The sequence below is a fragment of the Taudactylus pleione genome, unplaced genomic scaffold (genome assembly GCF_031769625.1).
Source record: "Taudactylus pleione unplaced genomic scaffold, aTauple2 ptg000634l, whole genome shotgun sequence".
In the NCBI taxonomy this organism is placed as follows: domain Eukaryota; kingdom Metazoa; phylum Chordata; class Amphibia; order Anura; family Myobatrachidae; genus Taudactylus; species Taudactylus pleione.
In genome coordinates, this window is record NW_028285036.1 from 188,207 (window position 1) to 332,385 (window position 144,179).

The 144,179-nt window shown below is 46.8% G+C and overlaps 2 protein-coding genes and 1 pseudogene across 4 annotated transcripts; all 3 read left to right on the top strand.

Annotated features, from left to right (window-relative positions):
- Positions 1 to 13,664: 13,664 nt before the first annotated feature.
- LOC148479140 (sodium- and chloride-dependent GABA transporter 2-like) lies at positions 13,665 to 61,715 on the top strand. 2 transcript variants are annotated; one of them, XM_088454869.1, is made up of 15 exons: positions 13,665 to 13,891; positions 30,139 to 30,357; positions 38,104 to 38,238; positions 40,543 to 40,683; positions 42,418 to 42,499; positions 43,555 to 43,687; positions 47,535 to 47,669; positions 51,692 to 51,795; positions 52,872 to 52,996; positions 53,724 to 53,836; positions 53,983 to 54,120; positions 54,770 to 54,872; positions 55,655 to 55,755; positions 55,864 to 56,034; positions 60,305 to 61,715. In XM_088454869.1, exons 2-15 carry the CDS (start codon positions 30,144 to 30,146, stop codon positions 60,410 to 60,412), a joined length of 1,803 nt encoding a protein of 600 aa, XP_088310995.1. In that variant the 5' UTR covers positions 13,665 to 13,891; positions 30,139 to 30,143; the 3' UTR covers positions 60,413 to 61,715. The 2 variants fall into 2 exon arrangements, with proteins under 2 accessions (XP_088310995.1, XP_088310996.1); XM_088454870.1 differs by having other exon boundaries at positions 13,665 to 13,876.
- A 24,939-nt stretch (positions 61,716 to 86,654) lies between these two features.
- Positions 86,655 to 90,243, top strand: LOC148479141 (E3 ubiquitin/ISG15 ligase TRIM25-like). Its single transcript, XM_088454883.1, has one exon. The coding sequence runs from the start codon at positions 86,682 to 86,684 to the stop codon at positions 88,227 to 88,229; it is 1,548 nt and encodes a 515-aa protein (XP_088311009.1). The 5' UTR covers positions 86,655 to 86,681; the 3' UTR covers positions 88,230 to 90,243.
- Positions 90,244 to 105,881: 15,638 nt separating this feature from the next.
- Positions 105,882 to 119,044, top strand: LOC148479142 (E3 ubiquitin/ISG15 ligase TRIM25-like; annotated as a pseudogene). The gene is made up of 2 exons (XR_015871990.1): positions 105,882 to 105,950; positions 117,462 to 119,044. The product of XR_015871990.1 is annotated as an E3 ubiquitin/ISG15 ligase TRIM25-like (transcript).
- Positions 119,045 to 144,179: the final 25,135 nt, after the last annotated feature.

Here is a 144,179-nt window from a genome sequence, read left to right on the forward strand (position 1 = left end):
CGCTTCAGGGCTTCATACATCTCCCCCAATATCTGTTAACTCATATAAAGGTATCTTTCAGACTGTTATAACAGTCACCCCAGGCTCCTTTATCCCTCCAAATGTTTTTTCACAAGGTACTTTCACCATGCAGGTAACAAAGAAACAAAATCTCCTTAACTTCCAAAATTAATTTTATTCCAACATAGGATAAAAGTATTTTCCAACAATGCAGTGGGAGCAAGTGAAATACCTGACCTGTGCAAAGATGTAATACAGTCCAGATGTCAGGTCAGGAACACAGTCAAGCCAGCATAGCAGGTCCAGAAAATGTCATGTGATCTCCCCACCAACGCGTTTCGATACTGAGTATCTTTATCAAGGTGTCTGCAGGTTTTAAGGTAGTAGGAATTATTCTCCAGTCGTTTTCTGATGACGGAGTTATTTGTCTGCGACAGTTTCTATAAATCTGCTCCATTGTCGGCAGATCCTTAGAAGAGGTTTGAGAATCGCTGCTCGTGTCCAAACTGAATGATAATAAAAACAAAATGGTACCAGAAAGTAGCATTAGGTAACTGGCATGTATGCGGGGAATTCATAGCGCGCTGTTGAATTAGAAGACAGCGAAAAACGAATTTCCAGAGGCCCAACAGGCTTCTGTCATAGAGAAGGAAACACGGCTGGAGAAACGTTTTGCTTTATGTTTTCTGCTACAGATTCCTACATGAAATGACATGTCGTGTTGCAGCGCTGTACAAAACGTTCATCGGCTGACCAAGCCATATTTAGGAGCAGGAGATGGGTTTTTTTTTTAATTTTTCTTTTTAACTAAAAGAATGTGACACATTTATAGCGACGTCATCTTGCGTTAATCGCTGCTTTCAGCTGTCGCACTATACCGGTGGTTTAGTTTCTGTTGTGTACACACTGTTGTATGAAAAGACTCGTGCCTATACAATATGCATCAATGAATTAAAAAAAAAATACTCTGTACAGAGTCCAAAGTTCAGAATCCCTCCACACAGGCCTCAATTACTTGTGTCATAATCTCACAGAGATGCCTAAATCCCCTTTTGTATTCCAGTTGAGCTCGGAGTTTTGGAGAGTAATAAACTGGAAGAGTATAAAGGGGGTAATATAAGAGCAGGGTCCCGGGGTGGGTTATCTGTGTGAAAGGTGCAGTAGAGTATATTTATTACAGGAACGAACAGGATTATCACGTTTGCTCACTTTATTCAAATTCTACATAATTTTGCTATATGCACACATAAAAGAAACATAAAAAGTATGTAAATGACTATAAATCCCGGCTACAGCCTACAACGGCCATTATACAGTAAAGGTAATTATAGCTGGATCCTCCATTTGCTCCAGAACAAATACTGGAGGAAACTTTTTAATGAGGTTTTGGGCAGAACCCGGAGCTACTATTAGGCAAAACTAGCCAGTTGCCATGGGCACAGGGGTTTAAAGTCACTCATTCAATGTTTTTAAAACCTCGTATAAGTTTTTGGTCAGCGTCTACACCGGGAGCTACATTTGTTAGAGGGATAACACGGGGACAAAGCCCTTGGAGTAAGACCTAGAGACAAGATTCCTCAGCTGTCCTTACCCATACTAAGTACTCAGGAATGATTTGGCGACATCCTAAAGCAAAGAGGTTCTGCAGCAGCTGCACATTACCCGACACATGTGAGCAGCTCCAGCTGGCTGTGAAGGAGTTTGGTGGTGACAGCTTACACCATACAGGAGAGCAGTTGATGCCCGCAGTTGGCGAGTATCCAAGCAGCACCAGTGGGAGCAGCCAGTGATTACGGAGTATCGCTTGGAAACCTCACTTATGATTGCACCTTATGGCCAGTTTCAGACTAAACGGTTTTAACCGGACGGCAAAAAAAATTTAAAATTTTTTTCACTGTAGATCTGTCCACACTACGGTTTTGTGCCGTGTGTGATGTTTTTGCAGAGTGTTTAAATTTCTTTTAAATCTTTAATACTGAAACCGTGGACAGCAGCCGTCCTTGTCAGTGGTTATTCAGGGCTGTAACACGGCGACTGTGCCGTCTGAAAAGCATCCATGTATTTACATGCTTGACTAAAAATACTGTACGGCAAAAAAACTTCCTTTTTTTTTGCTGTCCGGGTTAAAACCGTTTAGTCTGAAATGGCCCCATCGCTGAGTCGCCAATGATTTTGTTGTCAAGAGTTTATTTCATCATTAAGCAAATTCATGGGAGCAATACAATAATACGATACAATAATACATTGAATGACTGATATTGTTATTGCTTGTAAGCTCACAGAAGAGATCATTACCGTCATTGGGAAAGAAATACTGTACAATAAAACCTCTGTGTAAGCTCTCAGGATGTTACAAGTTCTGGGTTATTATAAAGGATGGGGTCACAGGCAGGTTTGTAGTACTGTACGGGTCACAGACATAGACCCTGGGTCTCCTAGGGCCACCAAAAGGATTTTCCCTTGGTGCAAAGTTAAACAGGGTAGACTAATCCTGACCCATTGTAATAGATTTAGTAAACTGGCCATTTTTTATCTCCAAGCATCTTTGGCTTAATGACCAGAATAGGGAGTGTCTATTGTAGCTACAGCTAGTATTATGCACCCGTCATTCACCCGGGACGCTGGCTGTTGTGGCAGTCCTGTCCACACAGCGCTAAGCCTGTTCTGTTACAGGCTGTGTTTGAAAAAATTACAGGAGCTGATTGGTTGGCACTTTATCTCTCTCCAAGGTTTGATACATCTCCCCCTGCCAGCCAGTGAGAGCAGTGAGGAAGACCTGGTCATAGTCCATCAATGGTTACCCAACGATGGCAGAGCTAAGATGGTTCTATGCCTTCGTTGGCTGTGAGGGAGCAATGATATTTTTTTCTACTCATGCCAGGGACAGGTAGCTTAGCCGCGCCCCCTTCCGTGATTGACCAACCACCCACAGTACAGTCTATGGGTAAACTTATTAGGATGTGTTTATGTCTGTGTCCCATTTACCTGACTACTTTCAGACTATTTTGGACCAGGTCGTGCCCAAATGTAGTTTGCCTGTCGTCATCAGATCCCATCACTAACCATTGTAAGGTAATCATGTATGGGGTATGTGGTTAGTGTGCCACACACGGTTGGCCTTTGCTCGTCTAAATGAGTGTCCGATCTCCACCAGGGACCCACTCCAAGTCCCGGGACACCCATGGGTTATGGCCTCCGCGTTTGATTTGCGTAGGTAGCTGCTGGCGAATCAAGAGACCCAAACTTAGTAAGAGACAGGTCAAAGGTCTAAGCGGATAGAATATGCACAATGTTGGAGCAGGAGCCAAAGTTCTGTGTCAAAGGTAGACCAGGAAAAGGGAGAAAAGGGAGACCAAAGCCAGGAAGATGCCGTAATAAACGAGCTAGGTGGATAGTTTTAGGCCTGACAGCAGCTGTGAACCTGATGGCGTAGTTACATGTTGGCACCAAAGACAGGTCAGGGTCTTGACCGTCTGATTAAGAAGGAGAGCATCACTCATGGTGCTAGGTGCAGCACTGCCTCGTGGGACGTAGCTAAGCACGGTGGTATGTTACACAATTTACGTTAGATATATGAAATGAGACATTAAAACAAAGTAATTTGACTATGTTTATGAAGGACACGAATAAGGGGGAACAATATACATGAAATATCTGGAGCCTTTAGTCTAAACTCCACCTAGAGGGTCGTGTACTAATTCCCCGGGGACTGGTCTTGTTAGTGGGGCCTGAGTCCGCCTTAGATCCCCCTCTCTTACCTGTCAGTATCCCCAGCCCAGTGCACGCTGCAGTGGGCCAGGGAAGCTTCTGCCGATGAGCACCAGCAGCAATCTCTTCTGCCTGTGTGGGGGAGGGGGAAGCAATCGCACTGATTGTCGTCGTCCCACTGTATTTGCCCCTGGCTGAGGGGCTCACAGCCCCCGCCCCCCCCCCCCCCTCTGCAGGTCACAGCGCCATTTTGTGGAGCTGCAACTGTTTAAAAAATATTTTTTTTCCTAAGGTGGCATGGCCACGCCTCCCATGATTAGGCCATGCCCCCAAAAAATAACCAGGGCCCGGATCGGAGCTCTACGGGCCTGAGAATGCCCACCATGCTGTCTGTCACTCCGCTGCCATGTTAGCAGGGAGTCGATTGATGTCGGCCACACAGTCCTTTGAGGCCCATTTCTCATTAAATATTAGCTACCTGCAAATATTTACTATCCCCCGGATGTATTATGGAGGGATTGCGGCAGATATCTCCGATACCTGCTGCGGTTCCTCCATATCCGCCAGCAGCTGCAGCCCCCTTGGGTTTCTATGGGGGATGCCATGCTGTCAGATTTACCAAGCTCCTAGAGATGGTGTTGTGCTGTTGTGACCTATGGGCTACTAGTGGTGTCAAACTCGGGCCCTCCAAGCTGCAGTGCCACAGTTGTGCTATTAGGGCATTCTAAAACTGTGGCAGGGCATGCTGGGATATGTAGTTCCACTAAAGCTGAAGGGCCCGCGTTTGACACCACTGGGCTACACATTGCAAAACTACCCGGGTTAGGGTTCTGGAGGAGCCTCCCTGGCAATGGTCGCTGTGCATGCGTGGTCTGTAGACCACACATGTGCAGGAGTTTCGCTGATGTGGTCACTTCACTTCCGGCACATGGCAGAGACGGGCTCCCGTGTACCCGCATGTGCTTTCTCATACATCCCGGCACTATGATCACGTGCTGCAATGTGATCATAGGCGCTAATATTGCGCCCAGATCGCTTTGAGTAGGTGATGTATGATAAATGGGCCCCTTAGTGTGCATACAAAGAAAAACCTATCAGGATATTACTAAACTTCGCATTACATCAGGGCCAGTACTTCTGTACTGCTAGGAAATGGGACTTTACAGCACTGGACAGGTCCCAGCTGCCTGACAGACACCAGGAGGAGAAATCAAGGATAGGACAGGACCCCTGCTGGGGACGCATTTATTTGCTTATGTTATGTTCCCCGCAGGGTTGGATATTTTACCCTTCAGCTGCAGGAACACACAGAGGCTTCCATTTGTTCCTATACTTACAGGGAGCTTCAGTGGTTTATTGACGACTGTATGGGATCTCTGGGTCTGATTCAGACCCGGTCGTAAGCGCTGTGTGCTCGCTACCGGGTTGATGGTGGGCCAGTGTGCACGCGCACGACGGAGCCGGCTCCGTCGTGCGCATGCGCGAGACCCAGCTAGCAATGGGCAATCCGTCGCTCCGGGTCTCGCAACAAAGGGGGCGAGCTGTCGATGTTGAGTGACAGCTCGCCCCCTTTGGTGGGCGGGCCGGGGAGTGACTGCCCAAACGAAGGCGTTCCCATGTGAACGCCTACCGTTTGGGGGCGGCCCCACTGACACCACGAGTGATGTCAGTGGGGAGATTTCGGCTGTTAGAGCCAAAATCTCTCTGGGGCTTGCGGACACGAGACCATACCACAAGGGTCTCGTCGCAAGCCCGATGGTCTTGACCATCGCGACCATCATCATGGCCGCTCGCAATAGCTGTGGGTGGTCACCCACAGCTATGCGAGCGGCCAGGAGGCCGTTAAAAAAAAAAAAACAAGCCCGGCCCTGATTCAGAGCGAGTGCTCTGTCAGAGCGTCCGGCTCTGAATCAGGCCCTCTGTCCAGCTTTGCAAATGTGAATTGAGGCGATAAATTCGAATTATTGGGGTCTGATGCCCGATAATTAGTAAATATGCCCCTAAAGCATCTTTGCACGTACACTCTGTGTATCCAATGCGTCGTAGCGGTTTCCAGAACTTTTCATGCATGCGCAGTTGCAAATAATCACTGATCTGCGTGGACTGCATTGCGTGTGGATTGCGTGCAGCGCCACATCAGGCCCTGAGTGCTGTAGAGCAAATCGCCAGATGCAGTAAAACATTCAGAGGCGTCTATTCCTTATAATCTTACAGGACGAAAAGTCTCAGTTCTGGCGTCCAAAACAAAAGACATGGAAGCCCTAACATTGGGACGTATTAACATCTGTTATTACCGCGATTTGCAGCGATAGCAGATGCTTTATCAGGGCAAATGACCATTGAACTCAGCGCACACGATAGGAGGCTGTTTCGGCGAGAACTGTGCCCAAATGATGATCCCATCGTTGCTTGTTTATTGCAGCGGCGAAGGCGATGTCTGTACTGCGATTTATCGTTTATGAGAAGCATCATGGGGTCAGAAAAAGAGCCCCTTCCAGCGAAGGCCAAATAGTAAACGATCGCTTTACCTCCGGGTTCGGTCCCCGCTGAGCTACTGAGCATGTGCAAATGGTACATACCTTCACAGTAAGGGACCGATGCCAAGATGGAGCTTAGGAGGTGCAGAGATCTTATGGCAGAGGTTCAAAAAATCGGTCCTCTAGGCACCCTAACAGTCCAGGTTTTAAGGATAACCATGCTTGGGCAAAGGTGACTTAATTAGTACCTCAGACTTTTCATTTAACCATCTGTGCACAGCCTTGGCTATCCTTAAAACCTGGAATGTTAAAGAGTGCCTTGAGGACCGAGATTGGGAACCTCTGTCTTATGGTATAGTCACTAAATGGTGGTTTTGCCTGCAGGATATCAAGCCCAATACACAGGCAATACACGGAGATGTTGACTAAACTTAAATGTTAGGACAATCCTAACCTGGACGTATAGCATATTTATAGTTGCAGCCATAACCCTTAGTTGTATTCTGTAGCCGCTAGGCCTGATTCAGAGCCGCTTGTAAGCGGTCGCTCGTTCGCTCTGAGCGATGTTCACACAACTGCGCATGCATATGGGTCGTAATGCGCAAACCAGTCATTGCGGTCGGAAATCGTGCGCTCGTAAAACAGCGAGGGGCTGCTAATTTGAGTGACAGAATGAGGCGTTTGTGGGTGGTAACAGGGGAAGGTGCTTGAAAACGGGGGAGTGGAGATCCGAACGCAGGCGTGCCAAACGGTCAAAACGGGCGTTTTATGGGAGTGCATAATTAACAAAGCAGCGTCATCGACCACGTCACTTGGTTGTCTTTTAGCCTGAACTGCTCGCAGTAATAGCGGGAAGTAAATCCTACCACAAGCACTGCGAGCAGTTCAGACGCCTTGCGATGTTCCCGATTAATCTAATAAATACAGGAGATGATGTATGATACGAACGGCAAAGGTGCGTCTTCACAAAATAGCGGGTGCATTTTTCGGACGCTCGCTCTGACATAGAGGCGTCCACAGACCGCAAAGAACGAGCGCTCAATTTAAATAGCCAGCCCCTTTTTCTGAACGAGCGTCCGCAAATAGCGTCCGGCTCTGAATCAGGCCACTGTTCTTACTAAGCTAAATAATTTGGTAATGATGATATTAAGGGGCCTATTTATCACTAAATATTTGCAGCATATTTCCCATATTTCGTGGATATTTGCAAATACTAAGTATCCCCCAGAGTATGGCGGGATCGCTGCAGATATCTGTAGTCCCCCCATTTCCGACAGCAGACGCAGCCACTGTAGGTTTCTCTGGGGGTTGCAAAGCTGCAAGATTTACGAGGCAATCCGGAGTTTGGTCCCCCGCAGCTTACTGCTGTAACCTATGGGCAAAAATTACCTGGGAGAGGGTCCCTCCCCGAAAATGGCCGCCATGTCTGTAGACCAAGCATGCGCAGTAGTCCCGATACAGAAGTCAAGGGACCGATGATGCCATCACTTCACTCCGAGCACATGGCAGGGATGGGCTCCTCGGGAGCTCCTGTCCCTGCGTGCGCTATTGCATACATTCTGGAGCTAATATCGCATTCTGCAATGCGATCATGGGCGCTAATATCACACCCAGATCGCATTGCAGTATGTAATCATTACTGATTGCGCCCCAAAAAGCTTATTAGTGACAATCCATACTGCCGTATGCTAATGCAAGTTTCTATCTGGTTTCATGCACTGACTAAGGTAGTAAATGATCTGGTCACTGCCAAGGCTAAAGGTCATTACTCACTCCTAATTCTTCTAGATCTCTCTGCTGCTTTTGACACTGTTGACCACTCTCTTCTCATACAAACACTACAATCCTTAGGTCTTAAGGACACAGGGCCTGATTCTGACCCGCTCGCAAACGGGTCGATGGTGCCCTAGTGCGCATGCGCGAGACCCAAATAACGACGGGGTAGCCGTCGTTATGGGTCTCGCACTAAAGGAGGCGTGCTGTCGATGGTGAGTGACAGCACGCCCCCTTTGGTGGGCATGCCGGGGGCGTGGCTGCCAGACGGAGGCGTTCCCATGGGAACGCCTACCGTCTGGGTCCGGCCCCACTGACATCACTAGTGATGTCAGTGGGAGTGATTTTGGCTCTGATAGAGCCAAAATCACTCCGGGGCTTGCGGTCACCGAGATCCTACCGCAGGGTCTCGTCGCAAGCCCGATGGACCATCATCATGGACGCTTGCATGAGCTGTGGGTGGTAACCCACAGCTATGCGAGCGTCCAAGAGGCCGCTCCAATGTTAGGTAGGAGGGCCCTGATTCAGAGCGAGCGCTCTGGTCAGAGCGTCCGGCTCTGAATCAGGCCCACAGCTCTTTCTTGGTTCTCTTCCTACCTATCTGATCGCTCTTTTTCTGTTCGTTTTTCTGATTCTGACTCCTCTTCGCTACCTCTCTCAGTTGGAGTACCGCAAGGCTCTGTCTTAGGTCCTTTGCTATTCTCAATCTATACCACCTCTCTTGGCAAACTAATCCGCTCTTTTGGATTTCAGTACCATCTGTATGCGGATGATACTCAAATCTACCTATCCTCCCCAGATTTATCACCATCTGTACTGGTCCGTGTCACTGAATGTCTATCTGCCATTTCATCTTGGATGTCATCTCACCACCTGAAACTTAATATTTCTAAAACAGAATTAATTATATTTCCACCGGCCAATAACAGTTACCAACCTGATCTCTCTATCACTGTTGATACCTCAACAATCCACCCCACCCCACAAGCTCGCTGCCTTGGTGTCATCCTTGATTCTGAACTGTCCTTTGTTCCCCACATTCAATCTGTCTCAAAATCATGTTACATACATCTAAAAAACATATACAAAATTCGACCATATCTCAGACAAGACACTGCAAAAACTCTAATCCATGCACTTCTTATATCCCACAGTGACTATTGCAATAGTCTCCTTACTGGTCTTGCCAAAAACAGGCTATTGCCATTACAATCTATAATGAATGCAGCTGCGAGGCTTATCTTCCTTGCCAAATGTTCATCGTCTGCTGCCCCGCTCTGTCAGTCCCTCCATTGGTTGCCGGTTTTCTACTGTATTCAATACAAAATACTTTTACTTACACATAAGGCTATTAACCAAACAACACCAACATACATCTCTTCACTCATCTCAAAATATCTCCCTACCCGACCTCTCCGCTCAGCACAAGATCTGCGTCTCTCATCCCCATGCATTACTTGCTCCCATTCATGGTTACAGGACTTTCTTTGTGCTGCACCAACTCTATGGAATGCCTTACCACACACATTAAGACTTTCCTCTAGTCTCCAATTCTTCAAGCCTTCCCTGAAAACTCACCTCTTTAGGCAGGCTTATCAGATTCCAGAACCCCCCACATAACCTTCATAGTTTCCATATCTAATTACATCCCCTTTCACAGTCCACACATAACCTCACACATTGTCTTTCTCTCACATCCTCCTGATATTTGTCCGACATTCCTGTGTGACTGGATCATGCAGCCACCAAGAAACTCTGCATTCTGGCTGGACCAAAATGCAATATATAGCACCTATCCTTGTGTATCAATGCCTATTCCCTTATAGATTGTAAGCTTACGAGCAGGGTCTTCCTACCTATATTTCTGTCTATTACCCAGTTTTGTTCTATTTATGTTTCCAATTGTAAAGCGCAACGGAATATACTGCGCTATATAAGAAACTGTTAATAAATAAAATAAATAAATGTCCGCCCACTGTTTTCCCGGCCACAGCAGCATACGTCATCATTTTACCCACCCAATTCTAGGTTTAAAAAAATAAATAAAATAGAAAAGACGTCCCTTCACCGTGCGCACACGACTCAAATGATGACACAGATCTGTTGCGCGCGGTAGATGCCCGGAAATTCCTGTTTCATGGACAGAGAAGTCCAGCCACGTTAGTATCCTCCATGGTGCAACGCACGCGCAGTCTGCTGATAATGGCGGGAAATAGACGCACAAATTACAGATAAGGGTCTTTCTTCTTCAATGGAAGCAGTTATTACGCTCTATAATTAGTAATGTTTAGTCAGAAAATGTCCGGTAATTTTCCCTGTGCTGGAACTCCCAGGGAGCGAGAGGGTTCTTCTCAGGTTCTAGTGCTCCTGGCGGACATGGAATTTCCAGAGAAGCAATTTCCATCAGTCCCTCAGGCCATGGTTCTCTGGGCTGGGCTGCGTGCTGGGCCTGCAGCTGGCCGATGAGATGTTCAGAGGAAGGACAATGAGCAGCAGGGCGGCGACACACTGAGAGGGGAAGAGTTCACTGTTAGACAGCTGGGTAAACGTGCAGTGTTAGCAGGATCGGTTGTGCTGAGCGGTAGTGTGCACTGCACATTAACTAGAAGAGTGCCCGGGGAGTATACTAACTGCGCCACCTCCATATAAGGCTCCCACCAAAGTGTGTCAGAGGCAGCTATTCACACTGACGCCTCCTGCGGCCGCACAGTCCCAGCACTTACTGCCATTCTGTAATTTGTGCGGGAATTGCTGTTCTCGAAGAACCGTCTGTGAATACAGAGCCTGATTCAGGTTTGTTCGCAAGGCTGTGTTTGCACGTAGCCAGACAATGTTTGCATTTTGCACATGCGTGTAAGATGCAGTGCGCTTGCGCGAACCGGCCACAGCGATCGGTGAGCACGCAGAGGCTTCACACCGTGATTGACAGGAAGTGACCGTTTGAGGGTGATGACGGGGGGGGGGAGTAAGAGAAACGCAGGCGTGCCTGGGCGTTTAAACGCCATTACAGGGGCGTGCATAATTAAACCCTTGCGATAGCAGACGCTGGCAGAGGTCTAGATGGCGACAAGAAGTTTAGCATTTTTTGAGGTAGGGTCAGGTCTACCACAACTGTGCGGATGGTTCCGATGTTTTTGCTGACTTGCGGACGCATGTCAAGGGAAGTGGGCAGGCTTTATACAGTGATGGGCGTCATTTTGGCCCCGCCCCCTGATTCACAATGCTGGTAATATCGGCATTGTGTAGCGGAGACGGGGCCAAAATTACATGCTCACGTGGCTGCGCCCCCCCCCCCCGCTCCACCCACAAATGCTGGGTAAGCTGTCTGGCCACGCCCCCTATGCAGGTCACGCTCCCGGAGGTGCACACCCCTCCCCTGTACTCAGGGCCTGATACCGAGATTTACACAATGACAATATTTACGCAGCTCGAGCGTGTGTTTTCCATTGCGCATGCACGAATGCCGCACAGCGCAGCGCAGCGATTGTATTGCGATCGTGCTTGCACAGAGGATTCACTTGCAAAATGAGTGACAGGCAGCACAGTGTTTGCGGGAGGTAACTGAGGGATGGCTAGTGAAACACAGGCTTGTCGGAACTGTTTAAGCGCCATTTCACGGGCGTGTATAAATCAGCCATTGCCATCTTCTTCGCAGCATGAGAGCTCTCAGCGTTTCAGGAGAGCCGCAGTGTGTGATTGGCTGGTCAGTCAGGAGAGCCGCAGCGTGTGATTGGCAGGTCATTCAGGAGGGCCACAGTGTGTGATTGGCAGGTCAGTCAGGAGAGCCGCAGTGTGTGATTGGCAGGTCAGTCAGGAGAGCCGCAGTGTGTGATTGGCAGGTCAGTCAGGAGAGCCGCAGCGTGTGATTGGCAGGTCAGTCAGGAGAGCCGCAGTGTGTGAATGGCAGGTCAGTCAGGAGAGCCGCAGTGTGTGATTGGCTGGTCAGACTTGACTTACAAGCTGCGTAGCTGCCCGATCTGCGTTGATGTTACCGATGTTTACGCTGTGTGTCGTCGGATATGAGAAGGCAGCAGCGGGCGTCCCTATGCTCGGCTGTGCTTCGGAAGGCATTAGCATATTTTAGCAACTGCGATCTGTAATAGATCGCAGTGGCGACTGCATTAGCGTACCTCTCGGAATCAGGCCCTTACTGTCCACTTGCCTGACCCCGATCAGCCACTTCAGGCATAAGGGGGTAACAAGTGCAGGTTACACAAAACTCTAAAAATGTGGCCCTATATATATTTATAGTAGAACCACCTCCTATGGCTGAGGTGCAGGCTCTAATCTGTGCGTACCCCAAACCGCAGCACATGCGGCATTGTGACCACTGATTTCACCAGATAGGAAGCGTGAAGGCGGTCATATCTAGCGCATTTACCTCGTCATCTCTGCGTGAGATCTTCCATTACCCAATAGGATTGGAGCCAACTTGTAACCAATTTGCTGCATTTCTAGTCGTTATTGCCATGTATACAGGATAAAGGTCACTGTGAGCCGAATAAAATAAGCCATTTGTGCTTATTATAGCGACACTGATGGCGCAGTCACAGACGTTCAGCGTGCAATATATTTGTCAATCAAATCTAACATAAAAGAGTGGCCGATGCTCTGTCCTTAGGTCTGTATCTGGTACAAAGACCTGGTGGTCACTCTGTGGCGAATTTTCTGATTCATAACCTCCAGAACTCATGGGATCTATTTATTAAGCAGTGTCAGGAGTGAAATGAGATAAGGTACCAGCCAATCAGCTCCCAACTGCCATATTACAGGCTGTGTTTGAAAAATGACAGTTGGGAGCTGATTGGCTGGTACCTTATCTCATTTCACTTTGTCTCCTAACACTGCTTAGTAAATAGACCCCAAATCTTAGAAGCCATAAGTTTTGTAGCCATAGCCCTTTTGGATCCCTTCAATTTGCTATTATTATTATTATTATCCTTTATTTATATGGCGCCACAAGTGTTCCGCAGCACCTTCCAAAGTACAAAAACCTACATAACCCCCCCTATCGTGATATAACATAATTAATAAATATAATTGTCACAAACGATTCATATCGGTGTACTACAGATTTACTGAGGAGGGAGGTTTTCGCCTCGCCTCTGAAACGTTTTTTAGAGCATAGACCCTCCTCTGTGTCAGGTTTGTTTGCCTGAAACCTTACAAGCCTCCTTTTATTATTATCCAGAACACCCCTCGCACAGTTCTCTTTGGGGTCTGAAAAAAATCACAAGTCGCCTCTCTGTGAGCACAGAATCGTTTCAGGCCTCGGAGCCGGTTAGGAACATACAGGCGTCCCCGAGGCCTGCGCAGCGTGTTGTCATGTGCAGTGGTGATACGGACCACGGTATTACAGGATTTTGGAGAAACCCTGCTATAGGGAAAACGGTTATCGTCCATAGCTGATGGGGCTGCATTGAATTATATAGAAATTGCATTGCTTGCATTATACAGAAGTTGCATTGCATTATACAGTTAATGATAAGAGCCCAGCCAAGTCAGCCTATGGAGTTAAGCAACCAAAACAATGCCAGTTCTGCGGCCCCTATAGCATAGGGCAGTGTCTGATACTCCAGCTGTCCTGTGACCCTCCTGTACTCACTGCTGGACCCTGGAATGTGAGGGCGGAGAAGTTTAGAATTACTTCCATTATCCTTTAAATATCCTCAGCCCAGGGATTTGTAGACCAGTGTTTGGGGAGTGAGTAGAGCACAGGACAGTGCCAGTCTCCCTGCTGCAGTTATACTCTCCCAGCTCTGACTCCCCCCTGCTTGCTGCAGGCTAACATGACAACTGCCCCCTCACTTTCCTCCAGCTGACTGACCCCAAACCTCATTGGTCAGGATTGGATTAATCATTGGACTTGTACATAAGAGGATATCTGAACCCCCAACTAGCTCCCGGTACCCCAAAAGGTATTTATTTTTGAGGTACAGAGAGCATATGGCGTTTTATATTTTATTTTCTAATATACGTACTCTTGATACTATCTGGATAGACTGGGAAAGAATCTGCCCAGCGTGTTACAGGCAATGCAATGTTTAATCCCTTGCACAGGCTTATCTCGTCATTTGCTTTCATTGTACTCAGAAAAATATTTACATGTCTCAATTGTGATCTTTGACAAATTGGAAAACATTATATGACGATTTCACTGACTGCGCCGGATATAGAGCATTCGCCAAAGGATTAAACAAATGTCCTGTATCTAAGCTGCGACTCACAAATAGTCTGTGATTGGTGTCCAGGAGTACAAAGCCGAAAAAAGAAGAGGAAATATTAGAGTAAAATTATAACAAAATTATATTTATATTTTTTCAATTCATAACATATTAAATTTTACAGCCCAATATTCTGGTATAGTATGGTCATGTACAGTGGTCAGGTCATGTTGGGGGTGTAGTGTCCTATGTCTGTATATAGTGTAATAGATGTGTATTATGATCATGTACAGTGGTCAGGTCATGTTGGGGGATGTAGTGTCCTATATCTGTATACACAGTGTAATAGATGTGTATTATGATCATGTACAGTGGTCAGGTCATGTTGGGGGTGTAATGTCCTATGTATGTATACAGTGTAATAGATGTGTATTATTATGATCATGTACAGCGGTCAGGTCATGTTGGGGGTGTAGTGTCCTATGTCTGAATATAGTGTAATAGATGTGTATTATGGTCATGTACAGCGGTCAGGTCATGTTGGGGGATGTAGTGTCCTATGTCTGTATACACAGTGTAATAGATTTGTATTATGATCATGTACAGTGGTCAGGACATGTTGGGGGATGTAGTGTCCTATGTCTGTATACAGTGTAATAGATGTGTATTATGGTCATGTACAGTGGTCAGGTCATGTTGGGGGTGTAGTGTCCTATGTCTGTATACAGTGTAATAGATGTGTATTATGGTCATGTACAGCGGTCAGGTCATGTTGGGGGTGTAGTGTCCTATGTCTGTATACAGTGTAATAGATGTATTATGGTCATGTATAGCGGTCAGGTCATGTTGGGGTTGTAGTGTCCTATGTCTGTATACAGTGTAATAGATGTGTATTATGATCATGTACGGTGGTCAGGTCATGTTGGGGGATGTAGTGTCCTATATCTGTATACACAGTGTAATAGATGTGTATTATGATTATGTACAGTGGTCAGGTCATGTTGGGGGTGTAATGTCCTATGTTGGTATACAGTGTAATAGATGTGTATTATGGTCATGTACAGTGGTCAGGTCATGTTGGGGGTGTAGTGTCCTATGTCTGTATACAGTGTAATAGATGTGTATTATGGTCATGTACAGTGGTCAGGACATATTGGGGGTGTAGTGTCCTATGTCTGTATACAGTGTAATAGATGTATTATGATCATGTACAGTGGTCAGGACATGTTGGGGGTGTAGTGTCCTATGTCTGTATACAGTGTAATAGATGTGTATTATGGTCATGTACAGCGGTCAGGTCATGATAGGGGTGTAGTGTCCTATGTCTGTATACAGTGTAATAGATGTGTAGTATGGTCATGTACAGTGATCAGGTCATGTTGGGGGTGTAGTGTCCTATGTCTGTATAGAGTGTAATAGATGTATTATAACCATATCCAGTGGTCAGGACATGTTGGGGGTGTAGTGTCCTATGTCTGTATACTATACAGTGTAATAGATGTGTATTATGGTCATGTACAGTGGTCAGGACATGTTGGGGGTGTAGTGTCCTATATCTGTATATAGTGTAATAGATGTGTATTATGATCATGTACAGTGGTCAGGTCATGTTGGGGGTATAGTGTCCTATGTCTGTATACAGTGTAATAGATGTGTATTATGATCATGTACAGTGGTCAGGTCATGTTGGGGGTGTAGTGCCCTATGTCTGTATAGAGTGTAATAGATGTGTATTATGGTCATGTACAGTGGTCAGGTCATGTTGGGGGTGTAGTGTATTATGGTCATGTACAGTGGTCAGGTCATGTTGGGGGTGTAGTGTATTATGGTCATGTACAGTGGTCAGGTCATGTTGGGGTGTAGTGCCCTATGTCTGTATAGAGGGTTATAGATGTGTATTATGGTCATGTACAGTGGTCAGGTCATGTTGGGGGTGTAGTGTATTATGGTCATGTACAGTGGTCAGGACATGTTGGGGGTGTAGTAACCTATGTCTGTATATAGTGTAATAGATGTGTATTATGATCATGTACAGCGGTCAGGTCATGTTGGGGGTGTAGTGTCCTATGTCTGTATAGTATGTAATAGAATTGTATTATGGTCATGTACAGTGGTCAGGTCATGTTGGAAGTGTAGTGTCCTATGTCTGTATACAGTGTAATAGATGTGTAGTATGATCATATACAGTGGTCAGGTCATGTTGGGGGTGTAGTGTCCTATGTCTGTATACAGTGTAATAGATGTGTATTATGGTCATGTACAGCGGACAGGTCATGTTGGAGGTGTAGTGTCCTATGTCTGTATAGTGTGTAATAGATGTGTATTATGATCATGTACAGTGGTCAGGACATGTTGGGGGTGTAGTGTCCTATGTCTGTATACAGTATAATAGATGTGTATTATGGTCATGTACAGTGGTCAGGTCATGTTGGGGGTGTAGTGTCCTATGTCTGTATACAGTGTAATAGATGTGTATTATGATCATGTACAGTGGTCAGGACATGTTGGGGATGTAGTGTCCTATGTCTGTATACAGTGTAATAGATGTATTATGATCATGTACAGTGGTCAGGACATGTTGGGGGTGTAGTGTCCTATGTCTGTATATAGTGTAATAGATGTATTATAACCAGGGTTGCCTACCTTTAATATTCTCTTCCCGGGAGAAGCCCGGGTAAGAGAAGCAGCAGGGGGCCGACGGGGGCGGGGCTTGATGATCCGCATCATTAAGCCCCGCCCCATCGCGGTAAAATTGCTGCTATTGGGCACAATTTACATAGGGGCGGGGCCAAATGCTGTGATTCATGCAGAATCACAGCTTAAGCCCCGCCCCCTTTACTGAGACCCGCGATTGCCGCGGGTATTCTCCTAATTCTGCCCTCTTCACTAGGAAGTGGACAGAATGCGGGAGAAATGCCTACCCTTCCGGGGGTACGGGGGGTTACCCGTAAAATCGGGAGCCTCCCGCGAAAACCGGGAGGGTAGGCATGTATGATTACAACCATATCCAGTGGTCAGGACATGTTGGGGGTGTAGTGTCCTATGTCTGTATACAGTGTAATAGATGTGTATTATAACCATATCCAGTGGTCAGGACATGTTGAGGGTGTAGTGTCCTATGTCTGTATACAGTGTAATAGATGTGTATTATGGTCATGTACAGTGGTCAGGTCATGTTGGGGGTGTAGTGTCCTATATCTGTATACAGTGTAATAGATGTGTATTATGATCATGTACGGTGGTCAGGTCATGTTGGGGGTGTAGTGTCCTATATCTGTATACAGTGTAATAGATGTGTATTATGATCATGTACAGTGGTCAGGTCATGTTGGGGTGTAGTGTCCTATGTCTGTATACAGTGTAATAGATGTGTATTATGATCATGTACAGTGGTCAGGACATGTTGGGGGTGTAGTGTCCTATATCTGTTTACAGTGTAATAGATGTGTATTATGATCATGTACAGTGGTCAGGACATGTTGGGGGTGTAGTGTCCTATATCTGTTTACAGCGTAATAGATGTGTATTATGATCATGTACAGTGGTCAGGTCATGTTGGGGTGTAGTGTCCTATATCTGTATACAGCGTAATAGATGTGTATTATGATCATGTACAGTGGTCAGGACATGTTGGGGGTGTAGTGTCCTATGTCTGTATACAGCGTAATAGATGTGTATTATGATCATGTACAGTGGTCAGGACATGTTGGGGGTGTAGTGTCCTATGTCTGTATACAGCGTAATAGATGTGTATTATGATCATGTACAGTGGTCAGGACATGTTGGGGGTGTAGTGTCCTATGTCTGTATACAGCGTAATAGATGTGTATTATGATCATGTACGGTGGTCAGGACATGTTGGGGGTGTAGTGTCCTATGTCTGTATACAGCGTAATAGATGTGTATTATGATCATGTACGGTGGTCAGGACATGTTGGGGGATGTAGTGTCCTATATCTGTTTACAGCGTAATAGATGTGTATTATGATCATGTACAGTGGTCAGGACATGTTGGGGGTGTAGTGTCCTATATCTGTTTACAGCGTAATAGATGTGTATTAAGATGTGTATTATGGTCATGTACAGCGGCCAGGTCATGTTGGGGGTGTAGTGTCCTATGTCTGTATACAGTGTAATAGATGTGTATTATGGTCATGTACAGTGGTCAGGTCATGTTGGGGGTGTAGTGTCCTATGTCTGTATACAGTGTAATAGATGTGTATTATGGTCATGTACAGTGGTCAGGACATATTGGGGGTGTAGTGTCCTATGTCTGTATACAGTGTAATAGATGTATTATGATCATGTACAGTGGTCAGGACATGTTGGGGGTGTAGTGTCCTATGTCTGTATACAGTGTAATAGATGTGTATTATGGTCATGTACAGCGGTCAGGTCATGATAGGGGTGTAGTGTCCTATGTCTGTATACAGTGTAATAGATGTGTAGTATGGTCATGTACAGTGATCAGGTCATGTTGGGGGTGTAGTGTCCTATGTCTGTACAGAGTGTAATAGATGTATTATAACCATATCCAGTGGTCAGGACATGTTGGGGGTGTAGTGTCCTATGTCTGTATACTATACAGTGTAATAGATGTGTATTATGGTCATGTACAGTGGTCAGGACATGTTGGGGGTGTAGTGTCCTATATCTGTATATAGTGTAATAGATGTGTATTATGATCATGTACAGTGGTCAGGTCATGTTGGGGGTATAGTGTCCTATGTCTGTATACAGTGTAATAGATGTGTATTATGATCATGTACAGTGGTCAGGTCATGTTGGGGGTGTAGTGCCCTATGTCTGTATAGAGTGTAATAGATGTGTATTATGGTCATGTACAGTGGTCAGGTCATGTTGGGGGTGTAGTGTATTATGGTCATGTACAGTGGTCAGGTCATGTTGGGGGTATAGTGCCCTATGTCTGTATAGAGTGTAATAGATGTGTATTATGGTCATGTACAGTGGTCAGGTCATGTTGGGGGTGTAGTGTATTATGGTCATGTACAGTGGTCAGGTCATGTTGGGGGTGTAGTGTATTATGGTCATGTACAGTGGTCAGGTCATGTTGGGGTGTAGTGCCCTATGTCTGTATAGAGGGTTATAGATGTGTATTATGGTCATGTACAGTGGTCAGGTCATGTTGGGGGTGTAGTGTATTATGGTCATGTACAGTGGTCAGGACATGTTGGGGGTGTAGTAACCTATGTCTGTATATAGTGTAATAGATGTGTATTATGATCATGTACAGCGGTCAGGTCATGTTGGGGGTGTAGTGTCCTATGTCTGTATAGTATGTAATAGAATTGTATTATGGTCATGTACAGTGGTCAGGTCATGTTGGAAGTGTAGTGTCCTATGTCTGTATACAGTGTAATAGATGTGTAGTATGATCATATACAGTGGTCAGGTCATGTTGGGGGTGTAGTGTCCTATGTCTGTATACAGTGTAATAGATGTGTATTATGGTCATGTACAGCGGACAGGTCATGTTGGAGGTGTAGTGTCCTATGTCTGTATAGTGTGTAATAGATGTGTATTATGATCATGTACAGTGGTCAGGACATGTTGGGGGTGTAGTGTCCTATGTCTGTATACAGTATAATAGATGTGTATTATGGTCATGTACAGTGGTCAGGTCATGTTGGGGGTGTAGTGTCCTATGTCTGTATACAGTGTAATAGATGTGTATTATGATCATGTACAGTGGTCAGGACATGTTGGGGGTGTAGTGTCCTATGTCTGTATACAGTATAATAGATGTGTATTATGGTCATGTACAGTGGTCAGGTCATGTTGGGGATGTAGTGTCCTATGTCTGTATACAGTGTAATAGATGTATTATGATCATGTACAGTGGTCAGGACATGTTGGGGGTGTAGTGTCCTATGTCTGTATATAGTGTAATAGATGTATTATAACTAGGGGTGAGCGGGTTCGGATTTCTGAAATCCGAACCCCCCCGAGCCCCCCCGATCCGAGTCCGATCCGAGTCAGGCTCGACTTTTCCCGCCTGACTCGGATCTGACATCGAGGCAAAACGTCATCATCCCGCCTTCCGAGTCTCGCGGGTTTTGGATCCTATATAAGGTACCCGCGTCGGCGCCATTTTCTCACTCGGCTGTGGACAGTGAAGAGGGAGGGTGGGAGTTAGTGCTGTGTAGTGTAGTATAGTGTAGTGCTGCTGTTGTCCACTACTTCAAAGTCCATAGGGGCTGGCTGTGTTGTGCTGTGCTGCTGTTGTTAATAGGGGCTGTGTCCACTACTTCAAAGTCCATAGGGGCTGGCTGGACTGTGTTGTGCAGTCAGTTCCAAAGTCCTGTGCAGTGTCCCAGTCCTAAAGGGGTGCTGTAGTGTTGTCCAGGGGGTGCTCTGTCCATCAGGGGTGCTCCCCCCAAGTGCTAAAAAAATAATATATTTTCTGTGTTTGTGAATTGTGTGCGCAGTAGCCGCACGTGCATCAACAAAGTAGTGCCAAGCGTGCGCCTGTGTCATAAGTAAAGGGCCGGCTGGCTTGACCGTTAAGGGTGCTGTAACCCCCGAAAGTACACTCCAGTCCAAACCAAAAAAAAAATTATTTTCTGTGTTTGTGAATTGTGTGCGCAGTAGCCGCACGTGCATCAACAAAGTAGTGCCAAGCGTGCGCCTGTGTCATAAGTAAAGGGCCGGCTGGCTTGACCGTTAAGGGTGCTGTAACCCCCGAAAGTACACTCCAGTCCAAACCTAAAAAAAAATTATTTTCTGTGTTTGTGAATTGTGTGCGCAGTAGCCGCACGTGCATCAACAAAGTAGTGCCAAGCGTGCGCCTGTGTCATAAGTAAAGGGCCGGCTGGCTTGACCGTTAAAGGGTGCTGTAACCCCCGAAAGTACACTCCAGTCCAAACCAAAAAAAAATTATTTTCTGTGTTTGTTAATTGTGTGCGCAGTAGCCGCACGTGCATCAACAAAGTAGTGCCAAGCGTGCGCCTGTGTCATAAGTAAAGGGCCGGCTGGCTTGACCGTTAAGGGTGCTGTAACCCCCGAAAGTACACTCCAGTCCAAACCTAAAAAAAAATTATTTTCTGTGTTTGTGAATTGTGTGCGCAGTAGCCGCACGTGCATCAACAAAGTAGTGCCAAGAGTGCCCCTGTGTCATAAGTAAAGGGCCGGCTGGCTTGACCGTTAAAGGGTGCTGTAACCCCCGAAAGTACACTCCAGTCCAAACCAAAAAAAAATTATTTTCTGTGTTTGTGAATTGTGTGCGCAGTAGCCGCACGTGCATCAACAAAGTAGTGCCAAGCGTGCGCCTGTGTCATAAGTAAAGGGCCGGCTGGCTTGACCGTTAAAGGGTGCTGTAACCCCTGAAAGTACACTCCAGTCCAAACCAAAAAAAAAATATTTTCTGTGTTTGTGAATTGTGTGCGCAGTAGCCGCACGTGCATCAACAAAGTAGTGTCAAGCGTTCGCCTGTGTCATAAGTAAAGGGCCGGCTGGCTTGACCGTTAAGGGTGCTGTAACCCCCGAAAGTACACTCCAGTCCAAACCAAAAAAAAAATTATTTTCTGTGTTTGTGAATTGTGTGCGCAGTAGCCGCACGTGCATCAACAAAGTAGTGCCAAGCGTGCGCCTGTGTCATAAGTAAAGGGCCGGCTGGCTTGACCGTTAAGGGTGCTGTAACCCCCGAAAGTACACTCCAGTCCAAACCAAAAAAAAAATTATTTTCTGTGTTTGTGAATTGTGTGCGCAGTAGCCGCACGTGCATCAACAAAGTAGTGCCAAGCGTGCGCCTGTGTCATAAGTAAAGGGCCGGCTGGCTTGACCGTTAAGGGTGCTGTAACCCCCGAAAGTACACTCCAGTCCAAACCTAAAAAAAAATTATTTTCTGTGTTTGTGAATTGTGTGCGCAGTAGCCGCACGTGCATCAACAAAGTAGTGCCAAGCGTGCGCCTGTGTCATAAGTAAAGGGCCGGCTGGCTTGACCGTTAAAGGGTGCTGTAACCCCCGAAAGTACACTCCAGTCCAAACCAAAAAAAAATTATTTTCTGTGTTTGTGAATTGTGTGCGCAGTAGCCGCACGTGCATCAACAAAGTAGTGCCAAGCGTGCGCCTGTGTCATAAGTAAAGGGCCGGCTGGCTTGACCGTTAAAGGGTGCTGTAACCCCCAAAGTACACTCCAGTCCAAACCAAAAAAAAATTATTTTCTGTGTTTGTGAATTGTGTGCGCAGTAGCCGCACGTGCATCAACAAAGTAGTGCCAAGAGTGCGCCTGTGTCATAAGTAAAGGGCCGGCTGGCTTGACCGTTAAAGGGTGCTGTAACCCACAAAGTACACTCCAGTCCGAACCAAAAAAAAATTTATTTTCTGTGTTTAGCCGCACGTATATATCAAATCGATATAACATAAATGGAGGACCAAACTTTCTCCGATAAAAATAAAATAGAGAAAGATCAAGAACCACTTCCTCCTAGTGCTGAAGCTGCTGCCACTAGTCATGACATAGACGATAACATGCCATCAACGTCGTCTGCCAAGGCCGATGCCCAATGTCATAGTAGAGGGCACATACAATCCCAAATGGCAAAGTTCAGGAAAATGACCTTGAAAAAGACATTTAAATCAGCTGAAGAGAAACGTAAACTTGCCAATATGCCATTTACGACACGGAGTGGCAAGGAACGGCTAAGGTCGATCCCTAGTATGTTCATGACTAGTGGTTCAGCTTCACATGACGATGGAAGCACTCCTCCCACTAAAAAAATCAAAAGAGTTAAGCTGGCAAAAGCACAGCGAAGAACTGTGCTTTCTAAGAAGATATCACAAATCCCCAAAGAGAGTCCAAGTGTGGTGGTGGTTGCGATGCCTGACCTTCCCAGCACTGGACGGGAAGAGGTGGCTCTTTCCACCATTTGCACGCCCCCTGCAAGTGCTGAAAGGAGCACCCACAGTCCACTTGCTGATATGCAAATTGAAGATGTCACTGTTGAAGTACAACAGGATGAGGATACTGGTGTAGCTGGCGCTGAGGAGGAAGTTGGCGAGGAGGATTCTGATGGTGATGTGGTTTGTTTAAATCAGGCTCCGGGGGAGACAGTTGTTGTCCGTGGGATGAAAAAGCCCATCACGGTCATGCCTGGGCAGAAGACCAAACATTCCACCTCTTTGGTCTGGCAATATTTCTATCCAAATCCGGACAACAACTGTCTTGCCATATGTACCATATGTAAAGGTGAAATAAGTAGGGGTAGGGACGTCAACCACCTAGGAACATCCTCCCTTATACGGCACCTGCAGCGCGTTCATAAAAAGTTACTGTCAAGTTCAGAAACTTTGGCTCAGACCGTAAGCAGTCCAGGGACACCTAAATCCCGTTGTCCTGTTGTATCCAAGCGCCTGCAAACCACACCGTCAACTCCCTCCTCGTCAATTTCCTCCTTAGTCAGGATCGGAAGTAGTCCTGCAGGCCATATCACTGGCATGACTGACTCTCCTATCCGGGATTCCTCCGGAGGATCCTGCATTGCTACGCCTACTGCTGCCGCTGCTGCTGTTGCTGCTGCTGCTGGGAGTCGTTCATCATCCCAGAGAGGAAGTAGGAACACCACTACTTTTACTAAACAATTGACCCTCCAACAGTCCTTAGCGAGGAGGATGAAGTACGACAGCAGTCATCCTGAAGCAAAACGTATAACTGAGGCCTTGACTGCTATGTTGGTGTTAGACGTGCGTCCGGTATCCGCCATTAGTGCAGTGGGATTTAGACAATTGATGGAGGTAGTGTGTCCCCGGTTCCAAATCCCGTCTAGATTCCACTTCACTAGGCAGGCGATACCGAGACTGTACAGAAACGTCAGAAAAAGTGTCCTCAGTGTCCTGAAAAATGCCGTTGTACACAATGTCCACTTAACCACGGACATGTGGACAAGTGGAACAGGGCAGACTAAGGACTATATGACTGTGACAGCCCACTGGGTAGATGTATCACCTTACGCAGCAACAGCAGCAGCGTCACCAGTAGCAGCATCTCAGAAACGCCAGCTCGTTACAAGGCAGGCTACGCTGTGTATCACCGGTTTCAGTAAGAGGCACACCGCCGACAACCTCTTAGAGAAACTGAGGGAAATCATCGCCCAGTGGCTTACCCCACTTAGACTCTCCTGGGGATTTGTGATATCTGACAACGCCACCAATATTGTGCGGGCATTACATCTGGGCAAATTCCAGCACGTCCCATGTTTTGCTCACACAATAAACTTGGTGGTGCAGAATTTTCTGAAAAGCGACAGGGGCGTGCAGGAGACGCTTTGGGTGGCCCGAAAAATTTCTGGCCACTTTCGCCATTCAGCGACTGCGTGCCGAAGACTGGAGCGCCAGCAAACACTCTTGAACCTGCCCCGCCATCACCTGAAGCAAGAGGTTGTGACGCGGTGGAACTCAACCCTCTATATGCTTCAGAGGATGGAGGAGCAGCAAAAGGCCATACAAGCCTATACATCCACCTATGACATAGGCAAAGGAGGGGGTATGCACCTGACTCAAGCGCAGTGGAGAATGATTTCCGTGTTGTGCAAGGTTCTTCAGCCCTTCGAACTTGCCACACGTGAAGTCAGTTCAGACACTGCCAGCTTGAGTCAGGTCATTCCCCTCATCAGGCTTTTGCAGAAGCAGCTGGAGAAAGTGAAGGAGGAGCTAAGACGGAGCGATTCCGCTCGGCATGTGGGACTTGTGGATGAAGCCCTTCATTCGCTTTGCCAGGATTCCAGGGTGGTCAATCTGTTGAAATCAGACCACTACATTTTGGCCACCGTGCTCGATCCTAGGTTTAAAGCCTATGTGGTGTCTCTCTTTCCGGCCGACACAAGCCTGCAGAGGTGCAAAGACCTGCTGGTGAACACACTGTCAGCTGAAGCGGAACGTGACACGTCAACGGCTCCTTCTTCATTTTCTCCCACAACTGGGGCTGCCAGGAAAAAACTTAGGTATCCTAAGCAACCCGCTGGCGGTGATGCAGGGCAGGCAGGACCAAATTTGGACATCTGGTCCGGACTGAAGGACCTGGCAACAATTTCTGACATGTCTACTGTCACTGCATATGATACTGTCACCATTGACAGAATGGTGGAGGATTACATCGGTGACAGCATCCAAGTAGGCATGTCAGACAGACCATACCTGTACTGGCAGGAAAAAGAGGCAATTTGGAGGCCCCTGTACAAACTGGCTCTATTTTACCTGAGTTGCCCCCCCTCCAGTGTGTACTCCGAAAGAGTGTTTAGTGCAGCCGGGAACCTTGTCAGCGAAAGGCGTAGGAGGTTGCTTCCACAGAATGTGGAGAAGATGATGTTCATCAAAATGAATTATCAGCTCTTCCAGGGAGACCAGCCTCCAGAAGGTACAGAGGGACCTGTGGTGGTGGATTCAAGTGGGGACGAGTTAATACTTTGTGAGGATGAGGATGTACACACTGAAGAGGGTGAGGAATCGGTGGATGAGGAGGATGAGGATGACATTTTGCCTCCGTAGAGCCAGTTTGTGCAGGGACACATTAATTGCCAGCTTGTTTTGTGGGGGCCCAAACGAACCAATCATTTCAGCCACAGTTGTGTGGCAGACCCTGGCGCTGAAATGATTGATTTGTTAAAGTGTGCATGTCCTGTTTATACAACATAAGGGTGGGTGGGAGGGCCCAAGGACAATTCCATCTTGCACCTCTTTTTTTCTTTGCATTATGTACAGTTTGGGGCCTAGTTTTTCTAACTGCCATCCTGCCTGCCACTGCAGTGTCACTCCTAGATGGGTCACGTGTTTGTGCCGCCCACTCGTGTCGCTTAGCATAGTCATCCAGCTACCTCGGTGCAACCTTTTGGACATAAAAACACTATTGTGAGGTGTGAGGTGTTCAGAATAGACTGGAAATGAGTGGAAATTAAGGTTATTGAGGTTAATAATAGCATAGGAGCAGAAAAACCTACAAATTCTGTGATTTTAGCTGTTTTTATGCTTTTTTTCAAAAAAATACAGATCCAAAACACAAAACCCAGAACCCAAAACACGGAAGGGTGGTTTTGGCAAAACCAATCCAGATCCAAAACACGAAGAAAGATCCAGATCCAAAACCAAAACACAAAACACGAAAAGTGGCCGGTGCACACCCTTAATTATAACCAGGGTTGCCTACCTTTAATATTCTCTTCCCGGGAGAAGCCCGGGTAAGAGAAGCAGCAGGGGGCCGACGGGGGCGGGGCTTGATGATCCGCATCATTAAGCCCCGCCCCCTCGCGGTAAAATTGCTGCTATTGGGCACAATTTACATAGGGGCGGGGCCAAATGCTGTGATTCATGCAGAATCACAGCTTAAGCCCCGCCCCCTTTACTGAGACCCGCGATTGCCGCGGGTATTCTCCTAATTCTGCCCTCTTCACTAGGAAGTGGACAGAATGCGGGAGAAATGCCTACCCTTCCGGGGGTACGGGGGGTTACCCGTAAAATCGGGAGCCTCCCGCGAAAACCGGGAGGGTAGGCATGTATGATTACAACCATATCCAGTGGTCAGGACATGTTGGGGGTGTAGTGTCCTATGTCTGTATACAGTGTAATAGATGTGTATTATAACCATATCCAGTGGTCAGGACATGTTGAGGGTGTAGTGTCCTATGTCTGTATACAGTGTAATAGATGTGTATTATGGTCATGTACAGTGGTCAGGTCATGTTGGGGGTGTAGTGTCCTATGTCTGTATACAGTGTAATAGATGTGTATTATGATCATGTACGGTGGTCAGGTCATGATGGGGGTGTAGTGTCCTATATCTGTATACAGTGTAATAGATGTGTATTATGATCATGTACGGTGGTCAGGTCATGTTGGGGGTGTAGTGTCCTATATCTGTATACAGTGTAATAGATGTGTATTATGATCATGTACAGTGGTCAGGTCATGTTGGGGTGTAGTGTCCTATGTCTGTATACAGTGTAATAGATGTGTATTATGATCATGTACAGTGGTCAGGACATGTTGGGGGTGTAGTGTCCTATATCTGTTTACAGTGTAATAGATGTGTATTATGATCATGTACAGTGGTCAGGACATGTTGGGGGTGTAGTGTCCTATATCTGTTTACAGCATAATAGATGTGTATTATGATCATGTACAGTGGTCAGGTCATGTTGGGGTGTAGTGTCCTATATCTGTATACAGCGTAATAGATGTGTATTATGATCATGTACAGTGGTCAGGACATGTTGGGGGTGTAGTGTCCTATGTCTGTATACAGCGTAATAGATGTGTATTATGATCATGTACAGTGGTCAGGACATGTTGGGGGTGTAGTGTCCTATGTCTGTATACAGCGTAATAGATGTGTATTATGATCATGTACGGTGGTCAGGACATGTTGGGGGTGTAGTGTCCTATGTCTGTATACAGCGTAATAGATGTGTATTATGATCATGTACGGTGGTCAGGACATGTTGGGGGATGTAGTGTCCTATATCTGTTTACAGCGTAATAGATGTGTATTATGATCATGTACAGTGGTCAGGACATGTTGGGGGTGTAGTGTCCTATATCTGTTTACAGCGTAATAGATGTGTATTAAGATGTGTATTATGGTCATGTACAGCGGCCAGGTCATGTTGGGGGTGTAGTGTCCTATGTCTGTATACAGTGTAATAGATGTGTATTATGGTCATGTACAGTGGTCAGGACATGTTGGGGTGTAGTGTCCTATGTCTGTATATGGTGTAATAGATGTGTATTATGGTCATGTACAGTGGTCAGGTCATGTTGGGGTGTAGTGTCCTATATCTGTATACAGTGTAATAGATGTGTATTATGATCATGTATAGTATTTTTATTCATCTTATGCCCTTCGATTTTTCAACCATTTTCTTTGTTCAGAGAACAGAGGAGTGAATTCCAATCACTTGCATTTGTTTTCTTTGTGTTATTAATTCAATTTGAGTCTATTTTGTTATTTTCTATAATTTTATCTATATAGATCTAGCTATTGTAAGGTTGTTTGGTGGCTGCTATTATTTTATTAAATTTTGAGGTTATAGAGAAGAGAGTGCATGAGAGTCTCTCAGTGGGATGCAATCGGGAAACCGGCTGACGTGATCCCGACAGCCGGCTTCCCCACTGCTTTATCCCGGCGTGGGTTGAATGACAGGCGTCTATATCTAGACGCCTGTCATTTTCCCGACACTGGGAGACAGGCGCCCGGCATCCCGATCAAAGGGATGCCGGGCGCCGCGAGCGGACAGCCGTGGGGGGGAGGGTTAGGTTTAGGGCACCCGGGGGGGTATTAGGGTTAGGCACCCCCCGGGAGGGTTAGGTTTAGGCTAGGGGAAGGGGGAGTTAGGATTAGGCCCCCCCCGGGATGGTTAGATTTAGGCTAGGGGAAGGGGGAGTTAGGGTTAGGCACCCCCTGGGGGAGGTTAGGATTAGGCCCACCCAGGGGGACTTAGGTTTAGGCAGCGGGGAAGAGGGGGGTTAGGGTTAGGCACTTAGAGGGGGGATTAGGGTTAGGCACTTGGGGGGGAGGTTAGGTTTAGGCAACCCTAAGGAGGGTTAGGGGGGTTAGGTTAGGTTAGTTTTTACTTACCTCAGGACGTTCGGGATTTCCAGCGCTGTTGGCCTGCCGCTGCCGGGATCTGTTGAGCTGTCGGACGGCCGCTGCCGGGAATCGAACCAGCAGCCTTGCGGCCGGCGGTATTTCATACCGATTCCCTCTCAGTAGGGGACACACATTTTGATCCCGCACCTCCCTTGTCATTTTCACTGGTTTTGGTTTTGTAAGTCATTTATATTTTGTATGTTTTGTGATTCTGACTGTTCATCCCTGCAAAGCTTTGTACTATAAGTAAACGATAATTATGAGAACATTTGGATAACAGGAAATGATAATGAGCAGGCTGGCCCAGTGAGCAATGATGGCTGGCCCAGTGACCAATGATGGCTGGCCCAGTGACCAATGATGGCTGACCCAGTGACCAATGATGGCTGGCCCAGTGATTAATGATGGCTGGCCCAGTGACCAATGAGGGTTGACCCAGTGACCAATGATGGTTGTCCCAGTGATCAATGATGGTTGTCCCAGTGATCAATAATGGCTGACCCAGTGATCAATGATGTCTGGCCCAGTGACTAATGATGTCTTGGCCAGTGGTCAATGATGGCTGGCCCAGTAACCAATGATGTCTGGCCCAGTGGTCAATAATAGCTAGCCCAGTGACCATGGCTGCACCAGTGACCAATGATGGCTGGCCCAGTGATCAATGGTGGCTGACCCAGTGACCAATGATGTCTGTCCCAGTGATCAATAATAGCTGGCCCAGTGACCATGGCTGACCCAGTGACCAATGATGGCTGGCCCAGTGACCAATAATGGCTGGCCCAGTGACCAATGATGGCTGGCCCAGTGACCAATGATGGCTGGCCCAGTGACCAATGATGGCTGGTCCAGTGATCAATGATGGCTGGCCCAGTGACCAATGATGGCTGGCCTAGTAACCATGGCTGGCCCAGTGACCAATGATGGCTGACCCAGTGACCAATGATGGCTGGCCCAGTGACCAATGATGGCTGACCCAGTGACCAATGATGGCTGGCCCAGTGATCAATGGTGGCTGACCCAGTGACCAATGATGTCTGGCCCAGTGATCAATAATAGCTTGCCCAGTGACCATGGCTGACCCAGTGACCAATGATGGCTGGCCCAGTGACCAATAATGGCTGGCCGAGTGACCAATGATGGCTGGCCCAGTGACCAATGATGGCTGGCCCAGTGAACAATGATGGCTGGCCCAGTGATCAATGATGGCTGGCCCAGTGACCAATGATGGCTGGCCCAGTAACCATGGCTGACCCAATGACCAAAGATGGCTGGCCCAGTGATCAATGATGGAGAGCTCTGGCGTTGTACTGTACAGTTCCAGTTACCATACACACTTATCCCAAATAGATGTGAATAATGTAAAGAGTGTTTGCACACCAACAGCCGTAATAATGCATGTCTCTCTCCTACTGTCTGGCAGGTACCATGGACAGCAAGGTCCCAGGCATATTTGGGAATGGAGAGTCATTTCCAGCCCAGCCCCTGATGGAGAAAAAGCCCCAGGATGGGGGCAGTAAACACCTGACAGAAAGGGGCCAGTGGAACAACAAGATGGAGTTTGTTCTGTCGGTGGCTGGGGAGATCATCGGACTGGGGAACGTGTGGAGGTTTCCGTACCTTTGCTACAAAAACGGCGGAGGTATGGGCTGCAAGCAGAAAATATAGTGCACGTATTAGGGCATAAAGAGCTAACAATCTAACGGTAATATGTCCTGCGCTGGCATTGCAGAGTGATAACGCAAATACATTGGACAGATTGAAGCTTTAAGGCAGATTTCTTCTGGGTAACAATACAGCCAGTACAGATTATCTTCCCCGGAATTCTCTGCAGCTTATTTCTTCCAGGATTTTGGTTTTTACACAACGGATTTGCATTGATTACTAAGCAATTCATGTATTCTCCAGTGAACGAAAACTGTAGCTTGAGATAGTTCTGGAAGTGCTGTAGATGTGTATAACTATCAGGCGCAGACATGGCGCCCCTCAGTCATTGGCCCATGCTCGGTATCTTGGGGAGGGATGTTACAACAGCCTATTAAAACATTTAACTTTTATTGCATTTAAATTTGAATAGCGTGTAATCTGTGAGTGACCTCTACTGGCTAAATGTAATACTGCACCTCTATGTTCTAGCCTAATGCTTTAACAGGGATGCAGTCAGCATCCGCCACACCTTAGAGGATAACACTAATACCCCCCTCTGATTGTGTCACCGAGCAGCAGTGATGGATGACGCATGCATGCGCCCGGCATCCACACTGTGCTGGGAGAGGCTGGAGAATATTTGCATACTCTCCCGGTCTGGAGCTGCTGCTGCCCCAGTCCGCCCGGCGGCACCCACTTCCCGAGTGAAGTGAGCGGTCCAGAAGGCCGATGTCATAATTTGTGCTGAATGGAGTCATCATAGCCCCGTCCCCTGCTTTACAGTGCCGGTAATCTCGCCATTGGCTAGCGGGGGCAGCTGGAAAGTCGGTAAGTATGGGCTAGAGGCTGCCCATCAGTTCCCGGAGTGCTGGGCAAGCCCCCAACATGATGAGAATGGGTCACTCCCCGAAAAAAATCAAATACTAGCAAACGTGGCTTTTGGACCCCCCCTTTTCCTCCGCACTGGGTGCACCTAAATGCCATCAGAGCCCCCACATACAAATGACATGCCATCAGAGCCCCCACATGCACCTATATGCCATCAGAGCCCCCACATGCACCTATATGCCATCAGAGCCCCCACATGCAAAGTACATGCCATCAAACTCCTCCACATGCCTCTTATATGCCATCAGACTCCTCCATATGCCCCCTTTAATGTCGTTAGACTTCCCCACATGCCTCTTACAGTACTGCATACTTTGTGTACTAACTCAGGTTTAGACAGTCTATCAGTCTATCACGGTGTAATTGAGCGTGTTGGGCATAATAGTGTGTTGGGCATGATCATGGTTCTGACACCGGCAGATAGTAGCACTGGAGGTCTAGTGTACAATGGTGGTGGTATAGGGGCCTTGCGGGCACACAGCAGGGCACTATAGGGGCAACCTTTACTAAAGGTCAACTTTTGGTTGACTATGCTAAAGTACCTTGCGCACCAATGTACATCAAGCACTGAAACAGGGTGTTACATCCCCCGAGCGTATAACATCATCCCACACCCATAAGAACACCAGAGGCCGGAGCATCCTCAGGAAACTCCGGGGGCCTGTATAGGCTGCGGTGCCCATGTCTGTGCCAATTTCTGGCTGCAGGGTGGCGTTCACTTTTTTTTGACGTCTTAATAAAGTTTGGCCCAAAAGGAGCTGATTTAGAAGTCAAACACACCAGTCAGTTAAAAGTCTTTTTTGAGGTCAATTTTTAGGTCGATCTACGGGCCCGATGCAGACCCGCTCGCTAGGTTGCGTTCGCACGCAGCCTGCCGACGTTTGCAATGTGCGCATGCATATGCATCACAGTGGGCATGCGTAAACCAGTCCATGCAATCGCGAAGCGATCGCCCCTTGTACACAGACACCTTGCTAGCTTGACTGACAGGACGAGGCGTTTGTGGGTGGTAACAGGGGTTGGTCGATGGAAACGGGGGAGTGGTGGTGCGAATGCAGGCATGTCTGAGCGTATTAATACCGTTTCAAAGGCATGCATAATTAAGATGCAGCGTCATAGTACACGTCACTTGGCTGAATTTTACACTGAAGCGCTCGCAGTGCGTGCGGTAGGGTATGGTCAACCACTAGTGCTGCGTATGCATCCGATGGTTCTTGATGTTCCCAATTGTTGCATACACTTCCTGGAGATGACGTGTGTTGTGAAGGGAAAGTGGGCATCTTAAGACAGGCTGGTGGGCGTCTGCATACACACCGCGATCCCACGCCAAGACATAGTGGGCATGCTAATGCCTTGCTGTGCGATCGCGGGATTTGAATACTTTGGTAGCTTGCGAACGCATCTAGTGAGCGGGTCTGAATCGAGCCCTTTGGCCGATTTTCAAACCGACCTTTAGTAAATCTCCAGTTTCTATAGTCGTCTATAGTTAGGCCAATGTTCTAACTTGTTTGGAAGTCTATTATGAGTTCGATTTTGACTTTAGTAAATCTCTGATTTGCAAAATCGATAATGAAAATATTAACCAAAAATTGTCATCCACCGAAAATCGGCCTTTGCTAAATTTTGCCCAAGGTCTCTTTGGTCATCAGAGTCTCTTTGTCTGACCTGTCTTTATGGACGCTGGGGAGTAATAACACGCAGAGACGCCGCGCTTGCGCAGTAGTGCCTGTCAGAAGTCAAACCTCTCCTAGTTAAGTAACGGCAGGCAGGGGTGCAGAGAGGGGGGGGAGCGGGTACTAATTACACAGACCTGGGCTTATTGGATGGCCCGGGTCCGATGCCATCTCCCCGTCCCTCTTACCTGTCAGTAGCCCGGGACACGCAGCAGTTGATGAATGCACTGTCACACAGTTAAAGGGGGGATGTATCAATTAATTGTTACCACAATTGTATCTCAGGGCCTGATTCAGAGCCGTTCGTAAGCGGACGCTTGTTCGCTCCGAGCAATGTTCGCACATCTGCGCATGCATATGGGTCGTAATGCGCATGCGCCAACCAGTCAGTGCGGTCGGAAATCGTGTGCTCACAAAATAGCGAGTGCCTGCTAATTTGAGTGACAGAATGAGGCGTTTGTGGGTGGTAACAGGGGAAGGTGCTTGAAAACGGTGAGTGGAGATCCGAACGCAGGCGTGCCAAACGGTCAAAACAGGCGTTTTAAGGGTGTGCATAATTAACAAAGCAGCGTCATCGACCACGTCACTTGGTTGTCTTTTAGCCTGAACTATTCGCATGATTGCGGTAGGAAAATGCTACCACAAGAATAGCGAGCAGTTCATACGCCTTTCGATGTATTCGATTAATCTAATAAATAGCGGAGATGACATATGATGCGAGCGGCCAGGGGGCGTCTTTACAAAATAGCGAGCACATGTTTCGTTCGCTCGCTCAGACATAGAGGCGTCAACAGACCGCAAAGAGCGAGTGCTCAATTTAAATAGCCGGCCCCTTTATCTGAACGAGCGTCTGCAAATAGCGTCCGGCTCTGAATCAGGCCCTCAGTTCAGTAACCACTTATATTATTAGCAGTATACTAAAAACAAATGATCAGGTTACCAACATATAAATTTGATATTGAGAATTAAGTAACTGAGCCTACTGTATTTATTATGGGTCAGTTTATAATTGGTTAATTGTCTCAGTCCTTAATATATAGGGTCAGTTACTTTATTCTCACTATCATATTCATATGTTGGTAACCTGATCATTTGTTTGTAGTATACTGCTAATAATATAAGTGGTTACTGAACTGAGATACAATTGTGGTAACAATTAATTGATACATCTCCCCTTTAACTGTGTGACAGTGTATTCATCACTAAGAGGGAACTCCCTCATCCCACAATATAAGGCGACATTTACCTACAATCAGAGCTATTCTTCTGGATATATAGGGTCAGGAGCTGTGGGACGAGCTACTGGGGATGCAGCTATAGGAAAACCATGATATATACATTATATATACTTCTATATCTATTATTTATACATATATACAGTATTTAGAAAAGAAGGCCCTCAAAAGAACCTTTAAAATACAATTTATCTTATGGAAAATACATTTTGGCTCCTCATAGTTAATGAGAGGTTCAGGAACTGAGGGTCCTTATTCAGAGATGTACCCTAACTCGATGGTTAGCGCACATCTCCGATGGTGGAGTACTGCGCATACACAGGAGGTGCACTGCGCATGTCCAGCCCTCCGTCTATGAGTCCGCTCGCAGTGTCTCCCAGCCGCAGCCTGATTGACAGGCTGCGGCGTTTGGGTGGCGGAGTAGGGGCGTTCCCTGGCAACGTTCCCGGTAATGGAGGCGCGCCGTCCCTGTTTTCTGGGAGGGAAAAGGCCAGGGTCTGCGTGGGTGCACACAGACTTCCTGGCTTCGCAAGCTGCCAGGACCCGGCCAGGCTGCGGGAAGCTTTAGCTCCCGCAGCCTGGCTGGAGGGACAACAATAGCGACTGATGGTCACAATTGTTCCGATGGTGACCCCAGGCTGTGACCGCTGTCGCAGAGCTGGGATCACGCAGATGCAGCAAGGAGCTTGTGTGCGGCTCTGCAATTCTGTCCATCCCTGAATCAAGCCCTAAATTCCTGCTGAAAAATAGGCCCGCCTACAATAATATAGCGTATAACATCGAGAGCGAGACGGCGTCAGAAATTAAAACCTATTTAATTCACAGCTTTGCAAATTTTACTATTTCATGTTATCTATAATATGAATTATTGCTTTTTTATATTTCGCAGGTACCGTACACAATTGTAATGAATGAAATAACGGTTATATTCTACAAAACAACCCCTATAGTGCGCCAAACAAACAGACAATCCTTTTCCTCTTTTTCTCTTTGTGTAATCATACTTATGGTCTTTGGCAGCGCCCCCGCATGAATAAGACATCTTATATGTCATAAGTAATCATTTGGGGCTACATATTAATTGTTAGAGCTACCTACTAGTGCAGAAGTTCTCCCAATATCTCCTTCCCCTATTTACAAAAGGTGGTACGCAGAATTGCTTGTGTGACGCTAGCCTTACATGGGTGACACCAGCAGTAGCACCTTTCAGTTACCATCTATCGGCTTTTTCTCTTCTGAGTACAGATGTAGGTCGCCCCCTCCCTCCCCTTGTGCTACAGAGCCGCTCGTAAGCAGCTGCTCGTTCGCTCCGAGCGATGTTCGCACAACTGCGCATGCGTATGGGTCGTAACGCGCATGCGCCAACCAGTCATTGCGGTCGGAAATCGTGCGCTCGTAAAACAGCGAATGCCTGCTAATTTGAGTGACAGAATGAGGCGTTTGTGGGTGGTAACAGGGGAAGGTGCTTGAAAACGGGGAGTGGAGATCCGAACGCAGGCGTGCCAAACGGTCAAAACGGGCGTTTAATGCGTGTGCATAATTAACAAAGCAGCGTCATCGACCACGTCACTTGGTTGTCTTTTAGCCTGAACTGCTCGCAGTGATTGTGGGAAGTAAAACCTACCACAAACACTGCGAGCAGTTCAGACGCCTTTCGATGTACTCGATTAATCTAATAAATAGCGGAGATGACGTATGATGCGAACGGCAAAGGGGCGTCTTTACAAAATAGCAAGCGCATCTTTCGTTTGCTCGCTCAGACATAGAGGCGTCCACAGGCCGCAAAGAGCGAGTGCTCAATTTAAATATCCGGACCCTTTTTCTGAACGAGCGTCTGCAAATAGCGTCCGGGTCTGAATGAGGTCCTGAGTGTTTGCAGGCGGTGGGGTTATATAGGAGACGTGAGACCTGGGCAGTAACCACTGAGTCTGCTCCTGACCGGTCTATAAGGTCTAAGCACAAGATGTGAGAGTAGAACATATACCGTGTACTACTATGACTGATAGCTTGTCTAGAAAGCACGAAGCGTGATTTATATAAAATATACGGAAGATACTATAGAAACGTATTTCGGTGAGTATGTTATTGCGTTATCGCTGTAAAAAACAATACCATTGGTGCTCCCCAGCAGTTAATAATTTGCTATCTTCTCTGCTGCCATCAGGTCAGGTTCTATTTAAGTGTTTTCTAACCTATATACTTGTGAGCTGCAGATATGTCAATTGAATAAGTAAATATAGTAGTCTGGGCTCTGAGGGCACTACAGCAGAACTTGGCAGTCAGCCAGGGCTATTGTTAGTTTGTGTTACATTGTTACTATAATGTTGCAGCCTCTGTGTGGAACAATTAAGCCTTAGGGGTATAGATTTACTGAGCGGCAGGTTTTTAAAGCCACCGATTGTTAGTTGTCGTTTTTTTGCCAGTGGGATTTAAAATGCACCTTTCCTTATTGGAGTGATGCCCTGGGGTGGCTCAGCTGGGCTGGTTTGGGGGTGTCCTGCGCTCTGGATTTCAACCCCAGTATGTTAGGGACCTACCCGCAAAGGTTACCTGGGCGCGGTGGGTAGGCCCATAACCATGGCCATGATTATGCCAAAACCTCTTTTATTATTTGCAAAATGTATTATTATATATAATGAGTAATGTTGGAGTTGTGCATCTGTAAATCTTTTTTGTATGTTTGCAACAATAGTCTCCACAGGTAGCACCTCCCATTGTATATATTTTCAGGGTGTGCAGTCTAGGGCCCCCCTTTCCAAATATTATATATTATTGCAGATTATTTTATATATTTAACAATTCTAATTGGCTTGCTCTATAATTACCATTAAATACATAACAATTACTTCTATAAAATCATGTGATCTAAAATCACATATTTGTACACAATTTGCCACTTACATAACAATTCAAATTAATATATCAATTTATTTGGCAATGCAATGGTGGTCAGGGAGTAGAAACACAATGTAAAAGTCTGTAGGGCAAGTTAATAAGAGATCCAACTGTACAAGAAAGAAAATCACACTAGGGAACAAAAAATAAAATGTATAAAACTGCAAAGAGCGGTTACATATTAACTGGAAATTTTGCAAATGATACTTAGACTGTCCAAGTAGGAAAGAACAGAACAATTGTAATCATTAGGGCATGTACCAAGGTAACTGGCATCTGCTTTGCTACCACGCATTTCAGGTTAGTTTACGCCCTTCAAAAGACAACTTAGAGCACTATCCCAGACTAGGAAAAAACTTCTGCAGATGACTAAAGGAATGGCAGTGATATTGTAATATAATCCCAATGTATATTAATACAAAGCTAACACCAGTACTCTTCCATAATGAATGATTTGCATACATTCCTAAACTGCTGGTAGGAACTGCAGATCTTTTGGTTTGGTCAGATAATCACACTCACAATGGGCTTCCTCCTAAAAGTCATGTAGTACCTGCTTCATATGCTCTATGATAAGGTGGCTTATCCTGCTTTAGTTCAAAAGTGCTACATTAACTTTTCTGAGGATCAGGAGAACCATGGGTCACAACTAGTAGCTAGAGCAGGCCTGGCCAACCTGTGGCTCTCCAGCTGTTGTGAAACTACAAGTTCCACCATGCATTGCTACAGTTTTGCTATTAGGGTATGCTAAAACTGTTGCAGGGCATGCTGGAACTTGTAGTTTCACAACAGCTGGAGAGCCACAGGTTGGCCAGGCTTGAGTTAGAGTAAACAGAGACATGATAGAGGAATGAGGTCCACTAATGCAGCAGCTCAATTGGGACAGATCTATTGGTCCTGTCCTAGAGGTGTAAAAGATAGGTTGATTTGGAGATTGACTTCCCCTATATTCTACTAAGGGTTCCCCAGCTCCTGCAGTGCCTCTGATCGCCTATAATACTCAAAGGTTCCTGTGCTCTTTAATTGTATGTCTCATCATTCTCTATGTAGGAGCCTTCTTCATCCCCTACCTCATCTTCCTCTTCACCTGCGGGATACCGGTCTTTTTCCTGGAGACGGCGCTGGGTCAGTACACCAGCCAGGGGGGTGTCACATCATGGAGGAAAATCTGCCCCCTCTTTGAAGGTTGGTTTGGACAACACACCACAAAGTGTCATCTTACAGTACAACATTCACCTTCCTCTCTCTCACTACATTTCTCTCCCTTTTGTATTCTAATTTATGTCTCCTCTTCCAGTGTTACATTTATATTCCACCTCATCTATACACTTCTCTGTTGCTCTTAGTGTTTTTGGGTGGGATACAATATTTATATGTTAGGTCTGTCCAGCATGTGGAAGCAGCTGTTTCTGCATTTTTAAGGCAGAATTAAGTAACAGACCTATGGGGCCCATTTATCAAAGTATATTTGCAGCTTTATCCCCAAAAACATAAATTTTCGGGGGTTAACCATAAATATTCCCCCAGATGTATGAAGGTCCGCAGCTGATACCTCCGATACCTGCTGTGATTCCTCCATTCCGGCTGTTAGCAGCTTCCCCCATAGGTTTCTATGGGGGATGCGATGCTGCCAAATTTACCAACACCCGGAATGAGATGCATTCCCGATATTGGCCCCCGCAGCTAACGCCATCTGAAGATGGCGTTAGCCCATTGTAGCCAATGGGCTACATATCGCTATAGGCCCCCATACATGGGATGATTTGTATCCGATCCGATCTTGCATACAATTCCCTTGAAAATTCTTCCCTTGACATTCTGGGCCTAATTCAGACCGGCTCGCGAGGGCTCGCAAGTGGGTCGATGTTGGCCAAGTGCGCATGCGCACGACGGAGGCGGCTCAGTCGTGCGCATGCGCGAGACCCGAATAATGACGGCCAAGCCGTCGCTATGGGTCTCGCACCAAAGGGGGCGTGCCGTCGATGGTGAGTGACAGCACGCCCCCTTTGGTGGGCGTGCTGGGGCGTGGCTGCCCAGACGGAGGCGTTCCCATGGGAACGCCTACCGTCTGGGTCCGGCCCCACTGACATCACAAGTGATGTCAGTGGGAGTGCTTTTGGCTCTGATAGAGCCAAAAGCACTCCAGGGCTTACGGCAACGAGCCCCTACTGCAAGGGTCTCATCGCAAGCCCGATGGTCGCGATGGTCTTGACCATCGCGACCATCTTTTTGGCCGCTCGCTATAGCTGTGGGTGGTTACCCACAGCTATGCGAGCGGCCAGGAGGCCGCTCTAAAAACTAAGAGGGACGGTCCTGATTCAGAGCGAGAGCTCTGTCAGAGCGTCTGGCTCTGAATCAGGGCCTCTGTACGATTTGTATTTAGAAGTGGTGCGATTCTACAAACGACTATACGATCCGATGTATTAAGCTGTGTCACATCATACTGTTTAGTCGAAATCCTTCTGCAAAACCATCTGATCTACGGGGACGCGCATCGCATCGTAATCGTGTATGAAAACACTAATTTTCACCAAATTTTTCGCTACGATCAGTCGAAAACAGCCAGATTGTGTGAAAAATCGCCCCGTGTATGGGTTCCTTAAGCTTCCCCTGGCAATGGCGGCTGCACATGTGCATTCAGCGGGACTGAGCGTGCGCAGTAGCACCGACGGCTCCCCGGGCACATCGCAGGGATGAGATCCTTTGGGAGCCCCTGTCCCTTGCATGTGCCGAATGATACATCCTGGGGCTATAATCGCATTTTGCAGTGCGATCATGTGCGGTAATATCATGTCCAGATCGCATTTCAAAGGCCATCATTCATAAATGGGCACCTAAATAACAAGGCTATAAAGCAAGCGACAACTCGCGCAGCAGCCGATCCCGTAGCTTTGTATGGGGACGGCGTTATGAGGCTATTTAACAAGCTCCGAAAAGCTCCGCTTTTTGGAGATTCTCTCCGTTAGATAACATCATCTGAAGATAGTGTTCACCTGCTCTAATGTATTGGGTCAGCCCAGCTGGAATGAGATCTTCTGATCCCTCTCTGGTGGATAGGACCTCTTCCCGATACACGTTGCACCAATTTTGCTTTGCACATGAGCAATTGCACAGCTGGGTACGTACCCAGACAAAAAGTGTAAGTAGAGCATTAGCGATCACTTTACTTTTTAGTCATTGCTGGGACAGGCTCTTATGGGAACTGGTGTCCCAGCAAATGTCCCTTGATAAATTCCCTCGACAACACATTCCAAATTGCTGCAATATAATTTGGGGCTACACTGTATATTTAGTTACATATGCCCCCTGGCCTCTCTCCCGATCTCGTCCTTCCTCCTCATTCTCCAGTCCTCTGATTTGTTGCAGTGGGCACCCAACTTTTTACCTCTCCTGTCCTTCATCTCCACCGTATAATCTTACTCTCTATCTGGTGCTATCTTAGCCAAGAATAAATGGTCATCTGAAGCCATCACTATTCTGTGTTTCCAGGTATAGGATACTCGTCCCAAGTGATCGTCATCCTGCTCAACTTCTATTACATCATAGTCCTGGCCTGGGCTTTCTTCTATCTCTTCAATTCCTTCACTTACGATCTTCCCTGGGCTTCCTGCAACCACACCTGGAACACAGGTAACTATCACCTTTTACAGTGTCCACCACGCATATAGTGCATAGGCACAATGCCCCTTAAGCTAAGGACCATTTAGTGGGTCAGGTGCCATGGTTGAGATGAGTAAATGTACCATCAGGGGCAGGATTGGGTGTTAGTACTGAGGATCCCGAGTTAGGTCGGCAAAGAATATGGGCAAAGATCATTTTGAGCTTAGGATGTAGCCCATGGCCTAGCCTTGACCTCGCCAGTAGTCGACTAGAGTTATGTGAGCCGAGTAACAGTAGAAACAAGGATTACTGCAGTCAAGGGTTACGCATTCCAGAGTTCCTTACAGGAGACCAGTGAGACCCAAGTAGAGATGTAGAGACCCTGAGGACCTTTGCCATGCTGGGAGTAAAAGCACACCTAGACCAAGACTTTCTATTCTGCCTGCTTAATGGATTAGAGGCATAATGTTAGTACCCAGGAAACCTTGTACAACCCCAAGTCTAGCATGAGGGACATGGGGCATTCAATGATGTGCAAAATAATTTCCAGCTGTATCTTTTGCACAGGGCCAGATTAAGTTTGGTGCGAGCCCCAGGGCAACTAAACTGGTGGGGGCCCCTACCAGTAAAATTGTAAATGAGATATTCCAGCGATGTTATTAAAAAGTAATCTGTGTAAATGCTCCCAGCACCACATATGTGATGAATACACTGTAGTGCCCCCAGTTTGTCACAGTGCCCTCTACGCTGGTGATGTAACTATGTGTGGGGGCCCCGGGGCAACAGCCCCAGTTGCCCTGTTGTTAATCCAGCTCTGCATTTGCACCTATTATCAGGTAGGTCCAGGGGAACAATGATGATGATTACAAGGGAGATGTATCAAGCCTTGGAGCGAGATAAAGTGGAGAGTTTGCCCGAAGCAGCCAATCAGCTTCCAACTGTCATCTAATCGACTGTGCTAGATAAATGACAGGAAGAAGCTGATTGGTTGTTTTGGGCAATTTCTCCACTTTATCTCTTTCCAAGGTTGATACATCTCCCCCTATGTCTTATAGCAAACCAGGCATACAAATAGGGGATGTGCGCACGGCACAATGTGTAGAACTGTGCATACGGGTGAGTACAGTAGAGTAGACAATAATTGAACTCCGGTGAAATACTGCAGGTGATACATTGTTATCTTTGTCCTTCTCTGACACAGATGAGTTACATTGGTATACAATCAGGAAGCCGGCTGCCTTAATACCGATCGGCATCCCAATCGAGCGGACAGCCGCAGGGGGGAGGGTTAGGTTTAGGCTAGGGGAAGGGGGAGTTAGGATTAGGCACCCCCCCCGGGAGGGTTAGGTTTAGGCTAGGGGAAGGGGGAGTTAGGGTTAGGCACCCCGGGGGGGATTTAGGGTTAGGCACCCCCCCGGGGGACTTAGGTTTAGGCAGCGAGGAAGGGGGTGGTTAGGGTTAGGCACTTAGAGGGGGGATTAGGGTTAGGCACTTGGGGGGGAAGTTAGGTTTAGGCACCCCTAAGGAGGGTTAGGGTTAGGGGGTTAGGTTAGGTTAGAGAATACTTACCTATCCATGGTCGGGATTTCCAGCGGTTTCCGCTGCCGGGAACTCTGCTGTTGTCGGCCAGGCGCTGCCGGCAATCGAACCGATTCCGTTACATTATAACACAGCACCTGATTATCTCAGCCAAGAACAATCCACTCCCGTTTCTTGAGTCCTTCAGCTACAAGTGTCCGCTTGACGTGGTCTTTGTTTCCGCAGACAACTGTCTGGATTTTCATAGCAGAAACAGCAGCCAGAACATGACGGTGAACGGGACTTCCAGCGTCATCGAGTTCTGGGAGTAAGTCACAACGTTTCCTATCCCCCCCCGATCACATACATTATAGATATGTCACCTTCTACTGGCGGTCAGTAGGCGTACTGGTGGTTTGTAGCCAAGGACCTGTTTCTCATCCGCAGAGACCCATCCCTGTTCTGCCTTTTCTACGTTTACACATCCAGCCTCACGCTAAGTACACACTATGCGATTTTTTTTCACAATTAATATATCGGCAACACATAATGTACAATTTAAATGAGAAATCTGACAAATTTTTGACTCATGGATCAATAATTTGCATGTGTTCACCCACAAGCATTAATGGTAAACATAAAAAAATCGTAGGAAATGTGGTCTGACTATCACGAACAGGGCCGGCTCTTGGGGTGTTCGAAAAGTGCGGTCGAACAGGGGCGCCACCCAATTGAGGGCACACCCCTCCCCAACATCCCGATTTCAGAGGGACAGCACTGTCCCGCTGTTCCACCCTTGGCCCGCAGGTGGTCAAATCATGAGGTTGGGGACCCCCACCACCGCAGCTGTGTGGCGGTGCGGAACTCCGGAGTAGCTAAATGGATGCTGCGCACGACTTCCATTCAGTGCCGGGAGAGGGCTGGGGGAAGCCCAGCTTGTGACGGAGTGCTGGGCTTACCCCCAGCCTGTCATTATTTGGAGGCGTGCCATGCGCATGCGCCTCCAAATAATGTCACTTGGGGGCGTGGTCTATGGTAATTAGGTCATGCCCCATTTCCGGTTGCGCGCATCTACAGGTCGCTATTAACAGAGCCGACACAGGCTGCTTCGACTCCTTGAGCCGGCCCTGATCACGAATACCCCCACAATGTACGATATCGGGACCTTTGGGCCGATGCCTTCTGGCCAGTCCGATAATCTGTCTTTCTGCCCATTTTATCGGCATTTGACCTAATTCTGATGCCTACACATTACACTACACTACGAAAATGGTCCGATCACCCGGTTATTGGCAATGGGCCCAATAATTGTATAGTGTGTACCTAGCTTGAGGTTACCACCGGATTGCAGGCAACCCGACTAACCCCGTGTTCCCTCTCCAGGAGGCGAGTTCTGAGTATATCCGATGGTATTGATAACATCGGCAGCCTGCGCTGGGAGCTGGCCCTATGTCTGATGCTGGCCTGGATCCTCTGCTACTTCTGTATTTGGAAAGGGGTCAAATCAACGGGAAAGGTGAGGACTATCCTCCAGCAGCCCCATCGTAGAGCAATGCTGAGTATATCTCCCGGACAGCCGGGCTTTGGGATGTCCTACCTGTTTTTTTTTTCCAGACTCCTGCAAAGTGGACAATTTAAAACTGTAAAATCCTGACTGAGAATTACAGGTGTACGATACAGAACAATTCTGTGGCTTCAAAGGGGAGGAAGCAGAGCTGCCAGCAAGTCAGCCATAATTACACCCACATAGCGTGCACAGATCTATGGGTGTATTCGCCCATATGCAGCGATGCAAACATCTACGCGACTGCACCGCCCTATATCTGTGCGTTTAGTTTCATAGCCGTTCTCATTACCAGCGCAGACTCGCACCAGCCCTATCCTTGGTGCGCGAGATCCATTTGAAAATGGGCGTATTCGCATTTCAGCATAATTCTCCGTCAGGACGCTCTCAACTCACACTCACTAAACTTAGCCTAAGATACGCCCCTTCAGCTGCAAGAGGAGGAGTCACGGGTGTAGGCAGACGCACTATATAGGAGCAGCCGAAAGTATAGTCAAACAGGAGCTCTATATTTCTGCCCACAAAGGTACAAACACATGCAGCAAACTTCACATGCTGCTTCCAATATGGAGGAAAGAGGGAACGAGGGATGGCCATTGACCATCAATGATTACCAACCATCGATTGTTAACCACTGATGGTCGATGGACCTTCTGAATGCACAGAAGGACTCCTGGGTCATAAAGTCCTCATACCACAAAGGACAGCTCTTCCACACAGACGGCTTTGCGGTTTTGATCGCAGTACTACATACATATGGCGTTAATAAATTTCGCTATGCATGCGGTAAGTGGCGGGATGTATCGCATTTACAATGCGATGCTTGATACATCCCACCCCCTTTCTCTTTCTCCTTCTATCGCCCCCTCCCTGTCTCACACTTTCTTGCTGATCTCATTGTAGGTCTCTCTATTCCCATTCTGGATCCTCTTTCTTCTTAGCCTTTACCTTTGCTATCTGTTCTCCCTCCCGTTATACACTGCTCTCTCTGTGTTCCCTTCCGTTATACACTGCTCTCTCTCTGTTCTCCCCTCCGTTATACACTGCTCTCTCTCTGTGTTCCCTTCCGTTATACACTGCTCTCTCTCTGTGTTGCCTTCCCTTATACACTGCTCTCTCTGTGTTCTCCCTTCCGTTATACACTGCTCTCTCTCTATTCTCCCCTCCGTTATACACTGCTCACTCTCTGTGTTCCCTTCCGTTATACACTGCTCTCTCTCTGTTCTCCCCTCCGTTATACACTGCTCTCTCTGTGTTCCCTTCCATTATACACTGCTCTCTCTCTGTGTTGCCTTCCCTTATACACTGCTCTCTCTCTGTGTTCTCCCTTCCGTTATACACTGCTCTCTCTCTGTTCTCCCCTCCGTTATACAGTGCTCTCTCTCTGTGTTCCCTTCCGTTATAAACTGCTCTCTCTCTGTGTTCCCTTCCGTTATACACTGCTCTCTCTCTGTGTTCCCTTCCATTATACATTGCTCTCTCTCTGTGTTCCCTTCTGTTATACACTGCTCTCTCTCTGTGTTCTCCCTTCCGTTATACACTGCACTCTCTCTGTGTTCCCCTCCGTTATACACTGCTCTCTCTCTGTGTTCCCTTCCGTTATACAGTGCTCTCTCTTTGTGTTCTCCCTTCCGTTATACACTGCTCTCTCTCTCTGTGTTCCCTACCGTTATACACTGCTCTCTCTCTGTGCTCTCCCTTCCGTTATACACTGCTCTCTCTCTCTCTGTGTTCCCTTCCATCATACACTGCTCTCTCTCTGTGTTCCCTTCCATCATACACTGCTCTCTCTCTGTGTTCCCTTCCGTTATACACTGCTCTCTCTGTGTTCCCTTCCGTTATACACTGCTCTCTCTCTGTGTTCCCTTCCGTTATACACTGCTCTCTCTCTGTGTTCCCTTCTGTTATACACTGCTCTCTCTCTGTGTTCTCCCTTCCGTTACACACTGCTCTCTCTCTGTGTTCCCTTCCGTTATACACTGATCTCTCTCTGTGTTCCCTTCCGTTATATACTGCTCTCTCTCTGTGTTCCCTTCCGTTATGCACTGCTCTCTCTCTCTGTTCCCTTCCGTTATACACTGCTCTCTCTCTCTGTGTTCCCTTCCATTATACACTGCTCTCTCTCTGTGTTCCCTTCCGTCGTACACTGCTCTCTCTCTGTGTTCCCTTCCGTCGTACACTGCTCTCTCTCTGTGTTCCCTTCCGTCGTACACTGCTCTCTCTCTGTGTTCCCCTCCGTTATACAATGCTCTCTCTCTGTGTTCCCTTCCTTTATACACTGCTCTCTCTCTGTTCTCCTTTCCGTTGTACACTGCTCTCTCTCTCTATTCCCTTCCGTTGTACACTGCTCTCTCTCTGTGTTCCCTTCCGTTATACACTGCTCTCTCTCTCTGTGTTTCCTTCCGTTATACACTGCTCTCTCTCTGTGTTCCCCTCCGTTATACACTGCTCTCTCTCTGTGTTCCCTTCCGTTGTACACTGCTCTCTCTCTGTGTTCCCCTTCCTGTAGTACAGTGGTGACCGCAGTCATGTGCAGGTCCTCTCCTGCCAGCTGCCGTCCCCATTATAAATGTCCCTCTGTTTGTCTCTCCCGCTCCGTGGAGGCGGAAGCTCCCAGGGTCACTGCCTTCTGATTGGCCAACAGCAAAGGAGCGATGGCAGGAGTTGGGGGCTGGGAGGTTAACCTCTACCATGCCAGCCAATAGCAATAGTTCAATCACTGTCTGCCAGTGTTACAGTACTAAGGGGTCTTTTACTAAGCTTCAGATGGAGATAAAGTTGACGGAGATAAGGTACCAACCAATCAGCTCCTCACTGTCTTTTTTTCAAAGACAGCCTGTGACGTGGCAGTTAGCAGCTGATTGGCTGGTTCTTTATCTCATTTCACACTATCTCCATCCAAGGCTTAGTAAATAGACCCCCAAAGCCTTTGACAGCAATAAACATTTACAGATTGTAAGCTTGCGAGCAGGGCCCTCTTACCCCTAGGTGTGTCTGTTAATGCCCAGTTTTGTTCTATTGCTGTACTTGTTCCCTATGGAATATCCTGTTGCTATACACATAACTATACCAATACACAAGATCGGTATGAATGACCGCCGGACGTGAGCCCGGCGGTTCAAATCCCGACGCCGGCAGTCCGAACAGCGCAGATCCTGACAGGGCGGGTAGGTAAGCTATCCCTACCCCTCTCCCCCTCCTAATCCTAACCCTCCTTTAGGGGTGCCTAACCCTAACCTCACCCCCTAGTGACTAACCCTAACCTCCACCCAGGGGTGCCTAACCCTAACCCCCCCCTTTCCCTAGCCTAACCCTAACCCAACCCTAACCCTCCCGGGGGGGTTACCTAACCCTAAGTCCCCCCGGGAGCCCCCGAACCTACCTCCCCCCCTCCGCGTGGCTGTTCGTTTGCGACGCCCGCCTTACCTTTGTTCGGTATGCTGGGCGTCTAGATTTCGGCGGGTGGATAATGATAATTTCGACGCCTATCATTAGTCCCGTGCCAGGATTTGACAGTCGGGAAGCCGGCAGTCGGGTTTTCAACTGCCAGCTTCTTGACTACCTCCCCAATCCACAAATGTTAATAAATAATAAATACATGAAGCTTTCACGCTGTAACCCCCTATTAAAGAGAACCCTGTATGGCACGCCGAATGGAATAATGTGCAGTAAAGCGTCTTAGATTTTGGGAATGCAGTGGTGTGACCTGTACCAGCGACAGTAATGTGTTCTATCCTGAATGAGCCTTCTTTGCATTAAGTAGTCTGTCCTCGCTCATAAACTCTCTGTATTTCTGCAGGTTGTATACTTTACGGCGACCTTCCCCTACCTGATGCTGATTGTCTTACTCATCCGAGGGGTGTCCCTGCCAGGGGCTCTGCAGGGCATCCAGTTCTACCTGTACCCGGACCTCAGCAGGCTGCAGGACCCACAGGTGATTACAGACTGGAGGGCAGACGTACCAAGCCTTGGAGGGAGATAAAGTGCAGAAATTGCTCAAAGCAACCAATCAGCATCTAAGATCCATTCATCTAGCCCAGTCTATGAAATGACAGCTAGAAGCTGGTAGGTTGCTATAGGCGACTTCTTCATTTTATCTCTCACCAAGGCTTGGTATATCTCACCCTGGGTGTTGCGGCTTATTCTGAAGCAGTTTTTAGCCTGAATTCCCAGTAGATGGTCACTAATGTATTGTGTCTTTGTTCCTAAGAATTCTGACATAAAGTGTCATGTAAACGTCCTGGCGCACAGCTGCCACCATCGGGCCTCAGTTACATCTAAGCGTAAATTAATCTAGACGGTGGGGCCAAGCCATGCTGCGATGCTATTGGTGGGGGAGGGGCATATTTTAAATCTGCAGACAGACGTATGGTTTGGATGGGGGCTGGGGAGAACTCTAAATCACATTGGGGCGAGATGTAGTAAGTACAAAAAATGCGGTCAACACCCTGAAAACTGCTGTTTTCAGAGGTCTGCCACAATCTCCATATATATCAATCTCAGGAAAGCAAAACTCTCCAGAGCTTGTGCCCAAAAGGCAACACCAATGGAAGTCTATGGCCTTCTTTTAGCAGAAATCCAGATCCCTCTCCTCCCCACCATAATCACGGAAGTCCTTACATAGCGAGGAACAGCTCTTAATTCATAGTGTCATTATTTTTACTTATTCATGAATGTGGTGTTAATAAATGCCACTCTGTATGCGATAAGAGGCAGGATGTCTCTCATAGAATATGCGATACATGATACATCCTGCCCAATGAAAGAAGTAACACTGCACAGTATGTGCAGAGCCTCCCCTGTCATACTCCTGAGATTTGATATAAAATGTTTAGAATAATACAAAGAAGATATTTATAACTTATAAACATCATCTTTGTTTATTGTAATCATCTTTTATAGTTAACACTCACCAGCTTTGTGGAGCTCCCTGGGGCAGCCAGGGAGTGGAGAGATGAGGCAGCAACAGCTCAGCCTCGCTTCTGTATAGTCAAACACTACTTGCAGAGCTGGGGGCGGGGCCACACCACGGGCAGTAAGCTGCACAGAAAGAGAGCTAATAGAGGCATGCCTCTGAGTATGGGGGTGTGTCTTTAACACTAATGGACACCTTGGATGTGTCATGTGACCAGGAAGTGCACTGCAGTGTTTACTGATCGGAGTCCAGCAGCAAGAGAAGGCACAGGGATGCAGGTAGGAGAATCAATGGACCCTGAAGCTTAGTGTAGTGAGGGGGAGAGATACAGTGAGTAGGGGATGAGACAGGCTCCCAGCACTCAGACCCATCTCCATGTGTGCCTCCCCAGCCATTGACCTCACCGCACGTCGCTGGTGTATGTTACATTCAGAATCAGGCATTTCTGTCCAAAAAAATCTTACATTTGCCCCTCTTGCGTCACAACGGGCCTGGTTCTGAGTTGCAAGTCCAAAATTGGAGGCATTTTGTGCATATATACAGAATACCCTTGTACTGTGCCATGCATATGCTCACAAGTGGAGGCTTAGTGCCTGGCCGAATCTTTCCACTAAATTTACGTTGGTGGGGGGCAACTGGGCCGATAACACGCAGACACAACAGATCCGTCTCATGGGAGCATCACGGGATTGACACGGGCATGTAGCCAGACTTCCGTGTGACCATGAGGCGTGTGGCTGGAGGTGGGCCGTCTGTTTCTGACAGATATTTTGCCCCCGGGGTGTAAATGCCGATGCCAATGACTAATGATGATTAGGGCTGCGGACAGAAAAACAGTGGGCGGAAACTGGCATTAGCATACATTGGTAAATTTGGCTGCTTGTGTCCGCTTTCCGAGCTACTCAGCATCAGGCCAATCTGTCCAGGTCCAAATTTGCACCCGTTAGTTGAATCTGCTCCTAAATCAAAATGAAGCCCGTTTCGCAGAGATGACATCATTAGGGGCTTTGGCGACTAATGGTTTCGTATTGCCCTTAGTAAATTACCCTTTTGATATAATGTAAACATAGTGACCGGTTTATAAGGTACCACCCTTGTAATAGACTGCTCGGCTAGTGACTGCATCGTACATGATTGCAGACTGATGTTTAAAGGGAATAGGAGGAGACCAAAGAGGTTGTGTGAGTAATTTGAATGGGCCAGACTAGAGCTAGTGGGCGCCAGACATGTCAGCACAAATGTGTATTAAGAACAGCAACACGGCGCGATCTATACACGTGACAGTGACACGGGTGTGTTGGGAATGGTCCACCAGACACAGAACAGCCAACAGACTTCAGTCCTGGGGTGAGCAGTCATCCATGTACAAATATACTTACAGGTGCCCCAGCGGGTCACCCAAATGATTGGCCTGCAGGCATACACCCGGCATTATTAGTCAGTCGCCGGCGTTACAGATTGTCAGCAGGGGACGTGAAGCGGAATGTGGACAAGGACTGAGCCAAACTCTCTGCACTGTGTGTGAGACAGGAGGCGAGCTGCTGTCCCCCCTGAGCCCCACGAGGTGGCTGATCCCACTGGGCTTCCGCGTACTGATATTTACACCCAGCTGGGACAGGTAGGGGGCAGATCTTTACTTGAAAACATTTTCCTTGCCAGAAGTAACGAGACCGAGAGGAGGCTGTCAGGAGGCAGCGGAGCTGGAATGTTATTTTCTCTCTTTTTTTTTAGGTTCTTTGTAGTTTTGTTTTAGACATTTTGTAGAGTTTGACCCTCCACCCCGGCCCCTGGGCTGTGTTCTGTCATACGCAGATCTGAGTTTGTGTTTGAAACATGGACGATATGATGTTATTTCTGGAGTCTGGCAGTGGCCTATCGTTGGGCATAGCCTCATATATTGGGTTGCTTTATCTTTAGAGACAATTCTAGATTCCATCATAAAACTCTTTCAGGATGAAGCGACACAAGGGGGCGGGGCCTGTTTTCTGCGTACAGTCTGGCAGTTGCCACGACCACTTGATATATCTTAATATTTGAGTTTGTTTTATATTCAGTGACCTCTATAGAGTCCATTATAGAACTATTTTAGAATCATGTAACACAAGGGGTTAGGGGACGGGGCGACGACTACTCACCTAGTGCATAATTGGGAAGATTTAACAGGTGTATTTGACAGAGCTGCAGTTTGGGACCTGGTGCCAGGGGTTCTGCAGGGAACTTTCTGTTTTCATGCCACTAGACCTTTTTTTTTTTGCTTTATAACACCCATGCACATAGAAAAAAGTGCAAAAAGTCCTTTCTTCGAAAAACAACGGCCTCTCTTTCCATAAGCCCCCGGGCCAATCGTTCCTATGGGACAAGGGTGTTCGGACTGCACCATCTCTGAAGGTTAGTGGGGTGTGTGTGTCATGTGTAGCTGAGGTCCATGAAGCAGAAAGGTCGCTCAGACTCACCACAGGCCATTGGGAACAGGGCCCATGAAGGCGCTACATGCCCAATTCAATCCCAGTCCCCCCAAAAAAGGTGGAACTTAGCACAAACGTTGTAAAATAATATTTGAATAAATAAAGTGGGGCGGAGGTCCCAGCCACCTTGAAACAGCTACCAGCGGGACCGGCCCCCTGTATGGCCAGTACCGACACCGATAATCCTCACTCACCGTGCTGTCAGGGGGAGTAGGGTTCCTAGCCAGTAATCAGACTCTGACCAGGGTGCAAGAACCTAGTACAGAGAAATACTAAAGTGCCTTCACCACTCCCTAGTGATTTTCAGCCAACCCGAGGTCACTACACTGGCAGCAGACAACACCCCACCAGGGACCCCTCACCGTTTCCATAGCCACAGCCTCTGGCCTAATAGCCTCAATAACGAGCCATAGAATGATGTCAGCGCCATTAGCGGCTTCACCCGGTGCCAGGACTCATGGGTCATTGTGCTTAGCCTGTAGGTGTGTGCATGCTATAGGTTGTGGGCATAAGGATGAGACGGGCTCCTTTACCAACTGATCTCATATTTGCCATTCATCAGACTCTCCTCGGCAGGTCTGGATGGATGCTGGGACGCAGATCTTCTTCTCTTATGCCATCTGCCTGGGGTGTCTGACTGCCCTGGGGAGCTACAACAAGTATAACAACAACTGCTACAGGTACCCATGTACATACACATTGGGAGATACAACATGTACACAGCCATTTTATTGGTGGGAGGGGGGGGTTAGCATTGCCAGGAGGAGGAGTCAGCAGAGCCAGGGGGAGGAGTCAGCAGTGTCCAGGGGGAGGAGTCTGAAGTGACACATGGGGAGGAGTCCTAGTGACAGGGGGCGTGGTCAGAGAACATATAGTAATGTCAATGTTTACTATTTTGATTTCCATATGGGCAACCTGGGACCAAGTCAAGTGGAGTTTTCCACCATACTTAGTGCATGACCTCCTTTGCCTAATATTACCAGGCACCCTCTATGCTTAATCATTCATTCAACCTTACACCAGTATTGAGTCTATATATGAAAATGCTACCTCTGTGAGGTCACCACTAAGCCCCCCCCCCGTTTCTCTGCATTTGAACAATTTCTAAATAAATCTATTACCACTCATCCTGATGATTCAAGTTAACTTGGGCAACTGGAAGCCCCGTCAGAGGCCTTCACTCCAGTACACTGTGTATGAAGACGATCACACTGAATAAATACTCACATGGATGGGAAGATATACAGGTCCCTTATTTCTTTAATGGCGTCCACAAGTGTAACAAGCCATCCATGCGCGGGAAAACGGGATTTGTTGTCGGTTTGTCCGAACGAAGGACCCTCTGCAGATGGTCACTGGCTAATGTCTCACCCTGAATCAGACTTACAATTATTTAGAACAATTATTGGTGATTTCCATGTTGGACCCGGGTTTTTTTTTTTTGGGGGGGGGGTTTGCCATTGAGTAACCGTATGTGTGGCTAATTTACAAGTAACCACTAATTCCATATGGTTGTTATCAATGAGTTGTTTGGTCATCAAAACAATTCCTCGCAAAAAAGTTTGGCATGGTAGAGAGAACACCACGTACCTACCAATGCCATGGCCACCCAACTGCTCCCCCATTCAGTTGAGTCACCCTGCCACCTCCAGACCCACCCCCACCCCATATCAATATAATACATGAATAGATGGCAAAGAACTGAAACATATACCGCTGACTAATCTAGTGCTATCTTATTTTTCCCTCCTGGCAGAGACTGCATTGCTCTATGTTTCCTTAATAGTGGAACCAGTTTTGTGGCTGGTTTTGCCATCTTCTCCATCCTGGGTTTTATGGCAGAAGAACAAGGGGTGCTGATCTCTGAAGTGGCAGAATCTGGTGAGTGCTAGCCGGCATCCTAGTCACTTATTTCCCTATAAGTACATGTATGACTTACACCTCCTCCCAAACCTGTACATCACAGTAGATCGTCTTCCTCCTCCTTAGAATCCCTGTCTCTGTATTGTAGTCACCTGAGCAACGTGAGCTCGAGATAAGTAATTCATTGGTAAAGTCATTATGCCAATGAAAACTTGTGAAAAAAAATAAATCTCTTTACATTTATAAATGGTTTCAGTGCCCCTTTGTACAATACACTTCTATAATTGGAAGTAAATGACTAATGTCTCTACAAGCCCTTTACTCCATTACTCTAAAACATTCTGGATCTTGTGTACTCCTGAAATTGAATATAATATATAGAATAATGTGCAGGAGGTACGGCTTGGTCAGGGGGAGATGTGTTGGACACTAAACTGAGCAATACTATTCCATATCTGTACATTATACCTCCAAGAAGGCTCCGGTCTATGATATTGTCTACAAGCCCATGGTCCATCCACAGACATATTAGAAGGACTCATCCTGGTCTACGTTGCTGGTCCTAGTTTAAGGGTTTCTTACCTAGAAACAGATTAGATTGCTGGCCCAGAGGAGCTCTGGGAATAATTGGCCCGGGCAGTGGTCTTAGGAAGGTCTCCATGCATGAAGGGCAGAACCAAAGGCAGATGCCTCCATGCTGGGTCTAGTGATGAGATTCTTTCCTAAACTGAGTATTGGTCTTCAGGTCCTGGACTGGCCTTCATTGCATACCCCAGAGCTGTGTCCATGATGCCGTTCTCACCCCTCTGGGCCTGTTTCTTCTTCATCATGGTGATTCTCCTGGGTCTGGACAGTCAGGTATGGACACATATGTGATGGCATGTCTACATTATTTTTGTAGAAGAATATAATCCTATAAATGATTGCTGAAACATATGCAGATGCATGCAGGTATGTGCTTCAGTCACACTTATATTTTATTTGTCCTCTCTCCGCGGCCTCAGTTTGTCTGTGTGGAGAGCCTGGTCACCTCATTGGTGGACATGTATCCCAGCACCTTCCGCAAGAAGAACCGCCGAGAGCTTCTTATCCTGGTGGTCTGTATTTTCTCCTTCCTCATCGGACTTGTCATGTTAACCGAGGTAGGTGATGGCGGATAGCTCCATGCACTAGGCCGGGGGTGGGCAAGCAGCGGCACTCCAGCTGCTGCGGAACTACACATACCAGCATGCCCTTCCACCGTTGCCCTAACTGCAAAACTGTGTCGGAGAATCCTGGGATGTGTAGTTCTGCAGCATCTGGAGTGACACAGGTTGCCCACCCCTGCGTTAGGTCAAGGCTGGGTTCAGGACATTAGTCCATTTGAAGCTAGTATGCCTTTTTTTTGTTATTAAAGTGCAGAATATGTTTACATTTTAATTAGATATTAATCCCACCTGGGTGCAATATCTTCCCTCCTTCTCACCTAGCTAGTAGAATTTGCTGATTAGGGTCTAAGCAAACACGCCCACTGATACCTGTGACAGCCGCTGCTCCTGGACGTACAGTAACAGGCATTGGACAGTGGAGGATGGAATTGTTTAGACGGCTCCCTTGGTTACTGTATGCTGCCTTTTCATGATATGGGCCAGGGATTAATGGGCGCTGCGTCATAGGGTGTATCTATATAAAACAAATTATAATAATAATAAATCTTGCACCATATTCTCATGTTCCCCAATGTAGGGAGCTGTGGAACCCTTGAGGGGCTTCATAAATAAAATAAAATAATAATGTTCCTCCCACCCACAGGGTGGCATGTACGTGTTCCAGCTGTTTGACTATTACGCGGCCAGTGGAATGTGTCTTCTGTTTGTCGCCATCTTTGAGACGCTGTGCGTTGGCTGGGTTTATGGTGAGTTTTTTACTCTCTCCCTCTTCCCTAAAGCTATCACTTTGCCCTAATACGAGACAAAGGGTCCACTTTAATGACCTAGACAAAGTGGCGCACTTGTGCCGTAACCCATGACAACCAATGTACTGCATCGCATCCAATCGGCCATTTGGCTCAATGACGTCACCGATTCCTAATGAATTTATTGCCTGCAGTTTAGTGACTATTGGTTGAGCCTCCACCGTGTGAACGTGCTCTGTAATCAATAACAATGGATGTAGCTCAGCAACTAATCAGCAATTGACTGGTTCTGTCCAGTCACCACTCATTTTCGTCTACAATGACATTTTTAAGGACATTTTACCGAAAGGAGATCTTTTCTAAATTGAAGTATTTTTTAATATATATATATTTTTAATCTTTTGAACAGTTTTTATTCCCATGGAGAAATAATTCAAATACAATCTTATTAAACAACCCAAGTTGCAGCAATCTGTTCTGAAAAGGGGGAGGGGGGGGCACAAATGCCAACACGGGCTGGAAAAGGATAACACAAGTTTGCCCACGCTTCCGTGGATACGGCAGATCGCTGGCCCACACAGGCGCTGCAACCCTTCCGATGGCATTTGGTCCACTATTGGTCGGGAGAGACTGACAGTATTTCGAAAAATAAATTTTTAAAAATGAAAGACTCCATAACCTATATGTTGTCACCTAAAGTATAATTAAAAAACAAACAAAAAAACTATCTTTCATGAATGTGATGTTAAGGCGCATTTAATGACGCGTTCCTCCATCTACAGGTGCAGACAACTTCTATGACAATGTGGAGCATATGATTGGCTACAGACCTCTGCCCATCATCAAATACTGCTGGCTGTTCATCACCCCTGCTGTGTGCCTGGTGAGAGGGAGGTATTAATGGTCTGTGGGGTAGGCCGTAGTGTCTGAAGGCCTCATAGGAGAACTGGAATCTTGAGATGCTGTGGACTCACCACCTCTTTTCTTACAGGCCACCTTTATCTTCTCGCTGGTGAAGTACACCCCTCTTCAGTATAACAAGCGCTACACATACCCCTGGTGGGGGGACGCTGTGGGCTGGCTGCTAGCGCTGGCTTCAATGGTTTGCACCCCTCTCTGGGTGTGGTACAAGGTCTCAACAATTAAAGGACCAATAGCTGAGGTAAGGCTACTACTGTCCCCAGGAAACCCACCAACGCTGACTATCCCAAACCAGACTTGGTTGGGCCTGTTGCCACATTTTACCGCCTCATGGATAGATAGGTACATGAGCCGTCCCTTGGTCACTGTTACAGTCAGAGCTTACTGCTGCCAAATATCTGACATGGCCTCAACACTTCTTTGAGTTCTCAAACCAATCAAGAAAGATTACAAGCAAGTTTAATATCACCAAGTATTGTACCATGAAGCTGGTATCACCAAGACTTGTTGCTACTGTCTTGGGAGCTATTGGTCTGTGTGGATTAGTTTTGTGTATTGGAGCTATTGTTGCGGCAAAGTTGATACTGTCCCAATATCAAGGAAACTTTTAATTTTCAATGTGGCCTAATAATAATAATTTTATATAGCACTTTTCTCCAATAGGACAGATAGTATGTACATAATACAGAGGTTTACACTTTCATAATATATAGAAACCATGCATATAACTTTAATTTATTGGATTGTACATATGCTCCTTCAATTTTTTAATACTATTATTGCTTTATGTTTCCGTCAGGGCAAAACTTTCCTGGACAAGCGTGATAAATGGGTGCAAAGGGTTAATCAAAACAAAGACACCTTGTCTGTCTAAAACCTACTGAAATCACCCAAAATGTATCTCATGCTCACTATTAAACACCAAGTTGTGCCACCATTAGATTTATTTCAATAGCTTACACCCTTTAGAAGTCTTCAGATACTATTGATTCCACAGTGAAATCACATCCTAATATTATCAGACCTAAGCTGGGTACACACCTATAGAATTATCGGATCATTCTTGCGATTTCGACCCGTTCATGCGATATCGCACTTCAATCACGTTTTGTCGGAAGAAAGTTGGTCGTATCAAAGGATCGCATATTATGTGCTCTTTAATAGTCATCCGATTTGACGATGCCATAGCGGACTATGGTCCTGATTATCGGGAATCTGCGCGTGAGCAGGAGCCATTCTGCGAGTGTGCAGATTGGATCTTGCTAATACGCACGCTAGCCCATCAATACCTCTGCCTAATTGCCTGCGTGCATACACTATATATCTATAGCCTGCGTGCAGCTCTGTAATTGCCATCCTTGCTGAATCAGGCCCTATAAGTGCAGTGTGTATGCACTTTCGACTGTTCTACCGATCCCCCTCCAGCAGCGCCACAAAATTTTGGACAGATGGGGATTGAAGATCGCAAGTGAGTTTGTATAGGTGTGTAGGTGCATATCGGTACTGTTATTAGGACTTTCGAGCAGGAGTGAAGTCTATCATAACATTGCATCAAAAGTGTGTTTGTACAGGTGTGTTACCCAGCTTTACTGTAAACCATACAACCCCCCACATAAATATAGCATTAAATTAGAGATGTGCGGTTCGGCTCTCCAGAAATCCAAATCCACCCGAATTTTCTGAATCCGGATAAATCAGAGTCGCAGTTCTAATCTCCAGAGGAGATCTGGGAAATCCGGGTCGCGGTTCTGATTTTTTTGTGGTTCAGAATTCAGATTTTAAATCTTAATTTCTGGTTTTAGATAGCTAAAATCATGTAATTTATGCAGTTTTTAAAACTTTTTATCTATTTTTTATTAAAAAAAATCCTGATTCAAGACCAAAACCAAAACACTTGAGGGTGGTTTGCAAAACCAAACCCAGATCCAAAACCTTGAAGGAGATACAGATCCAAAACCAAAATCAAAATACGGGGGTCGGCTCACATCCCTATGTTAAAAATATTTAAAAAAGCAACTCTAACTGGCATGTGAATACTTTATGAAACCAAAAACAATGGATGCTATTAAATAGAGATTAATATGCCAAAAAAAAAAAAATCACAATGCTTATTTAAATAAAAAATAGTGATGATAAATTGGTTTACAGACAATATATATGCAAAAACAGTTTTTCTGATAATAAAACCCGAATAAAAACGCATATTCTCTCTGTGTCGCGCAATCTGATGCTAGGGAAGGCTAGAAGGTATTGACAATTCCTCAGGGGTAGACTGAGCCCCATGAACTGACAATTTCTAAAAACATTTTAGAACATTTTAAATCTTGTTCTTTCTTACCCGCAACCAGAATTTCTGATACCATGGAAAGAGTTGTGCTGGTATCCTATTATGTTTTACAACTGTCTTAGGGCCTGATTCAGACCCACTCGCGAGCGGCTGTCCGCTCGCAAGTGGGTCGATGGTGCGCATGCGCGAGACGCGACGAGCGAAGGACTTTCCTTCTCTCGTTGTGTCTGATCAAAGGGGGCGTGCTGTCGATGTTGATTGACAGCACGCCCCCTTTGGTGGGCGTGCCTGCCAGACGGAGGCGTTCCCAAGGGAACGCCTACCGTCAGAAGCCGGCCCCACTGACATCACTAGTGATGTCAGTGGGAGTGATTTTGGCTCTGATAGAGCCAAAATCACTCCTGGCCCTGCGGTTGAAAAACTCAACCGCAGGCTTCTGCTCGCAGTGGCAATGGTCGCGATGGTCAAGACCATCACGACCATCATACTGCACGCTCGTATATGCTGTGGGTGGTGACCCACAGCTATACGAGCGTCCAGGAGGACGCTCCATATTTATGGAGGTGGGCCCTGATTCAGAGCGAGCGCTCTGGTCAGAGCGTCCGGCTCTGAATCAGGGGCTTATTGCCCTTTGTTCAGAAAAAAAATATTCTACAAAAAAAAAAAATATATATATTTTCTGAAACCAATAAGATATGACTAAACCTGGTATGAAATTCTGCACATATGCAACATGATTACATTATATTGATTCTTGGGGGAGATGCATTATCTCTATAGCTACTTAGGGCCGTATTCAATTAGGAGCGAAAAGTCAGTTTTTGCAAGAAAGTTTCGCCGATGACATAATTTTCGCCGGTTTCAACTTATCCCCGTATTCAATTCCAGACACTTTTCACAGGTGCGGAAAGTCAATGCATTGGAACCTCCGATAACTCGAAAAAAAGTGCAAAATTGGGGTTTTCGGGTACAAATGAAAAAAAAAAAAAATCCAGCACCCATGGGACAGGCCCCCAAAGGATAACTGCATCAAAATGTAAAAAAAATGATTTCAGGACACCCGAAAAAAATACTTTCATTTTGAGGGCGATAAAAAACAAAATTGGGGGACAAACTAAAAAACTAGTGAAATAGACTCTTGGGGGTCCCCAAGTATGCCCAGGTATTTTTTTGATTGCAAGTGTTTGCGGCAGGTGGACTTTTCACATTTTTTAAAACTTCACATTAGCACCCATTTTCATGTACCCCAAATTTGATGGGACTACTTATTTTCTCAAAATAACTTTCAAAATGCTATTCTTCACCACTTCTGTAAAAACACTATGTAGCTCCTATTGAGACCATTTAAAAACCTCAAATACCTTCAGCAGGGCTATTCGGGGGGGCATCCAGAGTGATCCCCCGTGTCAGAGCATCTTTTGGGAGGTGTCAGGCTGATTTCCCCAGAACTGACAAAACATTTAGCTCATTTCGGATTCGCCGGGTCTCGTTCTCGCCGAGTCTCGTTCTCGCCGATTTGGAATTGAATACGGGGATAAGCGGGTACGAGTGCGATTCTTTTTTGCACCCAAAACCTCCGATGACGGCGAAAAGTCTGGCAACTGACTTTTCGGTCCTAATTGAATACGGGCCTTAGTAGGATTGAATATATCAGTAACAAATTTCCACAGGCCACAAATTTATGCAGAGACCTCACCAAACATGGATGCATTTGTCAAAATAGGGAATATACCTGCCCTTGGAGTGACCACAAATATAGTCCTTTCCTAGCCAAAAAAAAAACATTTCCCAATATTTTGGCATTTGTTGGCTGAGGAATAAGCCATCTGTGATACCACGCATCGAAGAATAAGCAATCAGACAAGTGACATGAGACCTCTGAAGCCTATATCAGCATACATTTACCTCTTGATGCTTACACACAGAGATTTGCTGTAAACATGGTCACCTAGCAACTTTATTGTTTAGTAGTAATCATGACTACACTCATATATTATTTTTCTACTTATCCTGATTAGGTTACAATCGTGGCACTTTCTGTCTTTCTTCAAAGACCTTTACATCGTCCAAGCAGTTGTTTGTTTATCCTGATATAGCTTGGCCTGAAAGTTGTAAAGGCTTTGGTAAAAACACAGAAAGTAAATAAAGGGGATTATTAATTTTGTTTAGCTCCTATCAGCCCTCCCTGACCCAAACGTAACTAAAACTTTTTTTTATCTTGCAGAGATTCCGTCAGCTGATCTGCCCGGACCCAGACCTGCCTCAGAAGCCTTTACAAGACCAACAGACGCAGTCAACAGCCATATCCCAGCTGGAGGAATCTCTGTGCTAGGACAGTACATGGTGTACACATGCCCGAAGTGTACTCAGCCACTGGGCACAGCAACATACACACTGTGGGGTCCCACGATGTGTGTCATCTTTACACGCATACCAGACCTATGTGCGTGCTGGGAATATACACACACCTGCACACGACCCAGGATTGTCTACACAGCTGTGTTACTCTGGATATTGGTCACATCTGAAGGATATTTGCACAGTGTGGAACTGGCCTGCGAAACGCGCACAGTGTTGTAGTCCGTTATACATTTTATTAATTAAAACCTTGATTGTATTTCTGTGGCATGTCGCAACTCTCACTAATTCTATATCAGAGGAACCATTCACCGGACTTGTGTGGATCTGAGGGGCGACTGCAGTCTCATCTCTTGTAACATTACCGCCTGCAAATGTTGTTCTATATGATATATAAAATATATAATGTAAAAAAGTGACAACAGTTGTAATGTAAAAGCCGCACTACCACCTACAGAAATGATTCTATTAAATGCATCTCCCCCTAGACCAGGGATGGGGAACCTCCTATCCGGGGGCCATATAAGGCCCTCGGAATCATTTGGTCTGGACCTCGGAGCTTTTTCCTGCTAGCCTCATCTGGCTATCAGGGTAAGGATACTGAATTTAGTGCCTCTATGCGCTCCTACCTATACCTTCTCAAAGCCTGCCTATACCTTCTAATATTGACGTTATTTGCGTACGCAGTCATACAGTAAAATAAAGACTTTAGACCTTGAACATGTGTTTCCAAAGCACAAAGTATTATTCAAGTAAAGTACAGTCAGTTACACGCTGTGATCTAAGTACAATTTAGCGCAAAGAAATTATACAGACCCAAGATACAGTTATACATACGCACGTGCTCTGGACCAGATACCGGCATCAGCAAGAAACCTCCGTCAATCAGCAAGCAGCAAGAAGACTCCAGACTGGGGTCACAACAAACACATTTATACCCTTACAGAAACAGACAACACAATAGAGAGGTTTGTTGCTGATCCCATTGGTTCCCCATCACGGTGCGTTTGTTACAGGACATTTAACAGGTTGATTCAAATGGACACAGAACAGCCTCTAACAGCTTGTTGCCTCCGTTTTCCCGCCTCATGCAAATCTAGGCTGTTGGTTTTACAATGTACATTTTGGTGTTTTAACACTCTACGGTCCATAAGTTGAGAATGCATGTTACGATCTTCACACCGATGATACCGGAAAGCTGTTGAGAAAGAGCAGATCAGTACAACACCAAACACGGCTTACTTATCATGTATTAAACCTTAGTTACCAAATAGCCTTTATTTCACAGCATTTGTAATAAATGAATAAAACTTGAATCTTATACTTTAAAGCTATGGAACCTTTTATGTGAGTGTGCTTTATGTAAGTATTAGGGGTTTGGGAAAATGCGCTAGTTAACTTTGGGCAGATGGGTGCGCACTAAGCTAATAAACAGCATTTTCATACCGGATCTTATGCATTCGCTAATGTGCGACATGTTAACAGCGCAACTGTGTGTACTGTGCAGTGTTTATGCATGTGATTCTATTTATGATGGATTTAATATATATATATATATATATATATATATATATATATATATATATATATATATATCATTCCTTACTAACATTTTCAAACTGCAATGCAAATGTGTTGTGGGCAGTGAGCTTCACTCTCAAACAGGGTGGAGACCCCCTGCCGATTGCTGGTGCCATATTGTCTGACAGTGAGTTTAAACAGTTCTCTTCTATGCAGATTTCTTACCATTGTTCATTCAGTCAAATTCAAGTGTCTGGGCCATATTACAATTGCCACAGCTACACCTGTCCACATATGGGGTCTCTCCATTTACATGCAAAACACCCACAGTTCCTGGTGTATTGTTTTTTTCTAATTTCTTTTCTCAGGAAGCTGTTTTTCTAGTTGCTAACTGATACTGTGTTTGTTTTGGTATATTTCTATGCAAGGTTGTTCCCAGAATGGGCCTGTCATGGCTTCTAAAGGGATTACCAAAAACATTGCCATCTGTACTTAGCTCGTGAGTTGTAACTTAAAATGGCGTCGTGCAGATTCTGATTTTTTTAAGATGGAGTCTGGTTGCTATTCGCAAGATAGCGTCTTACACTTATTCTCTCTCAGCCACTAAACCAGCTTCGACAGTCCACCCTTTGATAGCAAACAATACGCTATCATACTCTGATTTTAAAATTAATTTTAGGCTTGCATATGGGATATTATTTAACGTTATATTTATGAGATGGCACAAGGTGGTGTCAATCCATCTATGATGGGTCTCTAGGGGGGGGACATAAAACTACTATTATACGCACACTGCGGATCTTGGGAGATCATGTGAAAGATGTGGGGATGCACCAGTCCTATAAAGGAAGTTTTAAAGGGGAATAGAGACTTACATCATCTAAGATGTTTAAATGAGAAAAATAACATTTTAATAATACATTCTACGCATTTCTAAATGTAATACATTATATGATGGTATTTCTAGTTCAGGGTTGTAATGCAGTTCTACATTTACCTCAGTATTCATATGGGCACTACTAACCACCATCATTATTTCGCCCTTCTGGTTTACCTTATTTTTACATTTCCCACACTTCAACACATTAGGAACACACTTGACACATATGCCAATTACTATGACAACACCCAGTATAAGGATCAGGAGTTTACCTATGCTTGCGATCATTTCCTGGACCCACTCCCCTAGACCTGAGAACCACTTCGCTGGGTTCAACCATGAAACCCAATCTTCTACCTTCTCCTCTACTTCAGCCACTGAAGCATTGTGGTTCTTCCGAAATTCCCATTTTAACTGCAGAAACTCATTCATCTTGTGGTCTATCACCTCTTTTGGGTCGCTGGTATCATTGGTGACATATGTGCAACACTTCACTCCAAATTGGGTGGCCAAAGTTACGCAGTACCCTCCAGTAACAGCGGTTAAATAATTTAACACTAGCCTGTGTTGCACCAGTTCTTTCTTGTACGCTTGCAATTCCCTATCAGTATACCTGAAGGTGTCTTCATACATCTCGGTGATATTATCTATCAATTTAGCAAGGTCCTGAATATATCTAAAATTTAATGTTCCCCGAGAGATCCTGGTGGGATCCAGTGCTACTAAAACTTGAAAGCCAGTTGTCTCACTAATTAACTGAGTGGCTTTATGCACATCACCAGGTATCATATTTCTTTGGTCTGTGTGTTCATACTGTGTGTGAAGATATGGTGATGGTGTGTTTTATGAATACCAAGCATTTCACCATGTGTGAGGGTCATAATTTCTTCCCAAATAACATAACAATTACGGTACTAAGATTGGTCAGACACTCCCCTGATTTGGCATAGCACTCCTCCTCCTGACTCCACTCCATCAGCACTGCCATCAGCTCCCATCTCCTCTATCGGTCCTCCATCACAGAAACTGGGTATCCCCAAACAGATCATCATGACAGAAACTCTGGAAGAAAGAACTAGGATGACCACAGCAGACCACTCCATTGCTGGAAGCACTGATCTACACATTTCTTTAGCTCAGGTATCTCACCACACCTTTTAACCCTCTCGGAACAGGCTCGCAATCGACAGGTTCACGTTATCTGCCTCAACTCTGCCCTGTATCTCCACCGGTTGGTTGACCTTTCTACAGTGAGTGGAATGGACCTAGGTATCTCTCTTGGCCACCTTCAGCAACACCTGATACAGACCTTCCCAACGATCAGTCAAACAACCTGAGCTAAAAAAATTTGGATCATAACAAATTCCCCAGGTTTGACATCATGACAGTTTGCATCAGACATGTTAAAAAAATAACATTTACAATTTCAGTTGTTCTTACTCATCTTCGTGAGACACTGCACAGTAACCTCATTATCATATTTTCATAAGAGGCTGCCTGTTAAACAGTATCTCAAAGGGGGACAGATAAAAAGACAGTCTGGGATGATCTTGATATTAATACCCATCACCTTACACATGTTCTGGAAGACGTCACCTGTGAAATGAGTACCCCTATCACTTTTAATAATTCTAGGGATATCGTATCTGCATACAAATTCCTGCAATTAAATCCTGTTATTAGCTACTGCTCTAAATATTGCCTGGGCCCCTGGGTTGGACAGTATTCCAAGTATTTGACCTTAGCCTGGCATGGCTGCCGTTTGTCCTTAGCAACCTTGTGTCCTGTGTGTGAGAGATAAAGCACAACAGTTTAATATCATTTAAACATGACCTAAATACAACAATAAATCATCCACATTTTACATTAGAACAGATCCATTGGCAGGTTGAAAAGATTGTAAAGATTGAGGTTGTGCATGAGGATATGAGTTTGGATGTTGTGTGGGGTGTGTATTTTGACAGTGTGTGGTAAGTGTGTTGCGGTGTTATTTGCATTACTTCTAGAGCTTAAATACTAATGGCCAGTAGTTTCTCGCTCTGGATCTCTCTCTTCTTTGAGATGTTTTTGTCATGTTCTATGGCGGATTTTATGAGGGTATCTATTGTGACTCCCCTCCAGCCAGGCTGTGAGGTCTGAACCCGGGTTTTTAGGTTCTCTTTAAGACCCTCCATGAGAATAGTGACAATCATTCCCCTGTGGTGAGTATTATCTTTAATATCTTCTAACGAAGTGTACTGGGTGATAGCCTGCAGATCCCGGTTGCAATAATCTTCTGCAGATTCACTCTCCTTTTGCTTTATGGTGAAAATTTTGTTCCAGTTAACTACTACTGGAAAATATACACCCAATTGAGTTATAATACGGGTAATGTTACCTTGGATTACTTGGTCTGTTAAGGGAACGTCACCATCCAATACACAATCTGTGATAAACTTTGTCACGTCGATATTGCGTGGTAGACAGGCCCTTAACACCACCCGCCAATCTTTATTGGTTGGCTCGTGAGAACTACCCAAATTGCTCAAAAACCTTTTGACATTTGGCTAATTCCTTTTTGGGATCGGGGAAATCATTTATGATGGAATTTAGCTCCGCTCTTGTCCAAGGACAATGCATTACCACTTCGCTTGTGGGCACTATTCCGTTTGCTACCTTTGACCTTATTACCTGGCTGGAGGTTTAGTCTGTTGCTGCAATGTATAGTATTAACAACTTCCTCTACGGGTACAGAGGATGTTAGCACTTCCAGTGCTGTTACTGATGGAGATGGTGGCACCCCTTGTGATTGTCGTGGTGCAGCATCTAACATGTGTACAGCACAGGAAATGGCAGTCATAACAATAGGCTCATTATCCACATCATAAACATTTTCCTTATGGTTACGTAAGAGAGGGTACAAATTACTTGTTACATTTTTATGTTTTTTTTTTCAATAACTGTACCTGCACCCCCATCCACATAAGGTGGTGGTGCGTGTGAACTACTGGCAATACCTTCCGCAGTGCTACCTTGCCGTACGTGCACGCTATTTTGCGGCTCGCACGCATTGCAATGTAGTGCCGCGGGTGTATTTTCTGGTCATGCGTTCGCAACGCTAGTTTGCGTCGCTTGCACATTTTTAAGCCACGCATCCCCTTCATGCTGCCACAATTTTAAACATTCGTAATATTTTCCCTTTTTCCCTCGAGAACGCATCAGACTGATGTGATCCCGGACATTATCCAATACATCCTTATCAAAACTACCAATTCTGGGAAACGGTCTAACACTCTTCATCGTATCTTAAACCATACGTCACAATACCTTATTGTATAAGCACCGTACTTAGTATGCATAATACGACGGGCCGATCCAAGCACCCTTTTAAACATAAAATACTATCAACAAAGGAAAACAAACTTTTTCCTTTCTTGTCCCTGAGTCAGCGTACCTTGACATGATAACGGGTAGCGATTTCTCAGCATCGAGTGGTTGCAGGAAAACGTTGCGTGTGGCCACTCCACCCTAAGGATACTGAATTTACTGCCTCTATGCGCTCCTACCTACACCTTCTAAAAACCTGCCTATACCTTCTAATATTGACGCTATTTGCGTACACAGTCATACAGTAAAATAAAGACTTTAGACCTTGAACATGTGTTTCCAAAAGCACAAAGTATTATTCAAGTAAAGTACAGTCAGTTACACGCTGTGATCTAAGTACAATTTAGCGCAAAGAATTATACAGACCCAAGATACAGTTATACATACGCACGCGCTCTGGACCAGATACCGGCATCAGCAAGAAACCTCCGTCAATCAGCAATCAGCAAGAAGACTCCAGACTGGGGTCACAACACACACATTTATACCCTTACAGAAACAGACAACACAATAGAGAGGTTTGTTGCTGATCCCATTGGTTCCCCATCACGGTGCGTTTGTTACAGGACATTTAACAGGTTGATTCAAATGGACACAGAACAGCCTCTAACAGCTCGTTGCCTCCGTTTTCCCGCCTCATGCAAATCTAGGCTGTTGGTTTTACAATGTACATTTTGGTGTTTTAACACTCTACGGTCCATAAGTTGAGAATGCATGTTGCGATCTTCACACCGATGATACCGGAAAGCTGTTGAGAAAGAGCAGATCAGTACAACACCAAACACTTATCACGTGATGTACTGAAGTTTACGCAGATCTTCTTTAAATTTATTTGGCAGTATAAGAAACCCAGAATGCCGCGTTCCCGAGCTTATTTACTGAAAAAAAATGGAGGGCTGAGCGTCCCAAGCATCTCTGCCTTTGCAAAGGCTGCAATATTCCGATACATAACTGACTGGCTATTACATACCGACCACTATACTAATCCTGACTTGGAGGAAGCGTTATTTCACCCATATGCCCCAGCAGCCTTGTTACACCCCCCCAAAATACACATTCCTAAGATATTTCGCTCTAATATTTTATTCTGGGACACTTACACTACGTGGCTGAAGGTTAATGCACATCTGGGGAAAAATCCTTTTTCATCCCCGTACATCCCCTTATGGGGTAACCCATGTTTTCCCCCTTCACTTGACATTCCTCTTTTTAAAACGTGGAATCAAAAAGGAATCATGTCCATCAAAGATGTATTTGATCCGGGTGGCAATTTGTTCTCCTTTGTACAATTACAGGATAAATATGACATCCCTCGTACACAATTTTTTATGTTCCTACAAGTACGTCATTTCATTCAATCCTTAGATAATCCTTTATGGATCTCAGTTAACACAGACACAATGGGTCGCATTCTACTCTTATGTCGCTCAACCAAATTCAGAATAGCTCATTTATATAAATACCTGATTGAAATTCCTATACATGCTTGGGCAGCAGTTGCGGAAGCTTGTTACACAGAGATACCCGAATTGTGTGACTTGGAGCCATTTATTGTGAATCTGGATTGTGTTTTACCCTGCCTTAAGTCAGCAAGACTTCAAGAAATTCATCTTAGAATTTTAAATCGTACATATATGTCCCCGGCCCAACTGAGACATTTTGTGCCACTGGAGGAGGGAAATTGTGTGAAATGTGACTGCTCTAATGCCTCTCTCTCGCATAGCCTCTGGTACTGCAGAAAGATCCATAGATTTTGGAATAAAATTTTGTATTATCTATATAATACGATACATCTTAAATTATCCAAAAATACGGCAACTCTTATTTTCGCAGAATTTTCAATATGGGAGACTGAGTCCTCCTTGGACCCATGGAAACCTGCTCTGAGAGTCATGGTTACAGTAGCTAAACAACTTATCCTTAATTACTGGATCTCGAAATCAGCACCTACATTAACGGAATGGAAAACTGCGCTGCTGGAGGTTATTTATGCGGAGAGACGTATGGCTATCTTTAACATCGAAAGAGGGGTGTGGATTTTTTCCAAAAAGTGGGAACCATACGTACAATGTTTGCCGGTCCAGATTCAGAATAACATATGGAAAGTCTTTGATCACACGGAATGGTTTTGCTAAGAAATATCACTTAAAATGACCCCTGTTGTTGCTATTTATGTGCCTCTCTCTGTGAATCCCCCCAGACAAGGTATCTCTCACCTTTTATCAGTGATTTCCCCTCCATTTCACCTTTCTTTCTTCTGTTTCTTTTATTACTTTATTCTAACTCTCCCCTTTTTCTAATATACTCCTACATTGACATAGATTATATTGATGTAACGATTGACTGATATACCGAAGCTGATGTGATAATTTGTTAACTCAAAATTCAATCGCTGCTTATACTGGCTCTATAAGTTGTGTGAGTGTCATTGATTGTATATTTACTTGCATTTCTATACGGTGTACTATATAGATTTTTTTTACATACAGTATTTGTAATTTTGTAATTTTTTACATTATACTATATTCAAGTATTTTGTTTCTTTGTACTTCGACATAATTTCAATCTATATTTGTTCTACTTTCTAAAAAAAAGTTTGAAAAGATTAACAGTAATTTGTATATTGTTTGTTCCAAGAAACAGACTAGTCGCTTATCAGATAATTTAATTTTACTTAATTCTTGGATTGTGCAATGTATAATTGTTTTATTGCTGTTCAATAAAAAGACATTTAAAAAAAAAAAAAAAAAAACACTTATCACGTATTAAATCTTAGATACCAAATAGCCTTTATTTCACAGTATTTGTAATAAATGAATAAATCTTGAATCTTATACTTTAAAGCTATGGAACCTTTTATGTGAGTGTGCTTTATGTAAGTATTAGGGGTTTGGGAAAGGACGCTAGTTAACTTGGGGCAGATTTTTCAAACTGCAATGCAAATGTGTTATGGGCAGTGAGCTTCACTCTCAAACAGGGTGGAGACCCCCAGCCGATTGCTGGTGCCATATTGTCTGACAGTGAGTTTAAACAGTTCTCTTCTATGCAGATTTCTTACCATTGTTCATTCAGTCAAATTCAAGTGTCTGGGCCATATTACAATTGCCACAGCTACACCTGTCCACATGTGGGGTCTCTCCATTTACATGCAAAAACACCCACAGTTCCTGGTGTATTGTTTTTTTCGAATTCCTTTTCTCAGGAAGCTGTTTATCTAGTTGCTAACTGATACTGTGGCCCTGATGCTCTGACAGAGCGTTTGCTCTGAATCAGGGCCCTCCTTCCTAATATTGGAGCGGCCTCCTGGCCGCTCGCATAGCTGTGGGTGACCACCCACAGCTTATGCGAGCGGCCAAAAAGATGGTTGCGATGGTCAAGACCATCGCGACCATCGGGCCTGCGACGAGACCCTTGCAGTAGGGTCTCGTGGCCGCAAGCCCGGGAGTGCTTTTGGCTCTATCAGAGCCAAAAGCACTCCCACTGACATCACTTGTGATGTCAGTGGGGCCGGCCCCAGACGGTAGGTGTTTCCTTGGGAACGCCTCCGTCTGAGCAGCAACGCCCCTGGCACGCCCACCAAAGGGGGCGTGCTGTCACTCACCATCGACGGCATGCCCCCTTTGATGCGAGACCCATAGCGACGGCTTGGCCATCGCTATTCGGGTCTCGCACATGCGCACGACGGAGCCCCCTCCGTCGTGCGCATGCGCACTGGGCTAACATCGACCCGCTTGCGAGCGCTCAGCGCTCGCGAGCGGGTCTGAATTAGGCCCTGAGTTTGTTTTGTTATATTTCTATGCAATGTCATCCCCAGAATGGGCCTGTCATGGCTTCTAAAGGTATTACCAAAAACATTGCCATCTGTACTTAGCTCGTGAGTTGTAACTTAAAATGGCATCATGCAGATTCTCATTTTTTTTAAGATGGAGTCTGGTTGCTATTCGCAAGATGGCGTCACTCCAAGCTAATTTTACACTTATTCTGTCTCAGCCACTAAAACCAGCTTCGACAAGGGTGTCTAGAATGGCATATAAAGGGCAGTTCTTTGCGAGGAGCAAAAAACTACAGAAGAAGACAAATATGCCTTTATTGGGGCACTCTTGGGAAGAAAATGTAATCGGAATTATAAAGAGTAAAGTTGATATCATTAAAACTTAGCGTTTAATTGAACATCTTAACTAAAATAAAATTCTCTTCAAAAAAAGGTAACTAACATACAAGACAAATACATTAATAACCATATACAAATAACAAAAGTGTTGCAATCAGGATCACATTACCATTTGTGATATTCACATAGAATTGATTCACCTTGTTTGAAGAATCAAATACATCAATGAATATGATTCTGCTGCTGACGTTATGGTGAAGACAAATTAATTGCTCACCTAGTTAGCAGAAAAATATAAATATATTTGTACCATATCTATTATCATAGTGAATGGATTACTGCTGCTAGTGTCAGCAAGGTAAAAAATAGGCGAACATATGAAAATGTAGTGGATCCCTCTCCTAATACCCACTGTATAAATTCACAATGAGCTAGGTAGAGAAAACACATACAAATGGTATATATAACGAATGTAAAAAAATAGGCTGTACGTTGGGTAAATGCTGTATATACACAATTGTCTGAAACAAATAGTGAAATCTGTCAGCATATACCATCCAGCACATCTGATTCTCTGGTTAACTATGACAATTGATACTTAGGCAAGGAGAGTTAGTCTCTCATTCAGAGGCGGTCGCAAGAAGCGATCGCTCTCTCTGAATGAGGACGGCCCCTTCATTTTTGAAGTGCGGCCTCCTGGTCGTTAGTTAAGCTTAGGGACTCGTCGCGACCATCGGGGCTTGCGACGAGTCCCTAAGTTTGGGTCTCGGCAACCGCAAGCCCGTGGGAGCTTTCTGCTCTTATGGAGCAGGAAGCTCCCCACTGACATCACTGATGATGTCTGTGCGGCCGCCCACAAAACGGTAGGCGTTCCTTAAGGAACGCCTCAGTTTTGGAAACCACCCCCTGGCCCGCCTACAAAACGGGGCAAGCTGTCGATCAACATCGACAGTCGCCCCTTTTGTAGCAAGCTCCGGAGCGAGAGAGTGCTTGCGACCGTGTCTGAATGAGACCCTTAGTCCCTTCATAAATTCACATAAGGTCTCATACAGCAATGAGACCGTTGATAATCAACTTTACTCTTTATAATTCCAATTACATTTTCTTCCCAAGAGTACCCCAAAAAAGGCATATTTGTCTTCTTCTCTAGTTTTTTGCGCCTCGCAAAGAACTGCCCTTTATATGTGTACTGCACAAATCCTATGGGTGCACCACCAACATTAAGTCATCCAGAATTCTCTGTGTGTGATAGACTATTATGTTGGTTCTCTAATTTGATGTAACTGATATTTACAACAATTACTTATAACTACTTATTTTATCACTAGTGCGGACTCTCCTGTTTATCTTTCTGTCTAGAATGACACCCTGCATCAGAATCAATGCCGCAGTGCTGTCTAGAGCGTCCTTAGGATGCTTCAGATGGTCAAATAGCTCCCTTACAGCTCCCCGGAGCATCCTCAGGATACCCCAGGCATTGCTGTAATCACCGACAAGTGTGGCCCCACCCCCTTGTGACAGCACATGGAGGGGCATGGCCTTCACCTGGGAAAAGGTTTTGGCTATGACTCTGGGCCTGATTCAGAGCCAGATGCTCTGACAAGAGCGCTCGCTCTGAATCTGGCCCATCCTACCTACAATTGGAGCGGCCTCCTGGCCGCTCGCATAGCTGTGGGTGACCACCCACAGCTTATGCGAGTGGCCAAAAAGATGGTCGCGATGGTCAAGACCATCGCGAACATCGGGCTTGCGACAAGACCCTTGCGGTAAGGTCTCGTCTGCCGCAAGCAGGAAGTGCTTTTGGCTCTATCACGCCTCCGTCGTGCGCATGCGCATTTGGGCAACATCGACCCACTTGCGAGCGTACAGCGCTCGCGAGCGGGTCTGAATGAGACCCTCTGTTTTCTGTAGGTGCAGAGTGCAAATGGATGATTAGTCATTTAATGTTAACTACTAATAACAATAAAGTAACACATTCAGTAAAAAATCTAGAACACAATGAGCTCCTAATGTAGAAGGACATATGCAATAATGTTACAACAACAAGGAGAAAACACACAATAAAAAAAGAACTTGTGATTTGTCTACAAAGTCCAGTAGTGTAACTGAGGCTTCTCCAGTACATATTGTTTAGTAAGTAAGTGCTGAGAAGTAACAATGTATCCAGGTCACAGTGGGGAATAAGTAACATATCCGTCCTAACATGCACCCAGTATGCCGGAGTATACCGGAGGTGACTGGAATGCCAAAAATCGCTCAACCAAGTGAACATGGGCTCAGCGTACATCCCTGTATCAGACCCCGCGTCTGAGCTTTCCAGATGTACTAAGAAACTTCCCCATAATTTGTTTTAATGATTGATCCAGCTTCCGCCATCACCTGCTGGGTGCATCCTAGGGCGGGTTTGTTACTTATTCCCCACTGGATACATTGTCAATTCCCAGCAGTTACTTGTTTAACAATATTTACTGGAGAACCTCATATAGCCTCATTTAGAGCCCTATTTACTACAATCCGCATTTAAAATATCACAGGGATTTATCGCGCCCCTCGCAGCCAATTTTGGATTACCGCGGGTATGCGCGCTCCCAATACCTGCGGTATCCAATAAAAAAAAAGTGGTCTCAGGGTTTTCCCTGCGTGTGAAAAGGCTGCTGCAGTACACGCTGCAAGCAGGGTAGGTTGTCCTGTGACTGTTTCAGGTGTGTCTGCACTGATAGAGCTGACTGCAGATTATTAGCCATCAGGTGAGGTCACCAGGTCAGGTATTAGCAGTCTCCCTGCACTGTCTCCTAGCAGGAATATATAGTACAGTATGTGCAGTCACAGATCATGGGGTGAGAGAAGCTGCAGCATATACAGGAGAAATGTTGCCATGTTCTTTGTCTTCAAATTTATAATCCATAAAGAAACTTAGGGCCTGATTCAGACCCACTCGCGAGCGGCTGTCCGCTCACAAGTGTGTCGATGTTCTGCACTGAGCATGCGCACGACGGAGGGAGCTCCATCGTGCGCATGCGCCAGACGCGACGAGCGAAGGACTTTCCTTCGCTCGTTGTGTCTGATCAAAGGGGGCGTGCTGTCGATGTTGATTGACAGCACGCTCCCTTTGGTGGGCGTGCCTCCCTGACGGGGGCGTTCCTAAGGGAACGCCTACCGTCAGAAGCCGGCCCACTGACATCACTAGTGATGTCAGTGGGAGTGATTTGGCTCTGATAGAGCCAAAATCACTCCGGGCCTTGCGGTTGAAAACCTCAACCGCAGGCTCCGGCTTGCAGTTTCGATGGTCAAGACCATCGTGGCCATCAAACTGCACGCTCGTATAGGCTGTGGGTGGTGACCCACAGCTATACGAGCGTCCAGGAGGACGCCCCAGAATTATGGAGGGCAGCCCTCATTCAGAGCGTGCGCTCTCCTCAGAGCGTACGGCTCTGAATGAGGGCCTTAGTGCATATAAATGCTACATGCACAGAATGACAGTTATCCACAATCCACAAGTATACAGTATCTTACTAACTGTTTTGTGGCTCGTTTATATTTGGATGTAAGTCAGTTTATGACACGCCTCTCAGATGTAGCAGTACACGCCCGTCACATGTATGACATGCCTCTCAGATGTAGCAGTACACACCCACTTTACCACCGCGCTTTTAGGTGTTACTTTCACACTCTCCCTGCAATGCATTTTCAAACGTAGGCAAGTATGGGTAATAGTGAGTTGGGAAAAATCCTGCTCCTACATTTCCTGACAGACACTATTATTAGCTAATAGCCACATGCCTCCACCTTGCCTCTGGGATCATTTATGCCATGTGACTAATTACCGCATCACAAAGGAGTTCTGTGGTTCTGTGACAGCCGACTCCAGATTAGGAGACATGCTCACTTACATCCTATCAGAACTGGTGCTTGGTGGGCACGGGGGATTTTTCATACATAGGTAGGTTAATAAATTGGTTGAGACATGACAGGAATGCTCGAAGTACCCACTCGGGTACCCGACTGAAAGCAGACTGGGATTTTCCTGCCATGACAGCTTCTGTGGTCTGTAACGTCCCAGACACACAGAACTGTATCAGGGTAATTTGGCACAATACGCAGAATGGTTATGATGACACGAGAAAGCGTTGAACTGCTTCATCTGGCATAACAGAGGGTTACATGTGACCCGCAGGGGGCAGTGACGTTCTTGTAGCTGTTGGTGTAGTTGGCGATCACATCTTTGCCCAATTGCTATGTACTGTACATATAAACCATCCGGTGCTCTATAAAAATTTTTTATATATATATATGATAATATAATTTATAAATATTTGTGAAAAAATAATATCCTAGTGATTTTACATGTGAAAATAAAGTGATGAGAACTACTAAGCTCTGCTGTTTCCTTTGGATAGAAGGGGACAGATTGACCAGAGGGGTACATTCAGATTCCAATGTCTCCTCCGGTCCTCGCCGCACTCATAAGGTTGTGCGTGTGCAGTATAACTGCCAGTACAGAACCCGGCAGTATAAGCTGTCACCATTACTTTTAGCGGTGAAAGTGGCAGTGTTAGGAGTTCACAGGACAGCTGCTTTTCGGATAATGAATAGGCCCCTAGGTGATGTGAAGATGCGACATTCTGGCTACTGAGATGAAGGTTCCATGCTCTGTACATGACTCATGCATTTTACATAAGCCTGGTTAATACATTGATGAGACAATACATTATGACCACCTGCCCAATATGCTGTTGCTCCTCTGTGTGCTGCCAAAACAGCTCTAACCATCGAGGCATGGCCCCTACAAGACCATCAAAGGTGTCCTGTGTTATCTGGTATCAGGACGTTGCCAACAGATTCTTCAATTCCTATCATACCGCTTTTATACCTAAATTCCGAGTCTGACTCGGAGGATGGAACAGGGTTCCAAACAGGATCAGACCCAGAATTTAGCCGGTGCCGACCCAGGATATTCCAGAGTCGGCGCCGTTCACACAACGGAGCTGGGTCTGCAGTGACCTAGCTCTTCCGGCGTGGAAGTGGACGCTTGGAAATGACGTAATCTCCAAGCGCCACTAAAGCCGACCAATCAGCAGGCATGTGGCGCGCTCCAGGTCTTTGTGACCTGGATCGCGTCGTTTACACTGCATTGTTTCACGGGTCATTCCCGTTACCTGGGTTGGATTGTTGGGTCACTCCACCCGGGAATCCAACCCTGTCCTCTTTTACACCAAGGAGCTACCCGGGTTACCCTGCAATAACCCAGGTTTTAGCTCTGGTGTAAAAGGGGTATAAGTTGCGAGACGGAGTCTCCTTAATCATGTTCCTCAAGCTAATGCCAAATAATGCAGTGTGGCGTGGTACGTTTTCCTGCTGAAAGAGGCGACTTCTGTCGCAGAATAGTGTTGTGATGAAAGAATGCAACTGGTCTGCAATGATGTAAGGTGGGTGCTACACATCACATCCACAGAACATTGCACAAACCATCACACTCCTGCTTGTGTCCTTTCCACAGTTCATCCTGGTGCCATCTCTTCCCTAGGTATATGACGCGCACGTACCTGCCCATCCACATAGCGCAACAGAAAACAGGGTTCATTGAACCAGGTGACCTTTTTCCATTGATCTAAGTGCCATTTCCAACACTCTCGTGCCCATTGTAGATGCTGTTGGCGGTGGACAGTGGTCAGCATGGGCACTCTGAGAGGCCAGTGGCTGCACAGCCCCATACTCAGCAAGGTTGGATGCACTGTGTGTGGTGACACCTTACTCCCATCAGCATCATTAAAAGTTTTGGTGATTTCATCATCTTCAGACCTTTGCTGGTGGAATTGCTCCAGGTTGCAAATATTTTGGAGTAATATCCTTGACTTAATCTTTGCTGTGATGCAAATCTCCCTCCACATCAATCTTTTCTGGTGGCACCGGGGCACAGGCCCCTCCTCCCCTCCCCGTCATTTTTGGGCATTTTTTTTATTATCTAAATAGTGGAGCTGCTGGGCGGCTGTTTCAGCTGTTGCTACTGGCAGCTGGCTCAGCTTGCTCGGAGGCTGAGCAGCTCTGCCTCCTTGAGCTGAAGCTGCCCGGGTGCTTGTAATACGCAAACTTGACGTCATGACATCACATCGTGCATACTGTGAAGTAGAGCCGCCGGACGTGTGTAATAACCCCACTATGTGAGTTATTACGTCTGACATGGCATTACATAGGCAGACATTTCCCAGCAGTCTCTGCAGCTGCTGAAGAGGTCAGGAGCAGCAGGTGACATGACCTGTGTCAGTTGGAGATGTGGTGAGAGGAGAGCTGAGGGGTGACAGTTGGAGATGTGGTGAGAGGAGAGCTAAGGGGTGACAGTTGGAGATGTGGTGAGAGGAGAGCTAAGGGGTGACAGTTGGAGATGTGGTGAGAGGAGAGCTGAGGGGTGACAGTTGGAGATGTGGTGAGAGGAGAGCTGAGGGGTGACAGTTGGAGATGTGGTGAGAGGAGAGCTGAGGGGTGACAGTTGGAGATGTGGTGAGAGGAGAGCTGAGGGGTGACAGTTGGAGATGTGCTGAGAGGAGAGCTGAGGGGTGACAGTTGGAGATGTGGTGAGAGGAGAGTTGAGGGGATACCATTGCAGAGTGATAAACAGCTGAAGTAACAGAGAAAAAAATATAGAAGAGTGGCTTTGACTTATAGAGAGCCCTGTCCAATTGTTCTCTGTGGCTAGCTTTTTGTAGAGAAAGTCGCATCCTAATTTTGGTCCTCAGATTTAGTGAGAGGAATCCATTATTACACACAACTTCTATGTGTGATATAGAGACACTGCTCATTATTTATATATCAGCACTGCAGCATTACTGCTTGCCATTCAGTGGTAGATACGCTTTAAGGGCCCCAACGTGTGCACAAGGAGTTACCCGTAACCTGGGTTATAAAGGGGATGTCATCTGTGTTAGGTTATTGGGACATTCTATTAATTTGGAAAGGACATTGCTAATTTAGTATAGGAATAGTCAATTAGAAAAGCAGTAATAGTTTGTTATTGTGATTTATGTGATTTATTGTGTGTTTATTGTACCAAACCTATTATTCTATAACAGTGACCCATTTCAATATAAATCCAGATTGCTTTTGCAAAAATGCTGTCTCCCATTGTCTGTGTCTGATTGGGGAACCCTTGCCTCTCTGTGGGTGTGGACTGAGGGCCTGATTCAGAGCCGCTCGCTGCTGGCGAGCGCTCGCTCTGAATCAGGTACACTGCAGCAATATTAGCAAAAATACTTGAATCCTACATGATAATAGAAATTCAGGAGGTATTGGTTGCATACATTTGCAAATATATGATTAAGCGCCGGGCCAACGCCAAGGCTCCTCTATACCGGCGTCCCTAACATTAAGGGGTTCATGTCAGAGGTGCAGAGCAGCCAAAAAGAATCCAGCCAAAGATTCCCTCCAGCACACTGCAGCAATATTAGCAAAAATGTGCTGGTCCGTATAGTGCCATTTGGAGGTTTATGGGGTACCTCCTAGGTGAGTCAGCTCTCAGCTTATACATGTGCTGTTATTATGCAGTACAGTAATTGTAATTATATGACCCAGAGTGGGTGCTACTATTTTGTAGCAATAATTATTTTGGGGTGAGCGTTTGGGCGTGGAGCCCCCAGAGTGGCTCTGGCTGGGCCTTTTTCAGGGCATCACCACTTAATTCACATAGATATTTTTTCATCACCTATCCATTTGTTTGTTTATTATTTATGTAATTTTAATTCTTTCCTATTATATTAACACTTATTGATTATCTTGACACATCTATACTTTACATTTCACTATCACCTTTCTTCCATTTTTCGTGTGATACCCTGGGAGTGGTCCTTGGCTGGATTCTTTTGGGCTGCTCTGCAGACGAGAAACCCTTAATGATAGGGATGCCGGTATAGAGGAGCCTTGACGCTGACCCGGTGCTTAATCATATATTTGCAAATGTATGTAACCAATACCTCTGAATTTCTATTATCATGTAGGATTCAAGTATTATTGCTAATATTGCTGCAGTGTGCTGGAGGGAATCTTTTTTTTTTTTCTTTAATACAAGTTGTATTGTCAGCATTGATCACTGCCAGGAATGGGAGACCTGGGGCAGTGTATTATACAACTGCCCTCTTTAACCCTTCTCCAGCCAGAAAATCTGCACAAACCAATGAAGGATTGTGCAGGGGGAAGTCGCTAAGGCAAGAAGTAATCAGTCAGCAGCTCTTGGATAAACCTGATGCTGTCTTTACTGCCCATAGTATAGGTACTAAAGATTTAAAGCTAATTATTAAAATGTATTGGAATCAGTGAATTTACTGAATATAATTGCAATTGCTTCAGATACATTTCTGGGTCACCTCACTCTCCGAGCACCAATTTTTTTTTTTTAAATCTTTGTTTTCTGGCAGGGTTGTGCCCATGTAAACCAGGCTAGTGTAGAAGTGCACAGTGATTGGTTAGTGACTGGCATAATGCCCAGTGTGGGTGAGTAGCGGGTAAGTTCAGACGACCAATGGGAGACGGAGATGATGCAAACAGGAAAGCTTTTTATTCCAAGCTTGAAAAGCCAGAGCCAGTGTAATGACTTCTTACATAAGGCAAACACAGTTCAGGAACAATAATACAGCTTACATGAGACAGCAGTTCAAACAAGCAGAGTATTCACAGCACAGTCAGGGTTCAGATTGTCCAGCATAGAGAGCGCTGCTGAAGGTGTAATCTCTCCCTCACATTTCCACTGACTAACTAAATTTACCAGGTTTTTATACCTTAGCTCAGTGTTGGCTAACCTTGTCACTCCAGCTGTTGTGGAACTATATATCCCAGCATGCCCTGCCACAGTTTTGGCATGCCCTAATAGCAAAACTGTAGCAGTGCATGCTGGGTTATGTAATTCCATAACAGCTGGAGTGTCAAGGTTAGCCAACACTGCCTTAGCTGGTCTTAATTGAGGTAAGGGTGTGGTTCCTCCCTGACTACAGGGAGGTTAACCCTTTCCTTAGAATGTGGGAGATATCCACTCTCTCACAGGGTGGAAATGGAAGTTTGTAAAAATGTAAAGTTCATATGAATAAAGGGATGCAATCGGGAAACCGGGTGCCTTAATACCGACAGCCGGCTTCCCGGCTGCTTTATCCCGGCGTGGGATAAATGACCGGCGTCTATATCTAGACGCCTGTCATTTACCCGACGTCAGGAGACCGGCGCCCGGCATCCCGATCGAAGGGATGCTGGGCGCCGCAAGCGGATAGCCGCGGGGGGAGAAAGTTAGGTTTAGGGCACCCCGGGGGGAACTTAGGGTTAGGCACCCCCCCGGGAGGGTTAAGGTTAGGCTAGGGGAAGGGGAGGTTAGGGTTAGGCACCCCCGGGGGAGGTTAGGGTTAGGCACCACCCCGGCAGCGGGGAAGGGGGGGTTAGGGTTAGGCACTTAGAAGGGGGATTAGAGTTAGGCACTTGGGGGGGAGGTTAGGATTAGGCACCCCTAAGGAGGGTTAGGGGGTTAGGTTAGTTTATACTTACCTTAGTGATGATCGGGATTTCCAGCACTGTCGGGCTGCCGCTGCCGGGCTCTGCTCATCTGTCGGGCTGCCGCTGCCGAGAATCGAACTGCCGGCCATGCGGCAGCCGGGATTCCATACCGATTCCATGAATAAAATCAGAGGTGAGTAGCGATGGTGGCATTACCTTACCATGGGCATCCTTCTGCATCAGTTTATGACAAGCATCCGGGAAATAGGTTGAGCAGAGTGGTAAGCGAGATGGTGCTGGTTATGTCCTTAGCTCTCCCCTTAATGTGAGGTACCCAAGGCAGAAATCATGTCTAGCTGTAAGAGGAATCCTCTAGAGCACAGGCTCTCAAACTTGGTCCTCAGGACCCCAAACAGTGCATGTTTTCCAGATTTTCTCTGAATCACAAGTGAAATAATTAGCTCCACCTGTGGATCTTTTAAAATATGTCAGCGAGTAATGAGTACGCCTGTGCACCTGCTGGGTGACCTGGAAAATGTGACCAGTGTGGGGTCCTGAGGACCTAGTTTGAGAACCACTGCTCTAGAATCATATGTAATCCAGCATCAGTTTGTCTTAAAATCTGATCAGCTCTTCATCTAAAATGTACTATAGATCATCTGATGAAACAAATAACACAGATTAACCCATTTTGTTATAGGACACAGGTGAGGTGGAAGACGAAAAGAGGAGAGGGGAGGTGTAAAGACTGAGGAGAGGTGATGTGGAAAGATTAAGCTGGGTACATAAAGGATTAAGCTGGGTACATAAAGGATTAAGAAGGGTACATAAAGGATTAAGATGGGCACATAATGGATTAAACTGGATACACACTGAGACAACAGGAATTCGTCCACACTTGAATGAGTCAATGAATGAAAGAATGATCACTGTTCCGTCCTTCATTAACTTACTATTGGTCGCTAGCGATATTGCTAGGTTTGATGTGCATCATATCAAACCTGATGAAGCCGCATATGACCGCGGGAGCGCGCTTATAGAGTGTACCATTGAGGCAGGTGAGGCAGCGCCTTTCCTGTCATACTTAAGTATACTCCAGAGTTTTAACTATAAAAATGATAAGAAAAATGTAAAGAAAATATAATTATCTTCTTTGTATTAATCTAATCATTTTTATAGTCAAACCTATGGAGTAATACGTGAATGGCAGGAGAGGCGCTGCCTCCCCTGTCTACCTTTTCCGCACATCCCTGATCAAAACAACCCAAATTTCCAGCACTTTATACAGCTGCACCTTTGTATAATGCCCACATGAACCCTCGGATTCATATATGTATGTATAAATCTGGCTCTGATACTAGCCAGTGCCTCCACAGCCATTTACCTCACCGCACATCACTGCCAGTGCCTCCACAGCCATTTACCTCACCGCACATCACTGCCAGTGCCTCCCCAGCCATTTACCTCACCGCACGTCACTGGAGTGTACACACTAAGCGTTGTAGGCGATTTGTCATTATGAAACGGCAACTAGGCCCGACCGTTCCAGTGTGTACCTAGCTTAAGAGGTTAGATGGAATGATTAAAAGAGGAGAGTGGAGGCAGAAAGACTAAAGGAGGAAAGGTGAGGCGGAAAGCCTAAAGGAGGAGAGGTGAGGCGGAAAGACTAAAGGAGGAAAGGTGAGGCGGAAAGACTAAAGGAGGAGAGGTGAGGCGGAAAGACTAAAGGAGGAAAGGTGAGGCGGAAAGCCTAAAGGAGGAGAGGTGAGGCGGAAAGACTAAAGGAGGAGAGGTGAGGCGGAAAGACTAAAGGATGAGAGGTGAGGCAGAAAGACTAAAGGAGGAGAGGTGAGGCGGAAAGACTAAAGGAGGAAAGGTGAGGCGGAAAGACTAAAGGAGGAGAGGTGAGGCAAAAAGACTAAAGGAGGAAAGGTGAGGCAGAAAGCCTAAAGGAGAAGTGAGGCGGAAAGACTAAAGGAGGAAAGGTGAGGTGCGGAAAGACTAAAGGAGGAAAGGTGAGGCGGAAAGGCTAAAGGAGGAGAGGTGAGGCGGAAAGACTAAAGGAGGAAAGGTGAGGCGGAAAGACTAAAGGAGGAAAGGTGAGGCGGAAAGACTAAAGGAGGAGAGGTGAGGCGGAAAGACTAAAGGAGGAGAGGTGAGGCGGAAAGACTAAAGGAGGAAAGGTGAGGCGGAAAGACTAAAGGAGGAGAGGTGAGGCGGAAAGACTAAAGGAGGAAAGGTGAGGCGGAAAGCCTAAAGGAGGAGAAGTGAGGCGGAAAGACTAAAGGAGGAGAGGTGAGGCGGAAAGACTAAAGGAGGAGAGGTGAGGCGGAAAGACTAAAGGAGGAAAGGTGAGGCGGAAAGACTAAAGGAGGAGAGGTGAGGCAGAAAGACTAAAGGAGGAAAGGTGAGGCGGAAAGCCTAAAGGAGGAGAAGTGAGGCGGAAAGACTAAAGGAGGAAAGGTGAGGTGCGGAAAGACTAAAGGAGGAAAGGTGAGGTGCGGAAAGACTAAAGGAGGAAAGGTGAGGCGGAAAGACTAAAGGAGGAGAGGTGAGGCGGAAAGACTACAGGAGGAGAGGTGAGGCAGAAAGACTAAAGGAGGAGAGGTGAGGCGGAAAGACTAAAGGAGGAGAGGTGAGGCGGAAAGACTAAAGGAGGAGAGGTGAGGTGGAAAGACTAAAGGAGGAGAAGTGAGGCGGAAAGACTAAAGGAGGAGAGGTAAGGCGGAAAGACTAAAGGAGGAGAGGTAAGGCGGAAAGACTAAAGGAGGAGAGGTGAGGTGCGGAAAGACTAAAGGAGGAGAGGTGAGGCGGAAAGACTAAAGGAGGAAAGGTGAGGCAGAAAGACTAAAGGAGGAAAGGTGAGGCGGAAAGACTAAAGGAGGAAAGGTGAGGCTGAAAGACTAAAGAAGGAAAGGTGAGGCGGAAAGACTAAAGGAGGAAAGGTGAGGCGGAAAGACTAAAGGAGGAAAGGTGAGGCGGAAAGACTAAAGGAGGAGAGGTGAGGCGGAAAGACTAAAGGAGGAGAGGGGAGATGGAAAGACTAAAGGAGGAAAGGTGAGGCAGAAAGACTAAAGGAGGAGAGGGGAGACGGAAAGACTAAAGGAGGAAAGGTGAGGAGGAAAGACTAAAGGAGGAGAGGTGAGGCGGAAAGACTAAAGGAGGAAAGGTGATGCGGAAAGACTACAAGAGAGGTGAGGCGGAAAGACTAAAGGAGGAGAGATGAGACGGAAAGACTAAAGGAGGAGAGGGGAAGCGGAAAGACTAAAGGAGGAAAGATGAGGCGGAAAGACTAAAGGAGGAGAGGTGAGGCAGAAAGACTAAAGGAGGAAAGGTGAGGCGGAAAGACTAAAGGAGGAAAGGTGAGGCGGAAAGACTAAAGGAGGAGAGGTGAGGCGGAAAGACTAAAGGAGGAGAGGTGAGGTGCGGAAAGACTAAAGGAGGAGAGGGGAGACGGAAAGACTAAAGGAGGAAAGGTGAGGAGGAAAGACTAAAGGAGGAGAGGTGAGGCGGAAAGACTAAAGGAGGAAAGGTGATGCGGAAAGACTAAAGGAGAGGTGAGGCGGAAAGACTAAAGGAGGAAAGATGAGGCGGAAAGACTAAAGGAGGAGAGGTGAGGCAGAAAGACTAAAGGAGGAAAGGTGAGGCGGAAAGACTAAAGGAGGAAAGGTGAGGCGGAAAGACTAAAGGAGGAGAGGTGAGGTGCGGAAAGACTAAAGGAGGAGAGGTGAGGCGGAAAGACTAAAGGAGGAGAGGTGAGGCGGAAAGACTAAAGGAGGAGAGGTGAGGTGCGGAAAGACTAAAGGAGGAGAGGTGAGGCGGAAAGACTAAAGGAGGAAAGGTGAGGCGGAAAGACTAAAGGAGGAGAGGTGAGGTGCGGAAAGACTAAAGGTGGAGAGATGAGTCAGAAAGACTAAAGGAGGAAAGGTGAGGTGCGGAAAGACTAAAGGAGGAGAGATGAGGCAGAAAGACTAAAGGAGGAAAGGTGAGGCGGAAAGACTAAAGGAGGAGAGGTGAGGTGCGGAAAGACTAAAGGAGGAGAGGTGAGGTGCGGAAAGACTAAAGGAGGAGAGGTGAGGCAGAAAGACTAAAGGAGGAAAGGTGAGGTGGAAAGACTAAAGGAGGAGAGGTGAGGCAGAAAGAAAAAAAGGAGGAGAGGTGAGGCAGAAAGACTAATGGAGGAAAGGTGAGGCGGAAAGACTAAAGGAGGAGAGGGGAGGCAGAAAGACTAAAGGAGGAGAGGTGAGGCAGAAAGACTGAGGAGAGAAACAATAAGAGTAAAGACTAAAAAAATTTTTTTCTTTGAAATATACAGCAGTTTATCGCAATGTGGCTATCGCCATATTTATATAAATTGTTATGCAGAGAAAGACCTTGTGTTAAAGGTCTGTCTTAGTGAAGATTTGTCTGATATCGGAAGGACATAACTTGTATAGGGTTTGTACAGTGTATGTACATTATATTTTCTTGATATATGGTTGCTTTTAAAAAAAAAAAATCTTAATGACAGCGGTTCTCAATCACAACCCTCAAGTATCTGTCTGTGGAAGCAGGTGGGATAAATACTGACCCAGAAAAATAGATTAACTCACCTGTGCATGACTAAAGACATCCACAAAACATGACTTGTTGGTGGTATTGGAGTTGAGAATTTCTGGTTTATGGCGAAATCCAGCATTTAGAAATCCCCCCTCTGTATATTATATTGGTCTTTGGTATGTTCATGTTGCATAAGAGTTACTAGGATGGGCTGTTTTGTATGGTGTAACCTAAAATGCGCTCAATGGAAAAGTGTCCTAGGAAAAAATCCTGGGTCGATTGACCCTGCATTTTTTCCTGGGACTCGAGCAGGGTTTTACGTGGTTAAAACCCTGGTCAGGCTAAGTGGAAATGGGTTACCCGGGTCTTGCAGGTGATTGGCTGATTTGGGAGGCTGTCTACGTGACAGTCTACGGTCCAGACTGGGGAGGCTGTAAGCTCTCCCTGCCCGGTGACAGCTGTCACAGACAGCCTCCCTAATGACAGCATCTCCCCCAGGAAGGGCCCTCTCCCTTGGTCGCAGGGCCGCTCCGGTCCGGTGTTTAGGGGAGAGCTGGAGTTTCCGGAGCTTGGTGATGACACCATCGCAAAAGTGCCGGCACTGCACTCAGGTGCAGTGTGAATGGCGTCGACCCTGGATATTCCCGGGTCGATGCCACAATGGAAATGGGGCAAATCCTGGGTTCAGAACCGGGATTTTTGGTGGAAAAGGGGTATAGTACATCCCTGACCTTCACGAGATAGTAGACAGCATTCGCTTCAAATGTGAGTCGTCATAACGTTTTGGCTCATGATATTATTGATATTATGTCAGGAATACAAATTTAGTCAATAAACATTATGTGGCAAATGTAGGTTTCAATTTGGCAAATGTGCCGATTTGTCGGTGATTGTGCCGCTGGATTTACGCCAGGTTGACCTTGCCTTTGAAAAATAAAACAAAATAAATTGCTGCTTTAAAAACTATGGCAAGATTGATGAAAACTCAGCACTTTTACAAACTTGCCCCCATATATTTGAATGTAAAAACAGGATCTGAGAATGTCAGCTAGTAAGACATATGACGGAATTCTGTAGATTGTTTTTGCAGTACAGACTCAGGCCCTGATTCAGAGCCGCTCGCTCTGAAACAGGGCCGGGCTATTTTTTTTTCTGAACGGCCTCCTGCCCGCTCGCATAGCTGTGGGTGACCACCCACAGCTATAGCGAGCGGGCAGAAAGATGGTTGCGATGGTCAAGACCATCGCGACCATCGTGCTTGCGACGAGACCCTTGTGGTAGGGTCTCGTTGCCGCAAGCCCCAGAGTGCTTTCGGCTCAAACAGAGCCGAAAGCACTCCCACTGACATCACTTGTGATGTCAATGGGGCCGGCCCCAGACGGTAGGCGTTCCCATGGGAACGCCTCCGTCTGGGCAGACACGCCCCCAGCCCGCCCACCAAAGGGGGCGTGCTGTCACTCAACATCGACAGCACGCCCCCTTTGGTGCGAGACCTATAATGACGACTTGGCCGTCGTTATTCGGATCTCGTGCATGCGCACGACGGAGCCGCCTCCGTTGTGCGCATGCGCACTTGGCCAACATCGACCCGCTTGTGAGCGCTCAGCGCTCACGAGCGGGTCTGAATTAGGCCCTGAGTCTCCCATATCCAAAATGCTTGTCACCAGGTGTATTTTGGATATCGGAATATTTGCATATAATGAAATATCTTGGGAATGGGACCCGAATCTAAACATAGAAGAAGCATTTATGTTTTATAAACACCTTATACACACAGTCTGAAGGTCATTTTATACAATATTTTCAATAGTTTTGTGGCTCAAAAAAGTTTGTGTACATACATGAAATTCATTTATGTTTCATATACTCCCTATACACACAGCCTGAAGGTAATTTTATACAATATTTTTAATAATTTTATGCCTTAAACAAAGTTTGTGTACATTGTACCATCAAAAAGCAAAGGTTCCACTATCTCAGTCATGCTAAAATAATTCCATATTTCGGAATATTTGGATATGGGAGACTCAACCTGTAATAGTGACTTTAGCCTGCTTACTACATGATTAGCAAATAAATAAACTGTTGTGTATGTGTTCAATAGTAATATTATCATAAAATCGCAATAAACTAAATATATGTTTTTTCATAAATAACTTCTGCAAAATGCGCACAATTAATACATTTCATCTTATTCAATTATATTTTCTGTCCCTTTAAGTTTAGGTGTGTCCCTTTAGTGTAACTGAGCCTGTGCATATAATCTGAATGACAGCTCAGCCTCGCCCTGTGTGCAGAATGTGACCTCACTGGTATCTGAGTGTCAGAGACTTTCACTTTCATTTCTCTCTCCTGCTGCCAGCGATGGCGTCTGCTGATCTGAGACAGGAGCTGGACTGTTCCATCTGCCTGAACATTTATACAGATCCTGTAACCCTGAGATGTGGGCACAACTTCTGCTGGGTCTGTATTGATCGTGTGCTGGATGCACAGGAGGGGTCTGGAGTTTATAGCTGTCCTGAATGCAGAGAAGAGTGTCAGGAGCGTCCTGCACTGATACGGAACATAACTCTGTGTAACATAGTGGGGAGTTTCCTGTCTCCTCAGCCAGATCAGGAGGAGACTGAGATCTTCTGCACTTACTGTGTGGACTCTCCTGTACCTGCTGCTAAATCCTGTCTGCTGTGTGAGGCTTCTCTGTGTGATAAACACCTGAGAGTACACAGCAAGTCAGCAGAACACGTCTTATCTGATCCCACCACTTACCCGGGGAACAGGAAATGCACCGTCCATAAGGAGCTCTTCAAATATTACTGCATTAAAGATGCTGCCTTTACCTGTGAATCCTGCAATATGGCTGGAGCACATAGGGGACATAAGATCGAGTTGCTGGATGAGGCCTTTGGGAAGAAGAAGGAAAAACTAGGAAATATTCTGCTGAGACTGAGCACAAAGAGAGCGGAGACTGAGAAAAGAGTGCAGAGTCTGCAGGAGCGCAGGAGAGAAAATCAGGAAAAAGCAGCTGATCTAACAGAGAGAGTCCCTGCCCTGTTTAGAGACATCAGGAGACAGCTGGATGACCTGGAAAAGAGAGTCCTGAGTGAGATCTCCAGGAAGGAACAGCGCGTTTCACTCCCAATCTCTGATCTGATCCAGCAGCTGGAAATAAAGAAGGACGAGCTGTCCAGGAAGATGCGTCACATTGAGGAGCTGTGTAACATGTCTAACCCAGTGACTTTCCTACTGGAACCAGACACAGGTGACTTGTGTGATATTAAGGACAGAAAGATACATTATAAACAGGTCCATGATGTAGGAGATCTGGATGTGGGTCTCATCTCAGGGACATTACACACATTATCTGATATAATAACAGGTATAAATACAGGGATCTATGTGCAGGAAGCTACAGACATATTACTGGATGTAAACACAGCTAGTAATAATACACAGATATCAGATGACAAGAAAACTGCATCATGGTCACATATAAACCAGAATCACCCAGTAACACCAGAGAGATTTCTGTATAATCAGGTAATAAGCACCAGGGGATTCTCCTCAGGGCGATATTACTGGGAAGTGGATGTCAGTAAATCATATAATTGGAGAGTGGGGATGTGTTATCCCAGTATAGACAGGACAGGAGGTCAGTCACAAATTGGTAATAATAACAAGTCCTGGTGTGTGTATAGGTATAATAATCAGTACTATGTGATACATGACAGGACAGGGATCCAGTTACCTGATAATATCCCCTGTGACAGAGTGAGGATATACCTGGATTATGAGGCAGGACAGCTGTCCTTTTATTCTCTGTGTGACCCCATCAGACACTTACACACCTACACTGCCGCCCTCACTGAGCCCCTTCATGCTGCGTTGTGTGTAGGAAGAGGTTGTATTGTATAACTATATCTGTGGGAGTCATGAGGTGTGAGAAATAATAAGAAATCATAGTGTGATACCATCGATGGTTACTAACCTAGTAACCATCGATAGTCTGTGACCATCCCTAATGTCTGCTATCCTGTCTGAATTTGTTCCTTTGTTGCTGTGTTAAAAATTTTCATTAGAAATATACATTTGTGTGAGATTCCTCCATCTCTGACTCACTGGGCCTAATGCTGAGTTGGCCCCATGCCAATATTCATGCAAATGGTCGATTTTTTTTTCCCCCTGCGCATGTGTCAGAGCCTCATAAAAAAAAGGTCACACTGCTCATGCACCCATTATGTCTGCATACAGGGCCACAGGACTGATTGAGAAACATGGTCTCATAATTGTATTGGAAATGTTCCTTGGCCGTCACTGGTAGGTGGCCGTTAGGATGCACAAAGAAGGTCTGTCTTATGGGCGTGTCGCAGAGGTTGTTGTGAACACAGGGCCTGAAGCAGCAAGGAACGCAGCCGCAAAATTTGCACGCACCCGGTCGATGTTTTCATTCTGTGCATGCGCACGCATCTCACTGCGCGTAAGCAAAGTAGCCACTGCGATTGAGTAAGAGATCGCAGTGTGTATGCAGACTCTTCGGATCTTGATTGACAGGAAGTGTCGTTTGGGGGGTGTGGTGACGGGGGAGTAGTCAGAGAAACGCGTGCCTGTGCGTTTAGGTGCCGTTACAGGGGTATGCATAATTAAACCCCTGCGAAGGCATAAGTAGCCAGAGGTCTAGTTGCACATAGTTCAGCTATACCCCAGTAAGGCGAGGTCATCGACTATTGTAGTATGGGTCCGATGGTTCTCGATGTTACTGATGTTTTTTCTATCTTGCTAACTATTGAGGCTGTGAGTAAAGTTAAGTGGGCGGTCAGGTCATCCACTATTGTTAGTATGGGTCCGATGGTTCTCGATGTTACCAATGTTTTCGCTATCTTGCTAACTATTGAGGCTGTGAGTAAAGTTAAGTGGGCGGCATTATGTAGCGCTGGGCATCTGCATTTGTGCTTCGGCTGCATCGCAAATGCGTTCATTAACATATTTTTGCAGATGCCGGATGCGTGCGATTGCAGACTTGCGATCCGTGCTGAATCAGGCCCTCGGACTCTTAATTGCTCACATTGGAGACCATATTCTGTCAGAGAATCTGCACCTCGCATGCGGGGGGGGGGGGTGAAAGTTTTGATGGTGGGTCTAGCTCGCTAAGCGGGATTTCAGTGTCTAAAGATGCTCAAAGTGGGTGTCTTAGTCCTTCTACATACAGGCCCACAGATGTACACCAGGGATGGGCTTGTGCTGGTATTAGTGTAAGTCGCAGAATTGGACATGGCGCCATCAGACGTAGGCCCACTGATAGCTGTGATTGGCTGCAATACCTGTCTGTCAGGAGTAGTTTTGTACACAATATCCCGCCCACTTCCTGTGATATAGGAAAACTGAGCATTGTCTGAGGACACCTGATTTGGATGCTGGAGTAGCTGGTCAGGCCATACTTTCTGACATCTAAGGATTCTTTTCCGGGAGCAGTCACGGAGAGGAGAGCTGTGGGAGGCGGGGCCAGACAATAGTCATCATTAGGCCCCACCCCCTTTACAAGAAAAGCCTGCAGTTCGCCATGAGGAGGGGACGGGGCTAAATGACGTGATTCGCACCATTTAACCCCGCCCCCTGCGTATGGACCCGCTAATTTCTAAAAAAACATCCCCATCCTGCCCACTTCACTAGGAAGTATGCAGGCAATTTGCCTCCTCTTTCAGGGGTGCGGGGGGTTACCTGAAAAATCGTGAGCCTCCCGCGACTCCTGGGAGAGTATGGGTCAGGTCTGTAAATTACAAGGAACATAAGTATAATTTACGATTACAATTGAACTCTAACAAAAGTTTCTTATTATATTCCATTGCTTGTATTGAACAGTCAGAATATACAAATGTGAGCAAACTGTATTTTATATGTGTAATTATATATATATTTATGTAGTTATGTACTGTGTAATCCCATTTTAATATAGTAAATATTTACAGCGAAGTCTGTGGGTGTTTTGTGTTATTTCATGTAAAAGGAGTAATGGTGTATACACACGGTCAGATCGGACAACGAGAACGATCATCCAGCACATCACCAACGACTATTAACAACTATCGATCAATGATTGCGGGTCCCCATAGTAACCTGGTCGATATCGACCAGGTTGGACTGCATGCACGGGCGATGGTCGTTATGAACCATCCGTGCCCGCGCATAGATGGTCGTTTGGTTTTTGGAAGGGACCAAAAAATCATCTATATCGTTATCGTTCAAATCGTGCATTTTCATCGTACCGTGTGTATGCAAAACGAGGGCCTCATTCATCATTCATCACGGATTGCAATTACATTGCACGCAGATGGGCAGATGGTGCGTACTGCGCATGCGTATATACGTCAGCGTTTGGGGGTGGTGACGGGGGCCTGGTCGGAGAAAAGCAGGCGTGCCTGTCCTTTTGAATGCTGTTATATGGGTGTGCATAAATTGGCCATACGCAGCTTGTGTACTCGCTGCTTGTGACGAGGTTATCAATTTCTGAGACAGGTCAGAGCTGCTGTAATTCTGAGTGAGGGTCCGATGTTACTCGATATAACCGATGTGTACGCAGGACTGCGAGGTCTTATGGATGTGAGAAAGTAGCAGTGGGCGTCTCTATGCTGGTTGTGTCAGACATTAGCTTATTTTCGCAGCTTCACTGCGTGCGTAATCATAGCTGCGATCGCAATAGCGATCCGTGCTGAGGGCCTGATTCAGACCCGCGAGGAAGCGCTATGCACTCGCAAGCGGATCGATGGTGGTCCAGTGCGCATGCGCACGATGGAGCCGACTCCGTCGTGCGCATGCGTGAGAATGCGCGAGACCCAGATAGCGACGGGCAAACCGTCGCTCTGGGTCTCATACCAAAGGGGGCGTGCTGTTGATGTTGAGTGACAGCATGCCCCCTTTGGTGGGCGGGCCAGGGGCATGGCTGCCCAGACGGAGGCGTTCCCATGGGAATGCCTACCGTCTGGGGCCGGCCCCACTGACATCACAAGTGATGTCAGTGGGAGTGCTTTCGGCTCTGTTAGAGCCGAAAGCACTCTGGGGCTTGCGGCAACGAGACCCTACCACAAGGGTCTCGTTGCAAGCCCAATGGTCTTGACCATCGCGACCATCTTCCTGGCCGCTCGCTATAGCTGTGGGTGGTCACCCACAGCTATGCAAGCGGCCAGGAGGCCGCTCTAAAAAACCAGAGGGCCGGCCCTGATTCAGAGCGAGCGCTCTGTCAGAGCGTCCGGCTCTGAATCAGGCCCTGAATGAGGAAAGATTTATAAGGTAAACCGCGAGTTGGTTTTGAATCAATCAAGGGACAGTGGGTCTAATTCAGACCCGCTCGCAAGCAGGTCGATGTTAGCCCAGTGCGCATGCGCATGACGGAGGTGACTCCATTGTGCGCATGCGCGAGACCCGTATAGCAATGGCCAAGCCGTCGCTATGGGTCTCGCACCAAAGGGGGCGTGCTGTCGATGGTGAGTGACAGCATGCCCCCTTTGGTGGGCGTGGCTGCCCAGACGGAGTCTGGGGCCGGCCCCACTGACATCACAAGTGATGTCAGTGGGAGTGCTTTTGGCTCTGATAGAGCCAAAAGCACTCCAGGGCTTGCGGCCATGAGACCCTACCACAAGGGTCTCGTCGCAAGCCCGATGGTCACGATGGTCTTGACCATCGCGATCATCTTCTCCCAGCAGAAGGAGCTTTGCAGAGGCAAATCCTCATTCATTCTATAAGAAGATGTTCATATTTCCATATACTGGCCCTGATTCAGAGCCGGATGCTCTGACAGAGCGCTCACTCTGAATCAGGGCCATCCTTCCTAATATTGGAGCGGAGCTCCAACAGAAGAGCAGTGAGTCAGAGGATCAACTGTCACACTGCACCTGCACATACAGTTACTGATTTCCTCCCAGTACATTTCCATATGCCATGGTCTCAAATCGACAGGTTACTATCCCTACAGACTTAGGGAAAGTTGTGAAGACAGCACAAGAACTGCAATTAAATGTGTATCCAAACATACATCAACACTTCAGAGATCACAAATGCCTATGTGAATGTGTAATTCTTTCACAAAATAATGAAATAGTAAACAAAATCAATGAGACGATATTGCAGGAACTGCCAAGTGAATTTATCAGTTTTAGATCAATTGACACTGTCACTTACCCAGACCAAGCTGTGCTATTATCCAACTGAATTTCTAAACTGCCAGGAACCACCAGGGATGCCTCTGCACAAATTATTTTTGAAGGTCAGTGTGCCAATCATGCTGCTTAGAATCCTGGATGCTTCAAAGCTTTGCAATGGTACAAGACATTGCATAAAATCTCTCAAAGCCCATGCCATCATAAGCCACTATCATAAATGGATGTGGTACAGGAGAGGATGTGCTCACTGCCATTTGAATTCAAGAGATTGCAATTTCCAATCCGACTCTCTTTTGCAATGACCATCAGTGTTTAGGTAATGGTGTCTAAATACTGTGTATAAATGGATAGATAGGTCCTTTTCAGGGCTAAAACCATGTTAGCAAACAGTAGGGTTGTGATAACCAGAACCCACGATACTGGTGCCTTAACAGTTTCCTTATTTACCAAAGCCTTTCAGAGAGGCAAGTACCCCTACTGTTCTGAGCTCCTTGGAATACTTAAGCTGGGCATACACATCCAGATAAAATGCCTGTCAGACCGACAGACATTTTATCTGGCAGCCTGCCAGCCCGCAGATGTTCGCGGCATATACTGTGAGGTGTCTCACAGTGTATTAGCCCGACATCTACGCTCCACCCCCGGGGGAGGAGACATTTACCTGTTTCTTCCCCTGTCATCTGCGCTCCGTCCCCGGGGGAGGAGACATTTACCTGTTCCTTCCCCTGACATCTGCGCTCCGCCCCCGGGGGAGGAGACATTTACCTGTTCCTTCCCCTGACATCTGCGCTCCGCCCCCGGGGGAGGAGACATTTACCTGTTTCTTCCCCTGACATCTGCACTCCGCCCCCGGGGGAGGAGACATTTACCTGTTTCTTCCCCTGACATCTGCACTCCGCCCCCTGGGGAGGAGACATTTACCTGTTTCTTCCCCTGTAATCTGCGCTCCGCCCCCGGGGGAGGAGACATTTACCTGTTTCTTCCCCTGTAATCTGCGCTCCGCCCCCGGGGGAGGAGACATTTACCTGTTTCTTCCCCTGACATCTGCACTCCGCCCCCGGGGGAGGAGACATTTACCTGTTTCTTCCCCTGACATCTGCACTCCGCCCCCTGGGGAGGAGACATTTACCTGTTTCTTCCTCTGTAATCTGCGCTCCGCCCCCTGGGGAGGAGACATTTACCTGTTTCTTCCCCTGTAATCTGCGCTCCGTCCCCGGGGGAGGAGACATTTACCTGTTTCTTCCCCTGTAATCTGCGCTCCGTCCCCGGGGGAGGAGACATTTACCTGTTTCTTCCTCTGTAATCTGCACTCCGCCCCCTGGGGAGGAGACATTTACCTGTTTCTTCCCCTGTAATCTGCGCTCCGCCCCCGGGGGAGGAGACATTTACCTGTTTCTTCCCCTGTAATCTGCGCTCCGTCCCCGGGGGAGGAGACATTTACCTGTTGTTTCCATGGGAAGAAATACAGGAAATGTCTGTCTCTCGTCCGCAGCTGGGCATACACTGCCCGACGCGGACGACATTTTATATGTATACGTATATGGCATGGATCGTCCCGATAATTGTAGCGTGTATGGCCAGCATTAGACACGGAAAATAATGACAAGCATTACAAACCGCTTTGCTTTATTTCACAGGAACAGTATGAAAGATGTCTTCTTGTAACAATAATTTCCGGCAAGGAGTAGTAAATTAATGCACTATACATTTCAGAATTTAGCATAAACCAATCATATAATAACATATAATATAGCATGCACAACAGTACTTTTAAAGAAATTCTATATTGAACAATATTACTTATTTCTTGGGGAATTAAACAATAAATATTTTAATACTAAAGTATTCACCAAACAGATAATTGTCTCTTGAGCCTAGACTCTATTTGTGAGGTCACTGGTGCACAATGTTTCCTTTTTAGGGCCGTATTCAATTAGTTTCGTACCCGCGATACTTTTTTGCATGCCGTACTTTTCGCCGACTTCGCATGTGTTTTACCTGCGGAAACTTATCGTGCGCACCCCCACTATTCGCCGTATTCAATTCCAAACGGACACGGCGAAACTTAAATAGGTGTAAAGTGCTGTCAAAAATAGGGAAATCTGCTTGGTTTGCCACTGAACATCCTAAAATGTGGGTACTTTTGGAAAGAGGAATGGTATTTCCATTACCTCTGATTTTTAAAAGGGACATAATGCACCCAAAAAAGGGCCATGGCCTCATGGGGAAGGGCCAGGGAAGAGATAGGAGAGGCCAGGAGATGCTGGGGATAAATAGGGACATAATATAGTGCACCTGAGAGAGGGCCATGGCCTCATGGGGAAGGGCCAGGGAAGAGATAGGGGAGGCCAGGAGATGCTGGGGATAAATAGGGACATAATATAGTGCACCTGAGAGAGGGCCATGGCCTCATGGGGAAGGGCCAGGGAAGAGATAGGAGAGGCCAGGAGATGCTGGGGATAAATAGGGACATAATATAGTGCACCTGAGAGAGGGCCATGGCCTCATGGGGAAGGGCCAGGGAAGAGATAGGGGAGGCCAGGAGATGCTGGGGATAAATAGGGACATAATATAGTGCACCTGAGAGAGGGCCATGGCCTCATGGGGAAGGGCCAGGGAAGAGATAGGGGAGGCCAGGAGATGCTAGGGATAAATAGGGACATAATATAGTGCACCTGAGAGAGGGCCATGGCCTCATGGGGAAGGGCCAGGGAAGAGATAGGAGAGGCCAGGAGATGCTGGGGATAAATAGGGACATAATATAGTGCACCTGAGAGAGGGCCATGGCCTCATGGGGAAGGGCCAGGGAAGAGATAGGGGAGGCCAGGAATGCTGGGGATAAATAACGACATAATATAGTGCACCTGAGAGAGGGCCATGGCCTCATGGGGAAGGGCCAGGGAAGAGATAGGGGAGGCCAGGAGATGCTGGGGATAAATAGGGACATAATATAGTGCACCTGAGAGAGGGCCATAGCCTCATGGGGAAGGGTCAGGGAAGAGATAGGGGAGGCCAGGAGATGCTGGGGATGAAATAAGAGGAAGCTATAAGTGAGAATGATAATAAACAGAAAATTGAAAGGCCCAAACAGCGCCCCCTGATCTGTGGTGCCCTGTGCGATGGCACCGGCCGCACTACCCTAGCTATGGCCCTGCCACCTACAATTAATTTACAATCTATTATGCGCTCATCTGTGGTCATAGCTTCCCGCAAAGCCTGGCTAGAATTTTCTCTAGATCTGAAGAGATTTCTCTTCCTTCAAGTTCCACTGACTTTTCATTGGCAGGTTTGATGCACCTTATACCAAATTAGAATTTTGATCTCTGGATAATCAGGGGGGTGCTCTCCTTTAATGAGGTAACTACGACAGGCACTCTATCATCTTTCACCCAGATTCAAATGCAGTACTCCCTTCCCCATAGAGAATTTTACAAATACCTTCAACTAAGACACTGGCTATTTAGTATCACTCAATCCCCCCATATTATGTCAACTCTGCCTCATTATATCAGGGACAAGCTCCTAACAGCAGACAGTAAGGGTAGCATTTTGTGGTGGTACTCCCTTTTGATTGAATCCATGAAGCCACAAAAATTATCTAAGTGAAGTGGGAGGCTGATTTATCTTCTTTTCTCTCGGAAGATGAGTGGAACTCTGGGCCTGATTCAGACACACTCGCTAGATGCGATCGCTCGCTCCCAGCGTATGAAAATTCGGCTAAGTGACGTCAAGGCAGCCGCTCGCAGGACAAGTCATAAGCACGCCTACTATGTCTTGGCGAGCGATCACTTTGTGATTGTAGAAGCCCACCAGCCTGTCTTAAGATGCCCACTTGTGTGCGTCAACTCCAGGAAGTGCTTTAAACCATTGGTACATCGAGCACCATCGGAAGCGAGCGCAGCGCTTAAGGTTGACTATAACTTGCCGCAAGCACAGCGAGAACTTCAGTGTATATTTCAACAAAGTGACGTGTCCTATGGCGATGGCTGGTAATTATAAACGCCTCTAAAATGGCGTTGAAATTTACAGGCACGCCTGCGTTCGCACCTCTACTCCCCCGTTTCTAGTGGCCTGCCCCTGTTACCACCCACAAACGGCTTGACCTGTCACTCATTTAGCTGGGCTGTCTATGCTTGGCGAGCGAGAGTTTCCCCATCGCTCTTACTAGTTTGCGCACGTGCATTGTGAAGCGCACGTATGCGCACATTGAAAAACATCACTCGCTCCGAGCGATCGCTTGCTAGCGAACGGGTCTGAATCAGGCCCTCTGCCTTTATGACATGTTTTCATTTATCCAGGTATATTTCCCATTCAGAACAATTTTACAAACTTCTCCATCGCCTATATTTAACGCCAACTTTACTGCATACAATATGGCCTTCCGCATCCAGTTTATGTTGGCGTAATTGTGGGCACGTAGGCTCCCTACTCCATATCTTTTGGTCCTATCCAGTGTTGTCCGGCCTTTGGACCTCAGTTTTTTCGTTCATTTCTACAGTTGTTAATACTCACGTAACTCCACACCTTTAAACAGCTATATTTCATGTATATCGAGGACATCTTTCCAATCATGACCGTTATGTTATGGGACATGTTATCATAACAACTAAACTTCTTATAGCCCAACACTGGCGAACACTATATGGTCCTGATTCAGAGGCGCTCGCTATTTGCGAGAGCTCGCTCTGAATCAGGGCAGATTTTTTTTCGAAAAAATCCACCTCCAGGCCACTCGCATAGCTGTGGGTGACCACCCACAGCTTGCGCGGGCGGCCTGGCGATGGTCCCCCCTAAGTCCCCCCTGGAGGTGCCTAACCCTAACCCTCCCTCCCCCTAGCCTAACCCTATCCCTACTGGGGGGGGGTGCCTAACCCTAAGTCCCCCCCAGGTGCGCTAACCTAAACCCCCGCGCGGCTGTCCACTCGCGGCGCCGGCATCCCTTCGATCGGGAAAATGACAGGCGTCTAGATATAGACGCCTGTCATTTAACCCATGCCGGGATAAAGCAGTCGGGAAGCCGGCTGTCGGGATCACGTCAGCCGGTTTCCCGATTGCATCCCCCTTTTCAGGATCAATGGAATGGGGTTATAGGCGAGGACAATGTAAAAAATGAAGGGTGCAGATATACTTCAAGGTCCATTCTTCAACGCGGGCAACACCGGGTATCCCAGTTAGTAATTAATATTATGTGATAAAAACCATTGCAACAGAATTATGTTCTATGGGGAAATAACACAGGGCCTGATTGATTATGGATCGCAACTCCAACAGCGTACACAAATCGGCCGATGGTGCGTACTGCGTATGCATATTATGCAGTGTGTGTGCAAGGTAGCATCGCAGAGTGATAGAGAGGACGTCAGCGTTTGGGGGAGGTGACGGGGGAGTGGTTGGGGAAACGCAGGCGTGTCAGGCTGTTTAAACGCCGTTCCATGGGCATGCATAAATTAGCCACTGCGATGGCATACGCAGCCTGAATACTCACTGTGGACCTGATTCAGACCCGGTCGCAGGGATGCGTTCGCTCGCTTACAGCGATGGTTCAAAAAGGCGCATGCATATCATTCACAGTGCGCGTGCGCAAACCAGTGCTAGCGATCGGGAATCATTCGCTCGCTGCACTTAGACAGCCCAGCAGAGTGAGTGACAGGTGAAACGGTTTCAGGGTGGTGACAGGGGCTGGCCACTATAAACGGGGGAGAGAAGATGCGAACGCCGTTTTAGAGGCGTGCATAATAAACAGGCAGCATCATAGTACACGTCACTTGGCTGGTATTTACACTGAACTGCTCGCAGTGCTTGTGGTAGGTTGTAGGCAACCGCAAGCGTTGCGGTCCATCCCGATGTTACCCAATGTACTGATGCTTTCATTGAGTTCCGGGATATGATATCTGTTAGTGGGCATCTAAATACACGCTAATGGGCGTCTACATACACAAAGCGATCGCTCGCCAAGACATACTGGGCGTGATTATGCCCTGCCGAGCGATCGCTTCCTATGTCATCACTTAGTCGTATTTGCAGACGCTCTGTGCGAGCGCGTCTGAATCAGGCCCTGTGTGCGATGAGGTTAGCAATTTCAGAGTAAGGTCAGGACTGTTGTAATTGTGCGTGAGGGGCCGATGGTACAGTACGCGATGTTCCCGATGTATACGCAGGACTGCAAAGTATTAAGGATGTGAGATAGCGGTGGTGGTCGGTAGCTGGCTGTGTGCCAGCTTTGCAATCGCATTCATTAGCATATTTTCGCAGCAGCCCTGCGTGCACATTTGCTGCTGCGATCGCAATAGAGATTCATGGTGATTTAGGCCCATAGATGTGAAAAATTCTGATTTAAGGCTCTATTAACATTATTTTTACTAAAATAAAGTGCGAAAATACCGTGATAAGGCTCTGGAGGGGATTCGCAGGGACAGAGCTTTATCGTAAGCTCTGTCCCTGCAAGGGATTTGTAGTAAATCCCTGTGATATTGCCTGAATTCGCAATGCGAATTCACTCGGTAATATCACACTACAATCTGCATTACAAATGTGGATTGTAGTAAATAGAGCCCTATGTGAGAGAGTGGAATTGTCAGGGAGTTTGGTCCTCCAACAGCTACATGCCGTTCACCTCCTACCCTTGTGCCCGATATTACAGCAAGCTTGCAAAGTGATACGGATCCGAAAACACGGAATACTGGGACGAATTTTTTTTGTACTGCACATGCGTAAGAGTTGCACTGCGCATGGGTTGCTGCGGCTTAGAGATGGCGGTCACAGTGCGGACTTGGATGCAGAGCGATTGTCAGGTCGTGACCGTTTGTGGGAGGTAACAGGGTGGTGGTGAGACAAACGCTGGCATGTCACGACCGCTATGGGGGCATGTTTCAGCCTGCGACTGCAAATTCGTATGCCATTGTCAACGCTCCGGCATCTTACTCCCAACAGACATTCTGAGCGACAATAAGGTTTCCCAGAAGTTAATGGTGCAACCAATGGTGCGTCTGTGTAAACAAGCAGTAGACTTGAGACACCGCTAGTGCATACGGGCCGTAGCTGTGATGGGATTTGTGCACATCTCTGAATCAGGCCCAATATTGGCCGCAGGTGCAAGTTTGCCATCAACCATTTGTGAACTTCTGTCCCTGCCCCCATTAGGTATAAAATGGTCCAGATCTAGTTCTCAGTGCTAGGTGATTGCCTAGTGTGTTTCCAGGCTAGCTGCAGACCACAGCTCTGGAAATAAGTCACTGGGCCTGATTCAGAGGAGAGTGCAGAAGAGCGCGCATCGGCATCTATTGGTGGTCAACTGTCTGCGACTTTATGCAAATGTCGATATAAAGTCCTTCCCTTGTGTACCTTCATGCAGCCGAACGTGCAAGGACTGAGATGCCCACTTTTAACTAGAGATGCGCAGTTTGGTTATGGCTCGGTTACATTCGGATCTGAGAAATGATTCCAATTGGTGCCCTGGTCTCACGTGTTTTGGATAGCCAATAAGATAAATCCGAACTTGCGCTAATTTTGAACCGAGTAGAACCAAACCACTCATATCTACTTTAAATGCCCGTGCACGCTGTAATACGATAGGTGCATACTCAGCGCCAGCATCGGTATCATCCTCAAGACTTGGGTACAGTGTCTTCGCCCGAGTGTGGCCTCCAATGTGAGCGGTCGAGCATCTGTGTACGCAGCCGCTTTCACTGACGCACCCGCGACACTCCCATATCCCGCCCACTGAACGGGCCATTTGTCCATATATTTCTGGCCACCGCCCAGTCACAGCCCTGGGACGTCCATCACTTGTCCACAACATTTCTGATATGGGTCATCCCGATCACAATAGCGCATTTGTGAGCGCGCACTGTGTAACGCGTGCACCGTACGTGTTTTTAGGAATTTTCGTGGAGGCGCATTTGCAAAAACTCACTCAACTACGTGAACATCGGAATTACAAGCGGATTGCGTACGTCTCTGAATCAGGGCCCACTGTGTCCTGTTTTGGTTCTGAGTCCCAGTTACAGTCTCTTTGGCTGATCCCTATACTGACCGCTGTCATTGTGTACCACACACTTGCTATGTTCCAGACCATGCTCCTGCCTCACTCTTGGCTACTATTTGTCTACACTGTGAGCTTTGATTCAGAGATGTACATTCATCCGATGATGAACGTACATCTCCGATGTCTCCGGGTCTGCGCAACTTAGTGCAGAATGGCTCCTGCGATTACTCTCGCAGCCCTCACCCCAAGCCGCAGCATGAGTGGCATGCTACAGCGTTTGGGGGGCAGAGTGGGGGCATGGCTGGTCACCGTTCCCGGAGGGATGAGGACAGGGTCTGCGTCGGCGGATGAAGATTCCTGACCTCTTGCGAGAATAGTTCCCGCAGCCTGACCAAAGGAGCAACCATCGGTCGCGATGGTTGCAATGTTGATCCCAGACTGCAATGACGGTCGCAGTGCTGGGATCACAAAGGCAGCAAGGAGGTGTCTGACTCCTCCTTCTGCATCTGAGATGGACGGATTTGCACTGCTGCCTCTGTGCTATTCTGCAATCCCGTCCATCTGTGAATCAGGCCCTGTGTACCAGACCCTTAAAACTGTTGCTTATCTGTGCACTGGTCTCAGAATGACCTAAGCCCATGCATATTGTCTGTTCCATGCTACTCTGCTGCCAATATATCTCTCTACTCACCATTGGTACCATTAATAACAATATTCAGGCACCCCCTGTATCGCTGCATACCTACTGTTTGGGCTGCTTCCTTGCTCCTCCATTATAAGCTTCTGCCATTGGAGTCCCCCTCTGAGTCACACCAATCTCTAATTTAATGATATATTTATGTGGGGGTTGTATGGTTTACGGTAAAGCTGGGTACACACCTGTACAAACACACTTTTGATGCAATGTTATGATCGACTTCACTCCCACTCGAAAGTCCTAACAGTACCGATATGCACGTACACACCTATACAAACTCACTTGCGATCTACGATCCCCGTCTGTCCACAATTTTGTGGCGCTGCGGCCTCGAGGGGGATCGGTAGAACGGTCAAAAGTGCATACACACTGCACTAATAGTGCCTGATTCAGCAAGGATCGCAATTGCAAAACTGCACGCAGGCTATAGATATATGATGTATGCACGCAGGCTATAGATATATGATGTATGCACGCAGGCTATAGATATATGATGTATACATGCAGGCTATAGATATATGATGTATACAAGCAGGCTATAGATATACGATGTATACACGCAGGCTGAAGATATACGATGTATGCACGCAGGCTATAGATATATGATGTATACACGCAGGCTATAGATATATTATGTATACACGCAGGCTATAGATATATTATGTATGCACGCAGGCTATAGATATATGATGCATACACGCAGGCTATAGATATATGATGTATGCACGCAGGCTATAGATATATGATGTATGCACGTAGGCTATAGATATATATGATGTATGCACGCAGGCTATAGATATATGATGTATACACTCAGGCAGCTTTACCATTGCGATCCTTGCAATAATGCAAATGCAGCAGGAGGTGTCAGTGGTCGATGGTCGCAATGGTGGATGGCGCCGGGTGGCAGGCCAGCTGAGTAAGCCTCAGCTTACTCAGGCTGGCCGGCTTGTGAGCCCAGCAGACTGTGTACGTCCAGCGCAATCACTGGGCTGGCCACGCCCTAAAAATGGGGCGGACAAGCTTATCCCGACCCCGCACTGCCCCTTAAATGCCTCTGCCTGTCAATCAGGCAGGGGCATTGAAGGGCTAGCATGTGTATTAGCAAGACCCAATCTGCACACTCGCAGAATGGGTCCTGCGCACACGCAGATTCCCGATAATTAGGACCACAGTCCGCTATGGCACCTTCAAATCGTATGACTATTAAAGAGCACATAATATGCGATCCTTTGATACGACCAGCTTTCTTCCGACAAAACGTGATTGAAGTGCGTACATACTCTTGCGATATCGCATGAACGGGTCGAAATCGCAAGAACGATCCGATGATTGTATAGGTGTGTACCCAGCTTAGGTCTGATAATATTAGGATGTGATTTCACTGTGGAATCAATGGTATCTGAAGACTTCTAAAGGGTGTAAGCTATTCAAATAAATCTAATGGTGGCACAACTTGGTGTTTAATAGTGAGCATGAGATCAATGGTTCTCAAACTTGGTCTTTAGGACTCCACACAGTTCATGTTTTGCAGGTCACCCAGCAGGTGAACAGGTGCAGTCATTACTTAAGCTGGGCATACACGTCCAGATAAAATACCTGCCAGCCGCAGATGTCCGCGGCATACACTGTGAGATATCTCACAGTGTATTAGCCCGACATCTGTGCTCCGCCCCCGGGGGAGGAGACATTTCCCTGTTCCTTCCCCTGACTTCTGCGCTCCGCCCCCGGGGGAGAAGACATTTCCCTGTTCTTTCCATGGGAAGGAACACAGGAAATGTCTGTCTGTCGGACGCGGCTGGGCATACATTGCCCGATGCGGCCGACAGTTTACCTCCTAAATATCGCATCGGACGGGCATGCTGGACAATCCTGCATGCCTGACCGAGCAATATTTAACCCTCGGTCACCCACACACACGCTACAATTGTCGGGGTGATCCGCGGATGTCGGGCGGATCGCCCCGAAAATTGTAGCGTGTATGGCCAGCTTCACTGACACATTTTAAAAGAGCCACAGGTGGAGATAATTATTTTACTTGTGATTTTGTTAGACCTGGAAAACCTGCACTGTTTGGGGTCCTGAGGACCAAGTTTGAAAACCTGTGCACTATACAATTATCTGTCAGATATCTGTCCAATCTGGCTGGTTGGAATGAAAATCTGGTAATGTACGGGATGAAATAATAATTGTACATTTGCTCATGAACACTGGAAAACAGTCAAAATGGTTGTGCAGACAAATTAGTTAAAACAAACATATTTAACCAATTTGAACAATCGTTTTTGTCCATTTTCATGTGTTTGGGACCAGATGGTCGTATCTCATTTGCTCCCATACATTACCAGGTTTTCATTTCAACCAGCCAGATTGGACAGATAATTGTATAGGTTATGCTCAGCATAATACATTCCTGAGTTAAAGTGCTGAAGCATATTGGGACTTGGGTTAAAAACCTTGCAACCCATACCCAAGTGATAGAAAAAACAGAAAGACCAGATGCACCATACAACCATTGATAATTATGCATAATAATATGCAAGGTTTTTGGTATCACATTATAAAGAGCTAGGGTGTGCAGTCCAGGGCCCCTTTCCCTAAAATATTTAATATATTATGTGTATGTATGTATACACACATGAAGGACGAGACTCCTGCAATCTGGACTAGCACCCCGCCCACCTGCCTCTGATGTTATTAATTAGGGACCCAGCATTTGCTGACTGCACTGCCTGTATAGCAAAGCCACAGATAAGACCTATATGCATTTAGTCTTATCTAGCAACTTAGTTATGGGGTATCACCACTTATTTATAACACTTTACATCACTCTTTGTTTTTTATTTGTTACATTTTCACATTTATTTTTCATTCTATTACTTTCAACAGCTTTCACTTACCTAACACTGCAACACTTCACTGATATTTATTATTTTATTTTGTGCGGTGCCCTGGGGTGGTTTGGCTGGGATGGTTTGGGGGTACCACATACATGAGCCCCCATAGTGTTAGGGACCTACCCGATGAAGTTACCTTGATGCTGGTGGGTAAGCTCATAATTTTGGCCAAATTTATGCCAAAAACCTTGTGTATATGATGTCTAATTATTAATGTTGTATGGTGGTCCTTTTTTTTTTTTTTTTTTCTTTCTATGTTGTAGTATTAAGTCTCAGCTAGGTAGCACATCCCATTATAAAAGGCTATGGTGTGCAGTCCAGGCCCCTTCCCCTAAAATAACAAATACCCAAGTGTCTTAAACCATACCTGACATAAAGATACCACATAAATTAGGGATGTGCAGGTTCGGATAGGTTCGAATTTGCACGTTGAGTTCGGATTTTTCCCTCCAAAAAAACGGAACTCAGAAAGAGGCAAGACTCCTTTTTGTCCAGGAATTATGATGTTCGTCCATGTAAGATGACGTTTTGCCTCTTTCTGAGTTCCGTTTTTTTGGAGGGAAAAATCCGAACTCAACGTGCAAACTCTAACCTATCCGAGCCTGCACATCCCTAACATAAATCTGTGACTCATCCGGTTCCTCAAAAACAAGCAACCATCAAACAAGATCAATTCCACTTGTTATAAGCGGAATTAGCAACTGTTCAAGACACTTGGGGCACATTCATCAGGTTTGGCTGAAAGGTATATTTCCCCTTCAGTTTTTGTACCTGGAAGTGATGTACAGTGAGGGTGGAAGTGCCAGGGGCGTTTCTAGAGAGATGGGGGGCCGTATGCAGTCTCCGACACGGGCCCCTCCTCTCTGCCTGGCAGCGCACTGAGCTGTGCGCGGCCAGTGCCGGAGTTATAGACTCTGGGCACTAGAGTGCGCCCAGAGTCTATAGACTATGCGCAGGTCACCGGGAAAATGGCTGCGGTGGCCATTTTTCAGTCGATTTTACAGTGCCGGACCCCCGCCCGACGTGGGACTCCGGAGAGGTAAGTCAAACTATGGGTGCAGGAGGGTGTGTAGTGCGGGGCCCCCCTGGGCCTGTGTGCCCTGCACCCATTATAGATACGCCCCTGGGAAATGTGGTTTCCTGCCCATACAGTCCACCAAAAAAAGAAACTTGTCCCCTCGCGGGCTCACTTTCCTCGCCACGTTTCGGGATCAGTGACTCTCTTCGCTCGCCACAAGTTTAGATTTCCCCTCTCTGCCCACGTGGATGGTAAGGAATGACGTTGGACAGCAGCCTACCCTCCAACATGACCCCTCCCATCAGGTACAAAATGCTCTGCTCCTGGATTTCCCACCTAAGTTATGATTGCAGTCACCTGTGTTGAACTAGTTAACTGCTGAGACAGGTATTTCAGCACAGGTGGCTGCAATCATAAATTAAGAGGGAAGTCCAGGAGCAGAGCATTTTGTACCTAATGGAATGGGTCATGTTGGAGGGTCTGCAGCAGCTGATGACGTCAAGGTACAAAAACTGAAAGAGATCCATCCACTTTCTGTTGGGGCTACTCCCTGGTCCTGACAGCCCCTCCCCTCATTGTGACATCACTTGCTAATTGAGACAGGGCCGGCAGAGGGCGCATTACGGCTCTGACTCCTGATTTAAAAAGATATTTTTTTCTACCCAGTGTTGAGCACAGCGGGAGATAGGACCCAGAGACTGCTCTCCACACTGCAGCCATCAGGACCAATCAGAATCTTGACTCACTGGAGCTCAACCACGCCCACTCCTTCCCTGCGTGTGAAGAGGCTGCTGCAGGACACGCTGCAAGCAGGGTAGGTTGTCCTGTGACTGTTTCATGTGTGACTGCACTGTCACTGATAGAGCTGACTGCAGATTATTAGCCATCAGGTGAGGTCACCAGGTCAGGTATTAGCACTGTCATATAGCTGGAAATATATATATACATCACAGAGCATGGGGTGAGAGAAGCAGCAATATAAATGCTACATGCACAGGATGACAGTTATCCACAATCATTACCTCTCATACTAGGGTGCCTGCACATTCTTAACTGCTCTCTGACAGACTTATGATGCCTTTGTCTGTTTTAGGGGGGGAATTCAATTGATTCCTGCCCCCATCGTGCCCGACGGAGCTATTCAATTCTTGCTCCTGTCGGGCACGATCAGCTGCCAGCTCTACATTTCAGCTCGCAGCCCCTGGGGGATGAGAGCTGAAATGTGCGAAAAGTGAAATGTTTGTGCGCCCAAACATCACTTTTCGCGATCGCGCCCAGCACTTTGGTCGGGTTTAGCTGCTTTACGCGGCTAAACCCGACCACTTTGGGCGCGATCAGCACGAAAATCTGGAACAATTGCATAGCGGCCCGCCATCTCCTGTCACTTTAGACGGGAGATGCGGGCCGCGAAAACAATGGAATTCTGCCCTTAGAATGCTATATTTGAATAATAATTGTAATGCAATCAGAGGTAGCTGGGGAAATAATTATACAGCATATAGGTACATATTCATTAATAAGCTCCTAATGCATGGTATCGGATACCATATTACCCTAGCAATCCTAGATTGTGTGGTGCAAGGATGGCTGCACCGGGATGCAATCGGAAAACCGACTGTCTTAATCCCGACAGCCGGCTTCCCGATTGCTTTATCCCGGCGTGGGATAAATGGCCGGCGTCTATATCTAGACGCCTGTCATTTACCCGATGCCGGGAGACCGGCGCCCGGCATCCCGATCTAAGAGATGCCGGGCGCCGCCAGCGGACAACAGCGCGGGGGGGTTAGGTTTATGGCACCCGGGGGGGGCTTAGGGTTAGGCACCCCCCCGGGAGGTTAGGGTTAGGCTAGGGGGAGGGTTAGGCACCCCCGGGGGGGACTTAGGTTTAGGCACCCCCGGGGGGGACTTAGGTTTAGGCAGCGGAGAAGGGGGGATTAGGGTTTGGCACCTGGGGGGGAGGTTAGGGTTAGGCACCCCTAAGGAGGGTTAGGGGGTTAGGTTAGTAGATACTTACCTATCCACGAACGGGATTTCCAGCGCTGTCGGGCTTCCGCTGCCGGGTTCTCTGCTTTTGTCGGCCAGGCGCTGACGGGATTCGAACTGTTGGCCACAGGGCAGGCGGTATTTCATAGTGATTCCGCTGCACCAGTGAGCACTAACAGCACTATTTAGCAGTGTAGCTTCCTGCTGTCAAAATCCGAATACGTTCACTTTTTGGAAGTTAGATAAATGAAGGTGCCCCCTCCCCTTACTGTAGTAATGTATTTGGCCAGGATCAAAGTTCTTTTAAAAGTAAGTAAATATAACAGAACTAAATACTGGAGGACAGTTGGATTTATTGATTAAAAGGACAAAGGACTGTACAGGACAGGCTGCGCTACTGCTCTTACTCTCCAGCTGTAAGTGAGGAGTATTTCAGGGTCATGTTGCAGCTTGCGTCTGCGATCCCGTACGCAGTAAGGATGGCTCCTGTGTTCCCACGGTCATTCTGCGCGACAATAGGGTTACTACCGATTATAGAAGGGTCTGTGTACTTTCTACTTAATCGCCTGGATTTGCAAAGCCGCCAGTCAGTGTCGCGACACAAATCCCGGCATCTGTGACATTTGCGTATTTTCGCACAGCCGCTGCCTACAAATTCGCAGCTGTGATGACCTTAGCGTCCATCTCGGAACAGACCGACAGTGTCAGAAGGCTGAATGTGTACAGAGACAACCAGCAACATTATATTCTGAGACACGGTTATTATGCAGTGTAATGATGCCCATCAATGTATTACTACAACATATCATGCAGCATTGTCTAGTTCAGGCATGTGCCTGACGCTGGCCTGACGAAGTGAAGCCTTACTGCTCCTGGTAAGGGCCTCATTCATCCCCTAATATATGGTAATACCACAGGGGGGTCTGAAGATAAAACACTCCTTCTGTCAGCATCGCAGATACGAGTGCGGAGTCTGAAGATGCAACACCAGATCGCCTGGTCATGATGGCCGCAGTCATCGCCCATCTGAGTAAACCTAATCTTATTCAGATGGGCGATGGAACCGGGGCCAGGAAATCTGATTGGAGGACGGACAAGTGAACGAATTTCTTCCTTAAAAGCCGGGGGACTCATCGGGACAGCACAGTTGCATGCAGGGGCGTTTCTAGAGAGGAGGGGGCCCGTGTGCAGTCTCCGTAACAGGCCCCCTCCTCTCAGACCGGCGGCCGGCAGCGCAGTAAGTGATGTGCGACCAGCGCCGCACTTCTAGACTCTGGCCACTAGAGTGTGCCCAGAGTCTACAGCGCATGAGCAGTTCACTGGGAAAATGGCCGCGGTGGCCATTATCCAGATGTTTTTACAGCGCTGACACCGGCTCTGATGTGGGACTCCAGAGAGGTAAGTATAATATGGGTGCAGGGAGTGCGGGTCCCCCCCCCCCCGGGCCCTTGTGCACCCATTATAAATACGTCCCTGGTTGTTTAGGATGTGACCATGTCGGCTAAAGCACAGCTGGCTGCAGTCACATTCCATGCAACCACTCCAGTTAAGTGGTTGCATCACCTATGTGCCAGTCTTTACTAATAGCCTTGGGGTCTTAATCCTTTATCTCCATCCTCCCAGTTTTGTGGCAAGTGGTTTGCACAAGTACCAATAAATCATCGTTTCAGTGCACAGCTGTATAACTCTATGTAGACATGAAGCAATGTAGTGTAGTCTGGGTAGTAATAGTGAGTTGGGAAAAATCCTGCTCCTAAATTTCCTGACACACTATTATTACCTAATAGCCACATGCCTCCACCTTGCCTCTGGGATCATTTATGCCATGTGACTGATTACCGCATCACAAAGGAGTCACGTGTGCTCCCAGGATCTCTGACAGCCAGACTCCAGATTAGGAGACATTGGTTGAGACGGAATCGGTATGATTTACCACCGGACCCATGCCCGGCGGTTGGAATCCCGACAACGGCATCCCGTTTCTACCCCCTGTGGTACCCTAGGACTTGGGAGTACCACTTATGCTAGTATGCCCTTGTGTCTAAGTATAATGTAATGTATGTGCATGCAGCTCTGCACTGTTTGGCATTGGTGACAGTGGACATTGAGGGCAACTGCAGAAGTGGGCATGTGGGTAGAACTGACAGTTGACTGAAAATTACAGTTGGCTGCTCCCTAAACCTAACCCAACACCAAAACGCGGGTGTCGGTGCCCGGCGTCCCTTCGATCGGGATGTCTCGCTCCCGGTGTATGTCTAATGACAGGAGTTTGGACCCTTGCCGGGATATGACAGTCGGGAAGCCGGCTGTCTGGATTAGGTCCACCGGCTTCCCGACTGCATACCAGTTGAGACACAACAGGAATGCCCGAAGTACCCACTCAGGTGCCTGACTGAGATCAGTCTGGAACTTTCTTTCTGTGACAGCCTGATCTGTAACGTCCCAGACGCACTGAAATGTATCACGGTCAACCATTTTAGTCAGCGGTGGAATCTCTGTGTGGACACTGATTATTTAGTCTAGCTTATTCTGCAGAAAGCGCAGAGCGACCAAGATGACACAAGAAAGCATTGAACTGCTACATCTGGCATAACAAAGAGGGTTACTCGTGACCCGCAGGGGCTGGCAATATTTTTGTAGCTGTTGGCGTAGGAGGCGATGATATTTTTGCCCGATTGTTATGTCCATTTCAACCACCCGGTGCTCTATTGAAAAAAAATAAAATATCACTTATAATGATTTGTCAAAAAATAATACCCCGGTGAAAAGGTATTTTACATGTGAAAAAAAATGTGGTGATAAAAACATCACATGAATTAGGGATGGGACATTGAAAGAAAAAATTGGAAGTACCGATGTTTTTAACATTGAATACAAAACATTATTTAGATATAAACATTGGTTCTCTGAAACCGATGTTTACTTATTTTTTTTTTTAAGTAAACTGTATTTAAACATTTAATAGACTAATAAACTTATACTATGGCTATCTTCATGGAGGCAAACAGTGTGTATGTATGTATATATTTTCTATATATATATATATATACATACATACACAAAGCAGCACAAGAGGGTATTTGATTTCAAGGTGGCATTTTAAATTAGATGTGTTGCACATGTTTTTATTTTCTTGCTGCAGTATCTGCAAATAGCTGTTTTGGGCTCATTATCTTTCCTATCAAAGTGTTTCCACAAATGACTTTTGGGTGGTGCCATTTTATTTGTATTGTCAGTACTCGTCACTACTAGTGTTGTGTGTTACTGCTGGCTTCGCTCGCCACGCTTCGGGCACGGTGGCTCGCTACACTCGCCACATGGTTTTATTCCCCCTCTATGCCCACTTGGATGGTAGGGAATGACGTTGGACACTGGCTGATGATGTCATGGTCAATCTACGGAAGGGGATCTAGCTGTTACCCTCTAAGCTCCTCACCAATGATGTCACTCCAGACACTGAGGCACCGCTGGGTCTGTCACATGCAGAGTGCACATGCAGTGAGTGCCTGACAGTGACACTGTGAGACTGACAGCTCAGTTACCAATAGCTGCAGCAGCCAGACACCCCGACAGCCAACCAGTGTTCACTGAGAGCAGTACGAGTGACAGTGAGCCAGGGGTGGGACTAATTGGCCGACCAGAGTGTCTGTCACTCTGTCAGCCACCTCCCCCAGCAGCAGCATGCACACAGCAGCCATAGCCCAGTCAGTGTTTTGAACTCTATTCTTAAGTTGTAACTGACTATAATACAAGGAGAGAGCCAGCTGGCAGCCCAGAGCAGTGACACCACCACACAGTGTTACAAAAAAATTAAAATAAAAAAACATTGGAAAAGCAGGGAAAAAAATCGGGGGAGAAATCTTGCGATGGTAATGAAACATTGAATCAAAAACATTGCAGGGTTAAACATCGAACATCGAAACAATTTAACCGATGTTTCCGATGAAACATCAAATGATTCCCATCCCTAACATGAATATAATTGACACATACGTGACGGCAACGTACGAGCCAGGAAAACCACTGTAAAGTCTGACTGTCATTTTTTAAAAAGGGAGAAATAAAAATAAAAAACAAACAAAAACAAACAAACCCCATTCAATCAGTTTTCAGATATGAGCTACAAAAGAATTATATATTATAATCATCAAAACAAATGTCGCAAGACAATGGGGTCTATTCCTCATGCTAATCATGAGTGATATTTTAGTTCTGAACTCGCCACGAGTTCATTGTTAAGAATCCATGCTATTCATCATTCCCGTTACAAAAGTATCACTACCGAATAGATGCTATTTTTGCGAAGACATCTTTTCGGAAAGTGATACTTTTCCCCTGTCCGTGTCCCCCATCTGTCTGCATCCTTTCCACACAGAGCCCTCCCACCCGCTCCAGGCTCATCTGTATGTGTCCCTGGTGCCCTCTGACACCCAATGGCTGTAATTAACCCCGACCCCGTGGCCGCCTGTGTCTGTCATTCCCATCTCCCCCTGTCCGTGCAGCATCCCCTCTGGCCGGCCCTGTCGGCCCCGGCCCTCCGCGGCTGTAGATGTCCATGCAGCCCCCCTCCGGCCACCAGTGACAGTGCCAGCCCCCTCGCCGCCCGCGGCCGCCTGTATCTGTACCGTCTCCCGGCGGCTGTATATGTAAGTGCAGCACCCCCCCTCTGCCTGTGGCCAACAGCGACAGCGCCGGCTCTGTCTCCCCGCGGTAACCGGTCGGTAGCCGGCCCCCCTCTCTCTCTACCCATAACCAGCCACTGGAGTTTCCAACCCAGGAACTGCCGCTGCTCCTAACTTCCCCTTAATATTTGCTGTAACACAGGTCTCCCTCCCCACCAAACTTTTCTATGCTCTGCTTCCATGCCCAATTCCTGTTGTGCCCAGATATACTCAGCAGCTTACGGGTCATATACTCACTGCATCTAGATACCTTATAGCCCTTAGCTGGAAACACTCCAACCTGCCCTCAGTCCTCGCTCTAATCCATAAAATCTGGCAAATGTATACAGTTTAGCATATCGCTAGCATTCTTCATGGCTTCCCAACTCAATCCGCTCGTACCTGGAACGCTTGGCTTGCACGTTTTGGACCCAACACCTCCACAGGTAGTTATCATAGCCGTGCTCTTCTTCATTTCATTTTTAGTGCAACTGTGAATTCCAGCTATTTATTTTTCCTTTTCCACTCCTACCCCATTTTTACCTTTTTCTATGCTAATTCTCATTTTATTGCGTCCGGTTTAATAGTCCATGCTATTGTCAATTTTGGTTGCTTTCGTTACTGGCAGATATTTCTGCATAATATGTTATGGGGTTTTTGAATTACCTTGTCATTAGTATTGTATTTGGTAATGGGTATGTAAATCCGGCTGTCAGAACGCCTCCTGTCAGATACTGACAGTGGCATCCCAATGGTTGGTATCGCACCCAGTGTCCCCTAACCCACTCTTCTGGTAGCCTAACCCCCCCCCCAAAAAAAAATAACAAAAAAAAACTAACGCTAACCCCGCTATGCTATCTAAACCTTAGCATTCAACACATTGCCTAGGAGTATCTAATCTCAGCTTACCATCTAATATATCCTTGACCTTGAGATGCGTCACATGGGGGTGGGTCTGAGTGCTGGGAGCCTGCCCCCCCACCCCCCCACTGCATCAGTGTCAATTGATTCTCCTACCTGTATCACTGTCTTCTCTTGCTGCTGCTGACTGAGCTCCGCTCTCTAAACACTGCAGTGCACTTCCTGGTCACATGTCCATCAGTGCTCAAGGCACGCTCCCCATACTTAGTTATGCCTCTATTAGCTCTTTCTGTGCAGCTTACTGATGGTGGTGTGGCCCTGCCCCCAGCTCAGCAAGCAGTGTCTGACTATACAGAAGCAAGGCTGAGCTGTTGCTGCCTCATCTCTCATCTCCCTGCAGTCCCAGCGAGCTCCACAAAACTGGTGAGTGTTAACTGTAAAAATGATTACAATAAACAAAGATGTTTAGAAGTTATAATTATCTTCTATGTATTATTCTAATCATTTTTATGTCACATCTCAGGAGTATATTCCTGCTCTGTTCATATGACTGCAATGTCCGATGCCCCCTCTGAGCGTCTCTAGACGCTGTAACACCATCTGGTGCACCTTAGACGCCACCATCAGTCGCACCATCGAAACTTGCACCAGCCCTATGGCAGGTGCAGATTTTCCATCGGAGTATGGCCGCCTGTGTGAGCGATTGAGCGTCTAAGTACGCATACACTTCAGCGATTCGTCCGCGCCACTCTCAAAACACACCGATAGGATGGACCATCACCAACGTCACCTCCCCAGTCCCCGCCAAGCACTTTTCCAAGACATTCTGATGCAGTGCTTATCAATCGCACCAGCAGAAATGGCAGAAAAATCACGTAACTAGATGAACATCGGCTTTGGGTGCAAATCTGATTCGGGCCCATAAAGTGGACGTGAGCAATACATTGTGCCTATTAGGTTTTCTATTTTGACACCTGGGTACTGAATGAAACCATATTGATGGTTTTTGTAAGATTTTCTCACTTTACTTTTCTGACTGTAAAGGCTTCTCCAATGTAGCCATGGCTTCCGCCCCCATTCTACAGGTCATGGAATGGAATCGGTATGATTTACCGCCGGACCCCTGGCCGGTGGTTCAAATCCTGACAGCGGCATCCCGACAAGGATGAAAGTCCCGATCGTCCCCAGGTAAGTATTCACTAACCTAATTCTACATCCTAACCCTCCCTTAGGGGTGCCTAACCCTCCCTCCCCCTAGCCACCTGTCACTTAACCGTCGCCGGGATTAAGCAGTCGGGAAGCCGGCTGTCGGGATTAGGCCCGCCGGCTTCCCGACTGCATACCCATGGAATAGGGCAGAAAGTTGCCACATAATGGCACCCGCACTATTATTGAGGAACTGGTGCACGCAGTAGTCACTGACGGGGCCTGGATAAGTCAGGAGGTGCACTCTGTGGGGATGTGCAGCACCAGTTACTGCTGTTACCACCTGCCATCACCCAGAGATCACCCAGAATGATATTACCATGTCAGGAATACAAAGGTTTGTTTATACCTATTTGTGGACAAATGGGTATAAACATCCCTGAACAGGACTGAAGCATTCGCACAGGAATCTTGCATCTTGAATGTGAGAATGGCTTGTAGTAGGACATATTGTATCACCCCATCTTTAGCCTGCATACTATGAGATTAACAAATAAATAAACCATTTTTTAGGTGTTCAATATTCTTGTTATCCTAAAATTGCAGAAAACTAAATATATGTAAAACCCCTTCTCCGCCACAGCAAAAACCTGGATTATTGCAGTGTCAACCTGGGTCACGGGCTCGGTGGAAGAGGTTCCTAGGAAAAATTCCAGGTCGACCTGGGATTCCTTCCAGTGGCAGATCCAGGAGGGGGCGATCAGGGCACAGCCCTAGCCCTGCTCACCTACTGATACTGCAGCCGCAGGCAGCAGAGTCCGGAGTGTGTTGCACTGTGGTCGCCAGCCGGGACCTGGTCGCACCGGCCACAAACCAGCCGGCTGAGACAAGCAAGCCCAGGCATCTGGCCAACCAGAGAAGGAAGAGAAGTGGCATGGGATTTGTAGTTTATCTTTTACTGCTTAGACTCTGAACAGTAAAAGAGAAACTACGAATCCCATGAGGCATTGCACTCTTTACAACAATGGCCACAGCTAGATGAAGCCAAAAAAGCATGGTAGTGTACCTTTTCAGTAGATGTACCATGATGTCGTCAGTTACTGTCCAACATCATTAGTTACTATCGATATGGACATAGAGGGGGAATGTGAGCAACATTGCCCGAAGCGTGGCGTGCGGACAAATGTCGTCTTTTGGTGACCGTTATGGACATGGAACAGGACCTCCGCCCTCACTTCACATCACTTCCAGGTACATCTACTGAAGGGGATCTATAGAATCCCTGACAAGTCACCATGCTACAGGTAATAATAATGTCCCCACACATCTCCCTGTCATTTACTGTTGACCCCCTGACATGTGGGCACCATGCTACAGGTAATGATGCACCCACACGTCTCCCTGCTGGGTAATGATGCACCCACACATCTCTCTGCTGACCACCTGACATGTGGGCACCATGCTACAGGTAATGATGCACCCACACATCTCTCTGCTGACCACCTGACATGTGGGCACCATGCTACAGGTAATGATGCACCCACACATCTCTCTGCTGACCACCTGACATGTGGGCACCATGCTACAGGTAATGCTAATAATAATGCCCCCACACATCTCTGCTGACCACCTGACATGTGGGCACCATGCTACAGGTAATGATGCCCCCACACATCTCTGCTGACCACCTGACATGTGGGCACCATGCTGCAGGTAATGATGCCCCCAAACATCTCCCTGCTGCCCCCCTGACATGTGGGCACCATGCTGCAGGTAATGCTAATAATAATGCACCCACACATTTCCCTATAATGTATCTGCTCCACCCTTCCATGTGATTACCATGCTGCAGGTAATAATAATGTCCCAACACATTTCCCGGTCATTTACCTGCTGACCACCTACCATGTGGTCATATTGCTACAGGTAATGCTAATCGGGGTCGGCTCCAGCAAGAGCCATGCCCTGTGCAGCGAGGGACACGGATGCCCCAAACCAAGGGTATGTGGCCTAATTACCATAGGTTACTCCCCCCTAAATGACACTATTTGGGGGCATGTCCGTATGGTATGCCTCCCATTTAACGTCAGGCTGGGGGCGAGCGCAGCACTATGTCAGTAGCTGGGCTGCCCCCAGCTCTCTCCCTGCACTGAATGGATGCGCGCGGCATCCACTCTTCTCCGGGTTGGCACCGCCACAGGTGTGGAGGTGCCCAGCCTCCTGACTGCCTGCTGGACACTTCGTCCCATGGATGGAACAGCAATGCAGTGCCCGAAAAACGGGACTGTCCCGCTGAAATCGGGAATGGCTGGGAGGGGTGTGCGCACTGGTTGAACATACCTCGAGTTGGCCCTGATGCTAATAACACGATAATGTATTCATACACCTCCCTGTCATTTCCCTGCTCAGCCCATGTGAACTGGTCACCATGCTGCAGGTAATGCTGCACTCACATATCTCCCTGCATTAATCTCCTGTTAATGCAGCTGATGCCACAGGTCCTGTGTGTATGCAGTTGATGCCACCAGCACATTGCATACCTCCCACTATGTGACCGGGTTTGCTCAACTATAATATATTTCAGTATTAAGAATCGTTAGTATTGAGAGGTTTTTTTTTTCTTTCTCCCAAAATGTTGCCATCTGCGTTTTGAAAATTGCTTAAGTGATTAAAGTGCCAGAAGGGATGTGCAGGGCCCAAAAGAGTTAGGACTGAAAGTGGGAGAGGGCAGGACTGTAAGTGGGAGGTGTAATGAGATGAAAGGGGAGGAGTCAGTATTTTTAAACTGCCCTCCCTAAAAGTAAAGTCTAGATCTGCCACTGATTTCTTCTGGGATGCCGACGGTCTAAATGCCAACCGTTGGCATCCCGACAGTCTAATCGCCTGTCATTAGACTTACGCCGGGAGCCTGACACCCGGCTTACCGATCGAAGGTAAGCCGGGCGCGGACAGCCACACGGGGGGGAGGGTTAGGTTAGGGGCTCCCGGGGGGGACTTAGGGTTAGGCTGCAGGGAAGGGGGGGGGTTAGGTGTAGGCACTTAGAGAGGGTAAGGCACTTGGGGGTTAGGGTTAGGCACCCCTAAGGGAGGGTTAGGGCGGGGGAGGTTAGGTTAGTAAATAGAAGAAATACTCACCTGTCGAGATCTTCACTGCCGGGGTTCCGCTGTCGGGATTTGAACCGCCGGCCATGCGGCTGGCTGTAAATCGTACTGATTGCTTTTTTCCTGGGTCGATGAGCAGGGTTCTACACAGGTAAAACCAGGGTAAGGCTCAGAGCGCCCCCCTTGCCAGTGCGAAGCGCCGCAAAACTTTTTTTTTCTCAAAGGGTGCTTGGCCATGCATCCCGCGATTAGGCCATGCCCCCTTTACCCGGGCCCGCCGCAGCTCTTGGCAGGCCTGGGTCCAGCCTGTGGTTTAAAAAGGGTTAAAGCCGCTGTGACAATGCTTGAAACCTGTATTAAGTGTCCCTGTCTGGACTTTGGTGGAAAAGCGGTATCATTTTTGAAAATAATATACTGTAACTTGTGTAAAATGTGCACAATTAATACATTTAATCGTATTTAAATGATCTTTCCTGTTTGCAAAAGTATATTTTCTGTCTTTTTATGTATTAGATGTGTCCCTAAGTGTAACTGAGTCTGTAGCTATAATCTGAGTTACAGCTCAGCCTCGCCTTGTTTGCAGAATGTGACCTCACTGGTATCTGAGCTTCAGAGACTTTCACTTTAATTTCTCTCTCCTACTTCCAGCGATGGCGTCTGCTGATCTGAGACAGGAGCTGGACTGTTCCATCTGTCTGAGCATTTATACAGATCCTGTAACCCTGAGATGTGGCCACAACTTCTGCCGGGTCTGTATTGATCGTATGTTGGATACACAGAGGGAATGGTCAGAATCTTATACCTGTCCCGAATGCAGAGCAGAGTTCAAGAGACGTCCTGTACTGCAGAAGAACATAACTCTGTGTAACATAGTGGAGAATTTCCATACTACTCGGCCAGATCCGGAGGAGACTGTGATCTTCTGCACTTACTGTGTGGACTCTCCTGTACCTGCTGCTAAAACCTGTCTGCTGTGTGAGGCTTCTCTGTGTGATAAACACCTGAGAGTACACAGCAAGTCAGCAGAACACGTCTTATGTGATCCCACCACTTCCCTTGGGAACAGGAAATGCTCCATCCATAAGGAGCTCTTCAGATATTACTGCACTGAGGACTCTGCCTGTATCTGTGTGTCCTGCAGTTTGGCCGGAGAACATCGGGGACACCTGGTGCAGACACTGGATGAGGCCTCTGAAAAGAAGAAGAAAAAACTGAGAAATGTTCTGCAGAAACTGACCACAAAGAAAGCGAAGGCTGAGTAAAGAGTCCAGAGTCTGCAGGAGCGCAGGAGAGAAGATCAGGGAAAAGCAGCTGGTGTAACAGAGACAGTCACTGCCCTGTTTATAGACATCAGGAGACAGCTGGAAGACCTGGAGAAGAGAGTCCTGAGTGAGATCTCCAGGCAGGAACAGCGCGTTTCACTCTCAGTCTCTGATCTGGTCCAGCAGCTGGAAATAAAGAAGGACGAGCTGTCCAGGAAGATGCGTCACATTGAGGAGCTGTGTAACATGTGTGACCCAGTGACTGTCTTACAGGAACCAGACACAGGTGACTTGTTTGATACTGAGGACTCAGAGAGACATGATAACCAGGTCCATGGTGCAGGAGATCTGGATGTGGGTCTCATCTCTGGGACATTACACACATTATCTGATATAATAACAGGTATAAATACAGGGATCTATGTGCAGGAAGCTACAGACCTATTACTGGATGTAACCACAGCTAGTAATTATATACAGATATCAGGTGACAGGAAAACTGCATCATGGTCATATATAAACCAGAATCACCCAGTAACACCAGAGAGATTTCTGTATGGTCAGGTAATGAGCACCAGGGGATTCTCCTCAGGGGGACATTACTGGGACCTGGAGATCAGTAAATCATATAACTGGAGAGTGGGGATGTGTTACCCCAGTGTAGACAGAAAAGGAGAGCAGTCACACATTGGATATAATAACAAGTCCTGGTGTGTGTTGAGGTATAATAATCAGTACTCAGTGAGACATGGCCGGACAGAGATCTGGTTACCTGACAATATCCCCTGTGACAGAGTGAGGATATACCTGGATTATGAGGCAGGACAGCTGTCCTTTTATTCTCTGTGTGACCCCATCAGACACTTACACACCTACACTGCCTCCCTCACTGAGCCCCTTCATGCTGTATTAAGGTTAGAAAACGGTTGTATAAAGATATCTGGGTGAGTCAGGAGCTGGGAGATATAATCATGAGGAATCGGTGTCAGACCATCGATGGTTACTAACCATCCCTAATGTCCAGTGTCCAATCTGCATTTGTTCCCTGTTGGTGTGTTAGAAATTTTCATTATAAATATACAGGTACATTTCTGTAAGATTTGATAGGGGAGTCTCAATCCAATTATAATCAGTTACACAAAATAAAGTTTGAAGTACAAAAGTAGTTTTTTTTATTACAAAATATCCAATTGATACATCATACGGCATGAGGACTACCATCCAGAACTGACCTCTAATATTGTTTATAAACTCTTTATACTTTATCAGTTAGTAGTCAGATTTAACTGAACAAATTAATCACATCACACAATATAAGATACACAATAGGATATATTCCCTATATGGCCAAAAAGCTCAAGGCTTAAGAGAAGTAGTGGTGACTCAGTCTGGGGCATTCTGACTATCTATGGGCAAAGTATCTTATCCTACAATACCTCGGCACATTCTGTATATATGCTAAAGGCTCTTCAACTGGATCAGCTCAGTATACTGGCTGAAGGTCATATGCATCTATGAGATCACAGTTCCTAATAAATTGCTATAATACTACATGAAAGTGACTTAAGTGAAGCTATTTTGTCACAAATATACTTTTACCTACCTATTCCTTATCCAATCCCCTGAACCCCTATTATTCTATATCAGTCCCCCATTTGGTATATTACATTATATCACATAACTATCCCCTCCTCCTCCCTCATTGGAAACTAAGGATAAAGGTATAGGAAGACAAGTTCAGACCCCGGGATAGGGTTGTGTCCACCCTCACCGTGCAGAGCTAAAGGAGTCCCTACTGGTCATTCATGACCATCACAATCAAGGGGTGAGCCTGACTATCATACGGGAGGAAATCAGATGTGGGAGATGCTTCTAGAATAGGGGTGGGCAATAGTACTAATAGGTAGATAGGCCTATTACTGCCACATGGGGAACTGTGTGGATAATTGTGTGAGAACCATCCGGTAAGCCTTAAAACAATTTAATTGGATGTAGTCATGAAAAGCTTGAAACTCAACCATTAGGTGCAGTTAATCTATTCTATTCTATTGGCTGAATGTTCATTGGGAGAGAGAGGAGCATCTGCCTCTCAGCCAAAGAGCAGTTCCCCCATTGACTTGTGGAAACTGTGAGGTTACTAAAGTGCATTCCCACCATTGAAGTCAATGGGGGAAGCGCTCATTGGCTGAGAGGCGGAGGCGCACCTCTATCAGCCAATGAACATTCAGCCAGTGCATTTTTATGGGAAATGTAGCAACTGGGGCATAATTCGGGAAGTATGTCTGATGGGTCCGTGCCTCTAGTTTTTTTTTTTTTTTTTAATTTTCTTAAGAAGACCGTGGATGCCTACATGGAACAAAGAGGACCGGAACCAAGGGTTAGGTGAGTGTCTCTTTTTTTTTTTTTTTTTTCTACAGGTACCGATCTGGATTCTACTGGAGAAGGGGACAGACTGTCGTTAGTGACAAGGTAAGTATGTAGTGCGAGTGTATGTGTAATAAAATATTACAACCTTTATTGTGATTCTTGTCTTTTTTAATATTTCTTTTGCAGGCGAACTTAATGCCCCGCATGCTGGTACTTGTGGTTCTCCAAGTACTAGCATGCGGGGGAGTCTTGCTGGGACCTCTAGTTCTCCTGCAAATGACAATATTACTATCGCTCTTTTTTTTACACTATCAGCTGGCGAGGTTTCGGACTGGGGCATGAAGACCCACCGGGAGAATGCAATTATAGGGGCCAACTATGGGGCATGGCCAATCAGTTAGCAGTGGCCAAGTATTAGAGGGGGACCCACCATGGCCCAGCTTTGCCAGGGCACTAAACCACTTCCCTACTTAGCACAGCATTTACCCGATGCATGTCCACTTTCCCATGCCAGTTGTTGTGCCTGTACGCACATGTCCACCATTACAAAATACATTAAAATACAAAAATAAAAAACTTATATAGCGAATAAACACAAACTGGAAATTAAACAGACAAGACAACAAAGAATCAAATAAAGAGGGTAAAAACACACAGAGAGGACAGAGGAATAGTGCACAGAATGTGTGTTTGTGTGTTGCAGGGGGGGGGATCGGAAAACCCAAATAGAAGAAAAACACTGTAAAAGAAACCGAGAGAAATCTACAGCGATATGTATCAAACCTTCGAGAGACCTAGAAGTTGGGTAATTTGCACACAGCAACCAATCCGCTTCTGTCATGTTATAGACTGTACTAGATAAATGATAGCTAGGAGCTGATTGGTTGCTATAGCAACTTCTCCATTTCATCTCTCTCAAAGCATTAATATATCTTCCCGGCAGAGAGAGACTAAAAAGACATCTACTATATAGTCATGAAGAGGTGCCTGTCTATGACATAAGCAGTGAGAGCAGATAGTGGTGCATTGCTTCCCACTCTCACCAATTCCATCAACACGTCAGTCCAGAATGTAACTCACACTGGGCCAGCTCCCCCAGCCCACCCGTCCCACTCATTTACAGAGACATTTCCCGCCATGGGCTTACTGCCTATTTCACCGCTGCACTTGCGTCCATGTCTGTGATGATTTGTACCGTGTCATTAGGACACATATTCAGATAGGGAAAAGAGAGCACATAGAGAAAAAACATGACAACAAAAAGGGAGTGAGCAAAATAAAAGGGGGGGGAGAGAAAGTAAAAAGTGAGGAAGAGACCAAGACGGAGAGAGTAAAAGACAAGGGCAAGGAGGGGGATAGAGATACTGGGGGGAGGGTTTAAGACTGGGAGAGAGATGAGGGTAGGGATATGGGGGGGTGACCAGTGGCAAATGCAGGATTTCTACAGAGGGGTTTCCAATGGTTGATTTTAAAGCCAGTGTGGTCAGTCCATGAAGAGGACAGAATCAGCACTTATCCAGCTATAATATGTGTCATACAAAGTGTATTGTGTGTGATAATTCTGACATATACAGGACCAGTGATCACAGTAAGCCAGTGGTTCCCAAACTTTTTTGAATCACGTTGCTCTAGAGTAACAGCATTGTTTTCATGGCACCCCTAAGCCAAATGTTTGTGCAGAAAAAATGTAGTAAAGTGAAGTAAATTGTGCTCCCCTGTCATCCTTAGGATCAGTTATGGGGTGGTGGACAGGTTTGAGCTTCTGTTCGTCCACATATTTACATTACATTGACCATAAATAATTTGATTTGGTGCTGGACCAGCAACCTAAGGCACCCCTGCAAGTGTCCCGAGGAACCCCAGGGTGCCACAGTGCACAGTTTGGGAACCACTGCAGTAAGCCATTATATGCGGCAGTAGTGCCATCCTGCCTGCGCTGAATGTACTTATCTCACATGTGGCCACCATTCCAGAGCATTGGAGAAAGTTTGGAAATTTGAAGGGGGGAAGAAAAAGAACCTTGCTGGACATAGACTTTTATAAATTGGTCTCCTTATGTACTGGATAGTGTATTATTATACAGTGTTAATAATTGACCCTATAGATGGTCTATATCAGTGCATGCCTAACAGTGCATGTTTTCCATATCTCCTAGTTGTTCACCAGTACATTCATTACTGGCTGACACATTTTAAAAGCTAATTATTTCATTTGTGACACAGAGGGGATCATAAAAAAACATTTTTCAACTTTCAGGCAACCATAACCCCCCCCTGCATTTGCCTATGGGTGACAGACAGGGACAGAGGGGTAGACAGAAAGATACAGTAGGATGAGAAGGGGGGGGAGATGTGATGGGTGTCTGTGGGTGGAGAAAAGAAAAACCCAGGAATGCTGAGCACGACTGCTGATGACCCAGTGACTGACAGGTCTAAAATACTAGTAGCCTTATAATATGGTTATACCCAATCTTGGACATTGATACTGAAAGAATCACAATATCAAGCAGACAGAGCAGATGTCACAGTCAGTGGGCTTGAGGATTCTAATACCCCTTTTCCACCAAAATCCCAAATCTGTACCAGGAGTTCTTACCCGGCATTTTGCCGGCTTGCAGGGCCGGCCCGGCTAATACGCCGGGTATGTGGCTGAGTAGAGCGCCATACTGATGAGGGTGCCATGGCAGTCACCGACCGTGAGTAACCGCTACTCACTTGGTCCCCCAGCGCCCTCACTGGACACACTGACAGACTCCTCTGACAGACGGGTAGCTGTTCCGCTATTCAGGGGAGGCTTTGTACTCACTGCTCCACCTCCCGGGAGACTGATCTGACTGGGACCCTCTGGCAGCCCACAGCAGCAGCCACTATTATACATTTGAGTGAGGGCTCCGTCTCGTCACTGCGGCTCTTAGCGGGAGAGATGGGAGACAGCATGGCTAAGGCTGCAGCTGGGCCAGGAGGCAGTGATGAAGGAAATGGAACGCCACTTCAACGTCTCCTTAGGTGCATGGGCACCCCAGCCCTCCCTCGATGCCAGGGAATACGGGGAGGGAGAAAGCTAAGCCTCTGGTAACGGGCTGGAGTTACCTTTTGACAGAGATGGGAAGGTACTGTATGTGCCTCTGGTGGCTACCCATTCCCCTCTCCCCCCCCCCCCCCCCCCCACACTGTGAAATATTTGTATTCTAGTTTATGTAACTCACTGATATACATCTCTTTTTTTATACTACCTAACCCATTTTCTGCTACACCCCCCGAATTCTATCTCTCTGCCTCTTTCCTCACCCCCAGTCATCCTGCTCTCTCTTCCACCCCCTTGCTGTATATCTTACCCCATCCCATTCTCTTTCTCCTTCCATTATCTTGCTCTTTCTTCCCTATCCCCCTTTCTCTGTTATATAGTTATTATAATTATTATTTTTTTTATCCATGCTTGAATGTGTATATCAATTCTGCCTTATAATAATGAAATAAAGTTGAATAAAAGGACACCTGATGTTTTTTATTTTTATAATTTATATACACATGTACATATGTTTATGGACGGCTTTTCCCAAGAGACCACGCCCCCTTATCTCTTTCAGCGCATGCAACAGTACCCCTGGGGGCGCCAATAAAAAAAATATTCGCTTACCTAAAAAATTGGGCTCGGGCTGGCCCTGCCGGCTTGTACACGGCTTAGAACCTGGTCCACTGTACCCTCGTCCCGGGATTTTCCCGGGTCACCTCCTTTTCCACTGAACCCAGGTAAGCCCAGCAAAACCTGTGGGTGTCAATAAATAATAATGAATAAATTACATTTTTAATATTTATTATTATTTAATTTTTTTTATTTCATTTTATTATTATTAATTTTAATTATTTATTTTATTAATTAAATTACACTTTTAATTACCTCCTTTATTCAGACGTCTCCTCTGGTGTCTGGGTGATTACATCAGCAGCCAGTACCCTGGAAGAACCAATCGGCGGCTTTTGCAATTACCTGGGTCAAAAAACCTGGGTAAGAGCTGTTTCCACTGCAGTGTTACTCGGTTTTACCCTCTAAAAATCCTGCTCGATACCCGGGAAGAAATCCTGGGTCCGTTCAGTAGACCCGAGATTTTTTCCTTGGAGTCGAGTCCCGGGTAGACACAGCAATTGCCCAGGTTTTTTTAGGCAGTGGAAAAGGGGTATTATTAGGGCCAGATATATTGCATATTCTCACATTGCTTGGTAATAAATATAGGTGTGTAATATCTGTTATTTGAATAAAATAAAGCAATTTGTAGTAAAAATGTATACACTGTCAATATTAATACAAATAGAAATCAATATTTCTCAGCACATCTTCTGCAATTCCAAATAGATGTACATAATAATAAAATAATAATGTGTGCATGAAGTATGCTCAGCCCTGCCAAGGAGCCAATTTATTGGCCTCTCCTAAATTAATGCATTCGCCTCCAGCATTAAATGGAAAAGAACAGTTTTTCTTTATCTGTGAAAATGCTAATAATTAGTGCAAATAGTATTTTAAAAGAATTACCATGTATACCAGACTTATCCATCACTTCAGTAGCAGGGATAGGTGGAGGGTTAAGGGTTAGGCACTAGGGCAGTGGTTCCCAAACTGTGCCGCGACACCCTGGGGTGCCTCAGGACACTTGCAGGGGTGCCTCAGGTTGGTGGTCCAGCACCAAATCAAATTCTTTATGGTCAATGTAATTTAAATATCTGCACAAAAAAGAAGCACAAACCTGTCCACCACTACATAACCAAACCTAAGGATGACCGGTCAGCACAATTTATATCACTGTACTACTTCACTACATTTTTTTTCTGAATTTCTCAATAACAAACGTTTGGCTTGGGGGTGCCATGAAAACAATTCTGATGCACTAGGGCGCCGTGATTCAAAAAAGTTTGGGAACCACTGCACTAGCGGAAGGGTTAGGCACTAGGCGGAAGGTTAGGATTAGACACTAAGTAGTGAGAGTTAGGTTTAGGGTATGGGGAGGGGGAGATTAGGCAATAAGGGGAGGGTTAGGTTTAGGGAGTGGGAGGTCAGGTTCAGGCACTAGGGGGGACATTAGGTTTAGGCACTGGGAAGGGAGGGGTAGGGACTGGCAGAGGGTTAGGGTGTGGGGAGGTAGGGACAGGGGGAGGGTTAGGTTTAGGGTATGGAGAGGTTAGGTTCAGGCACCTGGGAGGGAGTGATAGGGACAGGGGGAGAGTTAGGCACTAGGGAGAGGGTTAGGTTTAGGGGAGGGGCAGGTTAGGTTCAGGCATCGGGGAGGAAGGGTTAGGGTAGAGCTGCGGTGTCAAACTCTGGCCCTTCAGCTTTTGTGGGACTACATATCCCAGCATGCCGTGTCACAGTTTTAGCATGTCCTAATAGCAAAAGTGTGGCACTGCATGCTGGGATGTGTAGACCCACTGCAACTGGAGGGCCCAAGTTTGAGGGAGAGGTTTAGGATACCTACCGACAGGTGTCTGTATCCATTCCTAACCCTGTCGGGATGCCAGTATCTGGATTGTGACCATCGGGTTCCCGAGCACCGGCATCCTGTACCATCCCACATATACTGTACATACATATATCCTGCTTTTTCCTGGTCTTTTATTGATAACTTGGTTAATGTTTCATTATAAAGAATAGAGAAATGGCACATTGTCTGAAAAGACCTGTAAGATAACAAGGCTCTCCAGCCTTTTGGAACAACAAGTCCCAGCTTGCACTGTGGCAGGATATGCACAGCCTTGTCATTACACATTGCTGATGAGCCACACAAACTGACAAACAACACACACAAACTGACACACAACACACACACACAAAGTGTCACACTGACCAGGTTCCTCTTTTGTGTCGCCTGCTGTCTCTAGCAGTAACCGCTTCCACGACTTTGTCCAACTTGTTTCAATCAGTGTATGTAGGGGGGGCGTGTCTGTGATCTGATTAGACCGTGACCAGCCCGCCCCTGCATGGGCCCCGCCCCCTGATGGTAGTGGGTGGAGCTAAAAAGCAGGGGGCCCACAGAGGATATACCCGGGACCCCGACAGGCCAGTACGAAACTGTGTGCAGGACTCACAGCGGGTGGCTATAAGGAAAGAACTGGAGGTTCATATAAGGTGACTAATGACTAATTCTTGCAATTTTTTTTTAATGGTGAAAAAGTGAAAGACAGTGATTGTTTCCCAGCAAATTGAAGTCTTTCCAGTATTTGGGTTAATGAAAAAATGTCTAAAGTGGTTCTTCAATGTTTTTCTAGAAACACTTTTAGTAGAAATGAGAGGTTCAGTTTTTGAGAAAACTCACCACACGCAAGCTTTGGGGTTATCCGAGTTCAGGCTCGGCTCTTCCCACCAAGCTCAGATCCCAGATCGAGGCAAAACATTATATTCCCAGAGTTGGATCTCTCGTGTCTTGCATATAAAGGTTCCTCCCTCGTGATCGGGCACCATTGTACACAGGAGACCATATGGCAGTGGTTCCCCAAACTGTGTGTCTAGGCACTCTGGGGTGCCTCGGGACAATTGCAGGGGTGCGTTAGGCTGGTGGTCTAGCACAAATTATTTATGGTCAATGTAATTTAAATATGTGGACAAACAGAAGCGCAAACCTGGCCACTACCCCATAACTGAGCCTCAAGATGACAGGGGAGCACCATTTATTTTACTACATTTTTATCTGAATTTCTCAATAACAAACATTTGGCTTAGGGGTGCCGTGAAAACAATGCTGAGACTCTATAGGGCGCCGTGATTCAAAACGTTTGGGAACCGCTGCCATAGGCGGAGAGGATGTGGCACTGTAGCTCGGAAAAACACACCATTAGCATAAGGAGTTTATAAGAAAGATGTATAATAGTAGTTGGTAGATGGAGTAAGGGTGACAGCAGGCATCATTATCAGTATATGTGTGTCTGTTTGTCACACACACTGCACGCTCACACACTGCACACACTGCACGCTCACACACTGCACGCTCACACACTGCACGCTCACACTCCACACTCACACACTGCACGCTCACACACTGCACACACTGCACGCTCACACACTCCACACTCACACACTGCACACTCACACTGCACACACTGCACGCTCACACACTCCACACTCACACACTGCACACTCACACTGCACACACACACACTGCAAACAAACAGGCTAATGTGTGTGGTGCTGCAAAAAAATTGTTTGTTAAAGAGAACCTGCATTATCTTTTCTAATTCAATTTAAAAAATACTGTATATTTCAAGAAGTCTGTGGTGGTATCCAGCGGCAGGTTGGGCCGGGGGGCAGGGTGCCATCTGCCCCCCGGGCCGGTACAACTGTGCAGCATTAGGGCCGGCTGCCTGTCTGGCCGGCTCACATCAGCCCGCCGGACCGGCTCACATCCGCCGGCTGGTCGTGCGCTTACAGGGTTTGCCGGAAGCCGTGGTCTGCGCCGAATAGCGGCACTTCCGGGTACTAGAAGGAACCGCCGGGGACAGCTGCAGCGGCGGCCGGGCGGCACAAGCGGTAGTCGGACTGGTGGCTGCTACATCCCCTTGTCCGGAGGAGTATCCTCAGTGCCGGTAACTGTCTCTCTCTGGGAGGGGGAGGAAGAGTGATTGCTGCCCAACACTGCTGGGACACCGTGTACTCACCTCCCACCTCAGTGCCTTACACCTCCCACATAACTGCCTCACACCAAACACCCTGCTCACTGCACCTACTTAGGAGCCTATTTATTCATCCACACTGCCTTTACTTGTGTGTGTGTGTGTGTGTGTGTGTATGTATATATATTATGTGAATGTGTATATATATGTATACATATAACTGTGTGTGTGTATGTATGTGTATGTATATATATATATAATGTGTGTGTGTGTGTTTATATGTGTATATTTATATATTATGTAAATGTGTATATATTAGGGGTGAGCGGGTTCGGATTTCTGAAATCCGAACCCCCCCGATCCGAGTCCGATCCGAATCAGGCTCGACTTTTCCCGCCTGACTCGGATCTGAAATCGAGGCAAAACGTCATCATCCCGCCTTCCGAGTCTCGCGGGTTTTGGATCCTATATAAGGTACCCGCGTCGGCGCCATTTTCTCACTCGGCTGTGGACAGTGAAGAGGGAGGGTGGGAGTTAGGGCTGTGTAGTGTAGTGTAGTGTAGTGCTGCTGTTGTCCACTACTTCAAAGTCCATAGGGGCTGGCTGTGTTGTGCTGTGCTGCTGTTGTTAATAGGGGCTGTGTCCACTACTTCAAAGTCCATAGGGGCTGGCTGGACTGTGTTGTGCAGTCAGTTCTCCATAGGGGCTGTGTCCACTCCAAAGTCCTGTGCAGTGTCCCAGTCCTAAAGGGGTGCTGTAGTGTTGTCCAGGGGGTGCTCTGTCCATCAGGGGTGCTCCCCCCAAGTGCTAAAAAAATAATATATTTTCTGTGTTTGTGAATTGTGTGCGCAGTAGCCGCACGTGCATCAACAAAGTAGTGCCAAGCGTGCGCCTGTGTCATAAGTAAAGGGCCGGCTGGCTTGACCGTTAAAGGGTGCTGTAACCCCCCAAAGTACACTCCAGTCCAAACCAAAAAAAAAATTATTTTCTGTGTTTGTGAATTGTGTGCGCAGTAGCCGCACGTGCATCAACAAAGTTGTGCCAAGCGTGCGCCTGTGTCATAAGTAAAGGGCCGGCTGGCTTGACCGTTAAGGGTGCTGTAACCCCCGAAAGTACACTCCAGTCCAAACCAAAAAAAAAATTATTTTCTGTGTTTGTGAATTGTGTGCGCAGTAGCCGCACGTGCATCAACAAAGTAGTGCCAAGCGTGCGCCTGTGTCATAAGTAAAGGGCCGGCTGGCTTGACCGTTAAGGGTGCTGTAACCCCCGAAAGTACACTCCAGTCCAAACCAAAAAAAAAATTATTTTCTGTGTTTGTGAATTGTGTGCGCAGTAGCCGCACGTGCATCAACAAAGTAGTGCCAAGCGTGCGCCTGTGTCATAAGTAAAGGGCCGGCTGGCTTGACCGTTAAGGGTGCTGTAACCCCCGAAAGTACACTCCAGTCCAAACCAAAAAAAAAATTATTTTCTGTGTTTGTGAATTGTGTGCGCAGTAGCCGCACGTGCATCAACAAAGTAGTGCCAAGCGTGCGTCTGTGTCATAAGTAAAGGGCCGGCTGGCTTGACCGTTAAGGGTGCTGTAACCCCCGAAAGTACACTCCAGTCCAAACCAAAAAAAAAATTATTTTCTGTGTTTGTGAATTGTGTGCGCAGTAGCCGCACGTGCATCAACAAAGTAGTGCCAAGCGTGCGCCTGTGTCATAAGTAAAGGGCCGGCTGGCTTGACCGTTAAAGGGTGCTGTAACCCCCAAAGTACACTCCAGTCCAAACCAAAAAAAAAATTATTTTCTGTGTTTGTGAATTGTGTGCGCAGTAGCCGCACGTGCATCAACAAAGTAGTGCCAAGCGTGCACCTGTGTCATAAGTAAAGGGCCGGCTGGCTTGACCGTTAAAGGGTGCTGTAACCCCCGAAAGTACACTCCAGTCCAAACCAAAAAAAATTATTTTCTGTGTTTGTGAATTGTGTGCGCAGTAGCCGCACGTGCATCAACAAAGTAGTGCCAAGCGTGCGCCTGTGTCATAAGTAAAGGGCCGGCTGGCTTGACCGTTAAAGGGTGCTGTAACCCCCAAAGTACAGTCCAGTCCAAACCAAAAAAAAAATATTTTCTGTGTTTGTGAATTGTGTGCGCAGTAGCCGCACGTGCATCAACAAAGTAGTGCCAAGTGTGCGCCTGTGTCATAAGTAAAGGGCCGGCTGGCTTGACCGTTCAAGGGTGCTGTAACCCCCAAAGTACACTCCAGTCCAAACCAAAAAAAAAATTATTTTCTGTGTTTGTGAATTGTGTGCGCAGTAGCCGCACGTGCATCAACAAAGTAGTGCCAAGCGTGCGCCTGTGTCATAAGTAAAGGGCCGGCTGGCTAGACCGTTAAAGGGTGCTGTAACCCCCGAAAGTACACTCCAGTCCAAACCAAAAAAAAAATAATTTTCTGTGTTTGTGAATTGTGTGCGCAGTAGCCGCACGTGCATCAACAAAGTAGTGCCAAGCGTGCGCCTGTGTCATAAGTAAAGGGCCGGCTGGCTTGACCGTTAAAGGGTTCTGTAACCCCCAAAGTACACTCCAAACCAAAAAAATATATATTTTCTGTGTTTGTGACTTGTGTGCACTGTGGCTGCACGTGCATCAACAAAGGAGCAGCGCCAAGCGTGCGCCTGTGTCCCATAAGTAAAGAGCCGGCTGGCTCATTTCTTAAAGGGTGGTGTAACCCACAAAGTGCACTACTCTCCAGCAAAAATAAAAAAATATTTTCTGTGTTTGTGTGCGCTTTAGCCGCACATATATATATCAATATAACATAAATGGAGGACCAAACTTTCTCCGCTAAAAATAAAATAGGGAAAGATCAAGAACCACTTCCTCCTAGTGCTGTTGCTGCTGCTGGGAGTTGTTCATCATCCCAGAGAGGAAGTAGGAACATCACTACTTTTACTAAACAATTGACCCTCCAACAATCCCTAGCGATGAGGATGAAGTACGACAGCAGTCATCCTGAAGCAAAACGTATAACTGAGGCCTTGACTGCTATGTTGGTGTTAGACGTGCGTCCGGTATCCGACATTAGTGCAGTGGGATTTAGACAATTGATGGAGGTAGAGTGTCCTTGGTTCCAAATCCCGTCTAGATTCCACCTGCATCCTCAAAGCAGCAGCGACAAGCGTGCATCTGTCTGTTAAAGGGTGGTGACACCCTCAAAGTGTGCTACACAAACAATTAAAATATTGTTCTTTTTTTTTCTGTCTTTGTGAAATGTGTGGGCTGTAGCCACACCTGCATCCTTAAAGCAGCAGCGACAAGCGTGCGTCTGTCTGTTAAAGGGTGGTAACACCCTCAAAGTGTGCTACACAAACAATTAAAATATTGTTCTTTTTTTTCTGTCTTTGTGAATTGTGTGGGCTGTAGCCGCACTTGCATCCTCAAAGCAGCAGCGACAAGCGTGCGTCTGTCTGTTAAAGGGTGTTGTAACTCTCAAAGTGCTCCAAAAAATCAAAAAATTTTTTTTAATGTGTTTGTGACTTGTGTGCGATGTAGCCACACTTGCATCCTCAAAGCAGCAGCGACAAGCGTGCGTCTGTCTGTTAAAGGGTGGTGACACCCTCAAAGTGTGCTACACAAACAATAAAAATATTCTTCTTCTTTTTTCTGTCTTTGTGAATTGTGTGGGCTGTAGCCGCACCTGCATCCTTAAAGCAGCAGCGACAAGCGTGCGTCTGTCTGTTAAAGGGTGGTGACACCCTCACAGTGTGCTACACAAACAATTAAAATATTGTTCTTTTTTTTTCGGTCTTTGTGAAATGTGTGGGCTGTAGCCGCACCTGCATCCTTAAAGCAGCAGCGACAAGCGTGCGTCTGTCTGTTAAAGGGTGGTGTAACTCTCAAAGTGCTCCAAAAAATAAAAAACTATTTTTTTAATGTGTTTGTGACTTGTGTGCGATGTAGCCGCACTTGCATCCTCAAAGCAGCAGCGACAAGCGTGCGTCTGTCTGTTAAAGGGTGGTGACACCCTCAAAGTGTGCTACACAAACAATAAAAATATTCTTCTTCTTTTTTCTGTCTTTGTGAAATGTGTGGGCTGTAGCCGCACCTGCATCCTTAAAGCAGCAGCGACAAGCGTGCATCTGTCTGTTAAAGGGTGGTGTAACTCTCGAAGTGCTCCAAAAAATAAAAAACTATTTTTTTTATGTGTTTGTGACTTGTGTGCGATGTAGCCGCACTTGCATCCTCAAAGCAGCAGCGACAAGCGTGCGTCTGTCTGTTAAAGGGTGGTGACACCCTCAAAGTGTGCTACACAAACAATAAAAATATTCTTCTTTTTTCTGTCTTTGTGAATTGTGTGGGCTGTAGCCGCACCTGCATCCTTAAAGCAGCAGCGACAAGCGTGCGTCTGTCTGTTAAAGGGTGGTGACACCCTCAAAGTGTGCTACACAAACAATTAAAATATTGTTCTTTTTTTTCCGGTCTTTGTGAAATGTGTGGGCTGTAGCCGCACCTGCATCCTTAAAGCAGCAGCGACAAGCGTGCGTCTGTCTGTTAAAGGGTGGTGACACCCTCAAAGTGTGCTACACAAACAATAAAAATATTCTTCTTCTTTTTTCTGTCTTTGTGAATTGTGTGGGCTGTAGCCGCACTTGCATCCTCAAAGCAGCAGCGACAAGCGTGCGTCTGTCTGTTAAAGGGTGTTGTAACCCTCAAAGTGTGCTCCACAAACAATAAAAATATTCTTTTTTTTTTTCTGTCTTTGTGAATTGTGTGGGCTGTAGCCGCACTTGAATCCTCAAAGCAGCAGCGACAAGCGTGCGTCTGTCTGTTAAAGGATTACATCGGTGACAGCATCCAAGTAGGCATGTCAGACAGTCCGTACCTGTACTGGCAGGAAAAAGAAGCAATTTGGAGGTCCCTGTTCAAACTGGCTCTATTTTACCTGAGTTGCCCCCCCTCCAGTGTGTACTCCGAAAGAGTGTTTAGTGCAGCCGGGAACCTTGTCAGCGAAAGGCGTAGGAGGTTGCTTCCACAAAATGTGGAGAAGATGATGTTCATAAAATGAATTATCAACTCTTCCAGGGAGACCAGCCTCCAGAACGTACAGAGGGACCTGTGGTTCCAGCAGGGACGAATTAATACTCTGAGGATGAGGATGTACACACTGAAGAGGGTGAGGAATCGGTGGATGAGGAGGATGAGGATGACATCTTGCCTCCGTAGAGCCAGTTTGTGCAGGGACAGATTAATTGCCAGCTTGTTTTGTGGGGGCCCAAACGAACCAATCATTTCAGCCACAGTTGTGTGGCAGACCCTGGCGCTGAAATGATTGGTTTGTTAAAGTGTGCATGTCCTGTTTATACAACATAAGGGTGGGTGGGAGGGCCCAAGGACAATTCCATCTTGCACCTCTTTTTTTTCTTTGCATTATGTACAGTTTGGGGCCTAGTTTTTCAATGCCATCCTGTCTGCCACTGCAGTTTCACGCCTAGATGGGTCACGTGTTTGTGCCGCCCACTCGTGTCGCTTAGCATAGTCATCCAGCTACCTCAGTGCAACCTTTTGGACATAAAAACACTATTGTGAGGTGTGAGGTATTCAGAATAGACTGCAAATGAGTGGAAATTAAGGTTATTGAGGTTAATAATAGCATAGGAGCAGAAAAACCTACAAATTCTGTGATTTTAGCTGTTTTTATGCTTTTTTTCAAAAAAATACAGATCCAAAACACAAAACCCAGAACCCAAAACACGGAAGGGTGGTTTTGGCAAAACCAATCCAGATCCAAAACACGAAGAAAGATCCAGATCCAAAACCAAAACACAAAACACGAAAAGTGGCCGGTGCACACCCCTAGTATATATATGTATACATATAACTGTGTGTGTGTGTGTTTATATGTGTATATACACCTCACACCTGATTGCCTCACAGCTAACCCCCTGCTCACAGCACCTAGGGACCTATTTATTCACCCACACTACCTGTACCTGTTTATATACAGTATGTATATATGTGTGTGTGTATGTATGTATATATATATATATATATGTGTGTGTGTGTGTGTATATTTATATATACACTATCGTGTGTGTAATATATATATATATATATATATATATATAATATAATGTGTGTATATATACTTGTCCCCTCGTGGGCTCACTTCGCTCACCACAGGATTATATTCCCCCTCTATGTCCACGTGTATAGTAGGGAATGACGTCTGACAGTAACTGATGATGTCAGGGTACATATACGGAGGAGGATCTATCCACTACTCTTGTCCCATCTGCCCCCTTTTCTTTCTCCTCCACCCACTTACCTCTACATCCTTCTGTCAATGTCCCTCCTTTTCCTTTCTCTTCTATAAACCTCCCATCGTCTGAGGATTGACCAGTGCGGGAATCATTGACAATAAAACATACTCAATTGAAATAAAGACACAGAGACTTGTATTTGGCAGAATTGTTAGCTATTTTATTTAATTAACAGATAATGAATTAATTACTAAAATTAATTAAATTAATTTAAATATGGTGGCAAAGAAAGAACGGCTAACAACAGCCCAAGCCTAACACTATAAACACTCCAACCACAACACATACACTCAAGCCTTCTACCTTGACTACCCACCCGGAAAGGTGATGATGCTGCCCCCGGCGGGGTGGTCCAGCAGACTTTAACAGTCAACGAAGGTGAGCGAAACAAAAAGTAAACCAATATTCACAGTGCTAATAGGTAACCTGCCGTTCTTTCCCGCCAAAAGTAAGGTTCTGCTAACAGAAACCTTGCACCGCCACCATAGAACTAACGCATAGAAACCACAACCTCAAACAGATCCTCAAGAAAAAGAACCTAACCTTCCTTAGCTAAGTGTACCCCGTCAGACCGAAAAAGGTAAGTATACCTAACTTTAATCCTAGGATGTCTGACCACCGCCCCACCATTTCTCAACACATATTTTGAAACAGCCAAGTTCACTTTTTTCCCAGCTTTATCAATGGCTCTGCCGTCAACCACACCACGCCAACAATCTAGGGAACATGAAAGCCCAGACTATTTTGCAAGATGGCCAAGCCATCATAATCTGACCCAAATCATCCACCACCGCATGCCTTAACTCCAGAGATGTCCCTTGCCCTGAACATTCCCGCCTAGATGTATCACCAAGACTCTCGGCAAGCCATACCGCTGACCCTGCTGCAAGAGTGTAGGCTTAAGGCTCTCCCTCAACATACCTCTGATCTCTAGCCATCTAACTCCACTAGATCCCGGAAACAATGGCGCCTCCTGCGCGGTCATGAACTGAGCTGCCCAAAAACAAATGAATGGCCAACTATCCATACAGTACAATCATCACTAGCCATTCCTATAAATGAGGGAAAAACAATTAAAAGATTAAAGTTATTGTAAAAATCTTAGCATATTTAATAATGTATATCTAACGGGGAACATATTAGTGAGGATCTGCCAAAAAGAAAAATTTTGTTCTGAATCTTTAAAGATCAACAAGCTTCTGTGCCAATCTGAAGCGACATGAAGACACAAGAGGATAGGTTAAAACAATAAAAAGGCAGGGGGGGGGGGGTTAGGGATAACACAAATGAACTTGACCGGAGAGAAAACGTAAAACCTGCTGAGGGACATATAATTATCATAGTGAATCAAATAGCCGAATTAAGTCCGTCAGATCAGGTAAAAAAAATCGTCAAAACTCTCCAGACTCCCACTGAAATCAATGGTGAGTAGCTAATCCCCGAGTAGGAAAGACAAGGTAAGAACAGACAAGACCAGGACCAATGACATTTCATAAACACATAACAAACCATAAGTAACATGCATGCCTGACATTAAACCTCAACGATTTGGCCAAATGTAACGCTTATCACTGGCTGATTTCCACCTGCCCAAAGCCTGAATCTCTGACTCGGAAAAATCCCGCAGCGGCGGAAGCGGCAGCACCGATTCGAAATGACTGCGTGCCGAATTCCCCTGGTGAGAGGCCCACGCTGCAAAGACATCGCCGCAGCATCCAGCTAAACTGAAATTTTGTCAGTGGAAGCCCATCGCAATGCATCAGCCATGAGCCCTCCGCTGAAGGTCTAACCGATGCATAACGAGTGGCCAAGCCGACCGGACAAATTCGACCATCCGCTGAGGGGACCAATGTTATCCAGCGACCCCTACCTAACTGATTGGTCTTAGAACGACGCAATCTGCACAGCAAGGACCTCTCACCCACCTTCACATCCGAACGCAGCATAGTTGAATCCCTCCATTTGGAGGGAGCAACTAATTCTGACACCCGGAAAGCACCATGAAAAGCCATGGAGAAAGCTAACTCAAACAAAAGTGTTTCGAAACCGGAAACCGCCACGTTCTCAACTGCTCCTAGGATGGACGGTGACAAGGAAATGTCTATGGGCCGTCTTTTATCGGGGGTAACTGGCTCAGCGCGCGCCCATCCTTTCCATGCCTTTGTGATGACAAAACTCCTTGTAAGGTCAGGGATTCCCTTCAATTTGGAGAAAACAAAATACCTGCCAGATACCGTGAGACTGCTGCTCTTGACTTGCCAGATACGTACAGCTGCCAAATAAAAGAAAGCATCAATTGATGCTTACCCTTACCACCGAGGCCTTGTCCACGGGAAAAAACTTCCCACTCTCACACGCAAAACCCGCATAAACTTTGCTCTCTGACCATTTATCGCATGCACCACGCCCAGATTGTCACATCTGAACAAAATGCTGCGATTGCAGATGCGCTCGCCCCAGACCTCCAAAGCCACCATTATTGGGAACAACTCTAAGAGCAGCATATCCCTTGTCAAACCTGTACGAACCCACTCCTCCGGCCAAGTTGCGATGCACCAGGATCCCTTCAGGTAGCAACCGAACCCCGAAGATCCTGCTGTGTCAGTAAAAAGCTGCAAATCCACATTGTCCACAAGAGGGGATACCAGACCCTGACCCCAGTAAAATTCGCCAGAAAGGAAACCCAAACTTTCAGGTCTCTTTTTATTTTTGTTGATAAACCGATCAAATGGTGCGGTCTGGAAACCTCCGCCGTGGCCCTCTCTAGCTTTCGGCAAAATGCCATACCCATTGGTATAACTCTACAGGCAAAGTTCATACAACCCAAAAGCGATTGGGCCTGCCGAAGACAAATTTTCCGCGCAACCAAACACTCTGAAATGGATTTTCGCAATTTGTCAACTTTATCGCGCGGAAGACGACAGGAGCCGGACAAGGTATCAATCCTGATACCTAAAAAATGACAAACACGAGAGGGGACCCTCTGTCTTCTCGTCTGCCATTGGTAAAAGAAAAAAGGAAAAACAGCGCTCTCATGGAACCAAGTAGCTCGTTACAACGCTCTGAACCAGCGGGCCCCACGCAGAGGAAGTCATCGCTATCCCATGATCCCCACAAGAAAAATCCACGCACCAATGAAGGAAGGTGCTAAATTTTAAAAAAATGCGCAGGAAATCGAACACCCCATAGGCAAGCACTTGTCTATGAAGTATTCCCCCCGAATGCGAAAACCCCTGAACCTAAATGATTCAGGTCGCAAAGGGAGCAAACGAAAGGCTGATTCAACATCCATCCTAGCCATGAGGGCCCCGCATCCATATGCTCTAACGATACTGAAAGCATCTTCAAAAGACTGATACCTCACTGAACAGTATTCAGGAGGTATAGCGTCATTAACCGAGGACCCCGATGGATAAGACAGTTGCCGGATCAGCCGAAATTTTCCTGGAGTATTCTTGGGCACCACCCCCACCGGGGAAAGAATCAGATTCCCCACTGGAGGATGTGCAAAGGGACCCGCCAACCGTCGTAACTGAACTTCTTTCTCGATCTTTGCCTGAAGAACTTCAGGAAAAACTCAAGCAGATTGTAAATTCCTAGGGGAACAGACTCGAACTTTGCCTATAACGGGTAAATGAAAACCCAACTCGAACCCGAAAAAACAAAAATTCAGCATCCTGTCTATTAGGGTACCACCCTAGCCACCTGGACATAGCATTGAACGAATAGGTGTTGGGGCCCTATTTAGCACCTGCGCTACCTCCGGCTTTGGGAATAGCTCCTCCTCCCGACTTGGAACCCTGTTGGGCTGACAACCAGAAGCAATTAGGGGTGGGGTGCGATCCATTACAACGCAAGCAAAGGTGTCGAAAACAACACCATTGGCCCTGGGGACAGGTGGCATTATTAAAGGCAAAACATTTACCCTTAAAAGGCGTCTGCCCGGGGCCCGTCTGCCGGCGCCCAGGGAAGGGATCAGAATTTGGGCGCCATGCACCAGACCCCCCTTATTAGTACCCCCGCCTGCCCGAGACTCCTCCGCTCCACCTTTAGGTGGTTGAGTGACGTCAAGCCACACTTCCACATCCTTGCACCCGAAATCTAAGCGTTTGGATCCGTCCTGCTTGCGCCTAAACTCCTCATCATAGGATCTCCAGGCGCTGCCCCTGGATTTACGCTGCATCCCATGAATCAGGTGGATTACGTTCAGGTGCTCCCCTGGGCGGTCTTTCAGGTAGCATGCTGCGAATACGCAAAACCCAGCCAGCCAGTTATCATAAGAGCGAAAAGCTTCCACCCCCACACCGCCTTTAAGCTTAGCTGCTTTAAAATCTTTTTTGGCTTGCTCAGTTAAGATAAACATGTCCACGTAATCGCCCTTCCTAATTTTCTTCTTGCAACAAGCACGCAAACCCCGCAAAACCGCTGTATTGTCGCAATACACCACACCTGGCTGACCCTGGCGCTACCTGGACTTACGCAAACTATTCCCCTTACGCCACCATTTTGACTTTTATCGCGCCTTGCCGCCTCTCGTCGTGCATATCTAGCAGCCCTCTTCCGTGCCTTCATCGCGCTGCTGGCTGAAGAAGCCAAAGAGGAAGAGGACGATGACAAGTCCGAAACAGAGGAGAAAGAGGAGGCAGAATCAGAAATATCATCATCAAAAAACTTCTGAGGTCACACCTGACGACCCAGCCTTGTCACCACCGGAAGCTGCCGATGATGACGCCTCCTCGACGCTGTAATCCTGCTCCATAGTCCCGCCATCAACAGCATCTGAAAAAGACAGTAAAGCTGGCCCCAGGGCCGAAACCCCGGACCCAGCCCACACGGCAGGAGAAGACACAGCAGTAGGCCCAGCAGACATCCCCGGAACAGCTGCCAACTGAGCAGCAGCGGCACCCATAGCCCTGCAAGCCTGCATGAACTGATTTACAGCAGGCCCCAGATTAGCAGGAACGGAACGCTGCCCTTGATCTACCCCCGCATTAGCTGCATAGTTAGGACCCAATGCCGCCACCATGGGAGCAAATGCAGATGCCATAGATGACATCATGGCCGCGAATGCTGCAGGGTCGAAAGCCTGACTAGGAAGCCCACTACTGGACTGCATATCCACCGAGCCGGAAACTGCAACTGCAAGAATGCTTCTCCCGCCCCTACACGCTGAGCGCTGACCAGCAGCAGTGGATTCTGGATGTGCAACAGGACCTGACAGGCTGCTGCCATCAGAGCTGTGCACAGCCTGCCAATCATCCTCCATATTGTCTCCTAGCCCCTCCCCTCCTACGCCTGCTCCTACTGCCCTGTAATGGCCGCCAGCCTCCCTGCCTGACCTAGCCCTTACACTACTGACAGGGCCAGGTCTCTCACCTCCCTCACTACCTGAACTGCGGGGATGATCCCCGCTGCCCATCCGGGCACTAGCCCTACTCCCTACACCTCCTCTATAGGAGCGTACGCGCCCCTGTGGGCTCTGCACCCGCGGGGGGCGTGCATCCGCTGACCTCCCTGCGGTGGCTCTGCCCGCCCGCGGGCTCACTAAATGCTGCTCGCAGCGGCTCTGAGCCGCCACGCCTAACCTCTGGGGTCTCTTCAGGCTGCTCGCGGCGGCTCTGAGCTGCCGCACCTGACCCCCGCTCACGGCTGCACAGCGCAGCCGCGCCTAAGCTTTGCCGCCGCTGTGGCACCGGGGACTCCCCACTGGCCGCCTCAGTACCATCCTGCCAATCAAGAGCTTCCACTATGACCCCAGCGTTAGCCTCCGGTACCCGGTAACGGGCGGGGGTCCATGCTGCGTGCCTGAGGCGGGGCATGACACAAATGGGGGGGGGGTTGTAATTTTGGGGCAAAGAAATCAGGGTCACAAAAATAGGGAGCACAGGATATTCTTTTAACACAATAGAGATAGGATGTGGAATTAAAGAAAGAAAGAAACACAGGCAAATGGGGGGAGGTTACAGAAGTAGGACTATGATATAAACTGCCCAGCAACACAGAACTCAGTAAAACACTTACTAACTCTGAAGACAGGAACAAAAGAGGCTGACTCCGCCTCCAACAAACTCTAATATCCCTGCTACCACCTACAATCCTAAGAACCCATAGGCCCTAATTATCACATGATTCCCAACACTGGTCCGCCCCCATCCTAGGAGGTTTAATCCTCTCCACTCCTATACAGTCATTTCGTTTATCTTATCCCCTTCTTACCTCCCCCTTTCCCGTCAATCCTATCTCTTCCCTGCCACATCTATTCCCCCACGGTAGAGACTATGGGCTTCATTCAGAGGCGGCCGTACGGTCTACGACCGCACGGCTGCCTCTATGTTTGTCCAGTGCGCATGCGCACGAGGGAGCCGGCTCCTTCGTGCGCATGCGTGAGACCCGCTACGACCGACAGCGCCGGTCGTATGGGGGGGTATTTCCAAAGGGGGCGAGCTGTCGATGTTGATTGACAGCTCGCCCCGTTTGGAAGGCGGGCTGGGGGGTGGCAGCCCAAACGAAGGTGTTCCCATGGGAATGCCTACCGTTTGGGGGAGGCCCCACTGACATCACTAGTGATGTCAGTAGAGAGCTTCCGGCTCAGACAGAGCCAGAAGCTCTCCGGGGCTTACGACAAGTGAGACCCTACCCTAGGGTCTCGTCGTAAGCCCCGTCGTAAGACCATCACCCTAGCGGTCGTTAGAGCTGTGGGTGTAAACCCACAGCCTAACGACCGAAACAGAGGCGGCCGGTCAGGATGCAAGCGGCCGCCCAGTTTCTGAGCGACCGCTTGCATCCTCCGACCGCCTCTGAATGAGGGCCTATTAAACTTGACCCCTCGCGGGCTCGCTTCACTCGCCACGCTTCGGGCTCGGTGGCTCGCTGCGCTCGCCACATGGTTATGTTCCCCCTCTATGCCCACTTGGATGGTAGGGAATGATGTTGGACACTGGCTGATGACTTCGAGGTCAATCTACAGAAGGGGATCTAGCTGCTACCATTCCCCCACTACATATCTGCCCTCATCCCTTACACATTTCCACCTCCCCCCTACAAATCCCCTTCCGCCACCCCACACATGCTCCCTCCTCCCCACTACACTTTTACCCTCCTCCCCACTACAAATCCACCTTCTTCCCCCCCTACACCTCCTCTCCCATACACATCTACCCTCCTGCCCCATACACATCCACTTCGCGTTCAGCGCCACAAAACTGAACCTAAGGATGGCAGGTCTGTTACTAGGTGACTTATTTATCACAATCTGCAATTTTAATGTAGATGTGATAAATATTTTACGCCCAAATTTGCAATGTGCTAATTAATATTTTTATGCAAATTTCCAAAAATCTTCTTGACAGGAGACGGGCTCCGTTAAGAGCCTGCTCTGGGGTTGGGCTGGAAGCAGTGTGATAGCGTATCGCTATCACACTGCTTTCTGGTTTGGATCCTCGGCACACACTTTGCATCTGCGGCTCTCATGGGCCAACAGAGACAGATCCGGAGTACCCCTCTCCAGAAGGAATAGTAGCCTATAGACTACTATAGAGTAATGCCATCTGGAGATGGCCTTACCCTATCAGGGCCAAGCTCCACAATGTGCTGGTAGAAAAGTCGGGGCCACTTGCTTGTGTTTGCCCCCAGGCTAAAAGTTGCCAGCCAGCCCCTGGTGGAATCCGCCAACCATCTGCACCCCAAAACGATTCTTGCAAAGGAGACCTGTTCTGTTCCTGGTGCGTAAAAACAATTCTGAGGGGTAAATTTACTAAGATTTGAGTTTTTTTTTTAATTTATTTTACTCTGCTTGTGTAATTCCTGTAAATAAAGGGTTAATTGTAAAAAATTACGTGCCCCCCCTCCCCCCCAAAAATAAAAAAAAGCATAACTAGCCCAGGGCGCCTTAGCCAGTCTTTGTTCCAAAAATACAGGGAAAAAAGTGTAGAGTTGTCCTGTATTTGAGGAACCAGTACCTGGCCTGGTTTTAAAAATAGGGGGGAAAAATTAAGTAGGGGTCCTCCTAATTTTAAAACCAGCACCGGACTAAAATCCGACCGGGGTGTAATGCCACAGCCAGAGGACCCTATTACCGGGTCTCCCCGGACAAAGCATTAATACCCCAAACAGGTTAGCCCAAGCCAGGGACCTCAGAGGAGGTGGGGACCACCCAAGAAAGGGGTCCCCCCTCTCCTGAGCACCCCAGGCTTAAGCTGAAGCCAGGGGCTCTTCCCTGCTCCCCTGGAACATTGCTTACAGGGGTAATAGTAGTGAAAATAGTTAGAAACTATTGTTTGTTTTTTACCGTGGAACTACAGGTGCCAGCATGTCTGCTCTTTGGCACTTGTGGAACTATAGGCGGCCGTACCCCCGCTGATAAAAAATAATAGTTAAAAACCCACAACACACCGTAGTAAGTACAAGTTTATTTCATACAACTACCACACACACATTCTTACTTGCTGCCAGCTGTTCTGTCCACTTGACTAGTAGAAATCCAATGGATTACCTGAAAAAAAATCCTATACTTACCTAAGTCCTTGTGCCGGTCTCCGTAGCATCCCTGGGTCTTGGCAAAAACAAAAACAACTGGCACACCGGACCAGAAATGGACATTAGTGATGTATGTGTTTGACCATATACACTGCTACCTGGCTAGTGAGTGACTGACCAGCCCACGTGAGAACTATCAGGAGCTGGAGCCAATCAGTGGCCACTCTAAACTCACCCGAGATTGCAGTCTGGACCAAACTCAAATCTTAGTAAATTTAACACTCAGTGTTTTGTTAGGGATTTCTTCTACAAATTGCATTGTGTGTTTTCCAGTACCAGTTGCTGTGTGTGGTAGTATAACCCCGTCATCTCCACCCCAAAAATCATGAATGAAAAAAAAATTATTTAAAGGTAACCATCCCATTGTTGTACATTCACTTGGTGTGGTGGCACTTAAGTCGAACAACAATAACTTTACTCCTGTCCTGGTGTAAGAAATAATACCAATCGTGGATCAGTCGATAGTAGAACAGGAGCAGCAACCCAGTACTAGTGCTGTGGCTGCTGCCAGTCATAGCACTTCAACATCTACTACAGGTGGTGAAGGGGAAAGTAGGTGTAAAGGGCACCTCAAATCTAAACAGTATTTCATAATCGTAAAGAAAAGAAAACCTCTAAATATAAGAGGTAAATTTACTAAAGTGAGAGTTTTTAGAAGTGAGGGGGATCCCCAACTCCCCAGGGATCCCCGGCCTGGGCTGACTAGCAGTCAGGGGTGATGCTTCGGCTGGGGGGCCCGGTGAAAGGGCTCCCCTGGCTGTGGCATCACCCCCCTGCTAGAAAGGATCCGGTGCTGGTTCTGAGGAATACAGGGGTGCCCTATGCAATTTTTTTCCCTGTTTCCCTGTATTTCCAGAACCAGGACCGACTCAGAGCCCTGTGCTGGTTGCGCTAAATACTGGGGACCCCTACGTCATTTGTCCCCCGTATTTGGGCAACCAGTACTGGTTCTCAAAAGCCTGGTGCTGGTTGTGCTTCTTACAGGGGACCCCCTACATTGTTTGTCCCCTTTATTTAGCACAACCAGTACTGGGGCTCCATAGTCCGGGGCTGGTTGGTTTTTTGGGGAGGTGGCCATGTAATTTTTTGGATGGAGTTTTACAGAGTTTCTTTTTAATCACAAAAGCAAAGACAGGTCTCACTGATCCCATCCGTTTTTCTATGTTTATTTATACACAGATGCAGGCTCGGATCTGAAAGATCCGAGCCTGCATCTGTCTGCTGCTACCTCCCCCGATTCGCCTGCACCACCACCAATGCCCCTGGGTCCCAGCCACAGATAACGTCTGCTGCCCCCCTGGGTTCCTGCCAT

What these genes read in the sequence shown, in the direction of transcription:
- LOC148479141 (XM_088454883.1), top strand. Translation starts at nt 86,682, where the DNA reads ATGGCGTCTGCTGATCTGAGACAGGAGCTGGACTGTTCCATCTGCCTG.
- LOC148479140 (XM_088454869.1), top strand. Translation starts at nt 30,144, where the DNA reads ATGGACAGCAAGGTCCCAGGCATATTTGGGAATGGAGAGTCATTTCCA. An exon ending in AGCGTCATCGAGTTCTGGGA is followed by an intron (nt 42,500 to 43,554) that starts GTAAGTCACAAC and finishes TTCCCTCTCCAG; the next exon opens with GAGGCGAGTTCTGAGTATAT. An exon ending in GACTTGTCATGTTAACCGAG is followed by an intron (nt 54,121 to 54,769) that starts GTAGGTGATGGC and finishes TCCCACCCACAG; the next exon opens with GGTGGCATGTACGTGTTCCA.